The sequence below is a fragment of the Fusarium keratoplasticum genome, chromosome 15 (genome assembly GCF_025433545.1).
Source record: "Fusarium keratoplasticum isolate Fu6.1 chromosome 15, whole genome shotgun sequence".
Taxonomy (NCBI): Eukaryota; Fungi; Ascomycota; class Sordariomycetes; order Hypocreales; family Nectriaceae; genus Fusarium; species Fusarium keratoplasticum.
The window spans coordinates 2,301-132,086 of record NC_070543.1 but is presented as its reverse complement, the minus strand read 5'-3'; the positions used below and the strand labels follow the sequence as shown (position 1 = coordinate 132,086).

The 129,786-nt window shown below is 46.4% G+C and overlaps 32 protein-coding genes and 1 pseudogene across 33 annotated transcripts, besides 1 other annotated feature; 14 read left to right on the top strand and 19 right to left on the bottom strand.

Annotated features, from left to right (window-relative positions):
* Nucleotides 1-7,072: 7,072 nt before the first annotated feature.
* Nucleotides 7,073-8,651, bottom strand: NCS57_01487500 (MFS domain-containing protein; the record flags this gene model as incomplete). The annotated part of the gene is made up of 3 exons (XM_053064460.1): nt 7,073-7,986; nt 8,043-8,425; nt 8,476-8,651. 3 exons carry the CDS (start codon nt 8,649-8,651, stop codon nt 7,073-7,075), a joined length of 1,473 nt encoding a protein of 490 aa, XP_052906088.1.
* A 3,849-nt stretch (nt 8,652-12,500) lies between these two features.
* Nucleotides 12,501-14,092, bottom strand: NCS57_01487400 (uncharacterized protein; the record flags this gene model as incomplete). Its single annotated transcript, XM_053064459.1, has 2 exons — nt 12,501-13,796; nt 13,850-14,092. 2 exons carry the CDS (start codon nt 14,090-14,092, stop codon nt 12,501-12,503), a joined length of 1,539 nt encoding a protein of 512 aa, XP_052906087.1.
* Nucleotides 14,093-15,198: 1,106 nt separating this feature from the next.
* NCS57_01487300 (uncharacterized protein) lies at nt 15,199-16,496 on the bottom strand (the record flags this gene model as incomplete). The annotated part of the gene is made up of 2 exons (XM_053064458.1): nt 15,199-15,760; nt 15,814-16,496. The coding sequence occupies 2 exons, from the start codon at nt 16,494-16,496 to the stop codon at nt 15,199-15,201; spliced, it is 1,245 nt and encodes a 414-aa protein (XP_052906086.1).
* Nucleotides 16,497-17,159: 663 nt separating this feature from the next.
* NCS57_01487200 (CrtC domain-containing protein) lies at nt 17,160-18,224 on the bottom strand (the record flags this gene model as incomplete). Its single annotated transcript, XM_053064457.1, has 1 exon — nt 17,160-18,224. The coding sequence occupies one exon, from the start codon at nt 18,222-18,224 to the stop codon at nt 17,160-17,162; it is 1,065 nt and encodes a 354-aa protein (XP_052906085.1).
* A 2,352-nt stretch (nt 18,225-20,576) lies between these two features.
* Nucleotides 20,577-21,848, bottom strand: NCS57_01487100 (HNHc domain-containing protein; the record flags this gene model as incomplete). The annotated part of the gene is made up of 3 exons (XM_053064456.1): nt 20,577-21,041; nt 21,091-21,416; nt 21,515-21,848. 3 exons carry the CDS (start codon nt 21,846-21,848, stop codon nt 20,577-20,579), a joined length of 1,125 nt encoding a protein of 374 aa, XP_052906084.1.
* A 713-nt stretch (nt 21,849-22,561) lies between these two features.
* NCS57_01487000 (MFS domain-containing protein) lies at nt 22,562-24,488 on the bottom strand (the record flags this gene model as incomplete). Its single annotated transcript, XM_053064455.1, has 6 exons — nt 22,562-22,688; nt 22,743-23,142; nt 23,200-23,837; nt 23,895-24,017; nt 24,070-24,410; nt 24,474-24,488. The coding sequence occupies 6 exons, from the start codon at nt 24,486-24,488 to the stop codon at nt 22,562-22,564; spliced, it is 1,644 nt and encodes a 547-aa protein (XP_052906083.1).
* A 5,101-nt stretch (nt 24,489-29,589) lies between these two features.
* On the top strand, nt 29,590-30,690 carry NCS57_01486900 (FAD/NAD(P)-binding domain-containing protein; the record flags this gene model as incomplete). Its single annotated transcript, XM_053064454.1, has 4 exons — nt 29,590-29,595; nt 29,680-30,262; nt 30,319-30,486; nt 30,512-30,690. The coding sequence occupies 4 exons, from the start codon at nt 29,590-29,592 to the stop codon at nt 30,688-30,690; spliced, it is 936 nt and encodes a 311-aa protein (XP_052906082.1).
* A 476-nt stretch (nt 30,691-31,166) lies between these two features.
* Nucleotides 31,167-34,486, bottom strand: NCS57_01486800 (uncharacterized protein; the record flags this gene model as incomplete). The annotated part of the gene is made up of 6 exons (XM_053064453.1): nt 31,167-31,659; nt 31,828-31,937; nt 32,619-33,393; nt 33,455-33,725; nt 33,782-33,916; nt 33,970-34,486. 6 exons carry the CDS (start codon nt 34,484-34,486, stop codon nt 31,167-31,169), a joined length of 2,301 nt encoding a protein of 766 aa, XP_052906081.1.
* A 450-nt stretch (nt 34,487-34,936) lies between these two features.
* Nucleotides 34,937-36,669, top strand: NCS57_01486700 (Zn(2)-C6 fungal-type domain-containing protein; the record flags this gene model as incomplete). Its single annotated transcript, XM_053064452.1, has 2 exons — nt 34,937-35,022; nt 35,076-36,669. 2 exons carry the CDS (start codon nt 34,937-34,939, stop codon nt 36,667-36,669), a joined length of 1,680 nt encoding a protein of 559 aa, XP_052906080.1.
* Nucleotides 36,670-38,251: 1,582 nt separating this feature from the next.
* Nucleotides 38,252-39,868, bottom strand: NCS57_01486600 (uncharacterized protein; the record flags this gene model as incomplete). The annotated part of the gene is made up of 10 exons (XM_053064451.1): nt 38,252-38,300; nt 38,373-38,455; nt 38,517-38,853; nt 38,904-39,113; nt 39,166-39,206; nt 39,260-39,326; nt 39,380-39,421; nt 39,495-39,593; nt 39,650-39,681; nt 39,746-39,868. 10 exons carry the CDS (start codon nt 39,866-39,868, stop codon nt 38,252-38,254), a joined length of 1,083 nt encoding a protein of 360 aa, XP_052906079.1.
* A 1,380-nt stretch (nt 39,869-41,248) lies between these two features.
* NCS57_01486500 (HET domain-containing protein) lies at nt 41,249-43,138 on the top strand (the record flags this gene model as incomplete). Its single annotated transcript, XM_053064450.1, has 2 exons — nt 41,249-43,014; nt 43,060-43,138. The coding sequence occupies 2 exons, from the start codon at nt 41,249-41,251 to the stop codon at nt 43,136-43,138; spliced, it is 1,845 nt and encodes a 614-aa protein (XP_052906078.1).
* A 957-nt stretch (nt 43,139-44,095) lies between these two features.
* Nucleotides 44,096-46,263, top strand: NCS57_01486400 (annotated as a pseudogene). The gene is made up of 8 exons: nt 44,096-44,245; nt 44,295-44,335; nt 44,384-44,706; nt 44,757-45,037; nt 45,088-45,213; nt 45,277-45,574; nt 45,699-45,966; nt 46,050-46,263.
* Nucleotides 44,096-46,263: a sequence feature.
* Nucleotides 46,264-48,317: 2,054 nt separating this feature from the next.
* On the top strand, nt 48,318-48,703 carry NCS57_01486300 (uncharacterized protein; the record flags this gene model as incomplete). Its single annotated transcript, XM_053064449.1, has 2 exons — nt 48,318-48,520; nt 48,580-48,703. Exons 1-2 carry the CDS (start codon nt 48,336-48,338, stop codon nt 48,701-48,703), a joined length of 309 nt encoding a protein of 102 aa, XP_052906077.1. The 5' UTR covers nt 48,318-48,335.
* Nucleotides 48,704-49,670: 967 nt separating this feature from the next.
* On the bottom strand, nt 49,671-50,797 carry NCS57_01486200 (uncharacterized protein; the record flags this gene model as incomplete). The annotated part of the gene is made up of 4 exons (XM_053064448.1): nt 49,671-49,849; nt 49,893-50,127; nt 50,185-50,357; nt 50,419-50,797. 4 exons carry the CDS (start codon nt 50,795-50,797, stop codon nt 49,671-49,673), a joined length of 966 nt encoding a protein of 321 aa, XP_052906076.1.
* Nucleotides 50,798-51,267: 470 nt separating this feature from the next.
* Nucleotides 51,268-53,260, top strand: NCS57_01486100 (uncharacterized protein; the record flags this gene model as incomplete). Its single annotated transcript, XM_053064447.1, has 4 exons — nt 51,268-51,660; nt 51,716-51,957; nt 52,013-52,629; nt 52,686-53,260. The coding sequence occupies 4 exons, from the start codon at nt 51,268-51,270 to the stop codon at nt 53,258-53,260; spliced, it is 1,827 nt and encodes a 608-aa protein (XP_052906075.1).
* A 375-nt stretch (nt 53,261-53,635) lies between these two features.
* On the bottom strand, nt 53,636-55,779 carry NCS57_01486000 (Zn(2)-C6 fungal-type domain-containing protein; the record flags this gene model as incomplete). Its single annotated transcript, XM_053064446.1, has 3 exons — nt 53,636-54,580; nt 54,636-55,405; nt 55,464-55,779. The coding sequence occupies 3 exons, from the start codon at nt 55,777-55,779 to the stop codon at nt 53,636-53,638; spliced, it is 2,031 nt and encodes a 676-aa protein (XP_052906074.1).
* A 434-nt stretch (nt 55,780-56,213) lies between these two features.
* On the bottom strand, nt 56,214-58,005 carry NCS57_01485900 (MFS domain-containing protein; the record flags this gene model as incomplete). The annotated part of the gene is made up of 6 exons (XM_053064445.1): nt 56,214-56,240; nt 56,289-56,497; nt 56,554-57,266; nt 57,315-57,355; nt 57,409-57,687; nt 57,757-58,005. The coding sequence occupies 6 exons, from the start codon at nt 58,003-58,005 to the stop codon at nt 56,214-56,216; spliced, it is 1,518 nt and encodes a 505-aa protein (XP_052906073.1).
* A 443-nt stretch (nt 58,006-58,448) lies between these two features.
* On the top strand, nt 58,449-59,637 carry NCS57_01485800 (Lactamase-B domain-containing protein; the record flags this gene model as incomplete). Its single annotated transcript, XM_053064444.1, has 3 exons — nt 58,449-58,801; nt 58,859-58,999; nt 59,049-59,637. The coding sequence occupies 3 exons, from the start codon at nt 58,449-58,451 to the stop codon at nt 59,635-59,637; spliced, it is 1,083 nt and encodes a 360-aa protein (XP_052906072.1).
* A 453-nt stretch (nt 59,638-60,090) lies between these two features.
* Nucleotides 60,091-61,833, top strand: NCS57_01485700 (uncharacterized protein; the record flags this gene model as incomplete). The annotated part of the gene is made up of 3 exons (XM_053064443.1): nt 60,091-60,251; nt 60,306-61,475; nt 61,533-61,833. The coding sequence occupies 3 exons, from the start codon at nt 60,091-60,093 to the stop codon at nt 61,831-61,833; spliced, it is 1,632 nt and encodes a 543-aa protein (XP_052906071.1).
* Nucleotides 61,834-61,908: 75 nt separating this feature from the next.
* Nucleotides 61,909-63,092, bottom strand: NCS57_01485600 (Abhydrolase-3 domain-containing protein; the record flags this gene model as incomplete). Its single annotated transcript, XM_053064442.1, has 2 exons — nt 62,125-63,092; nt 61,909-62,071 (listed from the first exon to the last, which is right to left on the bottom strand). The coding sequence occupies exons 1-2, from the start codon at nt 63,015-63,017 to the stop codon at nt 61,909-61,911; spliced, it is 1,056 nt and encodes a 351-aa protein (XP_052906070.1). The 5' UTR covers nt 63,018-63,092.
* A 243-nt stretch (nt 63,093-63,335) lies between these two features.
* Nucleotides 63,336-64,235, top strand: NCS57_01485500 (uncharacterized protein; the record flags this gene model as incomplete). Its single annotated transcript, XM_053064441.1, has 2 exons — nt 63,336-63,956; nt 64,002-64,235. The coding sequence occupies 2 exons, from the start codon at nt 63,336-63,338 to the stop codon at nt 64,233-64,235; spliced, it is 855 nt and encodes a 284-aa protein (XP_052906069.1).
* A 157-nt stretch (nt 64,236-64,392) lies between these two features.
* Nucleotides 64,393-65,801, bottom strand: NCS57_01485400 (PKS-ER domain-containing protein; the record flags this gene model as incomplete). The annotated part of the gene is made up of 7 exons (XM_053064440.1): nt 64,393-64,655; nt 64,718-65,071; nt 65,139-65,313; nt 65,367-65,432; nt 65,494-65,564; nt 65,614-65,683; nt 65,736-65,801. The coding sequence occupies 7 exons, from the start codon at nt 65,799-65,801 to the stop codon at nt 64,393-64,395; spliced, it is 1,065 nt and encodes a 354-aa protein (XP_052906068.1).
* Nucleotides 65,802-66,139: 338 nt separating this feature from the next.
* Nucleotides 66,140-68,164, top strand: NCS57_01485300 (uncharacterized protein; the record flags this gene model as incomplete). Its single annotated transcript, XM_053064439.1, has 7 exons — nt 66,140-66,182; nt 66,237-66,472; nt 66,526-66,897; nt 66,948-67,205; nt 67,251-67,413; nt 67,465-67,799; nt 67,847-68,164. 7 exons carry the CDS (start codon nt 66,140-66,142, stop codon nt 68,162-68,164), a joined length of 1,725 nt encoding a protein of 574 aa, XP_052906067.1.
* Nucleotides 68,165-69,372: 1,208 nt separating this feature from the next.
* NCS57_01485200 (uncharacterized protein) lies at nt 69,373-69,726 on the top strand (the record flags this gene model as incomplete). Its single annotated transcript, XM_053064438.1, has 1 exon — nt 69,373-69,726. One exon carries the CDS (start codon nt 69,373-69,375, stop codon nt 69,724-69,726), a length of 354 nt encoding a protein of 117 aa, XP_052906066.1.
* Nucleotides 69,727-70,658: 932 nt separating this feature from the next.
* NCS57_01485100 (Formyl-trans-C domain-containing protein) lies at nt 70,659-72,865 on the bottom strand (the record flags this gene model as incomplete). The annotated part of the gene is made up of 2 exons (XM_053064437.1): nt 70,659-70,703; nt 70,748-72,865. 2 exons carry the CDS (start codon nt 72,863-72,865, stop codon nt 70,659-70,661), a joined length of 2,163 nt encoding a protein of 720 aa, XP_052906065.1.
* A 2,677-nt stretch (nt 72,866-75,542) lies between these two features.
* NCS57_01485000 (uncharacterized protein) lies at nt 75,543-77,145 on the bottom strand (the record flags this gene model as incomplete). Its single annotated transcript, XM_053064436.1, has 2 exons — nt 75,543-76,226; nt 76,282-77,145. 2 exons carry the CDS (start codon nt 77,143-77,145, stop codon nt 75,543-75,545), a joined length of 1,548 nt encoding a protein of 515 aa, XP_052906064.1.
* A 5,129-nt stretch (nt 77,146-82,274) lies between these two features.
* On the bottom strand, nt 82,275-83,754 carry NCS57_01484900 (uncharacterized protein; the record flags this gene model as incomplete). Its single annotated transcript, XM_053064435.1, has 8 exons — nt 83,644-83,754; nt 83,556-83,593; nt 83,383-83,502; nt 83,301-83,331; nt 83,061-83,235; nt 82,971-83,010; nt 82,563-82,917; nt 82,275-82,508 (listed from the first exon to the last, which is right to left on the bottom strand). The coding sequence occupies exons 1-8, from the start codon at nt 83,725-83,727 to the stop codon at nt 82,275-82,277; spliced, it is 1,077 nt and encodes a 358-aa protein (XP_052906063.1). The 5' UTR covers nt 83,728-83,754.
* An 11,641-nt stretch (nt 83,755-95,395) lies between these two features.
* Nucleotides 95,396-97,730, bottom strand: NCS57_01484800 (uncharacterized protein; the record flags this gene model as incomplete). Its single annotated transcript, XM_053064434.1, has 4 exons — nt 95,396-95,634; nt 95,697-96,202; nt 96,260-96,937; nt 96,988-97,730. The coding sequence occupies 4 exons, from the start codon at nt 97,728-97,730 to the stop codon at nt 95,396-95,398; spliced, it is 2,166 nt and encodes a 721-aa protein (XP_052906062.1).
* A 477-nt stretch (nt 97,731-98,207) lies between these two features.
* NCS57_01484700 (Urease) lies at nt 98,208-101,255 on the bottom strand (the record flags this gene model as incomplete). The annotated part of the gene is made up of 11 exons (XM_053064433.1): nt 98,208-98,288; nt 98,345-98,527; nt 98,580-98,622; nt 98,673-98,689; nt 98,741-99,416; nt 99,477-99,692; nt 99,744-100,528; nt 100,585-100,962; nt 101,019-101,045; nt 101,096-101,182; nt 101,235-101,255. The coding sequence occupies 11 exons, from the start codon at nt 101,253-101,255 to the stop codon at nt 98,208-98,210; spliced, it is 2,514 nt and encodes an 837-aa protein (XP_052906061.1).
* A 3,094-nt stretch (nt 101,256-104,349) lies between these two features.
* NCS57_01484600 (uncharacterized protein) lies at nt 104,350-105,391 on the bottom strand (the record flags this gene model as incomplete). The annotated part of the gene is made up of 3 exons (XM_053064432.1): nt 104,350-104,602; nt 104,654-104,889; nt 104,933-105,391. 3 exons carry the CDS (start codon nt 105,389-105,391, stop codon nt 104,350-104,352), a joined length of 948 nt encoding a protein of 315 aa, XP_052906060.1.
* A 4,848-nt stretch (nt 105,392-110,239) lies between these two features.
* Nucleotides 110,240-111,191, top strand: NCS57_01484500 (uncharacterized protein; the record flags this gene model as incomplete). Its single annotated transcript, XM_053064431.1, has 2 exons — nt 110,240-110,561; nt 110,983-111,191. 2 exons carry the CDS (start codon nt 110,240-110,242, stop codon nt 111,189-111,191), a joined length of 531 nt encoding a protein of 176 aa, XP_052906059.1.
* Nucleotides 111,192-118,473: 7,282 nt separating this feature from the next.
* On the top strand, nt 118,474-120,496 carry NCS57_01484400 (uncharacterized protein; the record flags this gene model as incomplete). The annotated part of the gene is made up of 2 exons (XM_053064430.1): nt 118,474-119,532; nt 119,597-120,496. The coding sequence occupies 2 exons, from the start codon at nt 118,474-118,476 to the stop codon at nt 120,494-120,496; spliced, it is 1,959 nt and encodes a 652-aa protein (XP_052906058.1).
* Nucleotides 120,497-120,794: 298 nt separating this feature from the next.
* NCS57_01484300 (Atp-dependent dna helicase) lies at nt 120,795-121,872 on the top strand (the record flags this gene model as incomplete). Its single annotated transcript, XM_053064429.1, has 2 exons — nt 120,795-121,221; nt 121,274-121,872. The coding sequence occupies 2 exons, from the start codon at nt 120,795-120,797 to the stop codon at nt 121,870-121,872; spliced, it is 1,026 nt and encodes a 341-aa protein (XP_052906057.1).
* Between the last annotated feature and the right edge of the window lie 7,914 nt (nt 121,873-129,786).

Here is a 129,786-nt window from a genome sequence, read left to right as displayed (position 1 = left end):
AATTAAAATTACTTATTATACTCTTCCCTAGATATCTTAATTACTACCTAATATATTCTTATATTATAACTAGGCTTACTATAGATATTATAATACTAAATACCTAGTTATATTAACCTCCCTTAATTACTACTCCGCGATAATTTAGCTACTATCTATATATTAGTATCTATTAAATTAATTACTTACCTTCCTTCCTCTACTATTATTACCCCTCTTTTCTATAGCTAGGTCTTTTTTACTCTCCGGCGCTAGCTTAGTATCTTATTTACTTATTAAAGGTCTTAGACCTTAATCTAAATAAGAATTATCTTATATATAATTACCTTTATTCCCTTTATAAGAGACTTTAATACTTTAAGAATTAACTCTAAAGAGCTATTTTAATGCCTTTTAATTTATTTTTTAAGGTATTTAGATTAAAATTAGGCCTTAAATATAATCTTTAAGGTCCTTAATACCTAAGAGGTTAATTAATTAGAAGCCTCCTTAATTAGTATAAGTATCTATAGTTATATATTAAGCTTTAAGATTATATTTTTTAGATTAAGAGGAATAAGCCTAGCCCTTTTAAATAATATCTTAATATTTTTTTTTATTATAATAGCTTAAAATATAATATAAAAGGCTAAAGTAAATAAGATAAATAAGGTAATATATAAAGCTAGATAATTTTTTTTTTATAATATCTTTTAAATTTAATAAAATAATAATTTTTATAATTATTAAAGATTAAGAAATAATAAAAACTAATTAATTAATTAATTATATATTAATTAAAATATTTAAATTACTTAAGACTAATTTTATTATTAATTTAATTATTTTAGGTTATTATAATAACTTAATTACTTAAGAGGTTATTTTCTTAATATTAATTAATAAGATAATATTAGCTTATATTAATAATAAATAATAAGATTAATTAGCCTTTTATATTAATTACTTAGATTATTATAATCTATTCTTAGTTTCTAAGCTATATTAATTTTAGCTTTAAATACCTTTTTAAGCCTATAATAACTATTCTACTTATAATTATATTTATAAGGAAATTAATCTTATTAAAATTATAAATATTATTTAATTAGATATTATACTTTATAATTATATTTATTATAAGCTAAAATTAATTATAGATAATAATTAGATTTTTATATTTAGCTCTCTAGTAATTATATTTCTAAAAAAAATATATTTTAAGCTCTTAATATTACTTAATAAAATTTAAAGCCTAATATATACTAATAGGTAATATATCGCGGTTAATAAGTAATTAATTAGTTATTTCCTTTATATTATAAAGCTAAGGGGGGAATCTTCGCGAATCTAAGTTAAGAATAAAATACTTAAGGATCTCTTTCTCTAGCTTAGATAACTTATATAATTTAGGGATAATATTAGCTCGGGCTTAGATATTATTATATTAGGCGTAAAGGATATTATAAATAACTTAGTAGATCTTTATAGCGCATTAGAGGCTTAATTTTAAGTTATTTTAATAAGCCTAAAGGGCAAAAAGGACCTTAGCCTCTTTATTAAATTATAATATATTAAGTAATTAAAAATTAATTAATTAAATAATAATAATATAAGTTAAGGGATTTTTAATTAGTTTACTTATCTAATTAGTTTACTTATTAAGTATATTATATAAATTTATAAATTTATAAAATATAATAATATATTTTATAAGTAAGTGCAATAGATAAGTAAGTATAATAAAAATCCCTTACCTTATATCTTCTCTATTTAATTAATTAATTTATAATTACCTAATATATTAGGCCTTAGTAATAAGGCTAGAATGCTTCTAGCACTTTAAGCTATTTAAAATAACCTAAAATTAAGTCTCTGATAGGCTATTACTATCTATAAGGTCTATTATTAGACCTTATATCGCTGATAGTAAGGCATTTAATCTCGATATAATATTATCTAGAAATTATATTAGCTATCTAATCTAGAGGAATAGATCCTTATTTACTTTATTCTTAACCTAGATTCGCGAGGATTTCCCCCCTGGCTTTATAATATAAAAGAAATAGCTAATTAATTACTTATTGACTATAATATACTACTTATTAGTATGCATTAGGCTTTAAACTTTATTAAGTAATACTAAGAGCTTAAGATATATTTTTTTTAGAAATATAATTATTAGAGAGCTAAATATAAAGATCTAATTATTATCTATAATTAATTTTAGCTTATAGCGAATATAATCGCGAAGTATAATATCTAATTAGATAATATTTATAACTTTAATAAAATTAACTTTCTTATAGGTATAATTATAAGTAGAATAGTTATTATAGGCTTAGAAAGGTATTTAAAGCTAAAATTAATATAGCCTAGAAACTAGAAATAGATTATAATTATTTAAGTAATTAATATAAAAGGCTAGGCGATTTAATTATTTATTATTAATACGGGCTAATATTACCTCACTAATTAGTACTAAGAAAATAACCTCCTAGGCGATTAAGCTATTATAATAACCTAAAATAGCTAGATTAATAATAAGACTAGTCTTAAGTAGCTTAAGTACTTTAATTAATATATAATTAATTAATTAATTAGTTCTTATTATTTCTTAATCCTTAATAGCTATAAAAGCTATTAGTTTATTAAATTCGAGAGATATTATAAGAAAAAAAAAATTATTTAGCTTTATATATTATCTTATTTATCTTATTTATTTTAGCCTCTTAATATTAGGTATTTTAATATATTAAAGTAAGCTTATAGTCGAGAAATAGAGTAATTAATTAGATACTCTATAACCTATATTTTAAAGACTAAGTTCTTTTTAGCCTTCTATATAGTATATAAGGCTACTATAATTAAAAGAAATATTAAGGGGGCTTTTAAAGGAGCTAGCCTTATTCCTTTTGACTTAGAAACTATAGTCTTAAAGCTTAATATATAGCTATAGACTTTAATGCCTACCGAGGAGGGGGCTAAACCCTTAACCTCTTGGATCTTAAGGACCCCAAAGACTATGCTTAAGGCTAGATCTTAGTCTAAATACCTTAAAAGATGGATTAGAAGGTATTAAAGTAGCTCTCTAGAGTTAATCCTTAAAGCTCTATAGTCCCTTATAAAAGGAATAAAGGCTATTATGCATAAGGTTGCCTTATTGATTACTGAGGTTAAAGATCTTCGAGAGGTAAATGAGATATTAAGCCGGCGCCGGAGGGTAAAAAGGACTAGACTATAGCGAAGAGGGGTAATGATAGTAGAGGAAGGTAGGTAAGTAATTGATTAGATGGATGCTGATGCGTAGGTAGTGGCTGAATCGTCGAGGAGTAGTGGTTGAGAAAGGTTAGTTGGACTAGGTATTCGGCGCTATGGTATATGCGGTAAGCCCGGCTATAATGTAAGGACCTGTTAGGTAGTGATTGAGATATCTGGGGAAGAGTATAGCGAGTAGTTTTAATTAATTAAATGGTTTATGGTATTTTTCTTGCGATTTCTAGTAGGAAGGTTAGGATTTTTATTATACTTGCTTATCTGTTGTACTTACTTATGAAATATATTATAATATAGTTTAATATAAATATAATAGCTTTTTTTAAAGTTTATTATTTATTATAATAAATTACTAACGTACATGTATAGCGAGCCGGACAGCAAGCGAACCGGACAAAAAATCCCTCAACCTACATTATCTCTATTTGATCAATTGATTCTTAACCACCCAGCATGTCACAGTCTAATAAAGAGGCTAGAATCCTTCTTGCACTTCAAGCCCATCAAAATACACCAAAACTAAGTCTTAGAGGTGCCGCAAAGCTCTACCAAGTCAAGCATTCAACACTATTTGACCGATATAATGGCATCCAAGCCCGAGTCAATACTATTCCTAATTCACGCCGACTATCTGATCTAGAGGAACAGATCCTTATTCACTTTATTCTCGACCTAGATTCGCGAGGATTTCCCCCCCGGCTTCGTGGTGTGAAGGAAATGGCTGATCAATTACTTGCCGACCGCGACGCGCCACCAGTTGGCGCGCGCTGGGCTTCAAACTTCGTCAGGCGACACCCAGACCTCAAGACGCGTTTTTTTCGGAAGTACGACTACCAGAGAGCCAAGTGCGAAGATCCAGCTATTATCCGTAATTGGTTTACGCTTGTGGCGAATACAATCGCGAAGTACGGCATCCGATCAGATGATTTCTACAACGTTGATGAGACTGGCTTTATGATGGGCATAATTCAGAGCGGAATGGTCGTCACAGGCACAGATAGGCGTGGAAAGCCAAAATCAGTGCAGCCCGGAAACCGGGAATGGATTACGGTCATTCAGGCGATCAATGCGGATGGCCAAGCGATCTCGCCGTTCATCATCGGTGCGGGCCAATATCACCTCGCCAACTGGTACCGGGATAGTAACCTCCCGGGCGATTGGGCTATTGCAACGACCCAAAATGGCTGGACCGATAACGAGACCGGTCTCGAGTGGCTCAAGCACTTTGACCGGTGCACAGCCAAGCGATCAAATAGTCGCTATCGTCTTCTAATCCTTGATGGCCACGAAAGTCACCACTCAATCGAATTCGAGAGATATTGTGAGGAGAAGAAGATCATCAGGCTTTGTATGCCACCTCATTCATCTCATATACTGCAGCCCCTTGACGTCGGGTGCTTTAGCGTGCTTAAGAACGCTTACGGCCAAGAAATAGAGCATCTGATCAGATGCTCTATAACTCACGTTTCAAAGACTGAGTTCTTTCCGGCCTTCTACGCCGCATTTCAGGCCACCATGACGGAAAAAGAATATTAAGTCAGCCTTCAGAGGGGCCGGGCTTGTTCCTCTTGACCCGGAAAGTGTGGTCTCGAAACTTGATGTGCAGCTACGGACTCCAACACCGGCTGAGGAGGTGGCTAAACCGTCGACCCCTTGGGTTTCAAAGACCCCAAAGACCGTGCTTGAGGCTCAATCTCAGTCAGATTACCTCGAGAGACGAGTTATAAGGCACAAAAGTAGCTCCCCAGAGTCAATTCTAGAAGCTATACGGTCTTCTTCTAAGGGAACAAAGATAGTTATGCATAAGGTTGCCTTACTTGAGGCTAGGGTTAAAGAACTTGAACAGGCAAATGAGATACTAAGCCGGCGCCGGAGGGCAAAAAAGGACCCGACTACAGAAAAGAGGGGTAATGACAGTAGAGGAAGGAAGGCAAGCAATTGATCAGATGGATATAGATGCGCAGGTAGTGGCAGAATCGTCGAGAAGTGGTAATCAAGGGAGGTCAGCGCGACCGGGGGTTCGGCATTGTGGTGTCTGCGGCAAGCCCGGTCATAATGCAAGAACATGTCAGGTAGTGATTGAGACATCTGGGGAAGAGTATAGCGAGTAATTTCAATTGATTAAATGGTTTGTTGTGTTTTTATAGTGATTTCTATCTTAAAGGTTAAAAAAAAGTGTCCGGTTCGCTTGCTGTCCGGCTCGCTATACATGTACGTTAATATTTATTAATATTATTTAAGATTAGGTTTAATAATAGATTTATTTATCGTCTTATAAAGCCCTGGTATTAATAAAGTGCCACGGCTCCAGAAGGGGGAAGCGTCTAGTATTAGAATTCTGGTCGCATAACTCGATCGAGCCTTGCCCTGTGCCAGTTCCGTTCGGTGGCCTCTCGGTGCGTGTCCGGGTACCCGGGCCGTCTACAAGGGGCGTCATTTTCCAGATTGGCAAAACCAGACCTCAATTTAATGCTCGCCCTGAGCTGGAGACTTAGCAGTGTTCCATGCATGCCAACATAGGTAGGCTGCTTGCTTTCTTCTTCTTTTTTTGCCGCTCCTAATGGTGACAATCGTTTTCGAATCTCTTGTCTCGGCTGGTCCTGTACATCGCCATGCTGGGCAAACAGATAGACGCCCCATGTGAATGCTAGTCCAGTAGTATCATGACCTAGTCCTAATCAGCTCTTACCATTCCGTGGCAACAGTAAAGACAACTGGCCAGCCGCAAGCAATGTTGTAGCTTGTTCGATGAGCCCATCATCGGTGAATATACCCGTCCGGATGGCCAAAGATATTATATCCAAGTCAACAAATTTCTTCTCAGCGAGCTTTCTCTGTTTGGATTTAATTGTCTCCCTGTACACCTCGCGTATCGATCGTGTCGCCTGATCAATGTCCCAGTTGAGCTTAGTAGGCAGGGCTGCGAGCATCCTTGCCGGCACTTAGAACCTCATGGAGCGGTTCAGGGGATGTGATAATGATGCGTTCCGCGTTAAAGAACCCCAGATATCGTAACAGACCATAATTAGGGACTATCTTGTTCCTAGATAGACATCTTGTAAGATGGATGCAACTCAGCGGTTGTGCATGTTTGATTTGACGCACCATCCCCCCTGAAGAGCAGTACGGTTCCTGGTACATCCACATCCCATGGCCCAAAAACCAGTGATTGCCCTTAGGCGTGGGTATATGACGGAGGGGAGAGAAGAATCGATGACGAAGAATGATTGTGCAGAGACACCAGGCCACTGTGTTAGCATTGGGATATGATGCTATGATGTGTTGACAATGTGTTCTTTAATATAGTTGAAGCCCGGCCCTTGATGGGTTAACTGAGCCAGAAGATCGACATGTTCCCATCCCACTCCTTGTTCCTTCAAGATCTAGGTGAATGACGTGTCACAGAATCTGTCATTGTTGTAAGAGTAAGAAACACATATAAACACTCACAACTCTAATCATTATCATACAATGCTCTTTCCAATCGACTCTCTGGACATTCGCCCAAACAACTTCTGATACACTCCAAGCATTCCATCCATCCCAAGACGTCTCTCTCCGCACCATGACAACAAGATCAAGCACAAGTTATACCCGTCCAAGAAAGCACATTGATCCCGTCTTATCAAGTTACAATTCCTCCTCCATAATTCGAACAGTACTCTGCTATACTAAACTTCTCGCCCGTCCCCCGCTATTCTCCCTTAAGGGTATTTCCTGGACATGATAGGGGTAGCCCATTAGGCTCGAAGGAGACCAACCAATAGTGGCTAAGAGCCTTCATCATTTCTGGCCTAGCCTTTCCCTTTTAAATGTTTCACATCATGCTTTCTTCCGTCATCGATGCAGACATGTAGCCCCCGCTATACTTGCTCTTTGTGCGCCATGACAGGCCGCACCAATAGAGAACGAAGGGGAACGTGCCCATGATGGCGGAGAGAATGCCAAATGTGCTGAATGTCCAGCCTCCATCAAGATCCTTCAGCATATTAAGAATGAAGAGAGGAACGATCCCCGCGCAAGCAACCCGGAAACAAGCTGCTGTCGTAAGTGCGGACAGCGTTCCAGCAGGAGGGTAAGCATCGAAGAGATAGGAGATAAAAGAGATGAGAACCATGGCGTTACCCCAGACATAGAAAGCTGTGCCACAGATGGGGACCAAGTAATGGAAGGTGGGTTTGGCGGTGAACGCAACCCAGAAGAGAGAGCTAGCAACAAAGAACGACCCAACCATTGCGGGGATAAGGCGCTTTTCGATGGATTCCATGCCGTGCTTCGCAGGTTTTGAGAATAGAGCCTCCAGAGAGCTAGACGATACAAGCGCGAGTACAACACCGACAAGGGCCGAGAGGAAGGCAAGCCCGGCCTGCTTGACGTCGAACCCGTAGGCTGCATTCAATGCGGCAGGTACTGAAATGAACCATTGGAACAGCACGCCAAAGTTGAGTCCAAGATAGAGAGTGATAAGAATCACCAAGGGCTCTGTGAAGAGCATCTTAAGGGGGGTGAAGAAGGTGATGTGTGCCATCTCGGAAATGGTGACTCCGCTCTGTGCACAAGGCAACCTGATGCCGCTCTTGTTATAGCGAATTCGAGTCCTCAGGATTTCTCGATTGTAGGTTTCAGGCATGAAAGCACCAAATGCCATCGCGCTCATGGCAAATAGCAGTGTGACCCAAGACAGCCAGGCTGGACCTTTAGCCGCAAAAACGAAGCCGCCAACAAGTGGACCTTGAATCATAGATGTCAGCGTGAAAGATGGGCAAATGGACTGAGATGGGCCATACCTAGAGCGGCTCCCGAATACGATGCAAGCGTAAGGAAGGAATAATATGTCACGGTTTTGTGTGCAGGCCAGACATCAGCGAATGTCCCCTCGATCAGAACCAGGCATGGTCCACCAAAAAGTCCAGCGAGGAAACGGAAGGCAAGCAAGGTGGAAACGTTTGTGGCCAGACCGATGACGACGACGCAAAGAGCGAAGAGAGGGAAGCTGGTAAAGTAGATGGGTCGACGTCCGTATCTTTCCGAGAGATGTGGTGTGTAGATGGGTGCGAAGAAGACACCATAAAAGGGCATGGTGAAGCCGAGGAGGGCAGTGCGCTGGGATACACCAAACGCGGCCGGGACAGCGTTGACGGCAGCAGTATATGTTGTTGTTCCGTACATGCTACTTTGGTGAGTGGTGTCCGTATCCATGGTGAGTTAAGTGCTACTTACACAACAAATACAAAGGCGAAGGACACGGCAGATACATAGACCTTTTTGAGGAATGGCCAGGTCATGGGACTATCTGGGTCGGTTGGCGACAAGTTATGCCCAGACGACCCAGGCTCGGCTTTCAGACAGGATTCGAATTCATCGTCGGGAGTGTTTCGGCCTGTGGCGATATCCATGGCTTAGGCAGAAGGTAGGTGATGTTGAGTGAAGGTGAGAATGAGTTGAGTGATGAAATGCTGTGGACGAGTGTGTAGTGAGAGTTGGTTGATGGTAGATGTGTAATGAACGAAGCGACAATCTGGGCTTTTGTATGTCAAAAAAGTTCTACAGTTGCGAAAATTCAGGGGCAGTGTAGTCTGACTCCCAAGCCATCAAACAGAGAGAAAAGCCAATACTTGGAATCAAGCTGTAGATGGCCATGGCGATCATAGTCTTCTCTGGTTTCAGATAGGGATACTACCCCGAGAATAGCTGCGCCTCTCAGCAAGGCGGTTTGTTTCGCTTCTGCGAGTTAATGAGGTGAATCATCAAGATTACCCGATTCGGCTTTGTTGCTCAGCCACGTCCTAGCTTGGTAGGGTTAGACCGACCAGTTCCAGTGTAACTGTTCTGCAGCAGACGCTACCAGGGAGTGGCTGATTGTTTTGTGGCTTTACTCAGGTCAGTCATCAAAATCACCAGATACGGCTAGTCGATTGTCACCAGCCGAGCTTGATTGGCATGGACTTCAGCCACTAAATTAATTCTATGTCAAAGCTAGGCGTGTCTTTCAAGCCACATCCGCCGCCACGCTCGATAAGTGACCTCTTGATTCCAAATGCCACATGCAACGAGTATCAAAGATTCCGTCTACGTATGATAAAGGTAGGCAATGGATCAGCCTCATCTCTTCTCTTCTCAAGTGCAAAAAGTGCATCATTACCGCCCGATCCCAGAGCCTACGTAGTCAGACCATGGCTGAGTCCAGATACCTGGGGTAGTAGCAAGTATCTTCTCGCAAAATGCCATCGGTCGGTTTGTCAACACGCTGAAACTCTCCTCTGCCATTCTTCCGTGCAAACTAGCCATTATGCCACGTATTTCTAGTGACGATACAACAGGCTACGAAACAGTATCGTAGTCGATGCCATCTTGTCCATCGCCGTCGGCGGCGGGCAGGCAGAGTAGGCCAGGCGCAGGTTCAGGGTAAGCTGGGTGACGGAAGGATATGCGGCGGATTATGTTCAATGGGGCTGCTGGCGCTGGTGGCGGGGAAAAGATGACTTGAAATATACCATCAGAGGAGCCATTGCCTAATAAGTGACTCGCATGGAAGACAAGGTTCCGCCTAAAAAAAATAGACGGCGACAGCGTAAAGAGGTTCCTTGGGAGACAGCTCGTTGCGATATTGTTTACCACCCTACGCCAGTGACAATCTGTGCAGGGCCGTTGGAGACCAGACTTTGCTGCGCCACGTCAATTGCATGTGACCGTTCCCCGGACTTCAGGTAATGTGGCGTAGTCATTTGCGGCATCGACTCCATGACATCAGAATCCGGCGTGACAGACAACGTCCATTTTGCATTGTGTTGTTTTAGTCAGAGTTTCCATAGAGCTGTTTTAAGTTTAATGCAACTAATTGCCAGCGATTTCTTAGTTTTTTTTCGGCATTCTTTAGAAGACGAGCTAATTGTTGGTCCATCTACCATCCTATCTATGGGCCTTACTCTGGGCTCTTGAATAACTAGTACAAATGACCCAGAATGTGTTTAAAGACACCATACTGGTCTGGCCTTCATCGTCACTCGAAAGTGAGCCGACCTTGGGCAGCGGTGTTTCCAGCTCTTGCTGTTGAAAAGTGAATGGGGCCCGGATTTCAGTCGATGGATTCACCATTGGATTCAAATGGCAAGACAGTCAGGCATTGGCGAAGCCCCCGACCTTTCCTGTCAGCCACCTATGCTTCGGGATGAGAATAGAGCTTATATGAACTTCTGAGAGAAAACAGGGTCTAAGAGCAAAGATACCAAGAGCGGGATTTCAACGGCCATCCTGTTTGGTCCGACAGCCCTGTCTAACACATCGGAATACACCCAACTTGGATGATACGTAGTCGCGTTTTCAAGTCATGCCAGGAATGGGATTCAATTAGCTATTTGAAAGCAACGCCTCTAGTAGCCAAGGCTGGAAATCGCTCTGGATCCAACCTGCTAGCCGACGGATAACAGCAATGAGCATCAGCAGGCCGTCTAGACTTTTCGTGTCGCCAATCGTAACATCCCCAATGATATCCTATGATAGCCAGCTACTTGTATCTGGAACTCTGGGGTAGATTCACAACTCACGATCCGGTGGCCGCTGTCACACGCAAATGACAACCTCCACATCTGCTCTATCACGACTATGACAGGGACAGGTATCGGGACCTGTGGCGCACTAACTTCACTTGATGGCCGCCTCCCATGTAGTAGCTGATGCATTCGGAAGTTCCAGGACGCTATTCATATTCCGAGCTGCGACCTGGCCTCTTGGGGACCTCCCGATCCAGTCTTCGTTTCGATTGATACAACATTGGCCGCATACTTTATTGGGTCATAGCCTACTTGGTTTAGATATTGCTTCGAGCTAGGCAGTGGCCGCAAAGCACAGCGAATCGCCTAGCCAAGGGGGCTGTCCTCGTCCGGGTGAAGGGCAATACCATAATCGACCATCTTAGGCCCGACTTTATCATAAAAAGAGCCCTCTTTCATCGGGGGGACAAACTCAGAGTTAATAGGGGTAGAGGTCAATACGTATCGACGAATCAGTGGTTCTTTATAGGGCCTTAGGGCAAGCCTAAGGAGGGGCAAATAGACATCAGAGTTCCATACAGCCCCAGATGCATTGGTTGATCGGCATAGCAGTGCCTCGTCCCTGATCTCGAGCAGAGCCTCAAGCTCTCGCTTACCTCCGTCTAGTTCCCAATGCCCATTTTATGAGAAGTAACGGGGCCAAGTGCGAGGGAGATGCTCAGAAAGCGGCGCCTTAAGTGATGCTAGTATAAAGCCCTCCCGCTCAACGGCCAGGTCGTAAATATCGCGATAGAGCTATCTTACTGCGGCGGGGAGCCGAGCGCTCGAGTTATCGGTACACTCGACATACTTAACTGGCTTCTAGAGCTCTTTGAGAGTCCCGGGCTTGACTAGGCTGGCGGATCGCTTGGTCGACCTTGACTGGGACGATGCAATAGATCGGGATGACTGAGAGTTAGAACGAGACGGATGGTGAAGGGGGTATAGAGCGAGAGGGAGCTTGAAAGAGGATAGCGGCATAATGGAGGATGCCGATGATGCGCTTGGTGCCTTTTCGGGGTCATCCGGTCCAAAGATGTCGTCTTTCGGGCTCATCTTGACGAGCACCTCTTCGTCTCTTCCGTGGAGTGGCGATACCAGGTGACTGATCCATCGAAGGTGGGGGTGTGTTGCCCATGTTAAAAGGCCTCTTTGTCGATGCCGGTTGAGGAGTTCGGGGTTTGAAGTGGGGGCTTGAGGCAGTATGGTCAATCCACTGCTGGATCCAGGATGACCAGTTTACAGGATAATCATCAGCGGGCGGCGAGTGCATGGCCTCATAGAATTCTCTTGGCGAATGAATTAATTCAGGTCGCTCGAGTACGTTCAGTGTCTGGATGCGGTGGCGCTGAGCTGTCCATTTCTGATGTTGATTCGTGATGTTTCTTGGAGTTGTCGCGTGTCTCCAGGGGCAATTTGGCTTATCCCTTATCGCACGTGACTTCTCCCCGCCATCATCGCATGGTGATTGGCTAGGCGAAAACATCACGTGTTCCCAAGGTATCACGTTTTCTCGCGTCTTGTAGCAAGTTGTCTCCGTGGGTGTGGAAAGTGATTTGTTCTTTTGTTATTCGCATATTGGCTGATTGCGTTTATCATTACGGGGCAAGATGAGATTCAAAAAAAAGTAAAAAAATAGACTCTCATACTCATAGAATCACACAAGGCCGCTCATGGCCTTCAGCCTGAACGCACCACTGATTTGCAATGTACGGCCTAAAACGTGGATTCAATCAACTTCCAAACCTCGGGCGGGAAGCAACCATTGATCCAGTAACCACCCTCTGGCGTGCCCACGATAAACGCTCCATTCCTTTCCAGCATGTTGTTCGGACTGACCCCCTGAACGTGATAGTAGACAGGACGACCTCTGGTCACTGATCTAGGCTGCTCTTCCTTTGCCGAAGAACTCTGGCTGCCACTCCTTTTCGAACCGGCCACGATTGCTGGTCTGAAATCAGGGAATTCAAAGAGGCGGGCTTTTGTCCAGTTGGTCAGATTGATCACAAAGGAGCTGGTGTCTCCAAAAAGCGGGGGCACACCGCAGAATTCCAGAGACTCTCGCGAGAGACGAGCTAGAGTATGGATTGAAGCTTCCGTTGTCTGCTCTTCGATAGCCTTCCGCATAGCCTGTGCGACAGGCCCAATAGCATTATGCTTGTTGCTGGCCATGTAACCAGCGGGGAATAAGGTCCAGTAGGCAAAGAGGGCGTTCTGCACATAAGAACCTTCGTTTGGCCGAGCAGGGAAAAGTGATGGTGCACGCGTCCGGAGATCAAAGGCATTGCCGATGCTGATTATTCGAGTCGAACTTGGTGGGAACATGGCCGCTGTCGCCATTACTGACAACCAAGCTGCAATGACATCGCCATCACTAATAAATGGGGTTTGGGACGAATTCGTCGAAATAGAAGATGAAGCCAGAGTCTTTAGTTCCTGAACAGTTTTGCGCGGCAGAAAGAGTGTCCTGGTTTCCATCTTGCGCCATAATAATAGATCCAGGATGAAGCGGAATGCCCAAAAGAAAGCCCACAAGCCTATGACCCAACGTTTTTGGAGTACATGTGGCTCGTTGAATGCAGGATCAAAACCCGCTCGAGCCATAGGATCTTCATCGGCGGATAGCATGGGGGGAATGTTGGACTCTCGCCCCGCAAGCACAAGACTCCAGGCGGCACTGATATCGCGAAGGCTCATCGCATCGACAGCGATATGGGGCCAACAGAGAGATACCAGAGTTGCATCGGTGAAGGACACGATATGGAGCGTCAGTTGTGGACTATCGGACTTGAGGTAGTCCTCGAGACACACTGGAATCCCTGGAGGAACTCCTAAAACCCTGAATGTCGAAGGTCCAATTTGCACTGACGGTCGATCCGGAGTGGCTTGGGGAAGTGTAGATGCCAAGGGGTGTTCATCTATACTGACGTCAAATGAATCATGATGGAAATTCACCGCTGGGCGTTGTGCAGTAAAGGGTTCTGGAACATGAATCTCCAGCTTATCTTTATCCTGCGGTATATCAGCGACCATTATCAACCAAAGTTCGGGTTGTGGAAACCAACAGTCATCCGAATGCGTCCTCCTAGTTTCTTCCATCCAGGTCGTGCCAGGACTTTAGCCAACGACGCATGGAGCACGTCCGCGTCAAGCACGTCATTGAATCTGAGCGTCCAGCAATGAATGCTGTTCTGGTAGAGTGGCGTGCCATCAAAGTAATGAACGGGAAACACTGTGTCGGTTGGGACTGTTGGATAATTTGGTGGCCGCCAGGTCTGCCCGAGGACAAGTTTCCGAAGCGTCTGCATTGCGACTCTTGGACGAGAGTCTCCAGGGATGTCTTGGAATTGGATGAGATTTCACGCAATCAAACAAAAGCTTCCCTGACACTGGAGATGACTTGAATTGGGCCGTCAGCTCAAGATTCACGCTGCGTGAAAAGATGGAATGCTGACAGGCAAATCTGACTAAGATTTGGCGAGCACCCAAGATCTCCTTGGGCTTAGCGTTGGCCATGCTTACTTCCTGGCTCACTCGACGCCACCCACCTCGGACGTGTACGTCAGGACCTACTTTTCTTATAATTCTAAGGACAAGACACTCCTATTTTCATGACGCAGATGACAAGATAAGGGGTTGAGGCCTGAATTTCTTAGTCGCCGAAGAGAAATCTATGTTTGACTTCTTTGTAAGGTTGATCATGAGGCTAATTGCCCAATCTCTGAAAAGACTTGTCTGAAATGTTGGTAGGGTTGAAGAACAAGCCCCAGGGGGCAACACTGATGTGGAGTGGAAATATTGGCATGGCTACCGCCCAGACGTAATAAAACAGGATCAGTAAGATAAAATATGTAGCACTGCTCGAAGAGCGAAAAATCTGACTTCGATAATGCTACTTTCTATAGATATTCTTTTGGCCCTTTGTCCACACCCTCAAAAAAAAGGTCACTGTGTTAGCATTGGGATATAATGCTATGATGTGTTGATAATGTGTTCTTGGTAATAGTTGAAGCCCAGCCCTCGATGGGATAACTGAGCCCGAAGACCGTCCACACTCTCGTCCGACCACGGACTCGTCAGTTTGTTATTGCCAGTCAAGTTGTCAACTGACTGATTATGCATCCTCTTCTTTGGATTTTACGATGAACTCTAACCGTCGTTTCATGCCACTAACGCTGGACTGACCGGCGCCTTGTTTCCTCGGGTCGGTTTGGCATATGCCTGGTAAGCCTGGGGCCGGTCGATGTGGATGAACATGCTGAGGCGGATGGGCTTGCCCAGTTCATGATCCCGGCATGTGTCAACATGTCTTCTCAAGTAGGGGCATGACTCATGGAGTACCGCATTCTTATGCCTGGGTCGTTGCTTGCTGATCAAGTGTGTTGGTGATTACCTTGACGAAACCGTCTCCATCTCAGGTCGGCATGGGAAGAATTATTCGTCGAAAGGCAGGCCAGTAAGAATCCCGTGCCCATCTGCGAAGGATTTGAAGGCCGCAGATGATCTGGTAGACACCTATAACGCTGTCGGTAGAACCAATGTTGATTTTGTTCCAGCATACCGTCTTCATGTTTTCTCTCGTTGCAATGACGAGATACCAACCATGGCCCTGGATGATGATTCCAGGCAAAAAGCCTGGCAAGGGTGCAGGTTCATCTTCCCGGTCACTGTTGAGTAGGTCCAAGAGCCTCCAATGTGCTGCTTGCCACACGCTCAGCTGCAGCGTGGCACCATCCCAGCCCTCACCAGTTCTCTTAGTCTCGATGCTCAGTGCAATAGGTCGATCGCGGAGGGGGTAGTAGTCGGTATGATTGATGACTCCATCAGGTAGCTGGTCTCGACTATTCAGGACAGCTGACTGCGACTCCGTGGGTGGGTTGTCGTCGTCGTGGGCAGGGTCGATGTAGATACAGAAGTCAACCTTCTTGGACACGCTGGACGAGGGCAGATACGCATCGATGAGGCTAGCAGTAGAGCTTCCCGAAGCAAGTCAGTTTGAAATTTTGAGAAGCAGGCCCTCAGAACTTACCAAGGCATGAAGTTCACCATGTGCTCGAACTTTGGCAGGCCAGCTGGTCTAAAAGCAAGCCGCAGGACTTCACTGTGAACCAACATGTTCCAGCCCGGCTCTGCATGGAAGTTTCCCTGGCACTCTGCAGCAGCCTGAAGTATGTCGTTGACATCCTCTAGACTAGGGGTAGACCCGAGCTGATCTCTGTCTTGAGAGAAATAGAAATCCGAGTCGAGCTCGGTGACGCTGTCATCCTGACTCTGCCCGATAGGTGTTCTCATGGACAGCGGCAATATTCCCTGGCCACGAGCCACCCGGCGCATAGTATTCAAAAAATCTTTGAGATCAGGAGCCAAATTCCGAAGAAGGGAAAGTTCGCGAATTTCGATGCCTCTGTCAAGGCGGCCAAGGGCGTTGAATTGTTTCTGAGGTGATTGGCTGCCGGACTTGCGGGAGACTGAAGAGCGAGTGCTGAGGGAATATTCTGACTCGGACCCTACAGTCTGCAGCTTCTTTGCTTTCGGTGTTTGGTCTAAATCTTGGTGACGTTTCTTTTTGGACCCCCCAGCCATCTCTTCGTCATCGGTTGACTCGGGAGTCAGAGGGCGGCGTCGCTTGAGTGTTGAGCGCGAATGGTGCCTGGAGAGGGATTGATCAAAGGGAATGCCACGTAGCCACTCTATAACATTGTAGTTTGACATTATCCGGGCATTTCAAGCTGAACAAGGTCCATTGTATTGGTATTGTCGTGGTAGCATCAGCGATTAATGACTTGCGTTGGGGGATGTTGTGATAGGATTGGCGGGGTAACGCGAGACGCCGACGTTATTCCGACCACGTCAACCCCAATTTGGTAATCTTCCGAAAAAGGCAACTTTACCGGTATCAATCAGATCGTGACAGCAGCAGATTTTCTTAAAATATAAGACCCAACAGGCTCTCAGGTACTAACCCTTTTTATTTTATCATTTCTACCCCACTGTTGACATCTTCTTCCCAGCACTGCAATACAGGATTGAGCTATTCTTTCCTTCACGAATTTTTGGGAGTGTGTAGTACCAATCTAATCCCACGGCCTGAGCGCAGTCGATGGCCACGCACGTGATTAGCCAACATTTTAGAGGATGAGTAAGGTGGGTGAGAGAGGTAGGCCCAGGGCCCGATGAATTCCTGAGGCATTCACCGTGGATGGGTTTGATGATGAAAGTCTTCTGTCTTTACCAGAAAAAACCTCCCCTGACGACGCAACACACCAACTATCCTGAATTGAGCTACCGCCCTTCATGGGCAAGTGGCAACACAGCTTCCATAACACAGCGATGGCGGTTAAATACATAACTGATTCCCACTGTCCTAAGCCTACTCTACTTCTTCCGGCCGAAGAAATCCATAACTTCCAACGTACCCAGATCGGATGTGCGAATACGCTTCTCGCCATCGACAATGTTAACTGTTACTAGTCCCGCATACCTCGTATACCATGTTTCCCAGTCTTTTGAGGTAGTTGGGAATGGGAATGTTGCAACCACCTTGCTCTGGCCGTTGAATCGGACTTCCGCTGCACCTTCTCCTGCCGAGTTAACAAGATAAATGCAATCAGTGCTTGTCGGCTTGCTGGTGACTGGATGGGACCTTTTAACCCCTTCTAGGCACACAAGCTGTTCATTGACTGCATTCACCAGAACCTCATCCCCCTGAACGATGAACAGCAAAGGGACCTCTCGACCGCCACAGTCCTGACGAAATCTTACAGACGCGGAGACAATAGTAAGACCATGTACGTCAGCGCGCCCCCAAAGCCAGTTGTCGAGGATATTTTCCATCGGCACGTTGCCCCAGTTGTGATCGTGATAGGCGTTTCCTTCAACTTTTGTTTTGGTGCCGTTGGTGATGATTTCACCAGTGAGCTGACCGCCAGGAACAGCCACAAACCAGGAGAAGTGACGGCCGTCCACATCCCACCGACCTGTGCCCGGGCGATAGGATGGGGTGGCTGCTGTAATCGTTACGTCGGCACCGAAGCCTTCCATCTCGTCCGGGTCGACGTGGATGTGATACTTCCGTAAGCCATCAATGCTGCGGAAAGAACTCTTTTCGAATTGCACATGGCATTTATCCTTGCCAACTTGCAAGTTGGCCGACAGCTCAAATCGCTTGTGCAAGTCGCAGACCTTTTCCCCGTCCTTGGCAATGTTGAAATCGATGAGTCCTGCCTTGGTACCAGCGCCTTCGGAGTTGTAGAAGAAGGCTACTTGGACAAACCAGCCATCTTGCAGGTGTCCATCAGCGTACCACCACTCGTACTCCCCACTTTCGGTATTTGGACTGCGCAGGCCATCCTCCCATTCCTCGAATTTTGACCGATGCAGTCCAAGCTCACTCATGCTCGCGTCATCGGTGAGAAGGCGACCCTGGTTCGGCTGAGCCATATTTTCTGCCGTCTTGTGAAAAGTATTGGGAAGAATGAAGTCCTATATCGATGCTCTCTTAAGCACATAAAGCACAACGAAGAGACGAAGTAAGGAACATCAAACTTAACGGGGAGAGATGGAACATTGAATATATAAAGAAATGTCAAATTTGTCAATACCGCTATTTTCGGACTAAGGGGGTTCATTCCAGAATCACACGACCTTAACAGTCGATTTAGAGTTTTGACTCCGCTCTTTTCGTGTCGCCATTGGTGATAGAGGTACATCCTGCAGTTGGGTATCATGCAGACCTACTCTGTAGTAAAGGAATCCGGAGTTCTGCCCCTAGGTTTCGTGGGTAATACCGCAAGTCCGGTGATCAGCATCAGCCCATCAGGGACCTGCAAGTCCGAAACTCCGGGGTAAATGGGCCGATCGCGGAACTCCGGGTTAAAAGTACTCATCTCCATAACAGTTCGGAGTTCTAAAACTCCGGGGCAAATGAGAGGATGGCGGAACTCTGGATTAAAAGTGTTCGGGGTTCTGAAACTCCGACACTGCTCCCTGGAATATCTTAGTGTCGATCGCGTTGTCTAATGCAGATGCAGCTTGGTTTATCCAAGGGAAAGCGGCGACAGCCTCAAGAACAAGAAGAGCAGGACAGCACGGGTTACAGACAACCAAATTTATTTTTAAACGCTATCTTAATATCTGATACCTCATTGTACCCCGACTGTGTCAGCATTGCGATATGATGCTATGATGGTTCAAGTCTGGCCCTTGATGGGATGACTGAGCCAGAAGACCGACCCTGATTATAGCCGCGGCGAGGGTGACACATGGTGCACCAACGTCTGTTGGGGCACCTGTCCTGGGTCATCACCTCAGACACAACGACCTGAGCTGTTGTGTGGCCGGTGCCGTCCGGAAAGGCGCATGGTTCAAAGTCGATTTCTATGGTTTGCTTGACTCTCCCACACCGGTACTTTCGGACCTCGAGTTTAATATCACACATAGTGTTGTTGCTTGTTTAAATAGGTCTCCAAGTGTCTTGTCGTAATTACCTATGAATGCTACAGAAACTCGGGGCTCACGTAGCGATATAAATATTTAATTTCTTTAAATGATGGCCGTGAATTCTGTGGATAGTCTGTCGGTCGTTCACGCCCTTTTGTCAGTGAGACCGCCGAAAGGCTCGGCCATTCTTCATCGCAGCTAGCTAACTGTAACCTGAATGACCAACTCGGCCGCCTATATCGAGCGTGACTAACAGCGTGATTTGACTCGTATCAGGGTCATAGAAAGTTCTAAAGAGAGCCGTATCTAATTGCCGAGACGCGTTGGGTGGTATCGGATTCACTCTTTTTGAGCCCAGGAGCGATTATTGACCACTCAAGCAGCTGAAAACAAGAGCGGAGAGACATCAGAAAAGCAAACAGTGCTCAGGCCAATTGTAGGGGGTAGCTTGAAAGCAGGTAGCTTGAAAGGATATGTCGTTCCACATGCCAACCTTCTCCTTTTGAACCGCGGTAGTTTGTTTACCATGTCGGAACCAACAGTCGACAACTTCTACTCCACTCAGACGCTCACGGGTATGCCATTCCCTACCCGAGTTGCCATGACTGAAATGTGCCAAGACCGTTCAATGACACAGCCGCCTTGCATTCTTATCGAGTAGCTGCCAAAGAGATGGGACAACCCACGTGGGGCGACAATCTGTGTACATAGGGCCGCATCAATGAGCCGGCAAATGATAGCTCCGAGGCGTGCAGATGGTGCGCGGATTAGGAGCATGAGAAGCTCCCGAGCCGAAGGCAACGATTGAGGAGGCAAGGCCGAATCTGAGCCTGGAAACATCTCAATAGCTCCATCAAGACATGGTCAAGTGGAGGTTGCGTCGACGTCCCTCAGGTTTCCAACGTTGATGTCAAGCTCAGCGTCTTGATCTCTTCAGTGGGCGCAGACGAGACCACCACTGAGAAGACAAAGCGTCAGATTAACCACGTCTTTCACCAAGCCCGCGCCCTGTTTACCAGAGCTGAATGCAAGGCCACCCAAGCCAGTAACGGAGACAGTTGGACTGCTCTGTCCATCCGGTGCGGCATCCGTTGCGCAGACTACATCAAGTATAACAAGAAGAAGCTTTTCTTTAACCTCATGCCTAAGCAATGGGTGTGTTGCTCTGCTAGCAACCTCATGACACCTGTGCCACACTTGAGGTGAGCCAAGGCGATGGATGATTTGCCATGGCAGAGAATTAAGGCCTCAAAGAAGCCGACCTGGAAATCTTCAACTGGCCCAAATTTGTGAGCGTCCATGTACATGTATATTCAAACCGTAACACAACCAAGCGCCTTTCAGTTGGTCCGCTCAGCTGTAGACCTGGGCAACCGCCCAGTCTTCTAGGCGCAATTTGAGAAGACGATGAAGCTCAGTCGAGCCATCTGATCGAATGCCATGCTCATCAGCATCACTCAGTATCTTATCGATGTATTCGCCCGCCGCGGAAAGGTGTAAAATATGCGCGATGGCACGATGAATAGCAAGAAGTCTCGGCGACGGCGGGTCAATGCTTCTGTCCTCAGTAAGATAAAGCGTTCGAGTAACAGGGACATCTTCTTCCAAGCCAGGAGGAAGAACAGTATCTATACGATACGTATGTGGCTGATTATCGACAGGCTCGAAATAGACCTGAAAGTCGCCAAACGATGTATGCAGATTTTGAGTAAGCGTCAAAGCATTACCAGGTCGATCAATGTCGACTCCCTCAATCAAGTAAGCAGCTCCGCTATCAAACATATTAAGTATGGTCAGCGCAGCTACTCTTGAGGGATTCTATAGAGCTAATCAGCAGGCGACATATTCCAGGCTCAACGACTCTTACCAGCTCCCCGGAAGAACTAAGTCGGGTGAGTGAATGCGGTAGAATGTGTGCCACCTCAAGATAGGCGAAGCTTTGACCCTTCAGAGGAGCACCGTCTTGGTCACGAGGCTCGGGTTCATCATGTTGGCGGTAGCGCCGTAAAGCCTCAGCCTTATCGAACTTGCGTGAGACCACGCAGCGATAGCGATCTCTTATGAGGCAGGCACCTCTCAGGCTGGCTATGCGCTCTGGTGTCCCAGAAAAGATATGACCCTGGCGCTGGGTTCTCATAACGGCTGAGTGAGATGCTGGCGTAGGCTGCGGAGTCTTTTTGGTTAATGCCTTGACTGCAAAAGTGTCAGTAACTTGGCATCGCCGCACAATTGAAACTTCTCAGGAGGGAGGAAGAAATTGTCGACCAGGTAGTCAGCGAACTCGTCTAGACCTGCCTGCAGCTCTGCCCGATATGTTGAATCCTGGAAGTCAATGTCCTCATGAGCTGATGGCGATAGATTGAGAAACTCAAATAAAGCAATCAGCAGACTGCTTTGAGATTCTTCACTGATGGAGTATTCATAGGTGGAGTGAATAAGCTTGATCCGGTCATATTTGTCGTGATTTTGTCCAATGTCATCGTTATCAAAATGGTTGATGACTTGGTAAAACCGACGGGTAGCAGAAGCACGATCATCGACTGATAGAGGTGGCCGTGAGGAGAAGTCAATTATGCCCTCGAGGGATGATTGATGACGATGAAGCGGAAGCGCGGGTGGCGCCATCGTATTTGAAGTTATGGCAATGATGTTGAGATTCTTTGTTGATGAAATCACCCAGGTACTGTTGAAGGATGTGGGCAGGCGGTGATGGCGATAAGACGGCAGAATTTCTAGGCCCACCTTGCACCGTCACATGATGGGAGGTCCAGAATCTCCCGTCGACGGCAACTAGTTACCTAACAACAACAACCCACAAACCAGCAAGTCAGGTCCAGCCCTTTCCCTCGGGATGATCAGAAGTCTCTTAATATGGAAGCTGGAATTCGTCAATGATTTGACTTTCCCCGGCTTACTGCGATGACTGGATGTCTCAATGTGACCCTTATCCGTTAACAGCGCAAGAAACTAACAGCCAAGCAAAGGCTCTCCACTTGTTGATGCAGGCAGTGAGGAGGCTTGTACATATCTGGTCCCTGATCTGATTATCTGTCGGTCCACTTGGTGAATGCCAGCAAAGCTTCGATCCAGGGTCCCCCTGCCGTCAATGGAGCCTCAGGATCATGGGCCGGAACGAGCCGCGGCAACGGCGTTACGTGGTCTCTCCATGAGTATCCCAGTCACGAGCCTGCAAAATCATGAAAAGACAAGACTAAAGCCATCGAACGGAAATGCCGGTGTCAATCTGCTTCTAGAGAAGAAGAATAAAGAAATTGGTCCTTCCGGTAACCGGTCACTTTAAGACTAGAAAGAGCCCTCCCATTCTCCTCGCAGGAACCTCACATCTGGTGAACATTGCTGCTCTTTGTCCATCTCCTGAAAGTCTTGCCATAGAAGTAAAAGACAGCTCCCAAGCCACACCATAGAACCGTGAGCGCCATGTTGGTCATGAATGCGGGCATGAACCTACACAGCCTGTTAGCTTTGATCATTGTTCTGTGAGTCCAAGTGTAGCCTTACCCCGCCTCGATTGTCCATGGAGTGATGAATCTACCCATTCCATAGCCCCAGAGACTCTTGTTTACAGTTATAGCAACAAAGAGTGACCCTGTGACTGGCTTATAGCAGTCCACTGCATAGGTACTGGCAATACTAGGCAGGGCCGCAACTTGTATGCCAGCCGACGAATAGCCCAGTACAACAATGACTGGCCACGGCCACTGCTTCTCGTATCCTATAGATGTGATGACATTGCCAAAGATCATAATGATAACGTAGGGGATCATGGCCGGCAAACGCATCTCGGGTTCACGAATACCGCCGTTCCTGGTGGTTGCTTTTGCAGATACCCAGTCGCTGAATGGTCCGGCCGTGACCAGGCCAATCAAAGCGCCGACAAGAATAGCAAAATTGAGGAATCCTGTCTCTTGTTAGCCGCTACCGCAAGGCTTAGAACTGCGTGAGTTTTGAAGCATACCGATGGACTGGGAGCTCATGTTGTATGGAGGAGCGGCAAAGACCTGGGACTGGGTGAGGTTGAGGATCAGGAAGTTGCTGCAACTCCAGCTGACAACAAAAGAAGCAAAAAGGACAATGGGATACACGAAAAGTCTCCACGGAGTCCAGAGGTCGAGCAGAATGCTTCGCAGGGGTGATGAGTCGCGCTGGAACAACAACCATTGCTGCTTCGACGGGCTCCCCTTACCCAAATTCGGGTCTAAAACGGATTCCACATGAGACTGGTCGGGTACAGCCGTGGACTTTTCAATATCGCCTTCGGGAGCCGGGTGCTTGACGTCTTGAGTAGGAACTGCCACCTGTACATCGGTGTCAAGCTCAGCCTCGATCGAATCGATGCGATTCCACTTGGTTTCGGGGAACCCAAAGATGCCAAGGATGATTGAAAGTCCAGTGACCGCAACGTTTAGCCACCAGAAGTTTTGCCAGCCTGTACGGTCCGCCATGGGGCCGGCGATGATCGGTGCCACCATGAGTGACCCCATATAAACAACCCAGTACAGCGCGTTCCATGTTCCTCGATCGTGAAGGAAAAAGATGTCGGCGATAACAGCAGGTTGGAGGATCTCTGAAGGACCTGCCCCGATTCCGTTAAGCCTGTAGGACACTGCTGTCAGCATTCGTCTGGAAACATGTCCTTGGGGATACACTTACACGCAAGCTACCATAAACGTCCCGTATGTTGAAGCCTTTGCTCGGATTATGTGGCAAGCCATGCAAATAAGTTGGGATGCAAGATATACGGGTCGACGACCGAAAGAAGTAGAAATAGGTGCCCTATCTCTCCTTTAGTAACTCATCATCGTATATGCATCATCATAGAACTGACCAGACGAAGTTGCTGAATCCGAGGATCAAGATGGTGACACCTGTGAATTGGATGACATCTTCAAGATTGCTGTTATAATCTCTGATCAGGTCAGGAAACATCGGGGCCAAAGCCAGTGGAGCAAATCCCTGCGTGAAAGTCATAGTTGATACACAAACAATTGCAGAGAACTTCCACAAAGGCTTCCAGTTGAGAGGGTCGTGGGGATCCTGAGACGGCTGCGGAACGAGAACTTGATTTGTCTGCTCCGTCTTGACAAATCGGTGTTTGCCAATGTCTGTCATGATCTCGGTTCCCGGAAGAACCTCAATCTGGAGTTCATCTTGAACGTTTTCACGTTCCTGGTGTCATTAGGGTCGAGATTAGTCTTCAGTGCTTCTTGCAAGGGACAAACATTCACTAACCGCTTGGCTCTGCATCTTGATTAAATCGAGCAAGGAAATTTCAGCTTAGTCGCAAGTCAAACTGTCAACTTCTGTTGCCACGACTACTGGCATGAAATGTAAATACCGTTGATTTATCTACAGGCTCGTCCTATCGTCTGATTGCCGTGTCTTCATGTCGTGAGGGCACCCCGAGGCAGACATGATGCCTCGGATGACTAGAATCAGTCAAGAGGCTTCTTACTATGTCGATAGCGGGGAAACTTCAAGTTATTTGAGTTTCGGTACAGCGTGTCGGCAAGTAGATCGGCGATCTGGGGCACATGTTTGTAAAGAAGCTGTCATCAGGGGAAATGCCTAACCAGGATTGCTGTGTCTGGGGTTGCGGGGTAATAGAGTTTCCCAGCGTCGGCAGTCCATGTCTTTCTGGTATAGACTTGGACATGATGGGCTATTACGGGCTAGTGTGCCCGAAAATTATTGGTCTGGTTCGGGCTGGCCTGGAATCTGAGTCGTCGTTGGCCAACTGAGTTGCTTATATCTGATTAGCAATCTTCGGCTGAATGATGGCCTGCAGAGGGGATCAATTCATGGGTTCGGTTAAGTCGGCACTGCTCCCGCGTGAGCCTGGACAAGTGCCGAGATAAGGGATCGATTTTGACGAGCCATTATTTTGTTGAACTCTTTCTCTTGTCTACAAGGTCAGAGAGACCGGTCACAACAGCCACCGAAGAACGTCGGCTTCCAAACAACGGCGGAAATGCCTGCATCGTCCGCGGTTCCATATTGCGAGGAGCATGGGGGACATTTTGCGACTCATGGTCACCTTGCTCCTGAGGGTATTTCCAGTCTTACTCTGCGTCTCTGGCCGCCTCACAACACTGAAGTGCTTTTCGGGCAGCAGTTGGGCATCCCAAAGCGATGTTTCTCCTCGCGAGGCCTCTAATAGAGGCTCGGTCAATGTAATTAATGCCGCAGCGGCTGCTCAATGCCCAATCTGCTACCTTAGCTCGGCCAAAACACTGTGCATCTAGTTCCGTGCCCATTTGAACACCCCTCGGTTTACTCTCACACTTGTAGCAAGAACTCCCAACGCAACCGCGAATCGATGCTACTGTCATCAACGCTTGAGGCGAAGAGCTGTGAGCGTTAATTGCTGATTCGATGCAAAATGAATGCGAAGTGTGACAAGATGAGCTTGGCTATTCACCAATCAGTGTACAGGTGACAGAGGTGATATCTGAAGGGTATAGTCGTCTAGATGAGACAATTTGAACTGGTTCACATCAGGGAGAGTTGATGAGTTTTCAAGATCTTGAGAGTAACAACCTTACCCGTCCCTCTGGCGTCTTGCTACGTTGATATTCTCTTTACATTCGGGATGGCATGTTTCATGGATGAGATGCCCCATCGTGCAAACACCCTAGTAATGTCCTCTCGTTGGCTTGCTGGCCAAGCCGGAGAAGCAATATGTGACCTGAATTGGGAAATTTGTTCCATCAACGTAGAGAGAGGTCACCAAAACTCGTTTGAGGCATGAACTGGGTATTGAAAAATTTAACGGCCATCGTGTGTGTGTGTTGTATTTATCGTCCTACAGGGTAGTCCTGCCGACCACCTCTTTCTAGGCATCAAAGGACGCGCTAGTGATTCAGGACCTGAAGGACCCGCCAGACGCGACGCGTCGTAGCCACGGGGGGGGGCTCAGCGCGCTCTTGGCTTCTCTCACCCGCTTCTCAACGGCCATCGTACGTGGGCGAGCTTGTGAGTGTAAGGTAGCATAGGTGAGGAGGCATCGGGAGACACAGAAGACAGAGGGTACTTGAGGGCAAGCCCAGCGAATAAATCTGAATATGGTTCTCCTTCTTTGTTCACAGGGAGTTTCGACGGAATCTAACCAACGAAACACTTTATTGCCCCGAGCATCGCCCGTGAGCTGACATATTGTCTAGTATTGTGAATGATCAACAACTCCTATAATTCAGTACCAGTTGTGTTACATCCAAGTGACTCCTTGGGATTGCTGGCCAGTAAGCTAAACATCATCTGGATGAATGGTTACTAGGTCTCTACTTATTGTCTGTGTGTTGATACCAGCGAAGCACCGGGAGGGATGATATATTCATTTAGCAGATCACTGTCCATACCTAGTCAACAACTTGGACTGCCCTGCTGATCGTTGTCTAGTTTCTCCAAAACGTGTTCCAGCAGGATGAAGGTGCAGCTACTGGATTCGAGGATATTTGCTTCCTTATCCTGCAGAGCAACGTGGTTGAGTACAGACTGAACGAGCTGCGCCAAAGTGAGCAGTGCGTATCCTCTTCCCGGTCTACAGAAATACAGTTCACTTACCGCGTATCAGACACGACCCAACAACCTCCTCTCTTATAGAAAGAATGGAGTAGGAGATTGTCAACCTTTATGCAACCGCTCTTCGCTACCAGATCAGACTTCTGGTGCACTATCGGCATGGTTCCATTGCCCGTACTGGCAGCTCTCTTCGACTCTCGAGAGGTGGAAGAACGTGGTGGTTGCCTCGAGGGCACCCAGATCGAAACCCTGAATACGATTCAAAGTTGGGTAGAAGATCCAGATGCTCCCTTCGTATTCTGGCTTCATGGTTTGGCCGGTACTGGCAAGTCCAGTGTCGCCCTGACCGTTGCTCAACGTCTTCACCAGCGCAAGCCCTTTGCCACTCCAGGACGTCCGCGTTCATCTCTCTTACTTGGAGCCAGTTGGTTTTTCAACAATGACGATAAGAGCCGAAGCTCAGTGACGAATCTTGTCACTACTGTCGCGCGATGCTTGGCGTACCTAGACTCAGGAGTCACATTTCGAAGGCGATCCAAGACAATCTCAATGTCGACAACAAGTCACCTAGTGAGCAGCTTCGCTTGCTCGTCCGCGATCCTCTCTTGTCTCTTGACGAGGAGGTGTTTTCGCCCATCCGGTTCCTCATGGTTATAGATGCTCTTGATGAGTGTTCAAACGCCAGAGACATTCTTCAACTTCTTCAGAACCTCAACCTCGAAAAGCCAAAGGTTCAAATCTGGATCCTGGTCACTAGCCGGAAGGAGATCTACATCTCCAAGTCTTCCGAGACAATTCTTCGGGGCCTCTATCGTTTGACCTAACTCGAAAAGATTGGGAGTCAGAGTCTTGTTAATGATGGGGACGGCGCATGCGCTGTAGAGGGAGCCGAGGTGGTCGGCATTGACGGCATTTCCAAGTCTCTCAAACACACGTTGTCACGAATTGCCAATACTCAAGAGTGGCCGAAGGAATGGTTAAACAACGACAAAATCGAGAGGCTGAGAAAGATGGCAGGGGTTTATTCTTGTGTGCTTCTGTGGCCTGTCGATTCCTTGATCATGAGCTGGACGAAGAAGATCTCGACGGTCGATTACGACTTATTCTAGAGGACAATGATGAGTTTCGAGAGATCTATGCGCATCAATTCCATGTCTGCAAGAACATTCTGGAGTACCATCACGTCGGACGACATGGCAAAAGAGTAAAGAGAGAGAAGCAGAAGGCAGCGGACGAGATCAAGTTAATTCTAGGAACCATCGCTGTCTTGTTCAGGCCGGTATCTATCGCCACACTGTCCTCTCGAAGGGAGAAAAGAACCTCAAACTGCAAGTCGCTGTATTCGGTGCTGTGGTTAACATTCCCGAGCAGGACAACGGGTCGTTGACCCTGATTCATCTCTCTTTGAGAGAATTTCTTCTAAGCGAGCAGTGCCCGTCTGAGTTCCGAGTATATCCGGAAGAGGTCCATGAAACGATGTTGGTAAAGTGCATCGACTTGATGAGGAATGGTCTTTGCCAGGACATGTGCGGCCTTCAACATCCGGGCGGCCTTGTTGAAGGTCTGGCACCCGGTACTGTCGACAATCGCATTCCGCAGCACTTGCAGTGCTCTTGCCATAACTGGATTAACCATCTAGATTACGTGGATGAGGAGAGACGCAACTGTCTTTTCGGGGTTGATGGAATTATCTACCAGTTTCTGCGTCAGAAGTTCCTGGTTTGGCTCGAGGCACTCAGCTTGATGAGGTAGATACATGTGGCGATCCTGGCGATGAATCGCCTCGAGGAAATGACAGAGGTATTTTATTCACTACCAATATTCGAATTAGGGAAAGGAGTCTTGTTGACGTTTGACAACGCAGAAAGCCGATTGTCCTGATCTCCATGCGTTTGTCGAAGATGCCAGGCCTTTCCTACGCGAGAACCGCTGGATAATTGAAAGGACTCCAATACAAATTTACTTATCCGCGCTTCTCTTCAGTGCTGGAAGAAGCATCATACGACGAGAGTTTTCACAGTTTATCCGGTGTTGTTTTGATGGAACTTGACCTGGACAAGTTATCGATCAGAGAGCGATGGACAAAGTTAAGGTTGGAGAAACGAGAGAGATAGGTGATAGAAATGATTATTCCAATCAGTGATTTCTTCAGAGTTAGGGTTTGCACCTGTGTTTAGGGGGTGGTCGCGGGTCTTCGTAAAATTTCCCTTGCCTTGGACACACACCCGTTTATTCTGCTTAAGTGGGTGTAATGATGCCCCTTAGAGCTATCTTTTGTGATCTGACCTTGGCCCGTTGTGATGATATTCTCAAGTACACGGGAGAGCGTCTGCTCCAGGAGACAGCTTGTAGTCCCCTAATATTCTTCCACAGTGGTCGACCGTGACAGCGGCTGATAATGTGTTGTTTGTTATAGTTGAAGCCCGGCCCTCGATGGGATAACTGGGCCAGAAGAACGTGCTGCAGGTTGAAAAGTAGAATAAATCTATTAAATATATCTGAGCTATTGACTCTTAATAGAACACTTCCAAGGAACTTCTGCTAAAAAGTGTTCTGATGTTGAGATATAGTTAAGGATCAGTCCTTTACTAATTCTTGGAGAAATATTTTTACCCGTTAGATACCGCTGAACATAACCAACTGAATACAAGTATCTCCCTAGCAGATAATCCATTTGAGTCTCCCAGGTTGATAGCCGCGTCGCGCTAGCAGAGCGCGGGGGGATCGCGGGTTTCTCTATAGCCCTCCAGCTGCGTGAAGACCATGATGTCGTCATCTGGAAGCATCCAACTCTAACCAGGAGCTCGGAGCTGCGATCACCCTCGCTATGAATGTAAGTTGGCTGCTGCCCCTTATTGAAAGATATGGTGCCCCGTGGTGGTACTTCTCGCGGCAAGATATCCACTAAGAGTTGAAGCGCGCTGCCCTGTCTCCGGACGGCCTCGGAACGGTTCCCACGCTCGTGCTGGGGGCCAAGGTCTACCAGGTAGACCTTGAGAGGATGGCCGTCCACGTGGAGGACGGGAGGACCTTTGAAGGCGACCTCATCGTCGCCGCTGACGGCATACGATCAGATGCAGGGACTTCTGTGTTTGGACGCCTCCCAACCGTGAAGACGGGATTCTCGGCATATCGATGCATGGTGCCGAGTAAGCGGCTTAGAGACGATCCAGACACAGCTCCCCTTCTCAAGTGTGCCAAGGTCCTCATGATAGTGCATCCTGAGCGACGGATCGTCATCTATCCATGCTCAAGCTGGGACACCATGAACTTTGTCTGTATCTTCCCTGATGGCCGAGATCGCCGCCAGCAGTGGAACAAGGGCGCATCTACGGAGGAAATGGTGGAAACATTTGGCGATTTTCACCCAGCCGTCGTCAAGATGCTGTCAATGGCAGAGGATACTGGAGTCTGGCAGCTACGAGGCCGCGATCCCCTATCGACACTGGTCAAGGGTCACTTTTGCCTCATCGGTGATGCCGCACATGCCATGGGTCCGCGTAAGTGAAGACAAGTCTAACCTCATCTGAACCAAAGCTGGCTTTGCTTGGCAAAGACCAAGGCCAGGGGGCCTGCCAGGCCATAGAGGGTGCAGAAGCCCTCCGTGTGGTCCTGAAAGGCGCAGAGCTCAGTGACATTGAAGAACGGCTTCTCATCTATGACGAGCTCAGGGTAGAGCGCGTTCGAAGAGTCATCGAAAACACGAGGAAGATGGGCCCGAAGAGTTGGCGACGGTCCACGCATGTCAGACCGGGAATACAGCCAATACAGCGTTGCGTTTTCCGACTATCACTGGAGCTACAGTATGACGCCAGAGGCCATAAGGTTGATGAACCAGCCCGGAATCAAGATGGAGTGTGCGGATGCAGCCACAGGACAGCTGGTTGTTCTGGAGGGGAATGATCTCGGAAACGGATCTCTCAACTAGAGAATACTTAGGCCGCGGCTCAACAGCATATAGGTGCTGCCAGCTGTAGCTTTGAACGAGACGGGCTTCTCCTTTAAATATCCTTTACAAAACTTTGCAAAGCTAGCTACGTTGCAACCCAGTGAAATGGTTTGGCGCTGGACGGTAGAAACGGCCTGGTGCCAAGGACGGAGTAACAGTAGACATTGTTGGCTGCCCTGGCCCCTTACACGTGGCAGTCGCAATGCTAGCGGATCAGAATGACAGACTATGAGAGCTAAGTTACCTATCATCACGGGGGAGTAGGGTCGTAACTACTTCAGTGGAAGACTACCACGCCATCACCGTCAATCCAAGTGCTAGAGGAGAATACCGAGTGTATCCATAAGGGCTAGATCATGAACTACTGCAGCGTAGGTAGGGTATGACTTGAGATGAATAAGTTAGATAGGCTATCTAGCTACTGCTGCTGCTGCTGCTGCTTTACACTTATCCCTTTATATACCCAGAGACTTCTGCGTCGGAAGCGAGAACACGGCTCCCTCCTTATCTTGCCTTTCTCTGCTGCTCCTTGATCCACCCTTCTTGACGTACTCTGCCTTCAGTCTCAGCGTTAACCTCAGGGCGCTGCCTATGCGGATCATCTCGACTTCCTGCGGCGTGTACATGCCGCTTTTCTCCGGCCCGTACATCTCGTTAAGCGTCGGCGCGACGTCATCCTTGCCGGTAAAGGGCCAGTCGCTGCCGGTCAGTACATTCTCGGCGCGGATGCCTAGGCTTTTGAGCAAGAAGGTCTGCGTAGGTGTTCCCTGCGAGCACACGATGTATATATTGCCGCCGCTGAATATGTGCTGCAGTGTCTGGCCGTCGTTATTTTCGGCGATGCGGTTCACCTGCCTTGCGCCCGGCCCTCCGACGCCGATGAGCTTGGAGCCCGACAGCGTACGGATGCAGCGCTGGAAGAGGTACCGGAACGAGCCGCCGTTGTGGCTGAAGATCCATTTGATGTTAGGATACTTGTCAGGGATTTCGATGACAGCGTAACGTGGGGCGTTTTGAAGTCAGTGTTTCCGTGGATCGACAAGCTCCCGGACTGGATGCTAGGCGAGAGGTTGGGGGACTGGCGGCGCGCTGTGGACCGCACATGAAAGCACGCACAAGGGGGCCTGGCCCAGTGGCGATACCATAAACAGATCGGAAGGGCTTCCAGCCGTGTCGACATTCTGCAGCGTCTCATCGAGCACGGAGAGAAGTGTCCGGAAGAGAATCTATCGGAGAAGGAACTTGAGACCGAGATTATGGAGATCATGTGAGATGCCAGTATCAAGGCAAGCCAGGCTCACGAACTAGAAAGGTGACTGACGCAACACCTAGGCTCGCCGGGGGCGACACCACCGCCACGACTATCACATACGGCCTGTACGAGCTGGCCAAGAACCCGAACCGCTGGCCTTCTAGCCCGAAAGGTGGAAGGAGCCGACTTCAGTGATGGCGGCCACGATGCTTACGTTTTCAGCTGGGCCACGCGCGTGCGTTGGTCAGAAGTAAGTGAAACATCTCCTCTATGACATGCCCCATTCACATCCCCAAGTCACTTGCTGCATGATTGGATCTTGTCAAGCTTAAACATCCGCAGTCTCGCTATCACCCAGACGCGAATCCATATCGGCACTATCCTGAGGAACTTTGCTGTGGAGCTGCATCCAGAGACAACGCCTGAAATCATGCATACGATTGATAACTTCCAGGGCAAGCCAGGGGAGGATAAGGTGTTTCTCTTATTTAAGAGGACGCACTAAGTGTATAGTAGTAGTATATATCAGTAGTGTATTTCAGGGAGATAAGAAATACACACCAGCGCTTTCTTCTCGTTTACGATGAGAACATGGATACATTCTAATAACTGCCGCCACTCACTTTGCGACCCTAGCAAGAACCTCTCTCCATACCCTAGGCCTGATCCCAGTTGCTTTGCCGCCTCCATCCAACTCAAACTCAAAGTCGTCAATGCCAATGCCGCCGTACTTGAGAGCATCCACGCCGCCCCATGACATGCAAAGATCAGCCCAGGGATCGACGCTACCCGGCATAGACACCTCCCTCTCGTTTTCATAAACGCCTCTGAATCTGATCTTACCGTTTCCTTCCAGCCCTGAGGGGTAGAGTCGGAGCCCGCCGAATCCCATACCGAAAGCCATCTCGAACGTCTTCAGAACATCGACTTTGCCTCTGGTCCAGCTCCGGACTGACAGGCCTGGGAGGTCCCTGTCGACTCCGACCTCCAATTTTCCGCTTGCGCTCTGGTACGAGCCTGCGAATCTTCTTTTGGCCTCTTCCCTTGTGGCCTCCTCGACGGCAGGGAGCAGCGTGTCGGTCATGAGGCTAGGAAGAACAGGCCACATGTCAAGGCCCGAAGATTCGCTGGCAAGCAAAATGACAAAGCCAAAGTCGTGATCGGGCGAAAGAACAAAAAAGGCACTGTAGAGTCCCAGCATGCCATTTTTCGTGTAGAGGTCGACGACGCGAGTCTTGTTGGACTTGAGAGAGGTGGGCAGCAGTACTCGTCGGATCTCCCACGGCATTCCGATGGACATTTGCAGCTCCGAGGTATGCGAGAGAGGTTTGAGCCAGGCCCGAGTCTCGTTGGCAGGGAGGATGGATGAGCGAAGGATGGTTTGTCCAAGGGTTGTCAGGTCGGCTGCCGTCGAGAACATGCCACCGTAACTGCGGGGGCGGTTAGATACTATGCCGTACAAGAGTCGCATCGAGAAAGGGCAACACTTACGGGCTTGCGCCGGCCAAAGTCATATCCCACCACGAGGTGGTCTCGTTGCCGGGAATTATGGCATTGCTCCTGTTCTTTGGCGCCTCCAAGGATGTGCGGTCCAGCCCCAGCGGCTCAAGCAGCGATGAATGGAGAGATTGTTCAAATGTCTTATTGGTCATGGCCTCCAGGGCATATCCCAGGATCTGGAATGCCGCGTTGGAATAGATGGGCGTGTTGGAGGTCGATGTCAACGCCAAAGCATTTCTGTCGGTGATGCCTTGAAAGAATTCTAAAGCATCATAAGTTAGACATATTCCGGGAAGAACGTTGAGCTTCTCTATTAACCTTTTCGAGTACAAGCCTTGTGGCCAACTGAGAGATCGCAACTTGGTAGATCTTGGACCTTGAGAGCTGGCAAACCGAGTTCCTCAGGATTCGCGCCCGAGGCCTTAACCAAGAGGCCAACGTCAAAAAGTCCAACTTGTGAGAGTGTTGGTTAGTTATTATGAAAAAGGCAGCTACTGGGGACTTACAGTTCCGTTCTATTCCTGACATATGGCTAGCGAGTTGGCCGATAGTCATCTCACTCCATCGTGGGCTCTTAACCGGGCCGTCTCGATGATTCATGGCCCTGGCCAGTTCAGGAACCCATCTGGTGACAGGGTCGTTGAGCCGTTCCATGCCAACTTCAGCCAACAGCGCGTAGACAGTGATGAGTTTCGAGACGCTCCCGATACGGAACACGGTGTTTTCATCCAGAGTTCCCGATGTCAACGAGCCAGATGTGCTTGGCGGGGCGTACCCATAGCCGAAGATCTTGTCTGTCCCCGAAAAGGCCTGGACGTACAAGGTGGTATCAGTTCCTTTTTTGACAACCTCGTTCAACTCGTCTGTCAGTCTTGCAACTGCACTCTTCACGGCTGCAGACTTTGCCAGGCCTTTTTGAACGGGAGGAAAGACAGGGCCAAGGAGCGGGCATGTTGGGTTGGTCTGGCCGAGTGTGCCGCCTGCTAGAGCCAGGAGGGCCAATGTGACAGTACTCAGAAGCATGTTGTGGTGAGAAAGAGTGGGAAAAGGTAGATGGTGAGTCCGGAACTGGAGAGAATTATCGTCGACTTTTATACAGGATCAAATCCCATTCTGGCAGAGCCTGGTCCGCAAGACTCAGGTGAGCATAGCCAACCAGAGCCGTTGAAGATACAGGGAATGATGTGATTGGTAGGGTCGCAAAGCTGTAGTTAGCACAGCCGCTCCTGGTAAGATTCAAGGCTGAAATGAATAAGCTCCGAAACCTCATCTTAGGTTAGGGTTACGAGGATATGTCTAGAGATGGGGAGCCAATCAGCTTCTCCTAGCGTCGGCTGCAGCTTATGATTGGTCGGGTCGTACAATGAATGACGCACGCCGCCTCACGGCCCTAACCACAGTAAGCACCACCTCCAAGACAAATCTCGGGGAAGGAAGGCCAAGGACGGACATGATTTTGCTACAACAGTTGCCATGGCCGAAAAGAATGACCATCCTGGCACAGGACCCAAGAGACGAGCTCCTCACAAAAAGGTCCGGACTGGGTGTGTCACCTGCAAGTACGTTCTTCCACCGAAGGCTCGTTAGAGAAGCTTCTGACCGCCGCATCAAGGATCCGAAGAGTACGCTGCGATGAAGCAAAACCTGAGTGTCACCGATGTCTCTCGACTGGGCGCAAATGCGATGGCTACGCACCCGCGTCTGGGTCGACCAAGAGAGACACGGCAGACTCGCACCCAGCTGCCGACTCTAGACTTGTCCTGCCGCCAAAGAATCTTGAAGAGATAAGAAGCTATCGTTTCTTCATGGAAGTCACCGCTCCAGCTATTGCCACCACCTTTGACTCTGAGTTTTGGCGGCTGGAGCTTCCGAGGATATGTCAATCCGACCCAGCCATCTGGCACGCCGCCGTCAGCTTCGGGTGCGTCCATGAGAGCTACCTGTCTGCATCCCCGGATCAACACGCCAAGAGCACCTTTGCTGTGCAGCAGTTTAATGCCTCTGTCAAATGTCTAACGGCCCCAACCTATACTGACAGATGGAGAGCCCTCGTCGTCAGCGCAATCTTTACGTGCGTCTGCCATTTTGAGGGACTTCAAGACCAGGCTCGCATCCATCTCAGAGCTGGCTACAAGCTGCTCCAAGAGATTCAGCAGGAAGAAGAAGCCCTAGGGAATCGGAAGAGTCGACCGAGTTCGTCATCCGAGCCAGCAGCAAGCATCAGCCCGATATCACTGTCATCCATTAGCTCCATTCTCACGGGCTTCCAGATCTCGGATCAGGCACTCAGTCGGGGAGGCATCTCAGACGTGCCGATGCTGATATCAAGGCATGATAGCTTCACTGAGTGGCGGACGTACACGGCACCGTCCAAGACGCCATACCTTACAATCGAGAACCTGACGCGGGCTAGTCGGGCATCCGAGTCGTTGTTGAATGGGCTCGTATTCTTCATGCAGAGGCACGCTAACCAGATCAAGGACATTTTCCTTGGTACTGGCGATGTGGGTTTGATGGAGTCAATTGCCTTAAAACAGGAGCCTGAGATTCGTTGTTTTGCTGAGATCTCCCGTGCCATCCAGTCATTCCAGGTGCATGTCAGAGAAGCCGAGGCATCGGACTATCTCGCAGACTCCTGGGTCAACAGAACGCTGCTTACTTTGAAGCTATACCAGGGAACTAGCCGCTTCATCCTCTTGAAAGACCCAGACGAACCTGACCTGGTAAAGAGACAAGCGGGGTTGCCTGCGGCTGGTATGAGACTTATCGAACTGGCAGAGGAGATCCTCAACCTCAGCGGAGAGAGTCACGACAAGCTTCTGGTACCGAGTCCTCCAACGTCTACCCCTCTATTCATCCTCGCCCACTCTGGGCTCACACAGCAGATCCGGCGACGTGCGATTAAGCTCCTCAAGCGGCCAAAAATGGTTGGCATGTGGGACACCGTCCTGTCTGCGAGGATTGTAGAAGCCATTATGGAAAGGGAGAAGTCGGCCGCATACGAGGACCAGTTGAGAAGGGTGGAAGAGGGGACTCTGGCGCCAGAGATGATGGATAGGGATGCCGACTCACCGGTAGAGCCTTTGCATCGCATTTTCAACATGACCTTGGTCATGGAGGGCAGGAGGAGAGCCAGGCTATCGTTGAGGACTTGGCAGGACTGGATACGGGGACAAGCCGGCGAGCAGAGAGTGATAGAATGGTAAATGGCCTTGCTCATAGTATTGCCAACCGGGAACGACAATCGACAAACTATATCAGGATTAGAAAAACCTCTTCTTCTTCTTCTTCCTCTTCCAGTCACTATGACGTCTGTAGCTTTATTACCACCTTTCTTCATCTTGGGATTTCTCACAGTAGCCCTCATTTCCAACCCAAGCCTCACAGAGATGTCGCCCCGTGGATACAAGGAAGAGGAAAGATAACAGATATTGATTTGCAGATCCCGTTAGAGCTCTCACGACATGGCAAACCTCCTTATATGTGCGAATTCCTCGACGCTCGTTTATGCTGTATAGTGTGTGCACCTAGCGCGCAGTATTGCACTTATTCCAATCGCAGGGCTTGATCCAATCACTACGATTTCTTCCTAATTAATCGTCATGGTGAATATAGGTCTCCCATTCGTCGTCTTAGGCAGCTACGAACCGAATCAACACCAGCACTTAAAAGCCTGCATCACATAAAGGGCCGTCGGTGCATGAGAAGACGCCCACAAACTGGCAATGCACGGTATGGACATTCTCGTCTGACTTTTTTTATAGGGGTACATCTGTTTCATAAGCGCATGGTTAATGAAGAGCATTTGTCGATCAAATATAACATTCCAAGATAAAAGAAACGCGGCCCGTCTTTCTCACGCGAACTCCACTCCCCCGTGCTCCACTTCCCGGGTTAAGTCCCGGACCCCCCAGCCAACCTCCCCGACTACCCCACTCAGCACGGAGCAACTCCGGGACCCATTTTGGCTTAGCGTCACTTCGATGTTTGGGTTATGGGTGCCTAAGGCACCAAGACCCAGCAGCCTGAGCCCACCTCACGGTCATGTTATCCAGACTTCCGTCCTTCCTACAGACCACATTATCATATCACACACCTGAGCAGGCACAGCCTATAGTTTGCTCCACAAGAAGTACCTAGGCGGATTAGATGCTAGCTAATAGTATAGCGGCGCCATCCATCAACAGCATCAGACCTAGCTTCAAGTCATAAATTGGGGAATATGAGAATTGGTTACTGAAAGTCAAACCGCTACCCGGGAGCCGGGAATTGGTGATGAACCTATCGATAAGGGAGTGATAAGATAAGAGAGCCCTGCCAGGACATGGCGGTGGCGATGACGTCGCACATCCTTTCTACGGGGCAGAAGCGAGATTTAATAAGCCCCGCGGATTAACTTCTCCGCTTAGATATGATTGGCCGGGCTTTGACCTAAAATATGGGTCCTTATTTGTTCATCAATCTGGGGTATTCTGATCCCTTTCCTTTGCAGAAGAATCAGGCTCTTTTAACCCCATTTTCAACGTTTGCTACCGTGAAACGCGCTCTGTTTAATACTTTCTTAACACAATAAGGTGATGAACAGGCAGAATCGCTCCGATCGTTGGCAATATCACTCCATAAGAGGGTCAGGGTATAGGACAAGGGAAACCTCCCTGGCGACCATAGATGGCCCCCTGGGCCCCTTCAAGCGGGCCATTAAGAATGATCAAAGATACATAAAAAAGAGATAAACTATTTCATTGTCTATTAGATATCCCTCTGGTGTTTTGGCAGTAATATGATAGATCAGGCCCCCGCCTGTGTAGATTCTGGTTTCTGACCATGAAAGACGGTTCTGCGTTACACCTCCTGTTAATACAATATGCCGTGATAAAGAAGAAGTCAAGGATAACCAGGGAGAGCTTACACATTGAGATAAGCATGGATCGCTGGGTCGGTTAGTTCCTTGCGCATGTTTGCCAGAAACAGCTGTGCATCCTCGTACTTCCACTATATCACCACTTATCAGGTTCCATATCTCACTATTGCACTGCGCGGAATAGAAACTTACCCCTAGCATCTCGGTAAGACCGCGGATAGAAAACCCTTCAAGACCCTGTAACAGAAACTGGCGGTTCCAGGCACCCCACTGCTTGAGCGTTTTATCTTTAGGCCAGGTCCCAATAGGAACCTTGATTACCCGGCCCGTGAGATTAATGAAGCCTGCTTTTTTGATAGATTCGGCCATCTTATCATCCCAGAAGAAGGGCTTGCCAGTCAGACTCCCTATCCTTTTGAATATGTCTATCCATGTGTATAGGGGCGAGCCAGACTTCAAGGTGTCATCATCGCACTTGGCGGCACCCCAAAGTTCAACACTCTCTACCCAGCCGCCAGGCAAAGTATGTCTATCAAGGGTTAAAACTCTTCAACGAAATTATTGCAGGAGTTGACAAACTTGAAGGCCTTTTCGAATAGCTCCGTCCAGTCGGGGATGCAGCCCATCATGGCGCGGATATGAACAAAATCAAAGTGGTTATCCGGGTGAGTCCACTCTTGATTGATATCATCGACCTCAAACCTGCAATTCGGTGGCACAAAGGTTGGTTGGATAGGTGAAAGATCAACACCAAGAACGTCTGCAGATGTGTGCAAATCGGCAAATTCACTGCGGTCATTAGAATCTCAACCAATATCAAAATCACATTTCAAACACTCACATGGCCCAGATTCCAGTGCCACAACCCAAGTCCAAGACCCTCTAGGCCAGTATTTAGACGGCAGGTTCATGTGATTTTGGGATGAACGACTCACTTGCGGATTATCGCCAATGGGAGCCTCATAGAGCTCGTTATTCAGGATGATTCTGTAAACCTCGTGCCTAACCAAACAAACACATTAGAGATTTAGAGGCAGTAGACGAGTCTAACTCACATGAGGTCTTCAGCTTCCTGTTGGCGATCATCATTCGGAGCCCTGGGTGTTTATGTGAGTAATCCGGCCGGTCGTAATACCGTGAAGAACCAACCACAGTCTCAAGAGTGCTCACCAATAAGACCCGTCTTGATAAGAGTGATACCGCCGTCCATTCTCCCACTTATAATTAAGAATGGAAGACCTCAGCGACTCAGTATCAGTGATTCTAGTCCTTCAACAGTTGAGCCATCATTCCTCGTGTATCTCGATTTTCGAGATTCAGCTTACGACAGAGAGTAAGAAGAGTCAGAGTTTTCATCCTATTACCCGGTAACACCGTGGTGAGCTAGGATAAGCCATAGAACGATCGTGGGTTGACCCTACAACTTCAATATGGCCACCCGCTGCCTGGGCCTCGGTTACCTCAGCCAACGCGGCAGGCGACTGATGGCTCGGCGGGGACCGTGAGGTCGGCGAGTTGGACTGCCGTGACTTTGGAGAGGACATGATTCCTCGGGCTACTTCCCGTAGCGTGTAATAGTAGATGAAGTAGAAAAGTGTCTTGAAATGTTGTGGCCCGAGGAGTAGAACTGAGTTGAGGGAGAGAAAGAAAATGCCGCCTCAATGTCTCTTTGATGAGGGGGTCTCCACAGTAGGACCCCTGTAGAGGACATATCATAGATGCATATTGTCTTTGCAATGGGCTGTTGGTCGGGTTGCATGATGCGGAAATGCCTGACAGGGTGGTACTGAGTACATTACATAACTGGGGGTTAAATAGTTATTCTCGTTCGTTTCTATGATTGCATACATTGAAGCATTACCCCCCACGCGCTATTTCTTAGTATATGGCGACGGCTTGCAACGGGGTCGATTTATAACAATTCTGCGGTTGGCGTGGATCATGGCGATAGACTGCAACTTGATAGAATTAACTTAGGCTCTGGGTCATGTAGGACCGAACCAGTGGTAGGCTTGGTTGATGATGGCTATCAGTATCCCGAAGCGGATATCGAGGCGGGAAAGGTTAGCTAGGGAATAGAAGCAAACGAGAAGTCCTTGACATTTTTAACCACTGGCTGACACAAAGAGAAGTGTCGCCAATGCCAACAATGAGTCTGCCTATCGTTGTGTTTCAGGTCTCCTCCCGGCGATCGTTCTCAGGCTTAATATATTCCTAGTGTCTCAGGAGCAAGCTGTCCATCATCAAGGGGCCGCTCATAGTCGGATGCGATCCCTGCTAGATTGCCGTCACATGCAATTCCAAGCAGAGAGAAGAATCGATCTTGCGTGAGCGAGGACTTCAGGTGGAACCTTTTAAGTAGCGAAAGGATCGACCAGCGCTTTACCTAGAAGGGATTTCGAAACTCGCATCTCGGCGAGACGGGAAAAGGGAGCCTGCTGTGCTTCTCTCTCGTTGTTCTGGTTGATACTTATCGGCCCTTGCGTTAGAGCCGTGTTGACTTTGTTCTATTGTATTATTTATAGAATTTATCTAGTTACTTATTAACCCTTAGCATTGCCTGCAGCTGCCCTGTTCACGTCAACTGTGCCAGCATCGACTCATGGTGCTACGGATGTGAAATAAAATGCTCTCTTTATCATAGGCAGCATCTTGCTGGGGTCTGATTGGATAATTAATAGCGTTGAGGCCGGCAGTTGATGACGACCTGCATGACCTCCAGTAAGAAATTAGGCAGCAAAGTGGGCGGCAAAGACCTGTTTCCGGGCTAAGAAAAACCCGAGCGAGGCCTCACTATTCCGTTTAATTTTCCCAAGCCAACGACGCTGGCGCCAGTTACCTAGTATCCGTTGTTCTCTCGTCCAACGCCGACACCAACCCGCCCGACCATTCCTTCATCTGGTCTCTTGCATTCACTACCTGCGATGGACACCCCACAAGATCAATATCACTACATGCCCCTGCCTAGACAAGGGTGGTTCCGGCTGCTTACCATCGAGCCAGCAGAGGCCTCACAGGTCATTTCATGCAGGCTTGACCACTATGAAATAGACAGTTCTGCCTCATATGAAGCCATTTCATATACTTGGGGCGACGAGAAGTCAACAAAGTCCATGCTCGTCAATGGCAAGCCGTTCCATCTCCGACCAAATCTATTCTCTGCTTTTCAGGCCATGCGTAATGCCAACACCCCGCGCACCATTTGGGTTGACGCCATTTGCATCAACCAAGGCGATATCTCGGAAAGAAATAACCAAGTCCGGCAGATGAACGACATTTACTCCAAGGCCGAGGTTGTAAACGTCTGGCTTGGCGAGTCAACAGAAAGCTCAGATATCGGCATCGACTTCCTGAAAAAGTTTCATTCGCTCATGTTTCAAGACCGAAAAGAACGTATGCCAATTGTTGGGTCCACACTCGAGCCTGGAGCCAAGTCTTCTGCCTATCCTCGCTCCATCGAGTCATACAGCGAAGTTTACGAACCCATTCTATCCCACGACTGTCTTGTCTCCGGTTTAGACCACGCAGTTGCTCTTCTATCCAGACTCTGGTGGAAAAGGATGTGGACCTTGCAAGAGAGCGTCCTCTGTCCAAGAGTATTATGCTGGTGTGGCACAGAAACATTTCCGATCCATTATCTTTATGACCTATCATACTTTATCTACTTCTCTGTCAACTTCAATTGCTGGAAAGGGTCTGCGATTGACCCCGAGGTTTCACTGAGAGCAGTTTGGAGAGCTGCAGATCTCAGCCAGCGTCTGAAGACCAGAAGAGGCATTCGAGTGGCTTTGGCTCTCGATTCCACTTGGAATCGAGCGGCATCGGATCCAAAGGATAAGGTCATTGGACTTTTGGGTTTGGTAGGTCGTCGCCCTGACCTCGAACCTGATTATTCTTGGCCTGTTGAAAAGGTCTATAGAGTGGCTATGCGAGCGGCGTTGGTCGAAGATGGAAACCTTGACTGTCTTGGATTAATATCGGAAGACAGACAATCGAGGAATGAGAAGCTCAACTCTTGGGTCCCGGATTTTGGGGCTCACAATGAACCATTCTCCGACTACATAACCTCGTTAACGAAACCCATCTTTTCACCACGACCTTATGACGCGTCGCTTCGCGACAACTTCTCGCCCTCCATCAGAACAGAAAACGATGATTCGACTCTGGTGTTGAAGGGACTAGTTGTTGATTCGGTTCAGAAAGTTGGCGAGAAAGCGCCAGGTTGGAAGGGCCAAGACAGCAGCAAGTGGGCAGACACCATGCGCTCCGTGTTAGGCAGATGGCGTTCTCTCTTACCTGGCGCTGGTTATTATCCCACTGGCGAGGAATATCATCAATCTTTTTGGAGGACGGTCCTGGTAGACCTCAAGCAGGGCGAGCATCCGAACCCGTCAAGTGCCATCGGGCCGCAAAGACTCGATGATCTAGAAAAACAGGAGTTAATTCGGCTCGACACGTCTGAAGGGCTTGAAAATCTTCTGAACACTTGGGCCGCTTGCATTCAGATTGAATATCGGCAGCTGCGTCTTATTGAGCAATTTAACAGGCGATTCTTTATCACTGCTACTGGCTACTTTGGCCTGGGACCGACTGAACTCGAGCCTGACGACGCTATTTGCATTCTTCTTGGCGGGGGTGTTGCGTATGCTCTCAGGGAAAATGGAGATAGTTGGCGCTACATTGGTGAATGGTAAGTCTGGCACTTGAATTTATCGGATTGGCTCTGACGACTTAGCTACGTTCACGGGATTATGGATGGGGAGATTATACAAGCCATGACTGTTAAGTCATTTCGGGAGTTCAGAATTGTGTAGTGATGGTTCGACAGAGAGCTGATAAGTAAACCTACTGTTACGTACGGCTCAACGGCGACGAGATGAGGAGTGGCGCATGTGCTGTGATGGCGAACAGCGATCCGGACTACGGCGGTTTCCCCATCACCATCACCAGCCCGGCAGGGAGGATGATAGCGGAGCTGGAGGCTTATCACTTGGATGACGGGGAGTAGCCTGTTAGTTAGATCCGATTTCCCCACAACTCGTTTTCTCTTCTCCGGTTTCTCGGCCGCCTCATCTAGCTTGGCAGGGGTTTCCAGTAGGCTTAGTGCCTTGCTCCCTACAGTACTGTGCCATCGATTATTACAGGACAGGGCCTGGGCTCTGATCTTTTGGTCGGCCGCATGGCAAAGTTATCTCCGTGTCGTGGGAGCCACGCCGCGCCATCCTGCCCTGGTCCTGCGGCAGCAAAAATCACGTTATCGTGAATCTCGCCTTTCTTTCTTTCTTTTTTTGGCCTTTCCCGCGGAAGTCTGAGTTTGAAGGTGGGGGTGCCAAGTCCCGGAATCAGCATGTCCCTGTCGGCCGACTTCTGGTTGAGGCTAGTTTCAAGATTAGCATTCTCCTGGCTCAAGGCCCATGAGATAAGAAGCGGGCGTAAGCTGCATGAATATCACCCCCGTCAAGCGGGTGATAGAAAACAGGGCCTGTTTACACACACACTTTTCTATGTGACGACCGGCCTTGTAATCTTTCACCCGTGGTGCCCCCTTCCCAAGCTACAGGTGTTTTGGGCCTGCGCTCGTAAATCGATAACTCGGACGTGTTCCCTTGAGCCGCTTCGCGACTGGTCCAGTAGCCAGGAGGCGTCGAGGCTCGACTGATAACGAGGTATGGGCAGTGAAGATGTGGCGTTTTGCTAGAGTTCAAATATCTACGTAATGCCCTGTTGCGTTAGAGGCCGTGGCGAAAGCTATCCAATGCTTCTCGTCAACCATGACCATTCCAATATTCGCCAATGTTGATCGGCGTACAGCGCTGGCTGTGCCGACGGATAGGAGCCAGGCATGGACTCAGAGTATTGTGATACTCGTCGTATCGTTACTGTCTTTGCTTGGCGCAGGGTGGATGATACTGAGTTTCTTTGTACGATGGCCCATCATGCTTACGCACATCATGCTGACCCGGTCCTCAGTGCTTCAAAAGTCTCAGATCATTTCGTCACCAGCTTATCCTGTGAGTTGACTGCCCGCATCCGCACGATGAAATTGTAACAATAGGTAGCGGATTAGCGCTGAGCGACTTTCTGATGGCTGCAAACTTTGTCTTGTCCACTACTTCAAACATTGCTGGGAGAGATATTGCTGCGCCAGAGCAGGCCGCCCTGTGCTCCTTCAATGGGTTCATGACCCAGGTGTTCGTCATCCAGACCGACTACTGGGTATTTTTGTTATCCCTCTGCACCTACTTCATTCTCGCAGGCTTCAAGACACCCTCGTCCTGGGTACAGGATAACCGCCTGATACTCGCAGCTCTGCCATGGGTCTTGTCTGTCACCTGGGCGGGCATCGGGCTGGGAACAACGGGCTATGGCAACATTGGTGCCTGTACGCCCTCGCTCCGACATTTCCATCGACACTTACTGATCATTGAATAGGGTGCTGGTTCACATCCGACGAGATTCGCCTGCTAGTCAACTTCGTTCCGCGGTGGGCCATCATCTTCGCGATACTGTTCATGTATGGCAACCTTTACTACATCCTTCATCGGGCACACAAGCGCACGCTGTCGTTGAGATACTTCTCATCGGATGGTGTATCGAGGCAACGCAATACAGAAGGGTTTCAACAGGATCAAGAACGGCCTGGGCCTTCAGCGAATCCACAGCCGTTGTCGAATCCTGCCGAGTCAGAAGATATGAGCAACAAGATGAAAAATGTACGTGATGGTTATGGCCCATTTTCAAGATGTTACTAATTTGATGCCAGCTTGCACGGCGTATGCTCCTATATCCTCTGGCGTACATGCTTGTTTGGTCATTGCCAACAGCTATTCGAATTTACCAGTCGACGCGTGGTGTTGCTGCTCCCTTTGCTCTACAGACAGTCGATAAGGTGAGACACTAAGGCTCTTGACATCACCCAAAGTGCTTGCGATTGTTAACATTCGCCACATAGGCATGCATCGTCCTTCAGGGTTTCATCGATGCTGTCATTTACGGCGTCAACGAGTCATCTCTAGCTCACTGGCGCAATTTAATATTCCACAAACCAGATGAGGGGATTGAGGAGATACAATTAGGATCCAATAACTACGGGTTCCATAGCAGAACGGGCTTAAATTCAAAGACTTCGCAGCAGATCGAAGTGCGGAACAACTCATTATCGACTCTTGAGACAGACCAGTTCGACAGAGCTCCAAGGCGGCCGGGAGACCAGGGACATGATGGCCGCGGGGGGGCTTTAGCTAACCTAAGTCAGACTCCGAGAGGATCACAGTGGACTTGAGTTATATAGAGGTTATATAATAGTAGACTAGATGTAAGCCAGAGTCCGAAAGGCATGTGAAAAGCCGAACACGCCAACCTGACCACGCTTAGTCAAATTCTACGAATTCTTGAACATGACACTGGCCAAGAAACTCGGGTTTTCTGATAACAAGTTCGACCTTTACCTCCTCGGCTTCGATGCTCCAGGAGCAGCTTCCCACAGGAAGAGCACCTTTAATCGCCACGGATTGGTCGAACTGACACATAATTACGGCACCGAAAACGACCCTAAATACAAGGTTAACAATGGCAATATGGAACTCCACAATGGATTCTCTTACATCTGTCTCAGTATGGACTCTCTAGAGGCAGCTTGCCAGTGCTTGGAGAATGAAGGTTACAAGTTTCAGCCTAGGCTAGCCGATGTCGCATCCAAGGACTTCGCCACTGTGATGGATCCAGATGGTTCACCACCACTGGCCAGGCCGCAACTGACTACAATGGTGACACGTCCCGAACTTGGGACATTGTCAACGAGAATTGCCTGAACGAGCACAGTGGGAAACCAGTGTCGTACAAGCTGGTCAGCAGGGACGTCCCCCGCCTGATGCCCAAGGAGGGCTCCCTTGTCTGGAAGCGAGCTGCCTTTGCTCGGCACGCTATTCATGTGACCAAGTGTAAGTGGCCCGCCTCGAAATCATGCACTACGCTGATATAGTGATATAGATGCTGATGACTAGGTGTAGCCTGCGGGAAACCATGTAGCTCAAACTTCTAGCGAACCCTCCAGAGGCCTTTCTGAGTGGATTGGCGATGGTATTGAGTCTATTGAGAACACGGATATTGTTCTTTGGCATGCTTTTGGCATCACGCACTTTCTATCTTCCGAGTATTTCCCTGTCATGCCCGCGGAGCCTATCACGCTGCTTCTGAGACCTCGTCACTTCTTCTCCTCCAACCCTGTGATGGCAGCGGTAAGCCACCTGTTATCATTGGTACTATTATATGAGAACAAGCTTAAAATAGGCTTCACTCATCTTGGGCTCGGACCGGTTCCGCTCTTTAGTGGACACACTAACCAAAATTCTCATAAAGCTGCCTAGCAATCTTAAAAGCAGAGACAAGAAACTTATTTCAAGTGCAGTATCCAACCATGATGCAACAACATCGCCTCAATAGAGAACTGTAGCGAGAGAACGCGTTAATACTGTCATTATAATTATTCTTGATAATTCCACTGGTTTTACGTTCCAGTCCTCCCCCAAAGAGAGGAAGTTTTAGACGCAGTGAAGAGGAACACAGTCATGGACATCATGATGATGGCATTATAACCTAACGCGGTGAAGTACTTTCATCATGACATCTTGAAACTATAACAAGCAAGCCTTTCCGAAAGGGCTCACCCTACCACATGTATCGGGCAGATGACTGAAATCATAAACGCCATGGTTAGTCTGAAGCAGTAGCGGCGAACAAAAGGTAAAACCACCAACCTATTCAGTGCCCTCAACACAGCAGCACCTCTTTCTACCCCAACCACAACTCTGCATGTATTGGAATCCACCGTAGCCATCACAGTGGTACTCGCATTGGCCGGACTCAAACCAACCGCACTCGCCTGGGTGATTGCAGACCTCGCGAGGTGAAACAAGGTTGGTGCCGTGAGGGAAAGGGGTGGCGAGAGCCCCAGCAACCAGGGCGGAGATCAAAGCGCCGACGGAGAGCTTCATGTTGGCTTTTCCAAGGTGATATTTCTGGGGAAAATGTTATGAAAGAAGATAGAGAAGGATGTTTGTTTGTCTCACTAGTGGTGTCGTGGGCAATGAAAACATGAGGCACTGAGCTACTTATACTCGCGAGGCTAGAGCTTTGCCACCCAAGTGTATTACTTTGCGTGAATCAATACACAAGAACATGGCTATATTAGTCTACCAGTCTGAAGCCCACCATGAAACACGCATTGATAGGCCAGTAGCCCTTCATCCGAAGTTTCGCGATGAATACGAGCCGATGTTGAGAAAGTGAGTTGGGATCGTCGTGGGGCTGAGCCCAGGCTTCCAATTTCTGGCCCCCAATTCTCAAATGCCGGCCCGATCAGCGCGTGGTATACTTTTAACTACATGCTGCGGGACGCTCTCCATGGTATGTCTTTCCGCTCACATCAGCCAATAGTCGTCCGCCATGTCGACCCTTGAGGTCTATTCTTGTGACGATCGAGCTTGGGTTGCTCCGTCTGACACCGGAGAATGAGACAAATCCCTCAAGCAATCAATGCGAAATGATTCCACCTTGTCATGTCATTGCCGTTTATTCCAGGCTTGGAGTTTCCCTTCGAATCCTTCGCGCCCGTCAATCCGTCGGGATTCAAGGGTTCTCTATGCTCAGCTCGGCCATTCGACGTCAGTTCCGGTCGATCGCCCGACGGTAGAACTGAAATGATCTACCAAGGGCTGTTCAGCCGCTTTCTGATACACCTGATAGGCTGCTTCGGGCTTTGAGACCGGCCGTATTACAGAAGATTTTCTGTAAGATGCTTGAAACACGGTAGGTTTCTTTCGAGTCAAGTTTAGCATGACGTATGCATAACCAAGTCTCTGACGCCTCCCGAAACATAGAGGGCAATGCTAGGTAGCATAGCTGCATGGCATATTGCCATGCCAAACCCCAGTGCGCGGATCATAAATATTTACCCACGCGCCCGCCGATGTCTCTCGGTCGTCACCCTGCTAGCTACGCAGACTTCTTATCATGCAACTCAGCAAATGTTTGCTACTCCTTTTCCCTGGCATATCCATTGCCGAGGGGCTTGACCCCAGTGCCAAGCAGGAGGGCTTTTTGAAGCTGGAGAAGAGAAAGGGCTGTAGTGGCAACCGTCTGAACAGGGATGAATGTCAGGGCAATAGGATCAGGGCATTCAACTCGTTCCACAACTGGTAAGCTGGAGTCCGGCTGGGGAGCTTGCTAAAGAATAGCCACTAACTCGCCGTCGCAGCCAATCTGCTGGTGGTCACTGTTGTGCTCTAGAAAAGACACGTGAATATGGACTGGATGTGAGAAAGGGGCTTGGCCGGGAGGATTGCGGATACTGCTACACAGGCTACTGCAAGTCTGTTTGATTTGGGGGGAGAAGTAACTATCCATATATTTACCACCTTGTTCAATACATATCCTTGTGACACCGACGTTGGGACAACTACTTGTTCTCTTTGGGTGCCCTGGACTCTGCTGACGACTCTGGCTGCTTTGGTGGCACTTCGTATTTGGACCAAGACCCTGCGGACATTTCCGCCGACTACCGTGTAAAATCCATTACCGATCACTACGCTGTAGATGGTATCACAATACTGCGTTCTTTGTTATAGTTGGAGCCCGGCCCTCGATGTTATAACTGAGCTAGCAGATAGCATCGGCAGGGTTGCTTGACATGGATGAACATAAGATTGCTCACTGCGAAATCTTGACTCATTTCGGCGTCCCAATAAGGGAGGAATCCCCCATCGGCATCTTTCATAGGCTGTTCAGCCACCCTGCTCAGGGAGTGACACACACTCCTCCCTTCAAAAACGGTGGCTAAGAACATTCCTGGCCATGTGGAGTATGTACACCTTTTCTTTGTTCACCATGCCATTGCAAGTCATAAGCTGGTGTCAAGAGAGGCTTTTATTGGTTTTTTGAGGCAGATTTCAAGGCCACTAATCGCCATCTCACCTGATGGGTGAACTATAGCTGGTGCTCGTTGAGTGTGCATTTCCCTCCGGGGTGCCGGGGCGGGTGTTGTCAAGCAAGAGTTGGGTTCTAGGGCGTTGCCTTTTCCAAAGAGCCTAAGCGCCTGGTGTCATGCTCTGGCAATGGACTGATACAAGACGCCAACTGAAGCGATACCAGAAGAACACTACTCAAATTTCTGCAAGTTTTGGTCTTGGTTTGCCAAATCTTTCACCTTTATTAGTTAAAGAGTCAGACGCTTCAGGCAGGCCATCAGATACAATTTGGCATTATAAGCCTAGGCAGTCATAATACCAGATTCCAACTACAACTATAGGGGAGCTTAAGCAGAGAGTCCATCCTACAATCATTCACCTACTATGCCTTATATATCGGTACCTTGTAGTCATCTAGCCATTTATCCTTGATAATAAATAGCTGGCTAGCCTGCACCTTCCTGAAATACTCATCCTCAGGAATATCTTTGTAGTCCTCTCGATCGACATCCATAAACCCTTGTTTAGCAATCGATCGTGGGGTGATCATGAGAGAACGACCTAACCCATTAGTGACTCCCTAGAATAGGATAGGCAGACTTACCGTTGATGCTCTTATCGGTGGCAATTCGTAGCATGCAACTTGCTACGTCTTCTTGTTCGCCAAACTCGATGCCGTTGTCAAGTAGCCATTTCTCGTACTCTGCCGTGCGGATGGCGCTCTTGATCCAGCAGGGGGCAACATAGTTGATACGTATGTTCTGCTCATGGCTGGAGCGTCTGACCGTTTTCATGAAACCACGTAGGCCATACTTTGTTGCTGTATACTCCCAGTTGGCCTACAAAGGTAGGTTATGGTCAGAGTATGAGTCGTCATGAGCAGTAGAGGAACATACTGGTGAGTCAATGTACGCAACCATGCTCCCGGTGATGATGAAGCAGCGATCCCGGTCATCGTGAACTGGTTGCTTGCGGAAGTAGTGTACGGCAAGCCTCCAAGTATAAAAGGTACCATCAATGTTGACTCGGACAATGTTGAGGTCTGGCTTGGTTGGCTCGCCATCTGGGTCTGCAGGTATCGAATGATAGTCAGAGTCGATCTCATGTGGTTGAAAGGCCGTCTGACTCACCGTCTAAGTTCCAGAGACTATCTCCAGAGCTTCTGCTGATGCCAGCGTTGGCAAGCACAACGTCAACACTGCGACTTGGACTGTTGCGCTTTGCCTCTTCAAAGACAGTCTTTTGCTGGTCCCAGTCTCGGATATCACATTTGACAAACAAGCATTTTCTGCCATCAACGTTAAGGTCTGCTTCGATAGATCGACCTCGTTGCTCGTTGACGTCGGCAAAGGTGACGTAGGCACCAGCAGCGACGAATTCCCGCACACAGGTTTCACCCATGCCATTTGCACCCCCTGTAATGATGACTGATTTTCCTCGGATGGCGTCCAGCCGCGGAGGAGTTGTATGGTCTACGGGGCCATTGTAGCTATAGCGATCGAGACTCATCTTGATTGATGTGTGAGTGTGTCAGCTGTCGGACTCCTGGTGTCACTTCTAAGTACACGAGTGGAAGAAGAGAGGACGAGAATGGCACGCTTTTTCTTGATCAAGTGCGGCATCTCCTTTGGCCCCCGGCTTTGAAGCCAGGGTTGAGTTGACAAGCCGGCGCTCGGCTTTGGAGTTCGGTTCCGTCACGGCCGGTAATGCCTATTTAGGATAACCGGTCGATCACAGAGAGTGTGGGGATGCCGAGCCAATCAGAGATGTCACCCGAAGCAATTGCCGGCTACCCTGAACGCGTCCTACCTTTTCCTCTGACAGGGTAATTCATTCTCATCTTTGATATACAACTGCACAAGACGTCAGGTGAAGGAGACATTACATCTAGATGCTCCTGTACATCAACGCCTTGAACCTTGAAGAAAAGTCGTCAAGAAGCCCCTCGCCCTACTTCACTTCCTAGCTGCGAATCTACGATGCCTGCCCTCACTGAGACACCAATAACAACGGCATGCGCAGTGCCCAAGACGGCCGATCTTTTGCAAACCCCATCGACGGAGCCTCCAGAGGTGGCTGGAAACAGAGACAAGTTTAGGCACAGTGCCAACGCGGCAGCCTCAACCAATGGCCACACAGAGGACCCCTTCAAGCTAAGCCCCAAGTTTGCCTACACGCCGCGTAGGATCAAGGTCATCACCATCGGCGCTGGCTTCTCTGGCCTACTCATGGCGCATAAGTTCCAGCACCGCTTTCCCGAAATGCAAGATGTCGTCGACCACACCATCTTTGAGGCTCGGAGCGATGTGGGTGGTACTTGGTTGGCAAACCACTACCCTGGCGTGCAATGTGACGTTCCCGCTCACATTTACGTATGTTTCCCCGGGGAAATCCCCATACAAGGTCCGTTCTGATAGCAGTGACCAGGCATTTCCTTTCGATCCCAACCCCAGCTGGGAGAGATTCTACGCCAGCGGAGGTGATATCTTGGCCTATATCAAAGCCACAGTCAAGAAGTGGAATCTCGATCGAGATTTGCAGCTCAACACGCGTGTCATCGGGGCCCAATGGCAGGATGATTTGGCGCAGTGGAAGGTGACTGTCGAACATGCGGGTTCCCAGAGGGATGAGTACTGTCATGTTCTTATTTCCGCCAAAGGAGTCCTTGTGTAAGTCTAAAGCCCCCTCTTATTCTTTCTTGACAAGGCCTAATCTCGCTGGCAGCCATGAATCGTGGCCCAAGATTCCTGGACTGCAGGATTTCAAAGGCCACATAACTCACTCGGCCGACTGGAATCACAACTATGACTACTCAAACAAGAGGATAGCAGTCATCGGCAACGGCTCTTCTGGAATCCAGATTGTTCCCCAAATGGCCAGGCTCCCCGGCACAGATGTTGTCAACTTTGTTCGTGGTCCAGCTTGGGTTTATTATCGAGCACCGCCGTCAAAACACCTCGGCCGAGAGGACGACGACCCAAACCCACCATACTCGGAAGAAGACAAAGCTCGGTTCCAGGACCCTGAGCTTCATCTTGAGCATCGAAAGGGCATCATCTCCCGGACAAACAAGTCGTTTTACATCTTCCGAAAGGGCGAGAATAATGACGCAGGCATGAAGATGGCCGCTGCACAGATGGCTGAAAAGCTCAACCACGACCCTGTGCTATGTAGCAAGTTGATTCCAAAGTGGGAGCTGGGATGCAGGCGTATTACGCCAGGGCCAGGGTACCTGGAATCATTCCTGAAGCCACACTGCCGTTTGACAGATAGCCCTATCACAAAGGTGACGGAGAACAGTGTGTGCACGGCCGATGGCGAGGAGTATGAATGTGACGTCAGTAAGTGAAGTTGTAACCTGTTTGACCCAAGACTAGCAAGCTGACTATTATCCCAGTCGTGTGTGCAACCGGCTTCGACGTTTCCTTCAGGCCTCGCCATCCCATCATCGGCCTCAAGGGCGCCGATCTCAGGGAGAAGTGGAAGGAAGATCCAGAGTCGTACATGTCGGTGGCGGTCCCCGAGATGCCCAACTACTTCATGATGATGGGACCAAACTGTCTCGGTGGACATGGCTCCCTCGTTGAGTCACTGAACTGGACGGGCGATTACTTTGTCAAGTGGATCAAGAAGATTGCCACTGAAGACATCAAGCACGTTGTCCCCAAGCAAGACAAGGTGGATGACTTCATCAAGTACTGTGATGAGATACACAAGACGCTTGTCTGGAGCGGAGGATGTCGCAGCTGGTACAAGAGAGGCACAATCGACGGGCGAGTCACGTCCTTGTTTGGCGGTAGTGCTCATCTGTTCAACCGCTTACTCCAGGACATTCGGGCAGAAGACTTTGACATCACGTATAACACGGCAAACTCTTTCCGGTTCATGGGAAATGGCTTCACGGCTTTTGAGATGGACCCGGAGAGCGATCTGTCGTGGTACGTAGAGAAGGCGGAAACTCTTTCAACCTAGACTTGGAAGTTGGACGCTGAGAAACACATTGGATGAGGAACGACATAGCTAGAAGTAGGTCACCATACAAAGATTTGTTTTTGAGTAGTGAAACAAGGACTGCGCTTCGAAAGAACGTGGCATATATGCGACTTGGAGTAATTGGCTTGAATGCTGAGACACAGGTGACGGCCCGACATCTCTTTCTCTTCGGCGGTGGACAGGGTTAGTGAATTACCCAGTAACAACACAAATGATCTTGACGAGGCTGCAGAATCACGAAGAAGCGAAGGGAGGCTGCTACAACTGTACCCGTCAGACCTAACAAGACTCAGTAGCGGAAGATTGCAGCACCCAGCAAGTAGATTGTCATTGCATTGTTATTGTTGACAAGCTTTACGAAGTCTCAAATCCCAGGGTGGAAAAGTCAAATGTGTAGTCGACAAATGGCTCCAGGAGATCCTGATACCCTTCGAGAAGATCATGATGAAAAACACCATTCTCAGGTGATGGAAGTGCCGTTACTGTAGTACCAAGCTCTTTATCAGCAATCAAGTGATCAGCGATCCTGCTTGTTGACCTGGTTACAAAAGGGAAAAGCAGAATCCAGTTGAATTCGTCAGGCAGGCCACCCCCGTGAGCTGCCGCAGGCTTTGGTCGACCAGATTGTATCATTGTTCGTCGCAGACTGCGTAATCGTTCAAAGCCTTGCCGGATGACATTTGCAGAAGCCCACATCTTTTGTAGCTGGCCAACCGCTTGTTCCAAGATGTCTAGGCCCTCCTCTGCCTCTTGCGAGAACTGCTTGATGCGACTGGCTTGAAGCAGCGCAATGAAGGCAGTGCCGCAGTACCAACAGGTGATGGCCATGAGAAACCGGGCATTACCACGTGATAGGATATCCCTGAGGATCCTCGCAATACACGACGCGGCTAGTATCGCGGGTGGGAGAGCTTGGGGCAAGTCTGGCGCCGTCCTTTGTAGGTGGATGATGATAACAGTAGTGAGGTATGGCAGATGGAGCTGATGGACATCTCGATCGAAGGATACTGTTCGGCTGGAGCCAATCGAGAGCTGGAGGTCTGGCGGTAGAGTCTGCACCCAGTTGACGAGTTCTTGTCTAAGGTCCGCAGGGAAAGGAGCGCTGGAGGACTGAGACAAGACCTTGGAGACCTTGCCGATGATGGCACACAGTCGAACCCAATAAAGGAAGATGCGCCCCTTCTTTTGAGAGGTAGCATCACTCGGGAAGTCTTCCGGCTGTGGCTCTCTGATGTTCATATCTTCTGGGCAGATGATGCAGGGCTTGCTTTGGCAGAGCGAGGTGAGACGTTCTCGTGCCTGTGAGGTGATGAGTTAGAGTGTGCAGTACTGCCCAGCTTTGGGAGGTCCTTACGAATACCGTCCACCACAGCCGCCGCCGAAGGCCCAGGTCTATTCCCGCCGCCTGTGCCGCCTCCTCTGTAGGCTCACGATGTATGTTCATCTGTTGAGCGTGTCTGATGATGACCGACGTCCACCACCAAGAAGAATGACGATGTGCTATCGAGGGCGGCCGGGGAGCCCACCAGTAAAATAGGGAGATGGCCTTGAGTGCAGTGAGCATATCTGCCTCCTCGTCGTTGTAGAATATCATGCGAGCTTTCTGATAATACTCAACTGGTCCCTCATGCTTGACCAAAGGTGGCTGAACATGACTTGCGGCGAGTGCAAGTGCATTGGCTAGCATAGGTGACCTCTCTAGATCCGCTTCCAAGGTGTCGCGGTCGAGCACGGGACACCATGGATAGCAGTACTCAAAGTAGGTCTCTGAAAAGCTCTGTTGGAGTTCTTGCTGCCGAGGGTCCGATGACGGGTTGTCCATGTCTAGACTGGCCAGAAGCTCTTGTTGCTCCGCGTCGAGCTGGTTCTCGGGCCCATAGACTTGTAGAAATCCGGTGTCGACATCACCACCATGGCTTCGCCCGCCACCCTCAGTGGGCGACGCGCTTGGCTGGGTTCCTTGGTACGAGCTTGGTCCAGGGGGGTCCTCAATCGCTATGGCCGTGTACGGGATCCCTGGCTGGGAGGCTCTAGCAGAGGACGGAGTTGGGACCATGGCCTGGTTGCTTAGATCGTTGCCAGGGGCTGCGACCATGGGCTCCGGCGCATCAACTTGGCCATCATCTTGATGTTGATTGTCAGCAATAGCGCAACGTGACCATCATGAACAAATCGGGCTCACCAATAGTCGCCAAATGGTCAAGCTGAGCCTCACTCTCATCTTGGTTCTGAGCCGTCACCCTCGGGCGCGTCTTTCCTCTCCTCGAGGGCCTGAGAAGGCAGTCCTGGTCCTGACCCTCACAGTTGGTGCATCTTGCTTCACCCTGGGTCCTTCGGCCCTGAAGCAGCAAATCAGCACACTCGGCCGTGCCAGAAGAGGCCGCTGAACTCACCTGCAAGTCGCACTTGATCTTCTTAGAGTGGCAGAAGAAGCAGACGGCCTCAGCACGCTTCCGCTTCGGCTGATGAGCTGCAAAGCGGAGCCACTTGTCTGACATTGCCGAGCACGGTGAAAGGGTCGGTCTTTGGTGGAGGGTTGAAGGATGAGGAGTTGCCGGAATGGACAGTTGCACTCAAGGTAGATTGCCGAGAAGAATGCGGGGAAACTATAACGGGGGAAAAACATAACCGCATCGAGGTACGTAGCCTACCTCCGTAGCGCTACTTAGCTAGACCAAGTCTCGGCAACTAACTACGCGAATTGAATGAGGAGGCGGTGTTAATCCTTGGCACAAGTGCTGGTCGGACTTGTGCATTAACCTCGGTTACGTGGCTTATATTGACTTCTTTCTTGCTGAGATCACACGGCACTGAACTCTCATGGAAGCACAAAGGTTGATTAATGCATGTGGAGCTATCTCGGTTGAGCCAGGGAACCCAGACCACCACAGACATGATTTCAAATTCCATCCACCAAGTCGTCGCCCACCATTCAGAGAATGTATCGGAATTGCATGTTCTGACTTGTTAGCCGGCTTCTGTATGAGATCAATACTACAAGACTTACCTTCTTATCAGTAAGATCGTCGTCGTAGGCATGGTCAAATCCTTCCATGACTCCAGCGGCATCACGCTTGCGGTTCGACCACACGCATAGAAACCGGTAGACAATGGCGAGAACTGCAGCGGCAAGAGCAGTAACAACTACAACAATAAACCCCGAGGTATAACGGGGGGCATCTTCTTTCTTGAAGACCAGAGGACCAACGAAATTGCCTGCAAACCGCACATGAGCGTCCCATCCGTCTTAGCTTGAAAGAGAAGCAACTCACCCAGGCAATATCCAATATAGAGACCAGAAGAAGCGACAGAGCGCTTGGTGTAGCCGGCAGTGTTGGCAATCTGCTGTCCCATGAGCACCGCATAACCACCGCCGACAGACGGCAGGATGTAGCATGCAAAGAGCAAACCGCCTGTTGCCGACTGTGGCAACTTCCACAGCAAAAGAGCTGCAAAGGTCGTGCCCAGCTGTGCCACAAATACCAGGTATGATCTGATGTTCATGAACCGGTAAGCTAGGTAAGGCATGACGAGCATGAGAGTGCCGGCATAGGCGCCAGCGGGCATCGAGATGAGCAGGGAGTTGACAGTGCTGAAGCCGAAGCCGTTGATGATGATGGGAACAAAGGTCGAGATGGGCCCGTTGGCAATCATTGAAAGGAACGCAATGGCAAACACCACCCAGAATTTGCTGTCAAGCAGGAGCTCCCAGATCTGAGAAACCTTGAGATGAGTGTTGCGGACGCCAGAGTTGTTGCTCCTCAGTCTCGCCACGAGGATGTACCGCTCTCTCTCGTTGAAGCCTCTCGCGCGGACGGGGTCTGGGGGGAGAACAAGGACTAGAAGTATACCCCAGGCAATGGTTATAGCGCCGGAAAAGTAGTACATGTATCTCCAGGACGATTTGCCTCCATTGATGAGACCGAGGCCATAGTTGACTAGTGGGGAGAAAACAGAGACGTATCCGGTGCAGGAATACCAGATGCTGCGACGTGTCAGCGTGTACAATGGACAAGGTACAGACGACGCTTACCCCATGCGCATGGCTTGCTCATTCTTCTTGTAGAAGCTTCCCTGCGTCCGATCAGGAACCCAACACTTGACGACTGGGGTTCACGTGTACTTACGACGATGAGCATGAACATGGGACTGATTCCACTTTCCAGGAGCCCAAGGAAGAACCGCTGAACGTACAGAGTCTTGTAACCAGTACAGACGACCGTGAGGATGAGGCATATCCCCCAGAGGGTGACGATGCCCGAGGCGACTCGTTCGATAGGGTAGCGCTGGGCGAGCACCATGGCTGGGTAGGCACCGACAATGAACCCAAGATAGAAGATGGAAGCCGAGAAGGAATACCTGCTGCCCTTCAGGAGATCGAGATCTTCCCTCAGACCAAAGAGGGCCTGAAGCATGGTAAGATCAGCAAGCGGGTCACGTCACTGGTATGATCGAGAATCACAATCGCAACTCACCGCTTGACCCAGCATGGCCTTGTCGTAGTATTGAAGCCCGTAAGTTACACACAGGACGGGCATGAGTTTCCAGTCAATCTTCCTGCGCAATTTCTTCTCTTCCTCGTCGCTCCAGCTTTCATCTCCCTGATACGCCTGCAGGACGCGGAGGGCCTCGTCTCGGTGGACGGTGTCGACGGTCTGGGTACCCTGTATAGAGCCATCGTCGACGCTCTCTTGGTGCTTGACAGGAGCTTCTTTGTCCGACATTGCTGCTGCTGATGCTTGTTTGCGATGGCTTTCTGATGGTTGATAAGAGCTCCCCCGGAGCGATTGTTGTTACTTATGTACATGATAACTCGTCCCCATGGGGAACAATCTGGGGTAGTCTGGGGTACAGGAAGCTGCAAATTGCAGGGCACACCGAGCATCCCGGCGGTTGGGCGACCTTACCAAACTAGGATTGCCGAAAGAGTAACCGATACTTGAGTGAGGGGTTAGGACTCTGGGACCTGCACTCCGCACCAACTGGAGGTCATCTGATCTTGAACTAACGTTGGTTGGTTGGTCGTTTGTAGCTTGTTCACTACATAGAAACACCTCGCACCTGTGTCTGAATATCAGCTTAAGCCGTCATTCGTACGCGATAAGACTTAGAGACTTTGATTGGGCTCGATCGCCTGAACAAATCGACACCAGCAGTTCTTGACGCCATGTCGAAAATCCAGCCTGTCATCTCCATCCCTCAAGGAGAAGCACTACAAGCGGTCAGGCTCATAAACCCCGTCAATTTCGGGCCTGCAGTCATCAAGCGATTCATGGAACCTTCCGTCCCGGGTCTTGAAACATTCAGATCGAGCCCTTCCCTCTCTTTTCTCCTCGAACATCACTCGGGAAGAAAGCTGGTCTTTGATCTTGGCATCCGCAAAGACTACGAGAACTACTCTCCCACAATCGCCAAGTACATTCCTACGACCAATTACGAGATTGAGGTAGCGGGAAATGTGGCAGACATACTGCAAGACAATGGCGTGTCCCTCGGAGATATTGAAGCCGTAATCTGGAGGTGAGCATGGACATCATGATGCTTGAGACTAAGATCGATTTTGCTCATCTTATCCAGCCATTGGCATTGGGATCACATAGGTGACCCTTCAACATTTCCAGCCACTACAGACTTGGTAGTCGGACCTGGCTTCAAGAAGGCGATGCTTCCGGGTGCTCCCTCAAACCCAGAGTCACCCATCCTGGAGAGCGACTATGAGTAGCTACCCTTGACTCGTAGATGCCGAAAAGACTTTAACACTCATCAGGGGCCGAAATCTTCGTGAGATTACCTTTGATCATGATTCACCGAAAATCGGCCAGTTTCCCGCCTTTGACTACTTCGGCGACGGCTCTTTTTACCTTCTCGATAGCCCTGGGCATGCTGTAGGACATCTTTGCGGCCTTGCTAGAACAACTGACAATCCGCCTACGTTTGTGCTCTTGGGCGGGGATATTTGCCACTACGCGGGCATTTTTAGACCATCTAGCTATCTCCCTGTCCCTGATCGTATCACCCCTCATCCCTGTCATGCAACTAAGGATACTGTCTTGTGCCCCGGAGAAGCTTTCGACAGGTTGCAAAAGTCACGCGGAAGAACATCGACCGATAGCCTGTTCGACTTGACGTTTGGCCAAGATATCGAACTTGCAAGGAGGACGACTGGCCAGCTGCAGGAGCTTGACTGTGATCAAGACATCTTTGTCATCATAGCTCATGACTCGACCATTAGGGATGGGGTGCCCCATTTTCCGAGGAGCCTGAACGACTGGAAGGCAAGGGGCTTGGGAAAGGGTCTGAAGTGGACGTTCCTACGTGATCTTGAGAATTATTGGAGATCGGAAGGACTTTACTAGTTATCATTGACGTTGACAACATTATCCAAAGTCCATACATCTGTTCTTGCAGCATTAACTCTGACTCATGTCCTGGTCTCGCCCTCCCCCAACCGCGCGTCAGCTAGCTTGTCTGCCCAGTCCCAAAGCAGCTAACCGTCGAGCCGACCTGAGGTCGCCTGACGAGAGCCGTTCAGCCTCGGGGCGGGGTTTGGATACTCGGCAATAAAATGGCTATCCTCTTTCGGGATAAGCGAATGCGGAGAGGTAGTCTAGGCTGACGGTTTTGAGGACAAGGTTTCCCGGAGGATCGACAAGTAGAGCAGGTTAATTAACGAGCCTTTGAGTCGATCTTGATGCTCCATTGAAACAGCATTTTGCCCTCAAGTCCAACTCATCTGTGGGCAGTCTTCTCTACCACTCAGTTTTCACAACTCCGCCTTGTCAAGCTTTCGCAACTAAAACAGCCTCACCATGCCTTCGGCACTGAGTATCAATGACTCTAGTCTCGATTATGATGTCCTCATCGTCGGCGCTGGACTCAGCGGCATCTTGAGTTTATACCGCATGCGTGAACTTGGCCTGAGAGCACGAGTGCTTGAGGCTGGCCCAGCTGAAGGTGGTACCTGGTTCTGGTAAGGATGGCGGCAGGTCTAGGTGCACCGAAGCGGCTGCTCACACTGACCCAGGAATCGATATCCCGGAGCTCGGTTTGACTCGGAAAGCTACTCGTACATCTTTTCCTTCTCGCAGGAGGTTCTTGATGAGTGGAACTGGACAGAGCATTTTGCCCCTCAGCCAGAAACCCTCCGTTACATCCAGTTCCTCACCAACAAGTTTGACCTGAAGCGTGACATGCAATTCGACACGCAGATCAAGTCAGCCCACTTCCAGGAAGAGACCTCCTCGTGGCTGTTGGAAGACGAAGAGGGCAATTCATATAACAGCCGATATCTCATCACAGCCATGGGCATCTTGAACAAACCAACGCTTCCCAACATTCCAGGCGTCCAGAAGTTCAAGGGAGAGTCCTGGCATACAGCACGATGGCCCGACGATGCCTCCAGCCTCCAAGGGAAGCGGGTCGGCATCATCGGTACTGGCGCAACTGCCATCCAAACTATTCAGGCTATCTCAGATAAGGTCGGGCATCTCACCGTCTTCCAGAGAACGCCAAACTGGACCGTGCCTCTTCGGAATTCCAAGATCAGCCTTGAAGAGATGGAGGAGATCCGCAAGAGCTACCCTGAGATATTCCGCAAATGTCTCGAGTCATATTCATGCTTCATCCACGTGAGCGACACCAGAAGCGTCTTCTCAATGACAGAGGAGGAGCGGCAAGCACACTGGGAGAAACTGTATTCTCTTCCAGGGTTTGCCAAGGTTCTGAGCATCTCCTCTGACGTTGCCACGGACCGCAAGGCAAATGAGCTATACAGCAAGTTCCACGCCGACAAGATTCGAGCTCGCGTCAATGATCCAGAGGTCGCAGAAAAGCTGATTCCAAAGAATCATGGGTTTGGAACCCGGAGAGTGCCTCTTGAGAGCGGCTACTTTGAGGTTTTTAACCAACCCAACGTTAACCTGGTTGACATAAGGGAGAACCCCATCTCTCAGATTACTGAAACGGGTGTTGAAACTGGCGAATCGACTCACGAGTTGGATATCCTCATTTATGCCACTGGCTTCGACGCCGTCACTGGGTCTTTCAACGCCGTGGACTTTGAAGGCCGGAATGGGACCAAGCTCAAGGATGTCTGGAGCAATGGTATCAGAACCTTCCTGGGCCTTACCGTCCAGGATTTCCCCAATATGTTCATGATAATGGGACCTCACCAAATGTTTGGCAACATTCCACGGTATGCTCACCCTCCGCACTTTTATAGCTATCAACTCTGACCTACTGACTCTCAAAGCTCGATCGAGTATGCCGTGGACTGGGTAGCCGAGTTTATGCGACACGCCCGAGACACCAACATCACCTACGTGGAAGCCACAGAGAAGGGCATGGACGAGTGGACGGAGCATGTCCATGACTGTGGCAAGGGACTGCTGGCAAACGAGGTCGATTCGTGGATGACTGGAGTGAATAAGAATCTGGCCCACAAGCAGAAGAGATCGATGACGAGATACAATGGGCCAGCGCCTGGGTACCGCAAGAGGTGTGATGAGGTCAAGGCGAGGGGGTATTCAGACTTTGTGATAAGACACCAGTAGGGTAGAAATATATTGAACTGCGGATAAGCTCAAGATGCAGGTCATTTCCAGGCAAGATGGGATAAAATCTGTACATCAACTTTGAACCCTGACCTTCCAAGACGGATCAGGCTTTGACAACGCCCAACGGATTCCTTCCTCCATAACCTTGTCCCATCTTTCAGACTCGGTCAACTGCTCACCGAATCGACGAAAGCCGTGAGGTAGCCCCTTAAAGACGTGGACATCTGTGGGAACTCTGTCCCAAGTGACAGTTAGCAAATGGTTGAACCCTTGAACAAGATAGCTCACCCTGCCTCGGCAAGTTTCTTCCCATACAAAAGTCCCTCGTCTCGTAGCGGATCAAGGCCTGCTATGCCCAGGACTGTCGGTGGCAACCCTCCCACCTGCTGTTTCGAGGCATTTCCAGGATTTAGTCGAAGGTCTTGGGGGTTTGGTTTTGTAATCTTGAGCAGGTCCGTGAAGAATTTGGCTGTCTTCATGGGAAGAATTGGCGCATTTTCATTCTCCAGATACGATGAGACCGAGGGATCTCTCAACTGCTCGAGCTGTGACTCATAGCAGTCCATATGGACAAGACATGGAATCATTAGAACTTGGCCAGCAAGTTTGGGCCTCAACAGACCATTGAGTGAAAGGTTTTGCGCAAGGGTCAACGCTGCCGCAAGCTGAGCCCCAGCCGAGATGCCACCAACTACAACCTGGCTGTCATCTCCGACGAGCTCGTCAATATGGTCGTGCACCCAGTGAAAGGCATCTTCCGCATCGTTCCAAGCCATTGGATAGGTGGCCTCAGGCGTGTGGCGGTAGTTGACGTTGATGACGATTACCATGGCACCGCTGGCGATGCGAGTACAGGTGGCATCTTCTGAAGACAGCGATCCAAACAGATATCCACCGCCGTGCAAATAGATGTAGATGGGAAGACGCGCGGCGTGGTCTGCTGACGTCGGTCTGTAGCCTCGAGCTTCAACCGTAGCGCCGTCTCGTGTGTCAATGCGGTAATCCTTGATGTGAACAAGATGTGACAAAGACTCCATGGCTTTTGCCGAGATTTCTTCCCTTCCTTTGTTGACCACCCTCTTCTGCTCTGCGAGGCTTCCAAAGGTGGGAGGAGGTGGAAGAGTTGCTTCTACAGCCAACCATTCCGGAGACTTGCCGCCGTACTCGGAAAAGTCGCACATTCTTGTTGAAGCATCAACGTCAGAGTATCGCTGGGGTTTCAAGTAACAAGGACAGTCAAAAAGGCCAACCCTCAACTCTACAACCTATACCTAGGAGAAGTGACTGAGGTCGGCCATTGCTACTGAACTGCCTCGGCTCATCTGCTTACCCCGCAGGCACGTCCGATCGCCACGTCGGTATACCTGATTAGGTTAACCAGAAGGCTACCATCATTGGACGAACTAATAATCACGGTGCTGCTGCTCATCTAAGTGTAGTTATGGTATTGTGTCAAAAAGTTGCTCAGTTTATTGGTTCAGGTAACAAGCCTCCCAACAATGCCGCCTGATATCCCTGCAGAACCGCCATCGCGATCTTTGGCTGGAAAAGTCGCCATAGTTACAGGCGCTGGCTGCTTTGGAGATGGAATTGGCAACGGCCGAGCAATCTCAATCATGCTAGCTGACGAGGGCTGCAATGTGGTGTGTCTCGACATGAGCCTGGAATGGGCATCAAAAACGGCCGAGATGGCTGTCCTTGGACGCAAAGGAGTCTCGGCTGTCCCGATACAAGGAGACGTCACGAACTCTAGCGACTGTGAGAAGGCTGTCTCTCTAGCCTTGCACACGTTTGGCCGTCTGGATATTCTTGTCAACAACGTTGGGATAGCGGGTGCTCGAGGAACAGCAACCGAAGTCGACATGGAGGATTGGTCGGCAGGTCTGAACGTCAATGTGTCTAGCATGGTGTTGATGGCCAAGCATGCAATCCCGGCAATGATGGAGAACACGGGCGAAGCCAAGGGTGCCATTATCAACATGGGCAGCGTGGCTGGGCTCAAGGGTGGGACACCACATCTGTTGTATCCCACCGCCAAAGGCGCCGTCGTCAACATGACAAGGGCAATGGCAGCTCACCACGCCAAAGACGGCATCCGAGTCAATTGCGTTTGTCCTGGAGTAAGTAACCTGCAGTCTTTGGTGAGCTCTGCTGACTGCGTCCAGATGCTGTACACGCCAATGATGTACGCTAAGGGCATGTCCGAGGAGGCTAGGGAAGCTAGGAAAGCCCGAAGCTTACTGGGTACTGAGGGAACAGGATGGGATGCTGCCTGTGCCGTTGTTTTTCTCGCGAGTAACCACGCCAGGTGGATCACAGGAGCGATATTGCCGGTGGATGCTGGAGCTACCGCTGCAGTTGGAATAGGCATGCCGGCAAGCGCCAGTGTCAACGGATGAGTCTTGACCAATGTGAAATATGAATCTTTAATAGCAAAGACGTCTTGTTGTGTATTGAAACTTGCGTATTAAGCTATTCATGCTATGCTGCTCTGATTCCCTTCTTCGACCTTCATCAAGCCGAACCAAATGCGTCATGAAGCTCTTTTAACAGTAGCTAATCATGGGTCAATGCTACACGCGCTCGAACTTCGCCCCCTACAAGAGATTCGAGGACTTGAGGAAACTCGGCCAGTTTCGACGTTTCGACTTGGGGTGTGATAGACCCATCGGCAATCAACTGCAAGACCTCTTCAAGATCCCTCACCTGTCCTCCGTAAGAAAATATGTAGGACAGCCTCTTTCTTGTGCCAATCTTCATATGAATCGTGTTCTCTGTGTCGAGGCTTCCAATGCAGATCAGCTTCCCGCCCCGTCGAACTGATACATGCCCTCAAGTCAGTTCAGGTTCTTGCTTCAGCGTGTCTCCGACTGTTCCTTACCGATGTGTTGAGCATCTTCAAAAGTTTGATGAGTGCCAACAAAGTCTAGGACCGTATCAATCTTCCCATCAAGTTTAGCTCCGGTGACGAACTCTTGTGGTGATGCCCCTATCGGGACAATGTCACAAGGAGGTATCCCTAGTTTCTGGGCATCGTCCAGACGCCCCTGTCTGATATCCGATACAATGATCCTGGGTCCTATATGCAGGAGGATTTGCAAGGCATTGAAACCTAACCCGCCGAGGCCAAAGAGGAAAATCGTCTCGTGGGCATTGACCTCTGCCCTTCTCCTTATGGCGTGGTATGCGGTGTTGACAGCGTCCGTAGCAACCGCTGCTTGCGCTGGCGTGACGCCTGGCACCGCATGGGTTAGTACAACTCAAACTGTTCCATTTCCTGGCCAGGCCTTGACGTTACACACCTGAGGGTACCTTGACTACGCCTCGAATATCAACGGCTGCGTAAGGTGCATAGAATCCATCCTGTCCTATGCCAGAGTGATGACCCTTCTCGCATAGCTGGCTCAAGTCACGGGAGCATTCAGGGCAATCTTGGCGTCCGCAGCCAGGCACAGCGTGAAGAGCAACAATATCTCCCTACATGGAAGTCAGCCTGCTCTTGTGGAAGCCGTAGATGGAGATTGCTTTACCACTTGGAATTTGTCCTCATGAACAGCTGAGCCAAGCTGAACGATCTGCCCACACCCTTCATGGCCCTGATATTTCGTGATTAGTTAAAGGCCGGATGAATTTGTGTTTCTTTGTCAAGTTTCTCACCAAAGTGTACTTCTCCTCAAACCAAGATGCCTGTTTGTCGATGGTAAGTAGTGAATGGTCGCTTCTGCATACTGTGGCCCAGTCAGAGCTTAGTATCTTGTGTCTGGTGTCTCGTCTTACCTCCGGATGCTAACATCTTGCAGAGAACACCCGTAGGTGAGACTTTAGGCACGGGAACCTCTTCAAAGACCTTGTTGATTGTCAGCGTATGACTTCGTCACTGCTCTTGGGCCGCTTCGTACTGGCTTACTACTTCCTCTATGCTTCCTCCAAGCCAACATGGTTGCGGGTAACTGCGTAGTAGCCATGGCTTGCTGCATATGGTACCTATCACTGTTCAACAGACTATCACTTGAGGGCTGGTTTGCTTTCCTCTCCCTACAGCGCATGACTCAGATGTTAACCTATACAGGAGGTGAGCTCTCGGGCGCCTATTTCCGGGATGCCGGCGGGGTTGCTCTCAACCGGCTTCATGCTCGGCTATCCCCAAACGTCCTAGCGCTTCCATCCTCATTTGACTGGCGGTAAGACTCATGATGCTTTATCAAGTCTGATTTCTCGTGACCATATTTTTTGCTGCGTGGTATTTACCCTATCTGTCTCAAGCACCTTCAAGACGACGTAGGCCAGCGCCCTTGTCAACATCATGGTGTTCCATCCTCCCAGCTGGGTTCCAGAACTCCCGTTTGGTCAGGGCCCTAGGGTCAATCTGTGACATGACGTTTCTGCTGACGCACTTCTAGTGCCTCCGGATTCGATTCCCATTGTAGAGTTCATGAGCAACGAAGCATATGGCCGCCGTCCACTTTCTGAGAGCAGGCACCCATTCACCTGTGGTATCACTGGTCGCACATACTCGGCTACTGAACTGTTTCAACGTTCCGAGTATGTGGCTAGGTCGCTAGCTAAGAGACTTGGCTGGGAAGTGAATCAAGACACGGCGTGGAATAAGGTGGTAGCCATCTTCTCGCTCAATACGGTACGTGACAAGATGACGACTTCATAGGAGGAGCTCACCGCTGACTCGCCAAGGTCGATTTCGTAACGGCGATATATGGCGTTCATAGGTTATCTGGAATTGTTACTCCAGTCAACGCTGCAAGCTCGGTTGCTGAATTGGCACATCAATTGAAATCATCAAGGGCCAGGGCTCTGGTCACCTGCGCCCCTTTGGCAGAGACTGCTTTCGCGGCTGCCCGGAGTGCTTGCATACCCGATGAGAACATCTTCTTGTTCGATATTCCAGGCATGGAAACATCTTCGCAACTCACTCACAGGACGATTGAGAGCCTCGTCAAGCAAGGTTCTAACCTTCCCGAACTTGATCCTCTCAGATGGGTCCCGGGACAAGGAGCTCGGCAGCCCGCCTTTCTTTGCTATTCGAGCGGGACTTCAGGGCTACCAGTAAGTGCTCTATATCATCACGGAGAAGCTACGGCTCACGGTACGGGCAGAAAGCGGTCATGATATCCCACGCCAACGTCATTGCAAACGTGTTGCAGCATGTCACCTACGACTCTGTTGGTCGAGCCAGGAAAGGTGTCGAAACGCAAGCAGTATCAGGCTTTCTGCCCTTTAGCCATATTTACGGTTTGGTGATTGCATGTCATACTAGTACTTGGAGGGGCGATGAGGTCATCGTTCTCCCCAAGTTTGAGCTAAAGGCTTTTCTCGAATCAATCCAACGATTCAAGATTCGTCAGCTTCTACTGGTAAGCTATGGCTCCATCAAGCCATCTAGTCTACTAATAAGCCAGGTCCCGCCCATCATCATCAGGATGCTGCAGTTGAAGGATACTTGCGCAAAGTACGACTTGAGCAGTGTCAAGTTTCTTTACAGCGGAGCAGCACCTTTAGCCGAGGAAACTATGCAAGAGCTGAAGAACATCTATCCTGGATGGACAGTTGGCCAAGCATATGGTCAGTCTGATGATGGCATCTTGTTGAAGGTTACTGACTTGAGAACTCAAGGCATGACGGAAACAGCAACGGTTGTTTCATCGCCGAGTGAGCATGACATCTTTATGAAGGCATCTGGGTCCTTACTTCCAGGAACCAAAGCCAAAATCGTAGACACGGCGGGCAAAGAGATTACTGGCTATGATTGCTCAGGAGAGCTTCTAGTCCAGGCGCCTTCTGTTGTTCTGGGCTATCTTAACAACGAGAAAGCAACAACTGAGACGTTTGTTTTTGATACTGATGGTCGTTGGATACGGACAGGAGACGAGGCTCTCTTTACTCTAGCCCCGTCTGGTAACGAGCAACTCGTCATCGTCGATCGAATCAAGGAACTCATCAAAGTCAAGGTCAGCCAGATCAGCATGTCTTGGCAATGCATAATAACAAGCTACAGGGTCATCAAGTTGCCCCTGCGGAGCTCGAAGCGCATATCCTCTCGCATCCTGCTGTCTCAGACTGCGCAGTGATACAAGTACCCGACGGGCGCTCTGGAGAAGTGCCCAAGGCTTTTATTGTGCGAAGCCCTGTTGCGGAGGCAATTGTTCAAGAGGAGCTTGTGCGGGATATTAGCAACTATGTGGCGGCTCATAAAGCCCCGTATAAACAACTGAAAGGTGGTGTTGAGTTTCTAGACTCTATTCCAAAGAGTCCAAGCGGAAAGATTCTTAGGCGGGTCTTGAGAGATAGGGAGAAATGCCGAAGCAAGATATAGCGAAGGACCGTTATCTGCCTCTGGAGCCTGTAAGATAGGTGACGGAGCACGGCTCGACAAGATGCAGCGGGCCGGTAGTGGAAACTACCCTATTACCTATGAGAAACGTCGGTTAAGCTATTAAGACAGGGTAGGGTTGGCTCATTAAGCAGATAAAAAGAAGGGTTAGAGAATTTTGTGCACCTACTTTGGAGTGTATCATTCCATGCGTCTTCGATCTCTGGCGTTGCTGCCCTCTGGAGATGGATTTCTGGGAAAAGCCAGTTTGGGATGTTTGCCAACAGTGGTGAACCGCTTCGAAAGCAGAGGTGGGAACAAGCGTGTCGGTCAGCTAACAGCTACCTCCATCCAGCACGATTGTATACTCTTAGACCATGACGACATGTTCTTGACGCATTCAAGGTTCGACGACTCCAGCCCTTCACAGGGGAGAAAGATTACCGCAGATAGAGTGATGAAAATAACGGAGAGGTTAGATAAGGTCCGCTTCTGCAGCAGCATTGTAGACATCTTGGCTGGGCAAGGTGATTTCAAGATGATTTCAAGTTGACTTGAAGGTGGAAGTCAGAGACTGTGTGCCAATTTCCCTCCTACACCTGGGGACTCTCAAAGATCCTAAGAACTTTTCTCTGAGCTCTGAGCTTGAGCTCTGTGGTGGTACGTTGGTGTCGCTACTGTATCTGTCTGCCGTGCCGCTCACGTCATCAGCGTTACTCGGCCTAATATACCAGCGATTCGTTGATCTTCCTTGCTGAACTAGCCGCGTAGGTGCTATTGCTTTGCAATGCAAGTTATCTACACTGCTACTGCAACATCAAAGTGAAGTAAAAGCCGGGACTCTGCATTCTGTTTTAAGCGTTATAGGGCGCTTACATTACGTGAGACAATCTAAGGTCAGTTACCCGCATACGCTCGGAAAGTTGAATACGCTGTGAAGGCTGAATACGCTCTGAAGGCTGAACACGCTGTAAAGAATGAATACACTTGGGAGAATGAATGCGCTTTGAGGATTGAATAAACTCTGATGACTGAATATCTAGAGGCTTGTAGATGAAAGTGCCACCCCTGTAGATACATAGACTAAGGTTCATGTCAGCTAAGAGTATTCCTTCATTAACCAAAGCCAAACAGTTCCCAACATCATTAAAACCATTCTTTCGATCTTACATTCAAGAAAAGCATTCTTGGTTCTTTGAACATCTTTGAAAATGCATTTTTCCAAGCTCCTTATCACCGCCGCCGCCGTCTTCATTCAAGGCAGCCTCGCAGTTGGCGTCAAGACCTACAGCGGTCGTGACTGCACCGGCGTGGAACAGACTCTCAAGGTCGACAATAATGCAGCTTGCAATCCTGACACCCAACGATTCCAATCTTACAAAGAAAACGGATGGGGACCGGGCAACGGGCAGGGAATTGCGTTCCATGCTCAACCTAGTTGCTCTCAAGAGTCGTTCATATATGACACGTACTCTCGTGATGGAGATTACTTCCACTCTAAGCAATGCTACAATATCAACGGCCATTCGCCTGTGAAATACGCTCAGGGTATGAAACTCTATTAGCTGGGTATGTTGGCATTTCTGCTCTTATAAACTGACTGAAATATGTTTCTAACTTGACCCTTGGGAAATAGGCATCGCGCAGCTTAACTCCTCACACAACTCACACACCTCACTTATGAGGCCTTCGGGTACGGACGGAAGAGGAAGGCGAATAAGACAAGTGGAACAAGCACATCAAGTGAACGGGAGTGAGTTCTAGAGATTAGTTAGTAGTAAAAGGGCGGAGACATAAGAGCAACTAGTGGAATATATATAGGTTTGATAGAATTAAATATAATATCTTAGCAGATAACTAGTACGGAATAATAAGTTAGTTAAAGATAGAAGACAGAAGATAAGAAGAAAAAAATATTAACACAACTAGCTGTTTGACTTCTTTTATTCTTCAGATAATTCTTATTAATTAACTAATAATATTAATAACCCCTTTGGAGCCAATTGTCTAATAGGTATTATAATATTCCCCTTATATACTACTTAGAAATTGGGCCAGATTGGTACGCCCGGGAGGTTTTCCACAGCTCAGGGGATATCTAATATATCTTATACAGTCCTATTATTAAACTACTTTTAAAATAATCTAACTAGGCGTTTAGTAACTATGTTTATAACATTCTCTACCCTAACTCATATTATTTATTAGCTCCTACGCAGCAATGTTGCACTTATATCAGGCTGTCCCTTTAGCTGAGGAACTGTAAGGAGACTATTTAACGTATAGTTATATATCCAGGGCACTTGAAAATTTCTCCTAAACTAATCAACGTAAACGTCTCCAAATGTTAATCGCACTAGACAGAACAATAAACAGAAGAACACCCGATTAATCTAAAGTGTTATACAAACAAGGAAATACTAGTCCCGAATCTCGCCGTGATTTATCTTCCATGATAAGCAATGGAGGCAGTGCCACCAAGTCCCTGTTGCAACAATCAACTTGACCTCGATTGCTTGGAGGGCTTGGGGGAAGTGATGCCCTTTGTCTTGCATGTGTCTCCATCTCGAGCGTCCTCGCCGGTACCATCTTATCCGCGGCGCGACGCTCAAACAGAGCGACGTCATCAAATGCATCACTCTCCTCCTCGTCTACTTGTTCGCCGCGCCGACGATGTGACGCAAACCGCAACGGTGTCCGTAAAGCCTTGACCTTGCGTACAAAGTCCCGTCTCCTGGAGTGATACCTCTCGGACCTGGCGCTCCAGAAATCCTTGGCCATCTCGGCCAACTCCTCAGTTCGGGCGGCTGCGAGGCCGGCTGGGCTGACATCGAGGCCGGCCTTCCACCTCCCTGGGACATAATGGAAGCTGGGGCTGCAGACCATAGCCCTGATGTGGTTCCGAATTCTGGTATCGAGCAAGCCCCCCCAGCCAGGCAGCGTATGGTCAATCAAGCCAATATCCCTAGCTTCGTATGATGATAGGGGTAGCATATCTCGCAGCAGGTGCTTCGAACCCGCGGCGCCGCATCTCCCTAGGTAACTCAAGGAGTGGTATTCGGACCCGTGGAGACCCAGAGCTCGGTATGCGGGATTGAGTACCGTCTCAGAGCCTGCAATCACTACATCGCATGCTGTCGCCATGGCCACTCCTCCTGCTGCACAGTTGCCCCGAATTGCGGCAACGGTCATGATGTTCCGCCTCGGAAAGCCGTCGAGCAGTACATGAATCACATCATCAATACGATTGATGTTCCGCCATGATTCAGCAGCAGGGTCATCACTCGCCTCGATGACGTTTAGCGCAATGCCGTTGCTAAAGTACGAGCTGCCACCCATGAGGACGACGGCATTCAGAGGGTTGCCATCCGTATGGGTAGAAGAGACGAATTCGAGAGCCTCGATAAGTCGAGAGCATTGATCGGTGCTCATGGCGCCGTTGTAAAACTCAAAGTACACGAGGGCAACGCGACGGGCGTGGGGGTATGAGTATGTCGCAAAGTCGACCCAAATCTCTTGGTGTGTTGAATACCTCGCCTTGGTCCAATCGGTTGTGGGATGCGATTTGAGAGTCCTGGTCAGAGTGGCATCATCCAGAAGGCCAAGAGCACGCAAGCCCGATACGGCAGGGACTTTAGGCCATAGCATCGGATCGACCTTGCGCTTCACTCGTCTCACATGAGTAATCCAGATGCCGAGGGCATCACAGGTGGCAATGCAGACAGCGCCATCCTTGCATGCCATGATGCGACCCGCAGCGATTCCTTCCGCCAGCCCCGGGCCTTCCTCGATGGTGCCACCGTAGACATATAGGCTTATCCCACCGAAAAGTTTGGTGAGGCAGCCTGGCTGCGAGTCAGCAGACCGGATCCTCCGTGAGATGGCGCGGGCGTTGTCGAAGCCGATATCAAAGTCGCGATGACTGGCCTTTAGAAGAGGTCGGCGATGCGTTGCGCCACCGAGGAAGGGAAGATGCTGTGTAACGGATGCAACACTAAATGATGGTTCTGCTAGGAGCTTGGGGGAGATGCCACTCCCACAGGCTATCGAAATCGCGTCTGTCAACGAGTATGACGGCAACATTGGAAGCCCTTGATGCAACATGGCTGACAGGTGGTTCCTCTCAAGTCCAGCCGGGGGCGGCGGCGTGTATGTATCATTTGGCGTGGGCCACCTTGCTGCCGTCACGATGCGGTCCAGGGCAGCCAAGGTGGCCTTGATGGCAGCGCGAGTGACGGGGCCACGATACAGAGTCGACTTGGTGACGCCAGGTGCATCGATGTCCAATTCAAACTGCTCGAATGCCCAGATTGGGCCGGCGTCGAACTCTGCGGTGGCTTGCAGGACCGTCACGCCCCAGTGGGAACGGCCTGTCGGGCTCCAGATCCGCCTTTCGAGGAGTTGGCCAGAGTCCGCGACCGAACCGTCGTCGCCCATAAGGACCCAGTCTATTGCACTTGGGCCGGAATCCCCAGGAGGCCCGGGATGTACAATGAGGGTAAGGTAGTTGGTATGAACCTCATCGGGGACGCGAGCGGTCAAGAAGGGACAGATGATGAGGTCGGGCTGGGCGAGCGCCGCGGCCTCGATCATGGTCGAATCGGAGACGGCATACTCAATAGTGACCGAGTGCGTCTGACGCAAGGCCAGGAAGAGTTGCTGAGAGAGAGAGTTGTGAGCTGTGCAAAGAAAGAGGATCTTCATGGTTGTTGTAGAGTCAGAGGAAGAAGACTGGCGGGAAGGGCGACGAATTGTCCTCGCCCACTCGCGGGGCACTGGAGACAGCTCGCCATGATGTAGACGATGACATTGTACTGATGACATTTCTGGTTGCTACCTAGCATCAAAGAGCAATGCCTAAGCGTCCATTGACTTGGATGCGAGGGCATCTGTCCGGTGTTAAAAAGCAACCCAATACTCTCGCGCCAAGACAGGGGGTGTGGTCTGTTCGCCATATTCTCGACTGGTCGCATTGCTCGCACGGGCTGTAATTTTTGTTTTCTTTTTGCCATTCGGTGACGAACCGATAAAGGTTGCGATATCATGCCATGGCGCCGTGAGGCTTCGCCTGATGGGCACGCAATTTATACCAGCCCTCCCTGGTCGACCAAGTCCTGACGAGGAACGGCTGCACGGGCCTCTGAACCTATTGAGCCAAAACCCTGCAATCGGTTCAGCTTCAAGTGACGCTGGCCAATGGCAGGTTATCGCTAACCGAGAGGGTGATAGTGGCGGTCGAGCACAATTACCCGAGCACCACGCCGCCTAGGAATAATGACGTAGCTGAAAAAATATCTGTCAAAGGGGTAGGATATTACATGTCAGTCACATGGTAGTTCCTTCGTGAATTAAGAAAGGGGTCTTGGAAGTCAATTAAGGGAGAGTCAAACGGCGGCACATTCAACGGCAGCGGAACCGTTAGAATTAAGGCTGACTATCCTCATCTGTCGGTGTCGCATAACATCCGTGTCCATTGCAAGGTACGAGTCTCCCTCCCTTTCGGCTTAGGTTCCTGGAATGGTGCGCTAGGCTCTATGTGGATTAGCAGCTCTACGTTTCTGAAAACAGATGGACTGTGACCGCGAAATTCGTGATTGGCTAAATTTCAGTCCCACCTTTCCGAAAACGGCTACATCCTAACCGCGAATTTCTAATTAGCTATGAGACGGTAGAGCGACGACGAGGTTGACAACTTAGAAGAGTGGTAATACTATAATAAAGGAAAAAGTAAAGGCAAAAATAGCTTTTCTGATTATTCAAGATCTAATTAAGTAGATTTAAGGCACGGTGAATAGTTTTATTAGTTTTCTGCCTCTAGGTCTAGTAGGGCTCGTTTAATTGTGGCACACGGATACTCCGCTTGTGCTCTCGGCTGACTCCAATCCCCACCTTTCATTCGTCAGCAGGTGAATTCTGTGGATGAAATTGGTGACTTCCCTGCTTCTCTTCCGCCTGCGTTATTATTTTATTCTTCTTCTATCTTGTTGATTTATGCCACTCTTCCCGTATGGGTGCTTACTGTGGCCAGCGATAAACTGCAATCGGCAGCGGAGCTAGCGCTTCTAGCACCTGGGTCATCCTTGTCTTTTCACATCTTTCCCCGCCTCCCTGTCGAGCTCTAGCTAAAATCTGGCGCTACTCTTTTATGCCCCGTATCGTCGAGATCTACGCCCGCAGATCGCATTACGCCGATGACTTCCAACATGGAGGTGTGCCAAAATGGTAAAGCGTTTGTAATAATCCTGCCTCGCTGTCTGTAAATTCCGAGGCGAGGTCCGCCGCATTAGATTGTTATCCAGTTAAATTCCCCCTTGCGCCTGTTGCGCCATATGAGCACGCTGGCGATAGTATTAACGACTTGAATCGTGTGTTATATATCAATCCCGTAGTTGATACCGTTGTTATACTTGGCGATCTAGGCTATTGCAGAATATCGCGCCTGCTATTAGACTTAAGTCTTCGTGATCCAAAGGGGAAAGGTCTGCAGAGATTGGCTGTCAGCGCCAGCTAGATATATCATCAAGGAGCTAGCGACACAATCAGAATGCTTGTTCAATATATGTTTCCTGAGCTGATTGAGATGACCGTGTTTATGTATGCTGAAAGAGTACCCCCTGCCGATTGGGCTAGTAGAGTATGCTCGCTAGAAGATTGTAGTAGGACGGACTACTATAAGCGGTATGCGATGGGAAGAGGCCAACAGATGAAGGATAGTGATAAATAGATGGTGATTAGAAAGAAAGAATTAAGAGTGATAGAGCTCACTTTCAGGCATGGATGGTAGTTGGATACTTCGATTGTTTGGTGATGAGTATAACTGAGGAGTTACTTTGGTCGGATATATTACTACTTATTACCGGCCTCTAACATGTGTGATTCCGTATACATATTGGACTGTCTCTGGCTGTATTTGCTCGAAATAAACTAGGGTTATCTGGGCCCTTAACATCAGTTCTCAAACGGTCATTCAGGCTTCAAATGCTACATGTACCTAATCCTTGGATGTAATATTGTCACATTTTGCGAGGGATTTTGATTATACGTTGAAGCTCTTGATTTCTAACTGAATGAGTGACTGAAGTTGGAGAAACTAGCCTGCAAACAGGCCTGGCGAGGAAGAAGTCAAGCGAGGTTCAGGCAGCAAGAGTGCCAGATGAGAAATGAGGGGCCTCCAGGGTGATCAAGATCAAAAGCTTCAATTCGATCTCTTCCGACTATACCCTATGTTGCACATCCTCTCCCTTTGAGAAACATCGTCATGGCTATCTAACCGCCGGTATTTCGTCCAGTTTTTTTCCGAATCATTTCGGCGAGTTCTTTGATCGCTTTGACCCAGACTCTCAATCTAAAAAAGTAACAAAACGCAAACACAGCAGCGATATTAAAGGCTATGTAAGCAAAACCGAGCCCCCAGTCCCCCCATCTTTCGTCGTAGTACATACCCGAGCGAGCCAAAACCTGATCGGCGTATTGTAGAGGACAATAAGAGCAGTTGGCGGTGGCATCTGGGATAAGCAGCAAGCATTCCCGAAGCACCTTGCTCAAGATATGGCTGCATGTACGTCCCACAACTCTCGCCGGTCGGGGGCTGGAAGACGGCAAGCTCGGCCTGCGAACAAACGATTGGGTCCCCTGAAAGCCCTGAGACAGCGACACCGCCAATAAGATACGTCATTGGCGAGACGCGGTACATGAAAATCCAGAAACCTGGCAGTGCTGTCGGGGTCTGGAATACGCCAGCAAATAAGATCATCATCGAGAACAGGATCGTCGTCGCCCGGCCGGCTGTCGTGGCGTCGGGCAAGGGCGCAACTACCATGTGTGCGAAAGTGTCGGTAAGGATGTAGAAGTAGACAAAGAACAGTAAAACCAGTCCTTGGTCTTCAGAAGACCGAATGCCGAAAACTGTGTAGTTGAAGATTGCAAAGGTTATGACGCCTAGGCCAACGTGGTATGGTATCTCAGCGAGGATGTTGGCGAGGATCAAAACTGCCCAAGAGTACATGTTCGAGTGCCGCTCACAGACTTCATAAAGTGTTCGCTGAACGACAAATTTTGGCATTATCTATAGTGCCTTGTCAGCCATCCGTTACCTTAGCGTACTACCGCTGCTCTCGTACTTGTTGAACCAGGTTGCTAAACATTGCGCAAACCATAAGGATAGAGAAGATGGCGTTCTGGATGCCCAGGACGGATTGGCCGGGCTGGAAGAAGGAGAAGCCAATAAATAATGAGCCTGCATCTCCCAACATGAATTTGCTCGCGATGTACGTTGGTGAGCGCCAATATTGCTGGAAGACACGAACACAGACGCTCGGTATCTGTGATATTAGAGGCACCGCGTAGGCTCCGTGCTGTCTGGCTTGGACAACATCGCTTCCATTTTCTTGTGTTCGCGTGGAGGAAGACTCTGTCATGCGTCCCAGCTCAGTTGACACTTTCTTGGCCTCTGGGGATTTATCCCAGAGGCAAGGCCAGTCGAGCTTTGTGGCGTCCGAATTGCATATAACATCCAGCAGATACGCCGCAGGGTTCTCGGCATACGCGCATCTCCTCGGCCCATGGTCGCCGAAGTATCCAAGCACAGTCTCGGAATTCTCTCCAGTGTCCCCAAAGTTAGCAACCTTTCCGCCCCGTGCCATCAGCAGCAGTCGATCGAACCGCTGGAACAGCATCGCGCTCGGCTGGTGGATGGTACATAGGATGCCCAACCCCCCGGCCGCCAACTTCCGGAGTAGAGACAGGATGGCCTCAGATGACTGACTATCGAGTCCGGAAGTAGGTTCGTCAAGAAACAGGAGCAGGGACGACTTGCCAACAAGCTCGACGCCAATGCTGAGTCGTTTGCGCTGCTCGACGTTGAGCCCTCTGCCTGGCAGTCCGACGACGGCATCAGCAAAATCGTCCATGTTAAGAAGATGTATGATCTCCTCCACGAAGGCAAGCTTCTCGCTCTTTGGTACATCGAGGGGCTGCCTTAACATTGCCGAGAACCGTAGGGCTTCACGTACGGCACACGTTTCGAGGTGCACATCCTGCTGCTGGACATAGCCGACGTCGCTCTTGAACGACGCTGGGAGGGGCCTCCCGCCCACGAAAAACTTGCCTTGTACGACACCAGAAGTTGTTCTCTGGGCTAGCGCGTTCAAAAGCGTCGTTTTCCCCGCCCCCGACACCCCCATCAAGGCAGTTAGAGAACCCGGTTTCACCCAGCCGCACGCATTATCCAGCAGCCGCCTCGAATGACCCTTAATCATCACGCTAAGGTTAACCTTCTTTCATGAGAATGTTTCCCTATCTACTTGCATTGATGTCGCTTCGTTCATATCCACCTCAAGCGGTGCGCTGCTGACCACCAGCGGCCGCTTGGCGTCGACTCTGCCCTTGAGCTTCGAGTCGGTTTATGTCATGGTACTGGAGAGGCGGCCATGCAGGAAGACAAGAACATCCGGGCCAGTAGAGGAATTCATGCCCTTGCTAACCTCCATTGCGGGGGCTGTCGTATAGTTGTTGGTTCGAGGCACCTGAGCCACTACCGATTCCGTTGCATGACGACAGACAGCATGTTCTACCAATGTTTGTGTAAAGGGGTCGATGGCGAGGGCAGCGGTCGTGATAAAAGCGCCCAAGCACAGTAAGTAACTACACTCTGGTTGGATTCTATGTCACGCTTAAGGTTTCAGCGCGATATACTAACCCTTGATTCATGCGAGTAGCAGCTTTGAAAAGGAAGTTGAAAGAGCCCCAGGGGCTTCGGCTGGCCTCGTCGAACAAAGACACGTCGGGCAGCTTTCGAGTATGACTGAACCAAGCCCATGTCAACTGGGGCGATGCCTGCGCGAACAGTGTGTCAGCAACGATCCCCAGACGGAAAGTCCCTGAGCCTGACGGCCACACCTTGGGCCACGGGAATAACCAGTGATGCCTTGAGAACAGAACTGAAGATAGATATCATAGAGTTAACGCTGATCACCTTCAGTTGGTGGCTAAGTGGCTGGTTCTCATAGGCACGCAGGATGATGATGATGGCGATGAAGCAGAGTAAGGCGATAACCGTGCTCAAACTCTCGATCCACCATATCTGCCAGATTAACATTGGCCGCTGCGCGGTCGCTGACGAGGGTCGACCCAAGGCTGGCTCACCCTTCAACTCCTGATTTAGGGCCAGTGGCGTGGATGTTGAGGTTGAAGCGATACGGGCAGAGATGGGATGGCTTGGGCCATCGGGATCGATGTCTTGGCCACGCCGATTGATAGAGCAGCCACGGTCGGCATCAGGCTGGCTCGGGGCAGTATTTCACGGCACGAAATCTTGAAGTAAGAAGTCGTCGGTACTTTGGTCCCTCTCTGCTTTGTGAGAGTCCATACCATAATCAAGTGCTGTGCCCTAGTTGAATGATGAAACGTTGAGTTTCTTGGGTTGGTGGTTACTCTTGAGAATGCTGAAATAAATGCACACTACGTTGGGCCCCGAAGGAAGGAATGGGGAACGCAGGTGAGACAAAAATTGAATATCCTCCTGCGCCACCAACTATGGGTCGAGCTGACAGTGTTGGTTCGGGTCTGTGCCAAGTATAGCTGCCTTGCACCTCTTGGCTGAGTGGACTTTGAGGACCCCCGCCTTCATGGATCTTGTACTGGTAGAGTCTCGCACTGAATGCTTGTTTGGCTTCGGAAATACCAGTCCTTCCAGTTGGGTCGCTCCATTTTATGCTCCTAATCATGTTGCGCGAAGCACTTCTGCAGTTTCAAGTGTTGTCACTGCTTCGGCGTCCGTGGCACGAACGAGACCGTGCCAAGCGAGCTGCTGTTAGCTATTTCATCAACTTCTAGCATGACAAGACGATTGAGACCAAGTTCTCCCCCAATAACCCCGGATTCAGCATCATGCGTCAAAAGAAATCGATGATATTGGACCTATTAAGTATGGATACCGCCCACAAGCGCTCTCAGGTGTCGTGGAACTTTGTTGCTTAGCGGTTATTTAGATGGGCGAGTGGCTATAGGGTATGGCTTATCATTGGAATCATTATACGGATGAAGGTCTTTAAAAAAAGGGTCATTAGACTTTCCTTTCTGTTGTATGTACTTAGTCCAAGGCTCCTATCTGCAGTCCCGAATATAGCTCCTGCATCCTGATCGGTTGAAGCCTCTCAGCTGTCTCCGACGTCCCTGCGGCTCTCACGACCTGGTTCGATAAATCTAGTACGGCGCCTTTATCTCCCCAATAGAGCCTGCCATGATCCTCCTTCCCCCAGTTATCAATGAATATCGACAAAAATTGCAAGTTGCCGTATGTCGAAGGCTGCGGCCCAGTGGGCTGATGAAAGACGATGGCTGTCGAGAAAACCGACAACAGTAAAGCGATGCCGGAAAGACAAAAGATTGGAATCGGGTGGAAAGCGAGCCAGCCATACCAGAAGCTTACGCAGCTGAAGCCAAAGATCCAGTGACCTATGGGTTTGAGAACGAGGAGTGTGAGGGTCTTCCAGGATGTGAACGCTGCTGTAACAGAGTTGGCGCCGATGGCCACTCCTTTATCAAGATTTGCCGCCTTCCGCCATTGTTCCTCATCTCGGGAGGCGTTTACAACTTGCTCTGCTGCGTGAAAGCCCAGGGTGTAGACGATTTGCATTAACCCCACGATGAGGGTGTTGACGGCGATCGCGGAGTTTTCGTCCAGGTTGTACGTCCCAGGATAGAAGCCTCCCGTGTCGTCGGTTGCACTGAATGAGGTGTCACGCTGCCCCAGATCCTTGACCGCGAGAAACCATATCAAGACACCCCAGAGTGCAGTGATGGGGACCAGAGACCACAAGAAAACCAGTATCTGTTGCATATGTGGAACATATTTGAAAGCGCTGTGCTGGCGAGGGCTTGGCAAGGCAACGCGAAAGTCACTGTGACGAATCCCATTCATGTGACAATATGCGAGAGTAGTGTTGAGAGGGCTGGAGTTCCAAGAAAGGATCCTTCTTCTTTTCGATGGAACCAGGCACCATATCGCCAGCACACCTTGACAAAGCAGCGAGGCACCGAGAATGACGAGAGGAGACGGACAGAAAATGTAGTGCGGGAACGCAGATTGAGGGTCGTTTGGGAGGGTAAACTGGGAGACCGAGGCGTATGAAAGCGCGAGGCTCGCAGCCCAGAGAAAGTTTGCAACCCGGCCATTCGCATGAGACTCTCTCGCACTCGTGAAGAGTCGCAAGTTTGAGTTGTATTTCAGCCTTCCCTCGTGGTAGAGCGCCCAACGGAGCGAGGCAGCATGGACGAATCCGAGACTTTCCGTGCAGGCCGTGATGTAAAAATTGAGAAGTAGAGAGACCCCTTCCTTTGTTGCGGTTGAAGCAAAGCCGATCGGGGATTGATCATACTCGTTGGTGTAGTCATTGTAGATTACCTTCTGCCGTCTGTATAGGATTCCAGCTGCAGTAAAGGCAGCGACGGATCCGATGAACGTAGTCACAAGCCCTACTGAACAGAATTTTCGGGTTCCAGTATCTGTAGCAAAGTTTGGCAATTGTTGAGGCGCACCGATGTATCCAGATGCCGGGTGCGAAGCGGGATTGATAATATAGCCGGCCGTCTGGTCATGGAAGTCGCTCATTCGTCGTCTACCGGTATTTGGCTGCGACGCCAATGCTCGTGTTCTTTGATCCATTGAGATCACGAAAGGGAAGTTGGGGAACTGAGTGCTGCTGTAACGCAAGAAGTAGCTGCCATATACTCCTGCAAGTTGGCTGTTGCTACGTTGGTGTAGATCTTGGCACATTGTGTCCAACCATCACCGAACCTGGCCGCTATCAAGACCCTTGACGGTGACCATCGGCAGAAAGATACGAACCATTTGGCGCCACCTCCGTGGTTGTGACGTCCGATAGTCAACCAATCCCCGAGTTGAGTTCTTATCGATAAGCCATCCTGTTCGTCTTTCTGCGGCCACTATTATATACACGGTACACCCGAGGAGGAATTCGCCTCACCCACCTGAAGTTGGAAGTCCGTCGTATGAGGTTAAATTATTTTTTAATAAATATAATAATAAATAATTAAGAAATAAAATATAATAATACCTTTATTAGAGGTAGGAAGGGTATAAAAAAGTCTAAAGCATATAGCTCTATGCTATAAAGGATTATTTAAGATAAAATTTTATATTATATTAAAGATTTAAGAAAAATAAAATAAAATAAAAGCTAATTAAGTTACTATTACCTCTACTAGTCCTAGTTATAACCCTTTATTAAAATACCTATTAATCTATAAAAGCTAACACAGACCTAGTATACTTTTCTTATTAATTATAAGATACCTAATATCACATAGCTTATTTTAGAGAGTATTAATATCTACTAGGGATAGCTCTATAAAAGCCCTATCTATAGATAGCCGGAGGAGAGAGTATAATATCATCCCTATGGCCTAGTTGCTTATAACCCTGGTCGGTAGAACTCTCTAGAATAGACTAGGCCTATTACCTATAAGCCTCTGAAGATACGAAGACAGGATTTTTATCATATAGGACTTGCCTGTCCCACCACCACCGTCAACATAGAGTAGAATCTGCTCCTCGCTGCCGTAGAGTGGGTAGAGCTCCTTCTATAATGCCCAAGTATGATCTTCAACCTGTCCGATCAACGTCTCGGCGATCAACCGGTCTTTCACGCCACGCCCAGTATCTCTCTTTGCTATGTTGTAATGTTCCAGGGCCGTACTTCTTTTCAAGATGCTGTTTCTTCACGTGTGCGTTCTGGGTATACATCACGTTGCCCATAAAGATGGCACATGAGAGCTACGTTAGCTTCTTCCATTCAGGGATGGTTCCGCCGTCAACATGTAGAGTCTTGCCCAGTTTGACCTTGAGAGATCAGCTGACGTCAATCTAACTGAGCTGATTGGCTAGCCTCATGACCTGCAAGGCGGCCAGGAACTCTTGACGAGTGTGATCGCAGTAAAAACAATGAGGGGCGTGACATCCAGCCTCAGAGAAGTCACAGGAGCCAGCAACACAAGGTTGAGTGTCAGAACTTCTCCGCGTCAAAAAGGTTGTATAAAAGTGTAGTCTCCCCTAAGCAGTACCAGCTAGATCATGGAAAGGGAACAAAATCTATCACTCGGGCTTCCTCCCCCAGACGAAGTAGATCGGCAAGTAAAGATGAATCGAAGGGTCTTTGAGGTCCTTCCTGACCTTGGCCACGTACACCTGAATCTCCTCCTCCGTCCAGCCAAGAACAGTCGAGAAGAGCCTCGGCGTGTACGACTCCACGGCCTGAATCTGCTGGATACCTTGATATCTCCCCATCTCCTTGAGTTTCGGGTCCTTGGGCCAAGCGCCAATGGGCATCTTACCACCTCATGTCAGCAACGGCCAGATATTCAGAATGGGACGGCGACTTACCTTGCGAACCTCCTGCTGCACGTCCACAAACCCTGCCTTCTCCATCTTCTCCTTCCAATCAACGGCAATCTCGAGCGGCTTTCCGAACTTGACCGAGCCCTCCAGCAGGATCTTGAGCCAGTTCTGGGCGTTCTCGGCTTTGTCGGCGGTGCCGTCGTCGGACATCCAGCGCGGGTTAGCAGCCTGGAACTCGATGTACCCACCCGGTGTGAGGTGGCGGAAGGCGCGCCGGAAAAGCTCATCGTCGTCACTGATGCATCCCTCGAGCTCGCGCGCGTGGATGAAGTCGAAAGGCTTGGTGTAGAGCCACTCGGCTTCGAAGTCGTCGACCTCGAAGCGGCAGTTTGGAGGGGTCCTGATTATGTCGATTATTACTTGGAGTTGGATAGAAGAAGGAAGAGGATCTACCAGTGGGGCTGGATGGGACTGAGATCCGTTCCAATCACCTCTGCGGATGGGTATTCACTGCTTTCATGTCAGCAAGATGATCATGCAAACCTTGATCGGGGACAAACTCGGCAAAGTCCATGGCCCAGATACCCGTGCCGGTGCCGAGGTCGAGGACACGATGGGGCTCATCGGGGATAGGCGCTAGGAAGAGCTTGCCGCCGAGCAACAGACGGTACAGATGATGTACGAGATCCATGCGGTCTTGCTCTGTGTCATCGTTTGGCTGTTATATCTCAGCTTGATTTCTTTCTGGCATCTGTCACAGGGAACATACTAGTAGATAGGTACCTGCACGGAAGGCATGGTAGCGACGTCCATTCTACTTCGAGTAAGCCACTGATGACGAACGTTAATTCTCGCTGATACTCACCTCGTATCTGTATCACCAAAGCAGGTGCTGGTTAGAGAAAGCTGCGGAGACGACTGGACGACATACTTGTAATTTATAATGCTTGACGCTAAAGAAGTTTGGTAGCTGCCCGAGTTTTCTCTGATGAAATGGTCAGCGCCAACCTCTGAACTGCACATCCATCCCAGACTTACGAGATAGCGTAGGCGGAATCATCGTCGGGAAGATTATCCTGAAGGGAGTGTCAGCCAATTGACAAATGGGGAAAATGATATTATTCACATCTGCCTCTAGAGGATTCTCAGCCAGGGCCTCTTGCAGCGGTGGCGTAGGGGACTTAGACTTCTGTCGCTCGTCTGCACACATTGTCAGAGCAGGCAGTTTGAGAAGGAATTGAAGGGGGTAGCGAACGAGACGGCAGTGGCTGGGATCGGCACACATTTAACAGCGGCAAAGGCTATGGGACACTTTATCACGCGTTGCCAATAAAGGCAAGATGAGAAGTACCTTCTCTTAGACCACATTCTGCGGATTTGGGAAGTACTCTTTAGCACTCTTGAGCTTGGCAAGTACAGGGGTTCCCCTCCCGTTATTCCTCTTCGGTGCGCAAGCATATGACAGGCCCGCTGAGTGGTATGACACTGGCGCTAACCATACCCCATCCATCCAAGCCCGCCCACGGGCCGCACTTAGGGCAAATGGGGAGGGCAGCCGGCCCCCCGCCCCCGCGAGCCGACAACCAACGTTTCGCGTACCATCCATCAGCCGAGACACACGAGCACAGTTAATCCCGCTGTTTGTGCGTTGACTGCGGCAGCCTATAGAGGTCACTGCCAGAGAATGGCAATTAAAGATGTTGTGGCCGAAATCACAGAAGAGGACTGGCACGGGAAGTTGCACATTCCTCATTGTTCCTTCGAGATCGAGAAATTTGTTTCCGCGCTCCAAGCAAGGATTACGGTAAACACGTGTGAACGGCTTATAGTAATTGTATTCCAACCATTTATTCCAATGCTGTTTACTTTTAAGATAAGGGAAGATAGAAGGAAAGAAAGAACTATAAGTAATTAGAGTCTATACCCCTATTATCTATAAAAAAAAACATTAGCTAAGCTATTAATATTTTTTTTACTATAAGGGAATTTTTTCATACTAATAGATTATAAGGTAGCTAATATTTTTTTTCTTAATTAATTAATATTTTTTAAAAAATAAGGTTTTAATAAGATTAAGGTCTTATAAAATAGATATATATAACTTTAAGCTATAGAAATTTTAGAAATAAAGTCTTTTTTTTTATATCTTATCTTTTTAGTTTTTTAGAATTATTTAAAGATAGAAAAAAATAAATTTAATAAGGTAATTAATATAATTAATATTAGATTAAAAATCCTTAATTACTACTATAATATATATATATAGCTTATATAATAAATAAGTATATATAATAAAAATCCCTTAACCTATATTATCTCTATTTAATTAACTAATTCTTAACTATCTTATATATTATAGTTTATTAATAAGGCTAGAATCCTTTTTACCCTCTAGGCCCTTTAAAATAACTTAAAACTAAAGCTCTAATATGCTATAGAGATATATAATATTAATTATATAAAGCTATAGCGCCGGTAATAAGGTATTTAATCTTAACTTAATTAGATCCCTAAATTATATAAGCTCTCTAACCTAGAGGAAGAGATTCTTATTTATTTTATTTTTAACTTAGATTTATAAGGATTTTTACCCTAATTATATAATATTAAAGATATAACTAATTAATTACTTATTAACTATAATATATTATTAATTAATATATATTAAGCTTTAAACTTTATTAAGTAATACTTAAAGCTTAAGATATATTTTTTTTATAAATATAATTACTAAAAAGCTAAATATAAAGATTTAATTATTATTTATAATTAGTTTAAGCTTATAATAAATATAATTATAAAATATAATATCTAATTAAATAATATCTATAATTTTAATAAGATTAGCTTTTTTATAAATATAATTATAAATAAAATAGTTATTATAAGCTTAGAAAAGTATTTAAAGCTAAAATTAATATAACTTAGAAATTAAAAATAAATTATAATAATCTAAGTAATTAATATAAAAGGCTAATTAATCTTATTATTTATTATTAATATAAGCTAATATTATATTATTAATTAATATTAAGAAAATAATTTCTTAAGTAATTAAGTAATTATAATAACTTAAAATAACTAAATTAATAATAAGATTAATCTTAAGTAATTTAAGTATTTTAATTAATATATAATTAATTAATTAATTAATTTTTATTATTTCTTAATTTTTAATAGCTATAAAAATTATTAATTTATTAAATTTAAAAAATATTATAAAAAAAAAATTATTTAATTTTATATATTATTTTATTTATTTTATTTATTTTAGTCTTTTAATATTAAGTATTTTAATATATTAAAATAAGCTTATAATTAAAAAATAAAATATCTAATTAAATATTTTATAATTTATATTTTAATAATTAAATTCTTTTTAATCTTTTATATTATATATAAAGCTATTATAATAAAAAGAAATATTAAGAGGGCTTTTAAAAGAGCTAGTTTTATTTCTCTTAATTTAGAAATTATAATCTTAAAGCTTAATATATAGCTATAGACTCTAATATTTACTAAAGAAAAAGCTAAGTCTTTAACCTCTTAGGTCTTAAGGACCCTAAGGATTATACTTAAGGCTAAGTCTTAATTTAAATACCTTAAAAGATAAATTATAAGGTATTAAAGTAGCTCCTTAGAGTTAATCTTTAAAGCCTTAAGGTCTCTTAAGAAAGAAATAAAGATAATTATATATTAGGTTATCTTATTAGCTATTAAGAATAAAAATCTTTAGGAAGTAAATAAGATATTTAATTAGCGCTAAAGGATAAAAAGGACTTAATTATTAAAAAGAATAATTATAATAATAAAAAAAAGAAAATAAGTAATTAATTAAATAAATAATAATATATAAATAATAGCTAAATTATTAAAAAATAATAATTAAGAGAGGTTAATATATATAATAAGTAAGTTAGCTATATAAATAAGTTAGTTAAAAATCCCTTATTTAATATCTTTTTAATTTAATTAATTAATTCTTAATTACTTAGTATATTATTTATTAATTATAAGGCTAAAATATTTTTTATTTTTTAAATTTATAAAAATTAATTAAAACTTAACTTTTAATAAGCTATAATAATCTATAAGGTTAATTATAATAGTTTTATTAATTATTATAAAAAGATCTAATCTTAATATAATATTATTTAAAAATTATATTAGCTATTTAATTTAAAGAAATAAATTTTTATTTATTTTATTCTTAACTTAGATTTATAAGGATTTCTCTCTTAGCTTTATAATATTAAAAAAAATAACTAATTAATTACTTATTAATTATAATATATTATTAATTAATATATATTAGGCTTATAACTTTATTAAGTAATACTTAGACCTTAAGATATATTTCTTTTAAAAATATAATTATTAGAGAACTAAATATAAAAATCTAATTATTATTTATAATTAATTTTAGCTTATAATAAATATAATTATAAAATATAATATCTAATTAAATAATATTTATAATTTTAATAAAATTAGCTTTTTTATAAATATAATTATAAATAGAATAATTATTATAAGTATAAAAAGGTATTTAAAGCTAAAATTAATATAACTTAGAAACAAAAAATAAATTATAATTATTTAAATAATTAATATAAAAAGCTAGGTAATTTAATTATTTATTATTAATATAAGCTAATATTACCTTATTAATTAATACTAAAAAAATAACCTCTTAGGTAATTAAGTTATTATAATAACCTAAAATAACTAAATTAATAATAAGATTAATCTTAAATAACTTAAGTATTTTAATTAATATATAATTAATTAATTAATTAATTTTTATTATTTCTTAATTCTTAATAATTATAAAAATTATTAATTTATTAATTTTAAGAGATATTATAAAAAAAAAATTATTTAAGTTTATATATTACCTTATTTTTTTATTTATTTTAGCTATTTAATATTAAGTATTTTAAGCTATTTAAAAAGGCTTATAATTAAGAAATAAAATATCTAATTAAATATTTTATAATTTATATTTTAAAGACTAAGTTTTTTTTAGCTTTTTATATTATATATAAGGCTATTATAATAAAGAGAAATATTAAGAGGGCTTTTAAAGGAGCTAACTTTATTTTCCTTAACTTAGAAACTATAATCTTAAAGCTTAATATATAGCTATAGACTTTAATACCTATTAAAGAGGGATCTAAGCCTTTAACCTCTTAGATTTTAATGACCCTAAGGATTATACTTAAGGCTAGATCTTAATCTAAATACCTTAAAAAATAAATTAAAAGGTATTAAAATAGCTCCCTAGAGTTAATCCTTAAAGCCTTAAGGTCTCTTAAGAAAGAGATAAAGGTAATTATATATTAGGTTATCTTATTAGTTACTAAGAATAAAGACCTTTAAGAGGTAAATAAGATACTTAGTTAGCGCTAGAGGGTAAAAAAAACCTAATTATAAAAAAGAGAGGTTATAATAATAAAAGAAAAAAAATAAGTAATTAATTAAATAGATATTAATATATAGGTAATAGCTAAATTATTAAGATATAATAATTAAGGAAAATTAATATAATTAAAGATTTAGTATTATAGTATTTATAGCTAGCTTAGTTATAATATAAAGACTTATTAAGTAATAATTAAGATATCTAAAGAAAAATATAATAAATAGTTTTAATTAATTAAATAATTTATAGTATTTTTATTATAATTTTAATCTTATAAGATAAGAAAAATAATTAACTTATATATATAGCTAACTTACTTATTATATATATTAATATAATAAGATATTTAATATTATAATATTTAACGTACATGATAAGCATGCGACGTATCTAAGTATGCGACGCACTTTTCTTAAACCTTACTACTATAAACTAAGATAAAAACACAACAAATCAATTGATCAATTAAAACTACTCGCTATACTCTTCCCCAGACGTCTCAATCACTACCTGACAGGTCCTTGCATTATGACCGGGCTTGCCGCAGACACCACAATGCCGAACCCCCGGTCGCGCCGACCTTCCTTGACCACCACTTCTCGATGATTCCGCCACTACCTGCGCATTAACATCCATCTGATCAATTGCTTGCCTTCCCTCCTCTACTGTCATTACCCCTCTTTTCTGTAGTCTAGTCCTTTTTGCCCTCCGGCGCCGGCTTAGTATCTCATTTGCCTCTCGAAGGTCTTTATTCTCAGACCTCAATAAGGCATTCTCATGCATCATTGCCTTAGTCCCCTTAGCAAGCGACTTAAGAGCTCCTAAAATTGACTCTGGGGAGCTACTTTGATGCCTTCTGATTCGTCTATCGAGGTATTCAGACTGAGATTGGGCCTCAAGGACGGTCTTTGGAGTCTTTGACGCCCAAGGGGTCGAAGGGCTAGCTACCTCCTCGGCAGGCGTTGGAGTCCGTAGCTGCACATCAAGCTTCGAGACCACACTTTCCGGGTCAAGAGGAACAAGCCCGGCTCCTCTAAAAGCCGCCTTGATATTTCTTTCCGTCATAGTGGCCTGATATGCGGCGTAGAAGGCCGGAAAGAACTCAGTCTTTTGAAACGTGGGTTATAGAGCATCTGATCAGATGCTCTATTTCTCGACCGTAAGCCTGCTTGAGCAGGTTAAAGTACCCGATATCAAGAGGCTGAAGTAGATGAGACGAATGAGGTGGCATACAAAGCGTGATGATCTTATTTTCCTCGCAATATCTCTCAAAGTCGACGGAGTGGTGACTTTCGTGGCCATCTAGGATCAGAAGACGATAGGAACCAATTGATCGATTGCTTGTACACCGGTCAAAGTGTTTTAGCCACTCGAGACCGATCTCATTATTAGTCCAGCCATTTTGGGTCGTCGCAATAGCCCAATCGCCCGGGAGGTTACTTTCTCGGTACCAGTTGGCGAGGTGATATTGGCCCGCACCGATGATGAACGGCGGGATCGCCCAGCCTTCCGCATTAATCGCTTGGATCACTGTAATCCATTCCCGGTTTCCAGGCTGCACTGATTTTGGCTTTCCACGCCTATCTGTGCCTGTGACGACCATTCCGCTTGTAATTAGACCCATCATAAAGCCAGTCTCATCAAAGTTGTAGATATCAGCGAGGTCGATACCATATTTCGCGATTATGCTCTCCACGAGCCTAAACCAATCGCGAATAATGGTTGGATCTTCGCATTTGGCTCTCTGGTAGTCGTATTTACGAAAAAAACGCGTCTTAACCTCTTCGTGTCGCCTGACGAAGTTATGAGCCCAGCGCTTGCCGACGGGTGACGCGTCGCGGTCGGCGAGCAGTCGGTTGGCCATTTCTTCAACAGCACGCAGTCGGGGGGGGAATCCTCGCGAATCTAGGTCGAGAATGAACTGAATTATGATCTGTTCCTCTAGATCAGATAGTCGGCGTGATTTTGGAATCCAATCGCATCGCGATTGGATTCCCTGTCTGCGACGACGTAGCCTTGGCTCGGAGACCTTATAGATCTTTGCAGCGCGTCGGACGCTTAGTTTTGGGTCATTTTGAAGGGCTTGAAGGGCAAGAAGGGTTTTAGCCTCAGTATTTAGGTCTGACATATTTAGTGGTGGAAAAATCAATTGATTAATTGAAAAGTTAGGTGTAGGAGGGAAAAGTGCGTCGCATACTTGGATGCGTCGCATGCTTATCATGTACGTTATAATAAGTTTAATTATAATATAAAGACTTATTAAGTAATAATTAAGATATTTAAGAAAGAATATAATAAGTAATTTTAATTAATTAAATAATTTATAGTATTTTTATTATAATTCTAATCTTAGAGGTTAGGATTTTTATTATATATATTTATTTATTATATAAGCTATATATATATATTAGTCTAATTACTTAGTTATATTAATTATTATATTAGCTATAACTAAATTAATTTTTTAATTAATAAGTTTTAATTTTTATTTATTTTATTATTTTTTTATAAATATTATAGCTTTTCTTAGCTATTTATTTTTAATTTTTAATTTTATTTATATCTTAATTATTTATAAGTTTTATAATTATAAATTATTTTATTTATATATTTATATTTTTCTTATTATTTATTAAAACTATTAGTATACTAGCTAATAGTTATTTTATATAAGAGTTTTTTTTTATATTAATAGACTATAGGTTAGCTAATAGTTTTTTTCTTAATTAGCTAATAATTTCTAAAAAAATAAGATTTTAATAAAGCTAAGGTTTTATAAAAGAGGTATATAATTTTAAGCTAACGTACTTGATAAGCGAGTGAGCCAGGCAAGCGAGTGAGCCACCTATACTGTGCACTAAAAGCTTAAATTTCTAAGTATAATAAAAACTATAATAAAATAGCTAGAGATCTAAAAATAATATTTTTAGCTAATTAACTCTTAAATAAACTATGTATATTTTTTAAAACTTTTAAAAAAATCCCTTTATAGAGAAATAGCTAAGTATACAGTGCGAATTTACTGTTTCTTAAACTACTATATAAGCGATTTTTTTAAAAATTCTAGGGAATTATATAAGATTCTAAATAATATAAATAGTATATTTTAAAATTTTAAGTTATATATAATTTAAATTAAATTAATTAGAATTTTTTAAAGTATTTTTAAAATTAGGTAAAAATACTAAGAGTTTCAAAAGTGGCTCACTCGCTTGAGTGGCTTACTCGCTATGCATATACGTTATAAGGAATTTAAAAATTAAGTTTTTTTTTTATATTTTATTTTTTTATTTTTCTATAATTATTTAAAAATAAAAAATAAAAATTTTAATAAAGTAATTAATATAATTAATATAATATTAAAAATCTCTAATTACTATTATAACTTAGCTACCTAGCTATATAAATTATTATATTAGCTATAATTAAAGTAATTTCCTAGCTAATAAGCTTTAATTTTTATTTTATTTTTTTTTCTTTTATAAAGATTTTAATTTTTTTTAATTATTTATTTTTAATCTTTATTTAATTATATACCTTAATTACCTATAAGCTCTATAATTATAGATTATTTTATATATATCCCTACCTTTTTCCTTCTTATTTATAAGACTTATAAAACTATAATTCTTTTTAATTAAATTAAATAATACTTTTACTAATAGCCTTATTAGCTTTCCCTCTAAGAGAATAAGCCTACCCTAGAGTAAGCTATTAAGCTTAATCTTTTTTAAGGCTAGAAAGACCTTATAAGGTTACCTAAGCTTATTCCCCTAGGCCCTCTTATCTTATAACTTAGAGAGCCTATATAATAAGGCTTCTACTATACCTTTAAGCCTAGCTACTTTTATATTAGCTCTAAGCTATACTAAATTAAAGAATACCTATAGGTCTTTTATAAGGTCTAGTAGAAAGGTTAAGATAGCTAGCCTTCTAAGGCAATAGCCTTATAGCTTTTTATAGCTACTAAAAGCTATTAGTAAGCTAGTATTATAATAATTATATCTTTCCTAAGGGATAAACTAGTTATACTAGGTTTATATTAGTAAGAGATTATTAATATTATCTTAAATAAGATATAAGTTATATCTAGTAATATACTTAAAGGTATTAAGTATAACTAAGTTATATTAATAGCTAAAGTAGCTACTATATAAGAAAGTATAATAAGTATATCCTATATACTATATAGGTTACTAAGGCCTAAGTAAGCGAGTTAGGACTACTTATTGCGCTTATAATAAGTAGTATATAACTACTTATAGTTATTAAAATAAGTAGCTTACTTCTAATATAGATTAGTTAGCTATTATAAGGTACTGCTTATTACGTGACTCTAGGTATATCCAGGTCGTGATATATAGCTTTTTTAGCTACTTAGTTAGTTACTTTATTATTATATATCCCTTTATAAGCTGGGATCTATCTAATCTTAATAGTTAAATCTTATATTTATAATTCTTATATTTATTATATAATATCTTAAAGAAGGTATAACCCGGATTTGCCTCTAGGCCTCGCTACTAACCTAATAGCTACTTAGTTATCTATATATATTAATACTTTCTTTTTAGTATTACTTCTATTTCTATCCTCCTAGGCGAGCTATAAAGCTAAGTAAATTTCTTATAATTTACTAATATATACTATTAATATAGGATTATTACCTATATAGGCATTTTAAGTTTATTTAATAATAATATATATAGCAGTAGTGCTAATATAGCTATTAATACTACTTCTATTTATCTATATATATATATATTTATTATTCTTTTATATAGTTATATATATATTCTTTAGCTATGCTTTATTTTGCCTTTATATAAATAATAAAATCTTAGTATTATATAATTTAGGTAGATTAGTATAATAACTAATACCCCTATAATATAATAGCAAAGACCTTAAATACTAAATAACATAAAAGTATCTTTTCTAAGCTAGTTAGGGCTATATATTATACTAATACCTAAAGTATTATATTTGCTATATACTTATAGCTTACTTAAAGTTAGGAGGTTAACGTGGGCGTCGACTAAAATTAGAAACGGTAGGGTTCTGCCTGTCATAGGAGATGGCTAGCACGTCCTATTGGGCCATACAGGATCCCGGCGTGTTATAGAAGCGAGTTCCGCTCTTTGGCAGGCTAATGTAACGCACCCGTGGCAACTTGGTTACTGGTGAGTAATAGGTGTATTTAGATAGGCCACGAAGTTAAGCTCTCGACGCTGCGGTTAGCTTTGCCACTGCTCTGTTGCCCGCGGCTCCTGCAAGCATAATATATAGCTGCCCCTAAAATTCTATATAGTGGACCTTAAGAAACTTATAGATTTGAGAAATCTCGATACCATGGGCGCCCTATATGCTCCTCTGGCTGATATTAGCCCCCTCGGACGATGCTAGTATTACAACGAGCCTCGACTTCTATACCCCAGGCTCAGCGTGACCGCAATATCAGAACTTACTGGCATCGCCTCGAACCCTCTACCACTATAGCCTGACCTAAGGTGAACTTGGCCAGGAATAAAAAGTAACCAAGCACTCTCAGTCTTATGAAGCATCGTATGGCAATGAAGAAATAGGAGAACGACAAGGGTCCTGCGAACCCCCAGAGCGTGCACGGGCAAGATTGTGTGTATTGCGTCGTAATGTTCGCAGCAATCACTATAGTAGGGCGGAGTAGAGAAAACGAAAGAAAAGAAAGCGTCTAGTTTGAGTCAGTTCACATACGATAGTGTGACGGTAATCAATCGCCGTCCCGACTCACCGACCGGGGGAGAAGCCATCCCGCTGAGTCAGTTAATACATGATGAGAGTGGCGCCGTTGATTGGGTCCTTGGATCCATCCTTATCTGATAGACATCATTGGATAAGCATAGTTAGTTATTTTGCATAACGCGCAGGCGCGTCATCTATGTTCCGCTCTGCGGCCAAATATTCACGTCGTCCTTACTCTACGCGAAACAATAAATAGCTACGCAATTAAGCATCTCATAACTTAACCATAGCCAGCAGATATAAGAAGCCTAAGATCCTTCCACCATCACGTCTCTCTCGCTAAAAATTACCTCGAAAGGTCACTCCAGAGCATAAAGCCCTGCCTTCACCTCCTCTAACGGAATAGCCCATTGGACTAGCCCGCAACCCGTCGCCTGCGGGTCGACTACCACAGAGCCTTCTTAACTACAAGCGCCAGGCAAAAAGAGGCGAGGTCTCACATCTCACCTCCATCTCTATAAGCCAGCAAGAGTTCTCTAATACCCGAGACGAGATTGAGACTATATTCCGAAGATTTGACTACGAGCCCGGACGAGATCGCATCACCTTAGGCATATCTTCCCCAACTCACGACGCCTTTGTCTATCTTATCAAGAGAGCCATCTGTGACGAACTAATGAGAATTAGACGCGACGACGATACAGCTAGACCCGAGGCATTATTCTCACCAAGTATCTAACATCGGTTACTATAAGAGATTAATAAGGTTTCTCACTAAAACCTAAAATACGCTAATAAAGATAGGGGTAAGTGTGACGATCGTGTAGTTCCTAAGGGATAAACTGGTCGTGCTAGGTTTATATTAGCAGAGGGTATAGTTATATAGTCTTAGATAGGGTATAAGTTATATCTAATAATATACTTAAAGGTATTAAGTATAACTAAGTTATACTAATAGCTAAGATAGCTTAAATCTATCTATAGGACTATTTATCTATATATATATTCCTAGGAGTATAGGTTCCTAGGAGCGCTGCGCTCTTAGAGCAATAGCGCTCCTATAAGTATTACTCCTCTTAATATTAGTTAGAATAAGTAGGTCCTTCTGGTTCTTCTAGTGATAACTGCCTTCCCTGCGAGTGTTCGGAACATAGGTTGTGACAGAGGAAATCGGCCGGTTGAGCAGAGGCAAGAAGAGGAAGGTGATACTAAATCCCAATAAGAAGTTCACGACTCTATCCGAGGCTCTAGTGGCTAGTGAAATTATTCCCGAGCCAAACCAAATAACTGAGGAGATAGGGGCTGTTGAGAGCTGTGATCGAGGTGGGAGGGATGCAGGAGGATGAAAGCTCAAACTCGGAGGCGGAAGAGTTATTCGTCATACGCACCCGCACAGGCCGGGAAAATATTAAAATTCATTCTAAACTAAACTCCGTAGATAATTGTATTCTTATTATTTTCGGTGAACTTTCCTTATGAGGTTGAAAAGTTGCATTTTGTATAGGGAAATTCTCGCATATCAGCCTGTCGCACACATGGCATAGCCCACCGGATTATTTTCCGGAACCCCACTTGCAATTTCCGTTCCACACGGATTTCGTCTTCCATACATAGAAGCACTGTGGGGCGTAGCAAAGCGGCATTTCGGCAAAAATCTGATGCCAGAGGAAAACCCTTTTCGCCGAAAGAAGTGATGCAACTGACATTCGCCACTTTCACTGCTAGGAAAAGCCTAAATCACTGCTTTGACGTGGGGTGGCAGCGAAAAGACGTCAGGAAGACCAGCGGCAAAGTATCCATCAATTCGCGCCAAGGCCAGTAGCAATAATTGAGAGATTTTGCTCTGATCCCTTACAATATGACGCCAAGTCAGGAGCATCTCTTTAGATCTCATCGCCGCCTCTTGCGTAGGGGATTGGATGAGTACAACCATGGAAAAACTAGACATTACTGCAAAGCACACGTTTGACCCTTGGATCATTGTTAGCAGAGATTTGCTTAAGACTAGAGAAACCATGAAGGGGAGTACTGACAGGAATACCAAAACTCGTGAAACCGAGCGGGAGATAGGTGTTTGGCGAGATTGGAAAGACTTATAGCCCACGCCAGGCATGACTGATGAAGATTCTGAATGGTCGTGTCATGTGAGCCCGAGCCATCTGCCGAGTTCCTCAGTGGCAGCTCAAGGTGGGAGAGGTCTGGTAAGTCCCAATCAAGGTTCTCAATAGCATGCGATTGCAGTTCCGTATTGAGAGATCCTTCTCCAAGCTGACCATCGAGAATGAGCGGAGGAGCAGCCGAAGGTACGATAGGTCGAAGCAGGGCTCTCCAGATATATGTAACTAGGGTGGCATGGGCAACAAATATTGTTGCTGGATACGATCCTTCATAGTTGAGGATACTGTTGTTGCTTGTGATCCATGGCGACTCTGGAGCCAGAACTGAAGCACGCCACAAGCCTAGCTGCTCGAATATGGGGTGGGCTGTTTGAATAGAAAGGGACAGATCTTCAGAGAGCTTCTGAGAAGCCTTCAATGAACTATAGACGTGTCAGTACGCATAAAAGTCCGTAGCGCGGCAGGGCGGCAAAACTCACTAGAAAGAAGACTGCACCGAGTTTGCGATCACAGATAGACGGACCATATCTCGGAATGGCCCCGTCAACTTGGCATGCGAAAGATCTGTAAGGGGAATACTAGCAGGAACGCTGAAATCACTTTCGTCCAATTCGCCAACGTCCCATTCCGCCTCGGATATATATGACGGTCGACCCATAAGTAGCGAGAGCAACTTGTCCTCAGTGTACAAAGCCCACCATAACCGGGCACGAATTTGCTTCTCTTCGGTTGGGATGGCGCACATGCGAGTCTCGAGATGGAGACCGAGATTGTGAGCTATACCCACAAGACTACCTAGCCACGACCACTTGAACGCATCTGGCGCTGTGACAAGTGCCTGATGATCCTGAGTTATGCTGTGTAGATAGAATAGGCCTGCTTGCAAGACAGAAAGTCGAGGACGATGGAGCTGCTCTTGCAAACTGTCATAGACAATGCGCCATACAGCTGCGCGAGGAAGCTGATTGTGCATATCGGCAATGGAGAGATGTTCATCGTTTCGAGCAAAGGGCAGTGCAATTCCATAGATGGAGGCGAGTAGTTGATATGGGACATGGTCGAGTGCATCATGTGAGGGAAATGGGTCACTGAGAAGTTCTTGGCTGAAGTAAGTCGAAGATATAATCGGCATCATGGGATAAACATGTTTGTAGAACCTGCGTGATCAGTTAGTCTTGACCGCATGAGGGGATGTGCTTCAACTTACAGTTTGACGAGCCTTATGCCCCATGATACGGGAATAAGCTCGTTCAACTTGGCTCGTAGTGATCCTGTCTCGGTCATCGCGCTAGGCGTCACGATGAAGTGCACAGGAATCTTCTGCCTATTTGGCACTCCACCAATGTTCCGAAATTGCAGGCCATAAAAGCTTCTGAGTCCATACTCGTCGAATTGAAAGTGTCGAAGTAGCCACGGGTCGGACTCAGAGGAAGATCCCAGAAGGATGGGTGTCTGGCCATGTATATCATCGAGCGACTGTGAAAACTGCAGCTGCGTTGGAGAAGTGACACCATCAAGTGTGGGCGCTCGATGGTATGCCAGCTCGCTCTCGGGAGGAAACACATGAGGCGAAGCTCCATGAATCGCTGTTCCGCTGTTGCTGGGAGGCTGATATTGGTCGCCAATGTCATGTTCAGTGTTGAAAGAGTTGTTGAGATTGAGGGCATCAGCCTGGGAATCACGGTGGGAACTTGGTGACTGGGCCTCGCTAGATAGAGACGTCGTTCTGTTCTGGCGAGTCGTGCGTCTTGGTTGCCTCTCGAAAGTACATGTAGTCTGAGTTTGGGCGCATCGACGACATGGTGGCTTTCCACCGTCGGCTTGACATCGAACTTTGCGGGAGCGGCATTGGTCACAAGGGCGACGTCTGTTGTGGAGCCGATAGATGCGCGTACCGGGATCATTGTTAGCACCGCTGTCATCCTCGTTTGGTCTCTCGCTGTTGGTCATCTTGCGTGGTGGCTTTCAAATCTTAGCGGAGGGAAATTAACGGGGTAGATATTGGGTTCTCATACGAACCAGCCTTTGCTACCTGACATTTAAAATTTTACGGCCAGAAGGCGCTGAGTCATAGCAGACCTTACCTGTGCCACAGTATATTAGTGTCCTATTAGTCCAGTTTGCGCCAAGCAAGCCGCTACACTGTTAATGTTTAGTGGCTTTCTTAACCACTAATCTGAAGGCGGAAGGTGGCTCGTCGTGTTAACAAATGCACAAGAGTAAACATCGAATTCAAGGTCCGCATTGGATACTTGTGTCCAGAGAAAGTTTCAGGAACTAACGTCATTGAGGAGCAGAGGTCCCTAGGTCAGAGTTTCAATTTCATCAACGCAGGGTCTCGGAGTCCTTTCACAAGTATTCTTGAGTACCTCCATGACCTATGTAGTCTAACTACAATCCCCTTTCGAAAGCTACATTTACAGGCTTCTAGTACAGGAAGGATTTTCTCGTCAAAGGGAGTGAACTCACTGGCTTGGACTTGAGCTCCAAACCATCGCAAGTGACGACCTATGGAGAGATTAGCCAATGTTCAAAAGCGGAAATCAGTACCAGGATGGACTTACCAAGCTCTCAGGATCTACGTCAACTTTCGGTGTAGCATTGTTGTACTTGAGGTCATTCTTCGTTACTGTTCGACAATTTTTCACAACCTCGATCTGCTTTCTGAGGTTGTACGAGTGAACGTCGCCCTCCTGTGAAATGCTTGCTTGTGACACAAACATAACGCTCGACTCGGGATGTAGTGCCTGTATTCAAGGTCAGATCTTACTCTGAAGAGGAAAATGAAAGAGTACTCACTCCATACATCGGCCGGGCGACCAAGGGTTCTACATCTGCAACACTACGAAAAGTCAGTACTTCAACATCGAGGCGGAAATGCAGAAATCTTACGCTCCGTTGGGATCACCCTACAAACCATGTTAGCAATACTCGGTAAGTATCAAGATAGATTAACCTACCATTTGCGCAAAAGTAATAAACCCCTTCTTCAGAACCTGAAACGGCTTTGTGCCAAACTCAGAAGGGTCCCAAATCACCAAGTCGGCCAACTTTCCGATCTCAACGCTGCCAACTGCGTGGCTAATTCCTTGCGTCAGCGCAGGATTGATCGTGTATTTGCTGATATATCGCTTGACACGGTAATTGTCCGCACCTGTGTCTTTGTCCTCGGCCAGCGGTCCTCGTTGAATCTTGTTCTTATGTGCTGCCTTCCACGTGCACGTGAGAACCTCTGCCGATCTACCCATAGCCTGTGAGTCAGAGGACATAATGCTAATAGCTCCGATATCGTGAAGGATATCTTCAGCTGAGATAGTTTCTTCTCGGATGCGATTCTTGAGAAAGGAGGCGTCATCAGGATTGTCCTTAGATAGTCGATGACAATTGGCAGCCATGTCAATGTGCTCATCGATTGTGTTTGTCGTGAACGGCATCGTGGGAGTCGTGCTGCTGGGAAGGACGTTGGGATATGCGACTAGCTTGATCACGTCGGGTGCGTGGCCACCACCCGCGCCTTCGACGTGATAAACATGAATGCTACGACCTTTGAAGACTGCTTCTGTATGTTCGAGGAAGCCTGCTTCGTTGAGGCCATCGGTATGGATGTGGCATTGGATGTCTTGTTCTCCGCAGACACTGGGCATGAAAGTCAGCATTGTCTCATGATCATTAAAGGCGGGTTGGAAGGTAACTCACTTCAAACAGTTGTCGATTGTTGATGGCGTACAGCCAAAGTCCTCATGTAACTTCAGTGCAATCACACCTGCTTTAATCTGATCAAGAAGACCGGCCTTTTCGGAATCGCTACCCTTTCCAACGAGTCCAAAGTTGAGAGGCAGCTGATCGCATGCTTGCATCATCTGTCGGATGTATCTCTTGCTTGCGGTGCCATTCACTGCTGTAGAAGAAGTACTATCTATGTCAGTTGGAATGATAGAAGTTGCCAGGAACTTATCCTCTTACCTTGGACCCGTACCTCCTCCAAAGAGCGTCGTAATACCCGACGAGATAGCCTCATATGCCTGCTGAGGGCAGATATTGTGGACATGAGTATCGATTCCACCAGCAGTGACGATCTTACCTCCAGCATCGATTATATCCGTGTTCGATCCAATCACCATGTTATCGGAGACCCCATCCATCGTAGCTGGGTTACCGGCCTTTCCAATTCCGACAATGGCACCATCTTTAACACCAATATCAGCTTTGAAGATGCCTGTCCAATCAATGACAATGGCGTTGATGATAGCCAGGTCGAGACATTCCGCATCAGCGCAGCCGCTTGCTGCTCCCATGCCATCGCGGATGGTCTTACCACAACCCAATGTGCACTCATCGCCGTAAACCGTATAATCTTTCTCAATCTTTACCCACAGGTCTGTAGAGCCCAGGCGAACAAGATCTCCCGTAGTCGGACCATATGCAGAAGCATACTTCGCTCTGTCGATGGAGCATGGTTTAATCACCTCTTGCTCCTTTGGTTCCTCCAGCGAATGTCGGTATCCAGCTTGCTGCAGTTTTTGCAAGATCTTCTGGGCGTTGGTGGGAGTGACCGGCCCTTTGGCGTAGCTGCTTCCGCCCTGTATGATCTTTGAGCCTCCAATTTGAACGAGGGTGACAACCTTCGGCTCATTGGGTTCAAAGCGCAGAAACTCCCCAGCTGGTACATCGAGGCGGTATCCGTAAGCCTTTTGGCGGTCGAAGTCGAGATCCGGGTTCGTTTCCATGAAATGGAAGTGGGAGCCGACCTGAAGATACATATTAGTATCATTGACCTGTATCGAGACCGTGTTGCATGACTTACATGAACAGCCCGAGTACCCTTGTTAGTGACAGTGAGCCTCACCCGAGCACGCCCTTCGTTCAGAACAATACCCTCAGATTCCGCTGGATGAACCGCTCCTAGCATCGACAAAGGGTGGAAATCCGCTTCCTTGATGGCAGGGAACAAATCCTGAGCAGGCATCGGAAGGAAGCTTCCATACAAAGCCATCTTCAAGTCACCATCATCAGTACTGATTGGGTTGTGGATTGTGATCAAGTGAGTCCCTGTTTCGAATGTTCCTTCGACCTGCATCTGCTTGAGCGTGCCCACGACAGATGGATTTACATGTCGTCGACCTAAGATTCCCTTTCCGAGCTTCATGAGATCGGCGACAGAATAATCTTCATTATGGATGACCTTGGTAATTTAACAACTTCGAGTCAATAATGGAAATCTTTAGGAAGGGCGCATACCTCTCGAAGAACAGTAGCGATCAAAGCCTAATTAAATTAGCTTGGGTCAACATTTGCAATAAAAACGTTCAACTCACACTAGACTCCAAATGATTCAACTTTTTTCCATGAGCCAGACGCCTCTGTGCGAGGTGACCAGCTTGGGCAAAGAGAAGTTTCTCAACCTTGGACAGAGATATTAGTGTAAGCACCATCAGTTCAGCTGAAAGGACATACCTCACGGGGTGTGTAGTGCATTGTTGCGTGTCTTTTGGGATTTTGGAGCGTTATCAGGGCTTGGTAACAGTGCTGAGGATCTGAATCTGGTTCCTTTGTTGGTTTGGACGAGTTTAGTAACCCTGTTGTTCTTATAACTATCGCATACTATTATTTCACCGGCATGACGCAAATGATGCGTTGTTTTAATATAAGACTAGTAAATATTCGGCGAAATAAATGCCATTTACTCTAGTCTTGTCGTTTCTATAATAGCTGTGGTGATAGTATAAGATTAGACAGCAAGTTAAACTTTCGCCGAAATATCTGCCGAAATATCCGCCGAAAATGAGAGAAACTATTAATTCGCCGCGGGGCGGGGAACTAAAAAGTGCACTATAGGACGTGGTCCTGCTATGGAAACATAGGCTTAGCCTATTATCTATAAAAAACATTAGCTAAGCTATTAATATTTTTTTTATATAGGGGAAATTTTTTATGCTAATAGACTATAGGGTAATTAATATTTTTTTTCTTAATTAGCTAATATTTTTTAAAAAATAAGGTTTTAATAAGATTAAAGCTCTAAGAAAGAAATATATATAACTTTATATTATAAGGATTTTAGAAATTAAGTTTTTTTTCTTATATCTTATTTTTTTATTTTTTTTAAAATTATTTAAAGATAAAAAAAAAAATTTTAATAAGGTAATAAATATAACTAATATTATATTAAAAATCCCTAATTATTACTATAACCTAATTACTTAGTTATATTACTAATTATATTAGCTATAATTAAGGTAATTTCTTAGCTAATAAGCTTTAATTTTAATTTTTTTTTTATAAAAATTTTAATTTTTCTTAATTAATATATATAATAAGTAAATATTATAGTTATATAAGTATTATAAAAATCCCTTAACTTATATCTTTTTTATTTAATTAATTATTTCTTAATTACCTAATATATTATAGGCTTTTATTAAGTCTAAGCTACTTCTTACCCTTTAGGCTATATAAAATAACCCTAAGTTAAGTATCTAATAAGCTATAACTATCTATAATATTTATTATTATATCTTATATTATTAATAATATAATATTTAATCTTAATATAATATTATTTAGAAATTATATTAGTTATTTAATCTAGAAAAAAAGATCTTTATATATTTTATTCTTAATTTAGATTTATAAGAATTTCTCTCTTAGCTTTATAATATAAAAGAATAACTAATTAACTACTTATTAATTATAATATATATTATTAATTAATATATATTAGGCTTTAAATTTTATTAAGTAATACTTAAAGCTTAAGATATATTTTTTTTAGAAATATAATTATTAAAGAGCTAAATATAAAGACCTAATAATTATTTATAATTAGTTTTAGCGTATAAGGAATATAATTATAAAGTATAATATTTAATTAAATAATATTTATAACTTTAATAAGATTAGCTTTTTTATAAATATAATTATAAGCAAAATAGTTATTATAGGTATAAAAAGGTATTTAAAGCTAAAATTAATATAACTTAAAAACTAAGAATAAATTATAATTATTTAAATAATTATAATAACTTAAAATAGCTAGATTAATAATAATATTAGTTTTAAGTAATTTAAATATTTTAATTAATATATAATTAATTAATTAATTAATTCTTATTATCTCTTAATCTTTAATAATTATAAAAATTATTATTTTATTAAATTTAAGAAATATTATAAAAAAAAAAGATTATTTAACTTTATATATTATTTTATTTATTTTATTTATTTTAGCCCCTTAATATTAAGTATTTTAATATATTAAAATAAGCTTATAATTAAGAAATAAAATAATTAATTAGATATTTTATAACTTATATTTTAAAGACTAAGTTCTTTTTAGCTTTTTATATAATATATATAGCTATTATAATAAAAAGAAATATTAAAAGGGCTTTTAAAAGTATTAGCCTTATTCCCTTTAACTTAGAAGCTATAGCCTTAAAGCTTAATATATAGCTATAAATATTAATATTAATTAAGGAAGTAACTAAATTATTAACCTCTTAGGCTTTAAAGACCTTAAAGATTATACTTAAGGCCTAATCTTAATCTAAATACCTTAAAAGATAGATTAAAAAGTATTAAAATAGCTCTCTAGAGTTAATTCTTAAAGTATTAAAGTCTCTTATGAAGAGAATAAAGGTAATTATATATAAGATAGCTCTCGTAAGGGCAGAGGTCTAAGACCTTTAATAAATAAATAAGATACTAAGCCGGCGCTAGAGGGCAAAAAGGACTAGACTATAGAAAAGAGGAGTAATAATAATAGAGGAAGGAAGGTAAGTAATTAATTAAATAGATATAGATATATAGGTAGTGGCTAAATTATTAAGAAGTAGTAATCGAGGAAGGTTAATTAGATTAGGTATTTAGCGGTATAATATATATAGTAAGCCTAGGTATAATATAAGGACCTATTAGGTAGTAATTAAGATATCTAGGGAAAAGTATAATAAGTAGTTTTAATTAATTAGATAATTTATAGTATTTTTATTATAATTTTTATAGAGGAGGTTAAAAAAAGTATAGTGCTTGCTTAACTATAGCGCTTGCTTATTAAGTATATTACCTTAATTTATTTATATTCTTTATATTATTATTCTTAATAATAATTCCTCTTTTCCTTTTAGGCCGCGATATAGCCTTCCTAATTAGGCCTAGTCTATTATAAAGCTAGAAATTACCTAGCTAGCTAATTACATATATGACTACCCTCTGAGCTATTATATAAGGTCTAATCCGATAATAACTATGTCACAGCTTAACATATATAAGTCATGTGAAGAAAGACCCTATAAATTTCTTACCAATCAGGACGTGATCACCGCGATCATGTCTACAACCACCCTGATCAAGGTCCTAGAACATGGTGATCCGACACCATATCCCTAAGTATATAGTACACGCTCGTTACACTTTTTTATATAGTAGCTACCTCATCTATCAATACAACTTGGTTACACTTAATACCATTGAGCATATTACCAGACGTGGCTCACACCCTGTTCACGACAACGCCAGCATCCCCTCTGCCAACATAAACTCAGCCCTACCGGTTTATCCCTTGGAAACCTTACACGGTCGTGACGACCTGCCGCAGTGCAATCTGACTGCCCTGGTACTCGCTTCTTCCGACATGACTTCTGATTTGCGCAGGAGTCGGGGCTGCCATGTCCTTGGCTCTACCCAATCGGGGAAAGAATCGAGCTGGATGAAATGCGCAAATTATTGTGACAGCGAGAAGGATCATGACGCCGTCCAGGATATAGAATAAGGCCTCATTCTGCATCAAAGAACTGCCCCATCCCAAGGCCATCTCCGGAACCCTAAAGCGATAAGATTAAATGAGCTGGAAAGAGTGGGATATCTCGACGTACCGATAGATGCAGCGAATTATGATCAGGATGTATGCGGCAAAAATCGCCCATACAAACCAGCGAAGGTTTCGATATTCAGTGCTATCCACTTGGCCATCTTGGATAAGCACATCTCTGCGTTCAGTCTTTTTGCCGTCATGTTTCAAAAGCTGGTAGCGCTTCCAGAAGATGACCATGAGTAAGCCGCATCCTAGCATATTCACGAGCTGAAAGCTCACACCTCCAACAAGAAACGCCTGTGCTTAGATCCATTTTGTCGCCGCCTTGCCCAGCCATCACGGCACCAGCGCCCTGTATAATGATGGCGATTATATCTGTCCCTACGAACACGAAAGGGTACCACCGTGGTCTCAAGACGGACAAATCCGGGCCGTAGTAGAGCACAAGGTGTTTGAAGGTAACGGCGATGGAAGCAGCGATTAGGGTCGGCGCTAAGATGAGCAGCAGCAGTTGCTTCTGGAATGGATCCTTCTTCCAAGGATTGTCGACCATCTCCATCCGAGAGGAGTAACCCACCATCTCGAAGACGGTTCCAAGAATGAGCCATATAGAAAACCCCCAGGCCCGAGACTTGAAGGTGAACCAGATCTGGTAAAGTAAGAGCAAGCCGAATGCCACGGCGAAGAAGATTATGGGACCCTTAGTGAAGTAGTCGCCATACAGAGTAGCTTCGACTGGACATTGGGGAGTTACTTCGTCGCACGTGTCGTATCCCGGTTTGAAGTTTGAGTCGGCCATTTCGAGGGTTCGGAGAAGCGATGTGGTGGAAGGGAAGTTATGGAGAATTAGTTGTTTCCAACGAGCTGTGTGGCAAATAACAACACAGACGCAGAAGGCTCTTATATAGTTTCTGACGCTCCACTTACGATTGCAGAAGAGCTCGTACCGAGCCTTCGATGGCTCGGCGCGAGTAAAATGAAACCTGTGCTTCTAGAATGTAGCGCTTTTCTGCAAGGCCGTGGCTTAGTCGGCTAGTAAAAACCTAGACGAGGAGGGGACGGTTCGGTACGCGCACTTCGGTACGAGCATCTCGGTGCGAGTGTCTTGGCACTAATATTTTCGAGGTGGCTGAGCCGATTGTTAATACGCCCCCGCCACTTTTTGCAGATCAATGATGGGTTTAGGGTGTCCGATTTCGCTTGTGTTTGGGAGGGCTCAGCCAATAAGATGACGTTTAGAACGAACAGTACCCTTATCAATTTCCACAACCTGAACAAAGCGGCGGCGCGTTAAACCCAGAGTGGAAAGCTTAATACTAAGATACTATAAGTAAGAAAAAGATATAGAAGTAAGAATAATATATATAATAAGTATATATTATAGATAAGTGTATATCTTACTTTAATAATTCTTAGTATTTTTAATTATTTTTAAAAGTTATTTAAAAATTTTTAATAAATTTATTTTAACTTTAAAATAGCTAAAAACTAAAAGTTAGCTTTATTAAATACTTAGAAATTAAAGTAATTCTTTTATTTTTTTTTTAAAAAAAAACTACTTACTAAGTAGTCTTAGAAAAATATATTTATATTATATAATTAGTTATTTCTTTATAAAGGGATTTTTAAAAAAATAAAAAATAAAATAAAAAATAACTTATTTACTAATTAAATAAAAAAAAAATATTATTTTAAGTCTTTATTTATTTTATAACTATTTTTATTAAGCTTAAGATTTTTTAATTTTAATATATAATATAAGTATAAACTTATAATAATATATATAATAAGTAAATATTATAATTATATAAGTATTATAAAAATTATAACCTTTAAGCTAAAAATTATAATAAAAATATTATAAATTATTTAATTAATTAAAATTATTTATTATATTTTTCCCTAGATATCTTAATTACTACTTAATAAGTCCTTATATTATACCTAGGCTTATTATAAATACTATAATATTAAATACCTAATTATATTAACCTCTCTTAATTATTATTTCTTAATAATTTAGCTATTCCTTATATATTAATATTTATTTAATTAATTATTTATTTTCTTTTCTTTATTATTATTATTTCTCTTTTTTATAATTTAATTCTTTTTATTTTTTAATACTAACTTAATATCTTATTTACCTCTTAAAAGTCTTTAATCTTAGCCCTTAATAATATAATCTTATATATATTTCCTTTTATTATACTTATAAGAGACTTTATAGCCTTTATAATTAATTCTAAAAAGTTATTATAATACCTTTTAATTTATTTTTTAAGGTATTTAAACTAAGATTTAGCCTTAAATATAATTTTTAAAGTCTTTAAGACCTAAGAGGTAAAGGGTTTAATCTCTTTTTTAATAGGTATTAAAGTCTATAATTATATATTAAGCTTTAAGACTATAACTTTTAGGTTAAAGAGAATAAAATTAATTTCTTTAAAAGCCCTATCATCTATGAAAAACGTCGGCTGAGCTACCGACGTTTTTTTTATATGGGGGAATTTTTTTACGCTAGCAGACCATGGGGCAGCCGACGTTTTTTTTCTCGACCAGCCGACGTTTTTTAAAAAACAGGGTTCTAATAGGGCTAAGGCTCTAAGAAAGAGATATATATAACTCTAAGCTATAAGGATTTTAGAAATTAAGTCTTTTTTCTTATATCTTATCCCCTTATTTTTCTAGAATTATTTAAAGATAAAAAAGAGGAATTTTAATGGGGTGGTCAGTGCAACTAGCGTTACGCTAAAAATCCCCAACCACCGCCGCAACCTAGCTACCTAGCCACACCAACCACTATGCCAGCCACAACTAAGGCAATTTCTTAGCCAATAAGCTTTAACCTTTATTTTCCTTCTTTCTTTTAATTCTTCTATAAAGACTCTATTTTTTCCTAGCTATATATTTCTAATCTCTATCTCTATCTCTATCTTAATTACCTATAAGCCTTATAATTATGGATTATTTTACTTATATCTCTATTTTTTCCCTTCTTATTTGCAAGACTTGTAAAACCGCAGTTCTTTTTAACCAAATTCAACAACACCTCCGCCAACAGCCTCATCAGCTTTCCCTTGAAGAGATCAAGCCCGCCCTAGAGCAGGCTGCTAAGCTTGATCTTCTTCAAGGCCAGAAAGACCTTGCAAGGCTACCTAAGCCTATTCCCCTAGGCCCTCCTATCTCACAACTTGGAGAGCCTATGCAACAGGGCTTCCGCTGTACCTTTGAGCCTAGCTGCTTCTATATTGGCTCTGAGCTACGCCGAATTAGAGAGCACCTACGGGTCTTTCATAAGGTCCAGCAGAAAGGTCAAAAGGGCCGGCCTTCCAAGGCAATAGCCTCGCAGCCTTCTATAGCTACTGAAAGCTATTGGCGAGCCGGCGTAGCTTATCAGCAACTCTTTAAGCAAGGGCCTCGCAGTGAATACTTTGAGGTCTTGCTAGAAGGCAATAGCTCTGAAGCTCTCTCTCTTCCAGAAGCTAAGGCTGCCTTTGAGGCCCAAGCCCTAGCTATCAGAAGCAAGGAGGCCGAGGCTATAGAGCAGCTAAATGACTTTACTGCTCCTAATCCTTGGCTTCGAAGGCTAGGATCAGCAAGGCACCTAGCTAACTTTAGTGGGGAAAAGGATTTCCTAAGAGACCTACTTTCTCTTAACCTTACCTTAACTAAAGAGTCACTAGAAGAGACCTCTGAGCTTGCCTGCTTTTTTTCTCTTGCGGGCCTTTGAGGAGCTTATTCAAGAAGCTATAAGCCTTATAGCTTCTAATGAGATTCCTCTGAATGCTCTCTTTGAGGTTAACCGGCAAGATGCCTCCAGCCAGCAAAGAAGCCCCTTTAGCTATAGGTATAAGAAAGCTACGCAAGACCGCTATGCCATAGTGGCAAAGCAGCTTCTAGTCTATACCTTCCGCTGCCTCAACCTAGAGCCCACAGAGAGGCCACCTTTCAAAGCAAGCCAGCAGCAGCTAGCTAGCTATAAGGCTCTATCTGATAACCTAGATGACCTAGAAGAGGCCTGGCTCTTAGCTAAAGGCAACTTCTCTAGCTATAAGGTTATAGAGCTTTATAAGGGGGCAAAGGAAAAGACCTTGGCGCTATTTATCTCGATCCTAGATCATCAGACTAAGGATAGTGAATTTAATAGCGTTATGGTCTCTTTTCTTACTGTGCTTAGTATATCTCCTAATGGCTCTTGGCTTAGCTTTGAGACTTTTACCCCTTTTCTCTCTGCCTTAGTCTCTATTTCTAGGCTCCTTATCTTGCGAGAAGTAGCTAGAAAAAGAGATAAGGCTATCCAGCAGCATATCGAGCTTGGAAGGAGCCTTCTAGAAGCTCGAGAAGCTAGCCCTGGCTATTTTGAGCTTATGCAACAGCTCGTAACTAGGTGTATGCTGAATAGCCCGGCTGGGGCTGATACGACCCCTATGCAGTTTATCCTTCGGCTGCGTAGCTATGGAATAGCTGCCAAGGCCAATACAGCCCAGCCCGGCTATATCAGCTGGGAAGGAGAGACTATCCTCTATAGAGGCAACCGGCTTAGCCTTCCTAGCCTGCAGCATATACTGCAGGCTGCCTTGGATGAAGCCCGGCTTCTTCTCTCCAGGGGCTTCTTATGCAAGAGAGCTATACCTTGGAGGAGAGCCAGCCGGCCCTAGTGCCTTCTATCCCCTGGGATTCTATCCAGGATAACCCTACTGATGATTCAGTGGGTTATTCCTTTTTAGATAGCCTCTATGAGGTAGCTAGGGGAGGGACTAAGAGCTGGCTTTTTTCCTTTCTCTGGGAAGACCCTATTCTCAAGGCCCGCTGGTTTGGAAGCTCTAGTAGCTCTTCTATAGCCCCAGAGGCTAGGGCTATGTCTTCTTATAGCCAAAGCATTGAGAAGTTGCTTGAGCTGCTAGCCTTTTTGATTCACTTAAGCAGTGGTCTTCCGGCTCGGTCAAATGAGCTCCTAACCCTTCGGCACCGCAATACCGCCGCAGGGGGGCATCCGCAATATCTTCCTAGACCAAGGGCTAGTTATGCTAGTTACTGGTATTCATAAGGGCTTTTCTAGGTCAGAGAGACTCAAAGTTATCCACCGCTTCCTTCCTCAGGAGGTTGGAACCCTTTTAGTCTATTATCTCTGGCTTATCTTGCCCTTCTGGGAAGCTATGCAGGCTAATTTTGACCCTAGCTCTCAGGGCTCTTTTTTCCCCCTTTCTCTGGAAGACCTCTAGCCTAGATGGCGATGAGGCTTATGGCAAGAAGGTAGAGGCCCTAGGGGATAACCCCCAGCTACAGCAGCTGCAGGCCGAGCTAGGCTTCTATAGCCTTAGAAGCTCTCCCTTTGTGGCCCTGAGAGGTAGCCAGGCTGATAGCCCTAGGCTGCATATAGGGCTTGCAGCAGGCTCTTGGAATTCAGCTAGGCTTAGCCGGGTCCTTAAGCGCTGGGGCAAGTTGGCTGGCATTGAGTCTCTTACTATTAGTAGCTGGCGGCATATAGCTATTGCCCTAGGCCCGCCGCTATATCCGGGATGCAGCTATTACTAGCCAGGGGCTATATAGCGAAGTCGACCACGGAGATAGTGAAAGCAGCTCTGATGAAGAGGGCCCTGGAGAAAGAGATACTATTCTCCATAGGCAGACCGGCCATAGCAGTATGACTTCCAACCTAGTCTACGGCCGGCAGCTTACAGAAGCCCATTTTGAGACCTATCAGCGCAGGCAAAGCTTCCGGCTTCTTAGTGAAGAGTGGCACTTCTTGCTTGGTTTCCCCTCTGCCCCTGGCTTCTCAAGGGCAACTATCCCCTCGGGCTCAAAGAGAGGCCTAGCTGCCGTTGACCTTGAGCATTTCCAGGAGCTTCAAGTAGCCCGCTGGAAGCAGCTACGCAAGGTTAACCTTGACCTTGAGCTGCAGAGGCTGCTCGGCTCTAACGCCACCTTCCGGCAAGGCCAGAAGCCGATTCTAGAGGCCATCATGAGTAATAGGAATCCAATCCTAGCCATCATGCCCACTAGCGGCGGCAAGAGCCTTCTATTTCAGTTGCCGGCTGCTAGCTGCCCAGATAGCATAACTATAGTAGTTGTGCCGCTGGTCTCGCTGCTAGGCAACCTCCTAGACCGCTGCCAAGCTATGGATATCCCTGCTGCTCAGTGGCAGGCTGATAGGGCACCAAGGGGGGGCTTCTATTATCTTTGTGACGCCCGAGTCAGCTATGACAAAGCGGTTCCAGGCCTATCTAGATGGCCTCCAAGCCCCAGCCCGCCTTGACCGCATAGTTATAGATGAGTGCCACACGATTCTAGAAGGCAGCCCCCGGTTCAGGCCTAAGCTAAGGCAGCTAGGCCTATTGGCCTTGCGAGGCGTGCAGATAGTATACCTAACTGCAACGTTGCCTATAGCTGAAGAGCGTGAATTCCTAGGCCTAGTTTACACCAAGGCCAAAGATGCCACTATCTTCCGGGCTCCCACAACCCGGCCTAATATCAGCTACAGGGTAGTTGATTTCCCTCTGCTTCCCAAAGAGGGCTATCTGCAGTCTGCTGAGAATGCCCTGAGGCAGCTGCTTGATAGCAAGCTTACCCTATACCCTCGCCAGCCAAAGCTATAGTCTATTGCAAGACTATAGCTATAACTGAAGCCCTAGCCCAGGCTCTAGGGTGTGATGCCTACTATAACGAGGTTGATACTCGCGATGGCAAGGCAGAACGCCTGCAGGCCTGGATGGAAGGGTCTCGGGAGACCCTCTATGGCAATGGCAGGGTTATAGTTGCAACTAATGCTCTTGGCCTCGGTATTGATATCCCTAATATCAGGGTTATCATACACCTTGAGATGCCAAAGAGGCTTGCAGACTATGGGCAGCAGAGCGGCCGTGCCGGTCGAGATGGGCTTCCTAGCGAGGCTATTACCCTCAGGCCTTTGCAAAGCTCGACCCAAGAAGCCCAATCTTCTAGGTTCCTAAGCATAGGCAGCAGAGAATTCCTCTCTACTAGCCAATGCCGTAGGATAGCCTTAGATAGGGGCTCTAGATGGCCGAGCTAGCCGGCAAGTATGCGAGGCAGGGGGGGAAAAGTGTGACTTTTGCCTAGAGAACCTGCCTTTAACCGCAGAAGAAGGCTATGCCCTAGAGAGCCCTGAAGAGAGGGATCTTAGGCTTAGAGCTATGCAAGTACAGCAGATGCGTACTGCAGCAGCTACCCGGGCCGAGAGGGAAAGGGCAGACTTTGAGACCTTTCAGAGGCTGCTTTCTCAGCAGCTTCTTCAGGGCTGCCTTTTCTGCAAGCTTGATGGGCTAGATAGGCGAGACCATCTGCCATTAAGCTGCACCCGGGCCACTTCTTCCAGCCGCAAGGATATACGCCTTGGCTTTGAGCTAACTAAGTCTATTACCCGCTACCTAAGGCAGCGGGATAGGCTAGGAAGCTTTGGAGCCTGTGCCTATTGCCTTGTGCCCCAGGAGCTTTGCAGCCGCTGGGAGGAAGACCCGCAGCATGGCGGCTGGCAGCTAATCCAGGGGGGTAGTTGCCAGTTTCCTGGGCTTATTGCTGCCCTCTGGAGCTCTGCTGTATTACAGCAGCCACAACTAGCTAGCCGGCTTTATAAAGAGCTTGGGTTTGAGGGGGAAATTAACCCCCCTAACTGCGCTCCTAAGCACCATCGGGTCTTATGGTCCTGGCTAGGGGGAGAGGATCTCTTGGGCTAGCTATGATGCTATCCGGATCTGCCGTATCTATAAGGAGCTGGCAGAAGCCTTGAATATGCCTTAGCATAGCTAAAGAGATACTCTAGGATAGTTACTAGGTATTTATTTTAGGTAGTATTATAATAATAGTACCCTTTGCACTTAATAAAATAGCCCTATCCTCTTAGCCCTCTTAGTTATTTCCCTTAGTAGCCTATAATAAATAGGATAAGAAAAATAATACCTGCCTCTTACCCTATAGCCGCCTCTTATAGCGCAAATAGCCCCCCTATAGCCCAAGTACCCGCCCCTTACCCCCTTATAGCCGCCCCCTGTAGCCTAAATAGCCCCCCTGAAAGTTAAATGCAGTTTCCTCTAAGCCCACTATAATAGAAGCTTGAGCCTTAAGTTATCTATTATATATAGGGGCATAGAAACTGGTTTGAACCATTGCGGCGCGCCCCAGTCGCTATGTGACTCCCCTGTTGCCCCCCCCCCCATAGCTATAAATAGCATATAGAGTTAATAGGCCCATCTAGCAGCTAGAAAAGAAGGTCCTTTAGCTAGCTATAGCTAGGCATCCCTAGTAGCTGTGCACCCGGAGGAGCCAGGTTCGTAGGGGCCGATTACAGCTATAATCCCCCCCCGGCCGCGAGGCACAGAGCCTACAAGCATATATATAGGGATACATAAAGGTAATCTAATAAGATAAGGTACAGTGGGGCTAGTTTAGTCACATAGCCCAGGTGAATTATAAGCTATTTTTTTACTTTACTTTAGCTATAGGGTAGCTCAGACCTATAGGTTAGGCTATTAGCTTGCTTATAAGCCTTTTTTTAGCCTTATTGCCCCCAGCTGCCTTGGGGCCTTTTCAGGCCGCCTTGGCTCCCTCTTATATATACCACCGAGGACCTTTTAGCTAGCCGCACGCCAGACCGGGCTCGCGGGCCACTTTTTCCTTTTTGCGGGCTAGATTTACTATATAAAAACAAAAAAATCAACTCACGGCCTTAAGGCTTAAAAGGCTAGCTTTTAAAGCTATAGGGTAGCTTAATCTATTAGTTATTCTTATATGCCTTAGCTTCTTTTTAAGCTATATTAGCTAATATAATATAAGGTAGCTTAGTCTTATTATATTATAGCTAGCTAGTAACTATAGGGTAATAAGACTACTTATTACCTAGACCTACTAGGGTTATAGCTGCCTAACGCGTTATATTATAGCTACCCTATACCTCTAAGGAATTATATATTAAGATAATAAAATAAGTATTTTATTTACTATAGGGTAGCTTAATTTATTAATTATTTTAATATATCTTAGCTTTTAAGCTATATTAAGTATTAAAATATAAAGTAAATTAGTCCTTTATTTATTATAAGGTATTTAATTTTTATAATTACCTTATATAATATTATAAATAATTATATTTAAAAAATAATAATATAATAATAATAATAATTAAAATATTAAATTAAAAATAACGTATATCACAAGTGAGTGAAACACACAAGCGAGTGAAACAAAAATCCCTCAACCTACACCTTCTCTATTTGATTAATTAATTCTCAACCACCCAGCATGTCACAGTCAAATTATGAGGCTAGAATGCTTCTTGCCCTTCAGGCCCTTCAAAATGACCCAACCTTAAAGCTCCGACGCGCTGCAACAATCTATACAGTCAACCCAACAACGCTCTGGCGTCGGCAAAAAGGCATCCAATCTCAACGCGATATTACCCCAAAATCACGTCGACTATCTAATCTAGAGGAACAGATCCTTAAACACTTTATTCTTGACCTAGATTCGCGAGGATTTCCCCCCCGGCTACGTAGTGTGAAAGCAATGGCTGATCAATTGCTTGCCGACCGCGACGCACCACCAGTCGGCACAAACTGGGCCTCAAACTTCGTCAGGCGACACCCAGACCTCAAGACGCGTTTTTTTTTCGTAAATATGACTACCAGAGAGCCAAGTGCGAAGATCCAACTATTATCCGCAACTGGTTTATGCTTGTGGCGAACATAATCGCGAAGTACGGCATCCGATCAGAAGATATCTATAACTTTGACGAGACTGGCTTCCTTATGGGCATGATTGCAAGCGGAATGGTCGTCACGGGCTCAGAAAGGCGTTTAAAGCCAAAAATCAGTGCAGCCTGGAAATCGGGAATGGATTACAGTGATCCAAGCGATCAATGCGGAAGGCTGGTCGATCCCGCCGTTTATCATCGGTGCGGGCCAATATCACCTCGCCAACTGGTACCGAGAAAGCAACCTCCCGGGCGATTGGGCTATTGCAACGACCCAAAATGGCTGGACCGATAATGAGACCGGTCTCGAGTGGCTCAAGCACTTTGACCGGCACACAACCAATCGATCAATTGGTTCCTATCGTCTCTTGATCCTTGATGGCCACGAAAGTCACCACTCCATCGAATTCGAGAGATATTGCGAGGAGAATAAGATTATCCGGCTTTGTATGCCACCTCATTCATCTCATCTACTCCAGCCCCTTGACGTCGGGTGCTTTAGCATACTAAAGAAGGCATATGGTCGAGAAATAGAGCATCTGATCAGATGCTCTATAACACACGTTTCAAAGACCGAGTTCTTTCCAGCCTTCTACGCAGCACACGAGGCCACTATGACGAAAAAAAAAAACATCAAGGCATCATTCAAAGGGGCCGGGCTTATTCCTCTTGATCCAGAAAGTGTGGTCTCGAAGCTTGATGTGCAGCTACGGACGCCAACGCCGGTTGAGGAGGCATCTGATCAATTGACCTCTTGGGCATCAAGGACCCCGAAGACTGTGCTTGAGGCCCAATCTCAGTCTGAATACCTTGAGAGACGAATTAGAAGGCACCAAAGCAGCTCTCCAGAGTCAATTCTTGAAGCATTAAAGTCTCTTTGCAAAGGGAACAAAGGCGGTTATGCATGAGATGGCTCTTGTTCGGGCAGAGGTTCAAGACCTTCGACAGGCAAATGAGATACTAAGCCGGCGCCGGAGAGCAAAAAAGGACCCGGCTACAGAAAAGAGGGGGTGATGACGGTAGAGGAAGGAAGGCAAGCAATTGATCAAATGGATGCTGATGCGCGGGTAATGGCCGAATCGTCGCGGAGTGGTGGTCAAGGGAGGTCGGCGCGACCGGGTGTTCGACGTTGTGGTATCTGCGGCAAGCCCGGCCATAATGCAAGGACCTGTCAAGTAGTGATTGAGACGTCTGGGGAAGAGTATAGTGAGTAGTTTTTAATTGATCAAATGGTTTGTGGTGTTTTTTATTGCGATTTTTTATAAAAAGAGGTTGGGATTTTTGTTTCACTCGCTTGTGTGTTTCACTCACTTGTGATGTACGTTAATAATATAATAATAATATTAATTAAAATATTAAATTAAAAATAATAATATAATAATAATAATAATTAAAATATTAAATTAAAAATAATAATATAATAATAATAAAATAGCAAAACTAATTAGTGCGGCTAGCACCTATTAGAACCTGTCTTATGATTATAAGGTTTAATGCCACAAGGCCTATTCCCAGATAACTGCGCGGTTTTTTACTTAGGAAGCCCATATATGTTAACGGCGAGCGCACCGTACTCTTCCTAAGGCAAAGCAGCGCAAGCTGCTTCTAGCCTGAATTGAACCCTAGGCCCTCGGGAAAAGGTTGCTAAGCTTAACCGTTGAGCTATCGGGCCGCTCTTCAAGACCGGCTGTGGTTGCTGTATGTGTTCTGGGAAGTGATAGATAAAGGTTAGAGGTGTAATTGGTATAGGGTATGCCGCTGCGGCAGGGCAGCAGCTACTGCAGGGTAGGCAGCTATGGCAGGGCAGCAGCTATTGCAGGGTAGGCAGCTGCGGCAGAGTAGCTAGCTAATAGGGTAGGAATCGCTATAGAGTAGTAAGGCGCTCTTAGAGTTAAGGTAATAGTAATATCCCAGCTATTAAGAGCGCAGCAATGCAACGGCTATAGGGTAGCAACCACTACAGGGTAGCAACCACTACAGGGTAGCAACGCACTCTAAGAGCCAGATAGCTAACTACGTTCTAGTAGCTACTATAGGGTAGCAACTACTACAGGGTAGCAAGGTAATCTTATAATTAAAAAGTAATAAATATTTAATCTATTTAAATACTGCTTTAAGGTCGCAGTTACAGTAGCTACTATAGGGTAGCAATCACTACAGGGTAGCAATCGCTACAGGGTAGCAATCGCTATAGGGTAGCAAGGCGCTCTAAGAGCTAAAAAACAACAAATATTTAATCTATTTAAATACTATTTTAAGGTCGCAGTTACAGCAGCTGCTATAGGGTAGTAACAGCTACAGGGTAGCAAGGCGCTCTTAGAGCCAGATAGCTAATTGCATTCCAGCAACCACTATAGGGTAGTAACCGCTACAGGGTAATAAGGCGCTCTAAGAGCCAAAAAGCAATAGATATTCAATCTATTTAAATGCTGTTTTAAGGTCGCAGTTGCAGCAGCTGCTATAGGGTAGCAATGGCTACAGGGTAGCAAGGTGCTCTGAGAGTCAGATGGCCAACTGCGTTCCATCAACTACTACAGGGTAGCAACCACTACAGGGTAGCAAGGTGCTCTAAGAGCCAGATGGCCAACTGCGTTCCAGCAACCACTACAGGGTAGCAAGGCGCTCTTAGAGCTAGATAGCTAATTGCAGTCCAGCAACCACTATAGGGTAGTAACCGCTACAGGGTAGCAAGGCGCTCTCAGAACCAAAAAGCAACAGATATTCAATCTATTTAGATGCTATTTCAAGGTCGCAGTCGCAGCAGCTACTATAGGGTAGCAACGGCTACAGGGTAGCAAGGTGCTCTGAGATCTAGATGGCCAACTACATTCCATCAACCACTACAGGGTAGCAAGGCGCTCTGAGAGCCAGATGGCCAACTGCGTTCCATCAACCACTATAGGGTAGCAACAGCTACAGGGTAGCCAGGCGCTCTTAGAGCCAGGACAACAGCGATATCCCAGCTATCGGGAGCGCAGCAATGCAACGGCTACAGGGTAGCAAGGTGCTCTAAGAGCCAGATGGCCAACTGCGTTCCAGCAACCACTGCAGGGTAGCAAGGCGCTCTGAGAACCAAAAAAAGCAACAGATATTCGATCTATTCAGATGCTGTTTCAAGGTCGCAGTTACAGCAGCTGCTATAGGGGTAGCAAGGCGCTATACCAGTCAGGACAACAGCGATATTCCAGCTAACCCAGCTGCATGGCGAATACAGGTCTAACCCAGCTGCATGGCGAATACAGGTCTGATTCCAATGGCAATCCCATAGTAAAAAAAACCGCGCTAGTGAAATCGTCGACCTGATACGATTGCCCCCAACGGAAACAGGTCGACATTTTTTAAAAGTAGATAAAAATGGATTTCAAGTACATGCATCAATCCATTACGTTAAGGGCATATCGCATTTCAATTATCAGCATCAGAGATCCAATATTGCGGCGTTGCGGCGAGGTTAAAGTTAACCCAAGTATTGACCCGAGTGCAGCAAGATTCCATTTTTTGATCAAACCCAGATTCCCAGAATTATTAGTCAGCATAGCCAAGGTAGAAAGGACTACATGCAAGAGAGTATATGAGGAATAAGGCAGTTAGGTTAAGGGTCATATAATGCTAGGTTAAATAAGTGATTTATATTATTGCCATAAGATAACCCGTGGCATTCACCCGCCAAGAAGTCCAGCCATAAAGCCGCCAACCATCCGGTGAGAGAGTATCAGAGCAGGTATAAGTCAAGAAGAGCAGTAGTTAATCAAGAGAGATTAGTTAAAAGCAGGTTTATTATATAGAAGGGTTTTTCATCGAGATATCTAATGAAGTGCAATGGTTAATTAATAATCCATATATAAAAAACGTCAACGGGAGCGCCCCCCGCAACCGCAGAAGCAAGTTCAAGCACCAAGCCACAAACAATGAAAAGCAACAAATATCATAATAGATAAACATCAATTCATTGCACACCACCAATTCCCGTACAACAGATAGAGCAATCAGCACACAGCCAGTCAGACCATCGAAGCCAGCACGATATATGTGAGTGTAAGCCACCAATGAGAGATAATAGCATAATATAAATCCAAAGAGAGAAAAGAGCCATTCGTTCCAGCCAGATTTAGATCATATTACTCATCAAGGATGCCCGTTAACACACATCGCAGTTCAGAATAGCAGTGGCCGAGATGGAGCCATTTATCAAGTTGCCCGAGTTTCCATTAATTATCTGCAAAACATGCCATTATGCATACATCGGTAAGCATATTGAGCAGCACATGAAGCAATATCACAGGTCCATCCGGGTAGCAGAAAGGAACGAGATCACAAAAGCGATCCAGTCAGACCCAGATGTCATCCAGACCCCGGCCGAGTTGGCAACATGGCCAACGCCGCCACCCACAACCGACCCCATCCCATTTATCCACCCACCACAGAGCGACAAATTGGGTTGCGGCGAGGAGGGTTGTTTATACGTGGTCGGTTCAGAACGAGCCATGCAGAACCATTACCGCAGTGACCATGGATGGACGAATCCCCGAGGCAGGGGCGGAAGTGTCCAGCAGCGAGCCATGGAGACACAGCAGGTCCCGTGGCGTAGCGGTGTCCAGTGTCAACGTTTTTTCAGCAATGGGCCGGGCAGCCGTTGGTTCGAGGTCGGGTTCGGTGCACCGATCAGCCAGGACCCGGACGAGGCAGCCGTTGCAGACCGTTTAATGCAAACATTAGACCAGCAGGAGCGCCGGTTTCATTTGGAGGACAAAGAACGGATCAAGGCCGCCGATTCCAAGTTGGACGCCAACGCGTGGTTAGAGCACGTCGGATGGGCCACCCATTTGCAGGGGTTCGATCCGGAAGCCATGCAGCGGTTGGTCGACCCAGTGGGCGAGCAGGAGCATGAGTTGCAGTTGATCCATGACAGCTTGGTGCGAGTGATGGACCGAGCACGCACCATAGCCACGCCCACCCACGTTGGAAGCCATGCATTGTTCGAGGTACAGCGAAAAGAGGTGGACAAGAAGCCACGGCGACCGTTCGACAACCGGGTCGAGGACGATACGTGGACGCGTTACACGGCCGTGTGGACCAAGTTGGTGTGTTACATATACCGTGCCGAGAAAATGCCAGATGCAGATAGGCCCAAGTTTCGGTTATCCAAGCGGCAAGGCGATTTCATGGATGATTTGGCGGATTTAGTCGAGGCGCACGTTAACGATCCGGAGGCACAGCCATTGGACGAGGACCGAGTGGACGGGTTGACATTGCAGGTCGTCATAGCGTTGTTGGACCACCGTTTGACCGCGGGGGGAGTACCGCAGCGCCATCATCAGCGGTTTAGCCGTGATGGGTATCCGAAAGGACGGCGGTTGGATGGATGTGTTGGATTATACGCCCATATATTCCGCCGTCATCAAGGTCGCCCGTGCCATGGTCGTGTACCAGTCATACCAGGAGAGGCAGGCCGAGGTGATGCGTTTGAAGCAGGATAAGATGGACGAGTGGATGGTGCGGCGGCGGCAGGAGGGAAATCAGACGTGGGAAGAGCAGCATGCCCGAAAGGAGGCGGAAGATGAGGCGGAAGAGGAGGCAGAAGAGGAGGCCACCAGCATATTCCGCATCGTGCGTGGGAAAGTGCAGCGGTTCATGACGGTCACGCCCAAGGATCCCCACGCCGAGGCAACGCCGATGGATTGGATTTACGAAGCACGCACGTACGGGATGCACATCCGGTTCAACACGCCGGCCGGCGGGACCATCGATTGGGTTGGGGACCGCATCAAGCACCGGCGGGTGCAGTTCCGCATGGGCGAGTTGACAGAGATGTTGCATGCGTTGAAGAGGGAAGCCCGAGAGTTGTTGGCGACGTTGACGATGGTGGACGACATCAGCCAGTTGCCGCGGATCCCGTGGTCGTCGATGGAAGACGACCATAGCGAAGACAAGGTGGGATATTCATTTTTGGATGACGACCGTAACCACACGTGGTTGGCAGCCGGCAAGAGTTGGAATGCGCGACAGATCATCAAGACGCAAGGGCGGCGTAAGAGTTGGTTCGACCACGGAAGGGAGGACGGGAAGCCGTTCCAGGCCAGAGCGGTGCAGTCATATGGGAAGACATTCGACGAGTTCATGGAAAAAGATGTTTTTATTGATGCATATGGTAGGTGGCCAGCCGGCGCGATCCACCGAGATTTTAGGCATTCGATATAAGAATACCATGAACGGCGGCGTACGCAACATATTCGCGCACGACGGGTTGATGTGTTTCGTCACGTCGTACCACAAGTCGTTCCGGGCCACGGGCAGGCCAAGGTCATCCACCGATATTTGCCACGCGAGGTGGGCGAGTTATTGGTGTGGTATTTGTGGTTAGTGTTGCCGTGGTGGCAGCAGGTACAGGGCGTCGTCAAAGATGCCGGCATACGCAGCCCATATTTATGGCCAGACGAGGTGGTTCGCAGGGACGAAGTCAGCGAGACGGAGCAGAGGGAGAGGAGACAGGCCGAAAATGGAGAGCCAGGGCAGCCAGGATGGCATTGGCGGCGGCGGCGATGATCGTGGTGATGAGGATGGTACCGATGAGCCCGGTTCCAGTGCGAGGTTCGACAGTTGGGTACAGGAGCGCAATTGGACGCCAGACCGCGTCCGCCGCATCATCCAACGAGACAGCAAACGATTATTGGGCACCATATTGAACATTAGTTCGTGGCGGCAGATTGCCATCGCCATATCCCGTCGATATTTGGACAAGGCATTCAAGGAGTCAACGATAGATGGGGTCGAAGAAGACGACGACGGTGTGGACGATAACCCGATCGATTTACAAGCCGGCCATGGAACGCACGTGGCCGGCATGGTATACGCACGAGAGTTGCAGCAAGGGTTATTCAGCACGGCCACGATGCGCGATAAGTTTCGGTCCGTCATCGTCAGTCGTCAGTGGCATCGGTTTTTTTGAGTTCCGCGAGGGCGATAGTTTAGCCGTAGCGATACGCCGAAAGCGGGAGCCATTCGAGACGGAGCGGGAGTACCACCAGTTGCAGCGTTTCAGGCGATTACAGCAGGTCGACATTGCCGCCCGGTTGAGGGAGATGATAGGACCAGACGCCGCGTTCCGTGGCCAGCAAGAGACGGTGATCCGGGCCATCATGCGGGGAGAGAGCCCGATTGTGCAGATCGCAGGCACGGGAGAAGGCAAGAGCATGTCGTTCATGTTACCGGCGTATTGTTCCAGCGACGACGGAGGGACAACCATCGTCATCGTGCCGTTGGTAGCATTGCGAGATGATTTGCACGGCCGTTGTGCCAAGAGCCAGATCGCGACATACGTTTGGAACAGTCGCGGCGGGCACCAGATCACCCCCATCGTGTTCGTCACGCCCGAGTCGGCAGTGACAAAAGGGTTCGGCGATTTTGTGAACCGGTTGCAGGCACGGAAAGCGTTGGATCGTGTCGTTGTGGATGAGTGCCACGCCATTTTGGACAGTACCAGCCAATTCCGGCCGCAGTTGATGGAGTTGGGCCGGGTGTTAAACGAATGGGGCGTCCAAAAGGTATTTTTTGACGGCCACGTTGCCACCAGATGAGATTGGGGAGGTTTTTCGAGGTCGTGGGGTTATCAGCCAGCCGTGTAAAAGGTATTCCGATCACGAACGACGAGGCCGAATATCGGGTATAGGGTAGTGGTTGTTCGATCAGCCAAGCGCAGAGATCACCACAAGAAGCAGCAGCAGCAGCAGCAGCAGAATACCAGTCAGACCGGTAGCGGCGAGGTTGGGGCAGACCAAGAGGCGGAAGACAGCCGCGTGGTCAAGATCGTGCAGGATTGGTTACACAGAAACAGCCAAGGTCGCGTCATCGTTTACGCCAACACCATCGACCGGGTTGAACGATTGGGGCGATTATTGGAGTGCAGCGTGTTTCATTCCCAAGGTCGACACAGCAGCGGGCAAGACGCAGCGATTGAGGTCGTGATCGATCAAGGTCATTTAATCGTGGCCACGAACGCGTTAGGGTTAGGGGTCGACGTGCCAGATGTGCGGTTAGTGGTCCACGCCGGGATGCCGAACCGATTGCGAGATTACGTGCAGGAAAGCGGACGGGCCGGGCGGGACGGTGGCCATAGCGAGGCCGTCGTCGTCATATGCCAGCAGGGGGAGGAAGCAGGAGGTCCACGGTCATCAACCAAGGCAGGGGAGAAGAAGAAAAGGCGGTAGCATCAGATAAGGCCAGAGTGGCCAGCAAAGGAAGTAGCCGTTGAGCGGTTTATCAGCGCGAAGTGGTGCCGCCGTGTGGTGTTGGACCAGGTGATAGATGGCCAATACGATCGAGCAGGTTGTCATCCAGAGTCGGAGGTGGCATGTGATGTGTGTCAGCGGCAACGGAACAATTGGCATTAGAGGAGGATATGTTATGGTTTGAAAAGAAGGAAAGCGACATGGCGGTAGAGGGGGAAAAAGAGGGTAGGAGTGCCAAGAGACGGAGGTTGAGGAGCGTTTCAGGAGGGCACAGCACAACAGCCGATACGAGCAGTTCAGGGGCCAGACAGGACGCAATGCAGGTAAACGAGGAGGCCAAGATGTTAGAGGAGGAGCTGGCATTGATAGCCGGTCGATGTATGGGTTGTTTCATGGCGGACGGGCACGGTAGAGGACGACCAATTTCATCCGAGGGAAGGAGTGCCCGGTACGAGGTGCGAGGTGGTGGCGACAGGTAAGACGATGCGAGGAGAAATGGCAGCGGGGCATGTTCAAGAAGGGCGTGATGCGGATTTTCCGGTTGTTCTTGGTGCGCGGTTACCGCAATATATTTGCACGCATTGGGAGGCAGTGGGCGATGATCAGGGACGTATAGGTTGCGGAGAGATAGGGAGTGCCAGTACGCCGGGTTATTGGTGAGCGTATGGGGGAGCGGCCAGTGCATGGTATGAGACCGATGTCAACGAGGTGATGGGGAAGATGGATGTGGAGCGACAGTATGATTGGCAAGATACGGACGATCAAGAGATTTACAGGGAGGTTAATGAAGTGGTTAGGGGATAAAGTTCAAATGGGTTCATTAGAGACGATAGGCTCATTGTTAGGGCTCTCATGATATCCAGTTAATGACGAAGCCAGGGGAGTGAGAGAGATGTGGGCGTACAGGCGATGAGACGACGATAGTGCGTGTCCCCGTTGCCCCAACATACGAGCCGTTGGGGAGCGCGTGCCAAAACATACGTGTTGGTCATCGTCAGGATCAGATGGGAGCAGCCAGCCAACTGTGGGCATTATCCGGATTCATGAGGACAGCACAGCAGTGAGGGGAGATGAGTGGCGGCAACACGTGCCACGGGGCAGATGATGTGGATAGCCATCGAGCTTCAGATGTTGAGTAAGATACAGGTGACGTATAGACGGTTAGGGGAACTAGCAGAGCGGGTGCCAAGTGGTGCGCATAAGTGATGGGACATACAGGTTTGCCGGGTCGCTCAGGTCGTGCACGGCGATCAGACTGATGGTCATGGATTACAGCAGGTGTGGGCAGTAAAACGGGGATATGCCAACGTAGGTCCGCCGAATCGTTCGGGCGCGCTGAACCGGCAGGATCTATAAATGTAGAAGCTCCATGGCGGGAGCGGGCACCATGAGGAGTGAAACGATTGCTCAACGAAGATGACATAGAAGTAGCATCACGGCGCACTGCGTAATAGCTGAGCATGTTAAGCAAGAAAATACTTGTAGGGCAGAAGAGATGAACAGAATAGCGTGCTTGCCGATGCGTGTTAGGGCTAGAGCGTAAGAAACGATTACAGAACATACGCTGAAGCCCATGTAGATCAACCACAAATGTCATGGGATCTTGGGCTACGAGCAGAGCTCGTAGGGGGAGAGGAAAATAGCAGGTTAACCGTACCAGCGCAGACACAGATTGAGCAGGCAGGCGTAACATACGCTGATTAAAGGTGAGGCAAGAGATAGGCAGCACACAGAAGGTGGGAGAATAGGGCTAGCGCAAAAGATAAGAGCGAGAGAAAGAGAGAGAGAGAGAGAGAGAGAGAGAATATATATATAAAATGCCCGCGGGAGGAGAGGAAAGGCGTAAGGCAATCACGTCATAGGGCGTACCACAAAGAGCAAAATAAATAAAAAACACATAAATAATTACAACAAGAAACAAATAAGCGCGCAAAAGCAACATAAAAAAAAAAAAACAAATAGAAAAAGATAATAGCAGCCAACATAAAAGAAAGCAAACAAAATGTTTTTTAAAAAACAAACAAAATGTGAAAGAGATATAAAAGCACAAGATACAGCAGAAAATAAAAACAGTTGATGTGCAGCTGAACATAAGAGAAACTCATAAAAATACAGCACAAAACAAAAGATTAAAAATAATACAAACAAAGCAAAAAAAAAAAAACAAAAACAAAAGAGCAACTATAAACATAAGCAGAGAGCAAACTACAGCTAGACGATACATCTGAAGAATAATACAGTACGGCATGAGCAACCCTAAGGGCGTAAAGGAAGGCGTCACAGCTTGTAATATATGTCGGGCTGAGTAGCTCATTAACATCATGGGAAAGCATCTTGGAGAAATAGCTGCTATTGGTGCGAAGTAGCCTATAAATACATGGTTAGGGGGAGGATTTGGAGAAATAAAGGTGAAAGTGAGTAGCTCCATGAAGCTTTAACGGTGTGGGAGGATCAAAGCCAAGAAGCTGCTAGGGGAGAGCATGGTCCAGCTATACGCACGGGTACAATGTCGAGTGCGCGACAGTTAGCATATATAACCAATTCACAAGAATACTCACCGCATATAAATGGCTAAGAGCAGCTTGCGCGGCGCTGATCTTGGATACTCAGAGGAGTCCATAATCACACTGACCAATGACCACTGCGTCAGCGTCCAGCCTCGTCGTGGGGATAATGGGATCACCCAGCAGCCGGACGTGAAGCGGTGGTGTGGCGGCAGGGCGAAGCCAGGCTTATTAATTTGAAGATGACGATGTATGCGGTGAAGGCATGAAAGTTGAAGAGAGAGGTGCGAAGCAGCGCGACAGCTGCCACTTCGTCAGTACGTGAGGAAGCGTAGGGAAGAAAGAAAGTAAGGCAGAAGATGTGGCGCATCGGGGTCGATATTCAGCAGGCGCTAACGACACAACAAGCAGACAGAGGCAAAACAAATCGAGCCTGCAAGAGCAAGGTCGCCTAAACGGAGGAAGGACGACTGAGGAGTGGCCTATGCAATGGAGATACTCCATTATACCGATGTAGGCAATGAATTCTGACCTATAAGGTGGTCCTATCGAGCAGTAGACAGGTTATGCTGAAAGAACTGAGGAGAGCTGAAGAGAGGAGGGCCTATAGAAGTGATGAACCAGAGATGCTACAAAGTCAAGAGATACTGGGAGGAAGATAAAAGATGATAACAACAAAGAGGGGAGATAAAGCAAGAAAAAGAATGTGAGGAGGAAGGCCTAAAAGCAAAGGAAGAAAGTCAAGTTTTATAAGGGAAGGTATGATGCGTATAAACAGTTATAAATTTATTATCGATATAGCTGAGCTGTACACTGGGAGGACGAAGACACAGGCACGGGTGAAGGGACATCACAATGACTGATAGCTGCGAACACGAAGATGAGATGACATGAGGCGGCCGAGACGGAGGCGAATCATTATATATAGCAGTGAGAATGGATCCGGTAGAAAGAGAGACGCAAGCCGAATACGATTTGTACGATGACGGCGATCTGGAGCTGGACTGAGCAAAAGCAGGCGCTTTACCGTGCATGTACGATGAGCGGCACATGACGCCGCTGGTGAACAGACGCGTGCTGTTTGCGCCGTAACGGGGATGCGCAACTGTCCGGAGTGATGCAGCTATGGAGGGTTGGGGAATGGAACGTTTTAAGAAGAAGATATTTTATGAGCTGAGCCGTGGTGCGTGACGAGGCATAAGGGTCGAGGTACGAAAGCGAGTTTAGTAATAGAATTTACTTAGATCGGTGATATTAGTACGATTTGGGCGGGTATGGGTAGGGCTAAGAGGGTACGCTACAGCATACAACGAATCACGGGTTAAGAGACAGAACGGGGTTGAGTGAAGGAGCAAAGAAAAGAGAGATATATAGGGCGTAGAGGTTTTTTCATTACCGATTGCAGGTCAGGCAGAGGTCAATGGTCATATAGGATAGGTGCTCCGACCATAGCAACAATAGGACGGAAACACGGTGTGAGTTATAGAGGTGTTACTATAATATCGACAGACATAACATAAGCAGCTGCCGTAAAGGAAGCTGCGCGCAGCTTCATCACGACAACAGTGGATCCGACTATATGCAGACTACCGGCCGAGGGTTGGGCAGTGGCCTAGAGCGGGCTATATGCAAGGCAACAAGCAATCAAGGAGATGCGAGGTAACCGCTCACCAGAGACGAAGCAACCCGTCACCATCACATAGAGACAAAGCAATCAAGCCCACCACACAGAGATCGAAGCTAACCGTCATCAAGTACAAAGACGAGGTAACTAAATGAGAGACGAGGCACTGTCACTACACAGAGACGAGGTAATTGTCAATAATGATAGCACGGTAAGCATCAATAGGAGAGGCGTATACACAACGTAATTGCTAACTGGCAGGCAGACGGAAGCAATCGGCGGTTCACGGTTATGATTAGGCCAGCGTATAATCAGGCAGATCAAAAGACGCTGAGTGGTGGAGTGGTTATACAGTAACATCAATACGAACAGAAACAGGGGTCGAGATCATGTTTAGGGCAGGGATAAAACGTCATTAAGCATGGGGTTAGCAGTACTTTGGCAATAGGCTGTAGCCGCCAGGCTGCCAGGCTAAGGCTGGTTACATTTCAGAGCCAGAGAAATATCTTTTGCCGCAAGCAATGAGCAGTAAATAGGTCAGGATGTAAAGCGAAGACAGAGCTTTTTAAAAGGGCCTAAGATAGAACGACGCAGAGCAAAAAATGCAAACAGTGCAGCAGATTATAGAGCAATAGGACAGGGTCAGCAGGGGAGCAGGCGTGATACTGGAACGTCATTCTGAGTCATCTTGACACAGCAGCCATGTTCGGCAGGGAGATGATTAGGGAAGGCTTTGAAGCAGATGGCGGCACGGAACGCGCGATGAGCGTCAGATAAATGATGGATGACAAAACAGTCCGTGCGATCACGTGCGCAGTCATCAGTCATGCACAGAGTCTGGGGCTTATTCGCACCGCAGCAAGATGGGTCAAGTGAATATAGGTCAGCTGTTAGCCGAGAATGCAATCTTTGAAGCCATCAAAGATTGTGAGCAACAGAGGGCGATGCGGCCGTGGTTATAAGAGAGCAGAAAATGAAAACCCGAGCGTGAGCAATGACAGGCTTCAGATACGCGCAAGAGGGGCAAGATAGAGACCTGGTTGTCATTGGGCTAAGAGCCGCTCAAGAGTGAGTCAGGGAGTCCGGAAATACGAGGCAACCATTGGCTGGGCAGATCGTAGTTACACCAACGGCAGAACCGCTCATGGGGTCGAGATGCGCTGGTGATAATGAGTAACAGGTAGCCGACAGTGATTGGGGCCGGATCACAAGCCATGAAGAAAGTGCTGGTCATACACAGGCAGGTTGGCAAGCAGGCAATATCTACAGCCGAGCCATTAGCAAACGTAACAACTGTCATGTCAAGGGCCAAGAGCGGCAGCCATGCTACATACAAGAACAGTTATAGAGCAGCCAAAAAGATACAACATACGAGCCTGAAGATCAATATTAAATATCTTGTCTTTATATTACAAGATGCGATGAGAACCAAAGAGCCGTGTGCCGCCTATTTATGGATATCGAAGTGGAGCCCAGTGATTGAAGTTTTAGGTATTCCAGGGCAACAGGATATTACAGGAGCAGAAATGGACAAGAGGAGATAGGGGCAATATAGATGTCAGTTTAAGTTATGCTACTTCAATATCTATACAGAGCCAAAAACATACGTCAGGCAGGTTTTATTAACACAATCAGAGCTCCTGAAGACTTACAGGATCATAAGAGGATGGAAACAAAAGCCCACAGCCGAAACCAGGAGCATGATACAAAGTTAAAACAATACGGAAGTTGTTCACCAGCGCGCCAGCCATAAGATACGCAAAAGCAGATCATAGGCACTTTGATGGTTTACTAGGTCAAGATACAGCCACAGTCATTAAGATTGAAGCCAGTGCCGGAGCAACAGAATCAGTGCCGTGGAAAAGATCATATTGGCTAAACAGAGTCAGTGCCACTACAGTGCTGCAAGAGGAGATATTCATATTACTAAAACGAGACATTTACAGGAACGAAAACAGGATGGGCAAGCGTATTAATAGGAATAGCCTGGCCAGTGCGCCGAGCCAAAGAACACAAGACATTAACAAACAACAGCGCCAGAGCGCTGGCAATCACCATGAAATCGCCATTCCAAAGCTGAACACAAAAACGCTATGGACAGTGCCGGTAAGAGCAATTGTTGAGCAAAAACGAAAACAAAACAAAAAAAATAAGCAAGATATCGCTACTGTTATGATATCAATCAAGAAAGTGCCGGCATAATGGGCCTAATAAAACCGAAGATTTAAAACAATATGCGCCATTAAAAGATGAACTGAAGTGCTGAACTGAAAAACAACAGTACAGCCATTAACACGCGCAACAGGAAATAGTGCCGCAAACATAAGGCAAAAGCCAGGCTTATAAGCACCAGGCAGCGCATAAACGCAAAGCCGGGCCAGGGGAAGGCTGAAGAACTGGCGTGCCGCATAAGAGCCAGCAATTAACTAAACAGATTAGGGTAATATGATTTGCTTAACTCGGCCGCGCTGAACATTAAAGGTCTAAAAACCAAACAAAGAACAAAAGATAAAGTGCCGAAAATCAACTGAGGCGAAGTACCAGAGATGATATGGGCAACAAACAAGCTGTGCCAACTGGGTTGCTATCACGGCAAGCAGCCATATTAAGGGCAGCAAAACGTTGTCAGTTTAAGAGCCAGGGGGCTAAAGGCTTCATAGCAATCGTGCCGATTGGCTGAGTTGCCGAGCTCCATATTTTCGGTAAACTAGGTCTTTATGACATCATCATCATCCATATTACATATTACTTCCAAAAAAAAAAAAGCCGAAAAAGGCAGCAAACTAACCTTAGGGTCAGCCTATCAAGAGCATAAAGATTACGAAGCAAAATATTTATCAGAGGATGGGCAAAAGAGCATGCATAGGGCAAGGGGCACCATGGATCATTCTCTAGGCCAAAGCACACCAAGCCAGTCAACTGTGAATCAAGCCCCATACAAGATTACAAACAGCACCAGCCACACAAAGAGCACTGAAAGAGGGCCAGAAAGTACAGGCCAATAGTCATGAGAGCTGACAAAACAGAAGCTTCCAACGATGATTGTTGCTGCAACCAGGTAACAAAACAAAGATTATTAAAAGTTAATGGCTGCAGGAGCAGTTTTAAGTCATGCCGAGACATAGCATATGCTAC